The sequence below is a fragment of the Taudactylus pleione genome, unplaced genomic scaffold, assembly GCF_031769625.1.
Source record: "Taudactylus pleione unplaced genomic scaffold, aTauple2 ptg000253l, whole genome shotgun sequence".
Taxonomy (NCBI): Eukaryota; Metazoa; Chordata; class Amphibia; order Anura; family Myobatrachidae; genus Taudactylus; species Taudactylus pleione.
In genome coordinates this window covers 5,288,196-5,432,374 of record NW_028284655.1, presented here as the reverse complement: position 1 = coordinate 5,432,374, position 144,179 = coordinate 5,288,196, and the positions used below count along the sequence as shown (strand labels likewise).

The following is a 144,179-nucleotide window of genomic DNA, read 5'->3' as shown; positions in this document are numbered from 1 at the left end:
TAAGGCGCACACAAACACAGAAAATATTTTTTTATTTTTGCTGGAGAGTAGTGCACTTTGTGGGTTACACCACCCTTTAAGAAATGAGCCAGCTGGCTCTTTACTTATGGGACACAGGCGCACGCTTGGCGCTGCTACTTTGTTGATGCACGTGCGGCTACAGTGCACACAATTCACAAACACAGAAAATATTTTTTTATTTTGTTTGGAGTGCCCTTTGGGGGTTACAGCACCCTTTAGCGGTCAATCCAGCCGGCCCTTTATTTATGGGACACAGGCGCACGCTTGGCACTACTTTGTTGATGCACGTGCGGCTACTGCACACACAATTCACAAACACAAAAAAATAAAAAAATTTATTTTGTTTGGAGTGCCCTTTGGGGGTTACAGCACCCTTTAGCGGTCAATCCAGCCGGCCCTTTATTTATGGGACACAGGCGCACGCTTGCTACTACTTTGTTGATGCACGTGCGGCTACTGCGCACACAATTCACAAACACAAAAACAAAAAAATTTAATTTTGTTTGGAGTGCCCTTTGGGGGTTACATCACCCTTTAGCGGTCAATCCAGCCGGCCCTTTATTTATGGGACACAGGCGCACGCTTGGCACTACTTTGTTGATGCACGTGCTGCTACTGCGCACACAATTCACAAACACAGAAAAAAAAAATGTTTACTTTGTTTGGAGTGCCCTTTGGGGGTTACATCACTCTTTAGCGGTCAATCCAGCCGGCCCTTTATTTATGGGACACAGGCGCATGCTTGCCACTACTTTGTTGATGCACGTGCGGCTACTGCGCACACAATTCACAAACACAAAAAAATATTTTTTTTTATTTTGTTTGTAGTGCCCTTTGGGGGTTACATCACCCTTTAGCGGTCAATCCAGCCGGCCCTTTATTTATGGGACACAGGCGCATGCTTGCCACTACTTTGTTGATGCACGTGAGGCTACTGCGCACACAATTCACAAACACAAAAAAATATATTTTTTTATTTTGTTTGGAGTGCCCTTTGGGGGTTACATCACCCTTTAGTGGTCAATCCAGCCGGCCCTTTATTTATGGGACACAGGCGCATGCTTGGCACTACTTTGTTGATGCACGTGCGGCTACTGCGCACACAATTCACAAACACAAAAAAAAATATTTTTTTATTTTGTTTGGAGTGCCCTTTGGGGGTTACATCACCCTTTAGCGGTCAATCCAGCCGGCCCTTTATTTATGGGACACAGGCGCATGCTTGGCACTACTTTGTTGATGCACGTGCGGCTACTGCGCACACAATTCACAAACACAAAAAAATATATTTTTTTATTTTGTTTGGAGTGCCCTTTGGGGGTTACAGCACCCTTTAATGGACAAGCCAGCCGGCCTTTTACTTATGGGACACAGACGCACGCTTGGCACTACTTTGTTGATGCACGTGCGGCTACTGCGCACACAATTCACAAACACAAAAAAATATTTTGTTTTATTTTGTTTGGAGTGCCCTTTGGGGGTTACATCACCCTTTAGCGGTCAATCCAGCCGGCCCTTTATTTATGGGACACAGGCGCATGCTTGCCACTACTTTGTTGATGCACGTGCGGCTACTGCGCACACAATTCACAAACACAAAAAATATATTTTTTTATTTTGTTTGGAGTGCCCTTTGGGGGTTACAGCACCCTTTAGCGGTCAATCCAGCCGGCCCTTTATTTATGGGACACAGGTGCACGCTTGGCACTACTTTGTTGATGCACGTGCGGCTACTGCGCACACAATTCACAAACACAAAAAAATATTTTTTTTTATTTTGTTTGGAGTGCCCTTTGGGGATTATAGCACCCTTTAATGGACAAGCCAGCCTGCCTTTTACTTATGGGACACAGGTGCACGCTTGGCGCTGCTCCTTCGTTGATGCACGTGCAGCCACAGTGCACACAATTCACAAACACAGAAAAAAATTTTTTATTTTGTTTGGAGTGCCCTTTGGGGGTTACAGCACCCTTTAGCGGTCAATCCAGCCGGCCCTTTATTTATGGGACACAGGCGCATGCTTGGCACTACTTTGTTGATGCACGTGTGGCTACTGCGCACACAATTCACAAACACAAAAAATATATATTTTTATTTTGTTTGGAGTGCCCTTTGGGGGTTACAGCACCCTTTAATGGACAAGCCAGCCAGCCTTTTACTTATGGGACACAGACGCACGCTTGGCGCTGCTCCTTTTTTGATGCACGTGCAGCCACAGTGCACACAATTCACAAACACAGAAAAAATATATATTTTTTTAGCACTTGGGGGGAGCACCCCTGATGGACAGAGCACCCCCTGGACAACACTACAGCACCCCTTTAGGACTGGGACACTGCACAGGACTTTGGAGTGGACACAGCCCCTATGGACAACTGACTGCACAACACAGTCAAGCCAGCCCCTATGGACTTTGAAATAGTGGACACAGCCCCTATGGACAACAGCAGCACAGCGCAGCACAGCACAACACTGCACTGCACTACACTACACTACAACTCTACACTACACTACACAGCCCAGCCAGCCCTAACTCCCACCCTCCCTCTTCACTGTCCACAGCCGAGTGAGAAAATGGCGCCGACGCGGGTACCTTATATAGGATCCAAAACCCGCGAGATCCGGAATGCGGGATGATGACGTTTTGCCTCGATTTCAGATCCGAGTCAGGCGGGAAAAGTCGAGCCTCTCGGATCGGCCTCGGACCAGGGGGGCTCGGGGTGGTTCGGATTTCAGAAATCCGAACCCGCTCACCCCTAATATATATATACAATCCCAAATGCCTGGCATTCCTCTGTGAAGATAAAGCAACGCGCCTGGTGCCCCTCCTAGACACTGTATATAAACTGGATGGGTGGGTGGCACTCTCGGCTATATTAATAACAAACCACGCTAAGAAAAGCGTATATCGCTTGTCCTAGCGTGGTTTGTTATTAATATAGCCGAGAGTGCCACCCAGTTTATATATATATATATATATATATATATATATAACCTTGCTACGCCTCTGGAGGCATGTGATTTCTCATAAAGAAGTTGTATATGATTAATACCAACTCCATGGCCATTATGTGCCACCATGCTCCCAAATGTATTGTAACTATCCCAAAATTTCCAGTGTCCAAAACTCTGTGTCAAACATAATGATTGGGATTATAGCCAGGAAGGTAGGGAAATTCATTACAAATATTGTATATATGGTGCCAGGTTATTTGTTTCAGTCACAATGTAAGTCTCATATTAGGAACTCAGATGGAGGTCTCATTTGGAAATGAATTACTCCCTTCATAGAAGGGTCATATGAGTCATTGTACAATGTGAGTCCAGTGTCAGAACATACAGTAGCTGAACCAAATCTGGCTTAATAAGAATGTGAATGAATCGACGCTTGCCTGAGGAGCAGGTGTGTGTGGGTGGGGGGAGCATCTAACATCTGCCGCAGTCTCCCAATCTCTCCTCATAAGCTTTGTGTCTATCCTAAAAGTGGAAGAACTGATAAATTATAAATCACCCAGAGAAAAGAGATCCACCATCCAAAATCATAGAGACCTCTTCTGATCAGTTTCTGCTATTCAAGTTATTACACCATGCATCCAGACTCCTGTAACCCATTGCATATTTATTGTACAAACAAATGGCATCATCTGATTGGTTTCTGTGACTTACGGCATACAGCGGTGCCGAGATGGGGGGGGGGGGGGCAGGTACTAATATATCAGCTGCTGATGGTGACAACTGTCCCCCTTTGCAGCTCGTGACAACTGGGAGGAAATGTAACCATGACTCCCAGATTTGGCCATGCCCCCTTCAATTCCCGGGCCCCGTGGCCCTGAGGGCACTTTGTACCATATTATTAAGTAAGCGTCATAGTGCAGTTTTTAAGGGCAGGGATTTGGAGCATCTGTTTATGTTGGGCATAAATATTACTGTACCAAATTGCCCACTCCCATTTTATTAGCACTTGAACTGCAAACTGAATTGGTGCCATTGTTATGCCTTACACAGATCACCATGATCGGCAATGCCAATGTTCACGCAGTCCAGCAATTTTTTATTTACTGTGCATGTGTCTAATTGGCTAAAAAGTCGCACGGCCCATGCGTCTCACAGAATGTATGGTATGTGCGCACAGAGGCGCAGTAGTCATTGAGATGCACAATATCTAAAGTGTACTGGTAATGTGCTGGGCATCCTGGGTGGTGACTGGGAGGTCACTGCCCAGACGTACGAAGCAAGTCTGTCTTATGGTGTGCCACCAGAATGCCGCAGAAATGGTTCCAAAATCAGACACTTAATCGCTTACGATGGAGGTGATACTCTGATGGGAATCCGAGCATGGGGCTGGTGCAAGTTTTCATGGTGCCAATGATGGTTGCGTATTTCAGCATCTAAAGACGCTCAGAGTGGGCACTGCATCTTTTTTCTTTTTCACTTCCAGTTTTGCATAAGGTTACATTTCCCTGCTTTGTAGCTGTGCTTAAATCTTAAACTACTGGTTTTTGTTTTTTTTTAGTCTATATTAATATTATAAGGACGTTTTGTCTGTCTGTTTGTTCCAAGTTGGCACAAAAACGACTGAACAATTTTCATGATAACAGCATCAGTTTGTAGTGGACACTCCTAGAAATAACCTGCACTTTGTTTCATCTCCATCCGTCAAGTTAAAGCTGAGCAATATCAAAAACTACATTTACTGACATCATCAATGCAAGAGATAGGTGTATCACCATGCGCCTAGCCAGTAAGCAGTGGGGGGGAGAGGTGCTTTGGGTCGCATTCACTTGAATAAGATAAGCTATATAGCAGTCTGTGCACAGGGCACACAGTGACATAGATGTGAGTGGTGGATGAATAGGATAGGTTACATAGCAGTCTGTGCACAGGGCACACAGTGACATTGGTGTGAGTGGTGGGTGAATAGTATAGGCTACATAGCAGTCTGTGCACAGGGCACACAGTGACATAGATGTGAGTGGTGGATGAATAGGATAGGTTACATAGCAGTCTGTGCACAGGGCACACAGTGACATTGGTGTGAGTGGTGGGTGAATAGGATAGGCTACATAGCAGTCTGTGCACAGGGCACACAGTGACATTGGTGTGAGTGGTGGGTGAATAGTATAGGCTACATAGCAGTCTGTGCACAGGGCACACAGTGACATAGATGTGAGTGGTGGATGAATAGGATAGGTTACATAGCAGTCTGTGCACAGGGCACACAGTGACATTGGTGTGAGTGGTGAGTGAATAGGACAGGCTACATAGCAGTCTGTGCACAGGGCACACAGTGACATTGGTGTGAGTGGTGGGTGAATAGGATAGGCTACATAGCAGTCTGTGCAAAGGACACACAGTGACATTGGTGTGAGTGGTGGGTAAGTAGGGTAGGTTACATAGCAGTCTGTGCACAGGGCACACAGTGACATTGGTGTGAGTGGTGGGTGAATAGGATAGGTTACATAGCAGTCTGTGCACAGGGCACACAGTGACATTGGTGTGAGTGGTGGGTGAATAGGATAGGTTACATAGCAGTCTGTGCACAGGGCACACAGTGACATTGGTGTGAGTGGTGGGTGAATAGGATAGGCTACATAGCAGTCTGTGCAACGGACACACAGTGACATTGGTGTGAGTGGTGGGTGAGTAGGGTAGGTTACATAGCAGTCTGTGCACAGGGCACACAGTGACATTGGTGTGAGTGGTGGGTGAATAGGATAGGTTACATAGCAGTCTGTGCACAGGGCACACAGTGACATTGGTGTGAGTGGTGGATGAATAGGATAGGCTACATAGCAGTCTGTGCACAGGGCACACAGTGACATAGGTGTGAGTGGTGGGTGAATAGTATAGACTACATAGCAGTCTGTGTACAGGGCACACAGTGACATAGATGTGAGTGGTGGATGAATAGGATAGGTTACATAGCAGTCTGTGCACAGGGCACACAGTGACATTGGTGTGAGTGGTGGGTGAATAGGATAGGTTACACAGCAGTCTGTGCACAGGGCACACAGTGACATTGGTGTGAGTGGTGGGTGAATAGGATAGGTTACATAGCAGTCTGTGCACAGGGCACACAGTGACATTGGTGTGAGTGGTGGATGAATAGGATAGGCTACATAGCAGTCTGTGCACAGGGCACACAGTGACATAGGTGTGAGTGGTGGGTGAATAGTATAGACTACATAGCAGTCTGTGCACAGGGCACACAGTGACATTGGTGTGAGTCAGTGGCGGGCTGGGCCGGGGGGCAGGGTGCCATGTGCCCCCCGGGCCGCAGCGTCATGCGGGCAGCGGGCCGGTGCAGACTGCACCGCGTGTGTAGCGCTGACCGGACGGAGTTCGGTCAGCTCTACACTGACAAACACACAGCCGCCGGCTCCGGCAGCTGTGTGTTTGTTGTAAGCAGCAGCCAATGAGAGTCTGTCAGACTCTCATTAGCTGCTGCTGCGCCCACTGCGAGAGCCGCTCCATCTTCCGGGTCCCGCAGTGGGCAATGGGAGAGACGTCATGATGTCATATGACGTCTTTCCCATAATGCAGAGCGGCCCGGCCCGGGAGGACAGACGGAGGAGCAGATGGCGGCGGCGGCGGGAGCGGGGATTCAGGTAAGTGTTTTTTTTTTATTTTGTTTTTTATATTACGTGTGTCTACTGTGGGGGGGGTGTCTGGCACTACTGGGGGCACTACAAAGGGGGGACTACTACTACTGGGGGCATTACAAGGGGGGTGGGGGACTACAACTACTGGGGGCACTACAAGGGGGGGGACTACTGCTACTGGGGGCACTACAAGGGGGAGGGGACTACTACTACTGGGGACTACTACTACTGGGGGCACTATAAGGGGACTACTACTACTACTACTGGGGACTACTACTACTGGGGACACTACAAGGGGAGGACTACTACTACTGGGGACACTACAAGGGGGGGACTACTACTGGGGGCACTACAGGGGGGGACTACCACTACTGGGGGCACTATAAGGGGGGGACTACTACTAATGGGGGCACTACAAAGGGCGGACTGCTGCTACTGGGGGCACTGCAAATGGGGGGACTACTACTACTGGGGGAACTACAAGGGGGGACTACTAACGGGGGCACTACTGGAGGCCTGCATAAGGGTGTTCTCTCCTGTGGCACACGGGGGCACTGCATATGGGCACTACGACAGGGGGCTGCCCTAATCTTACCTTACATTAATCCCACATGGACCCGCCTCCTCCCTGGAACACTGGAGGGGGGGGTGGGGGGTGCCGTAGCACGCATATTCTTCAGACACTCACGCTACTCCTCTGCCAGGGCCGCCTGCATACATTTGCCCCCCAGGCTAAAAGTTGCCAGCCAGCCCCTGGTGTGAGTGGTGGGTGAACAAGATAAGCTATATAGCAGTCTGTGCACAGGGCACACTGTGACATTGGTGTGAGTGGTGGGTGAATAAGATAAGCTATATAGCAGTCTGTGCACAGGGCACACTGTGACATTGGTGTGAGTGGTGGGTGAATAAGATAAGCTATATAGCAGTCTGTGCACAGGGCACACTGTGACATTGGTGTGAGTGGTGGGTGAAGGAGCTGCTGATAAGACCTGTGAAATGTGTTAAGTGGAGAGAAACGGGTCATTGGATATGTTCTTAACAAAACCTGTTGGAAGCTTATCCATATTGTATATAGTACAGTACTGTTAAAGACTTAAATTCCAAATAACTGTTGGGAATATTTAAATCCACAGTAGTCTGTTATGAGGTATTGTGCCAACTTACTGTAAGTGTCTATTTTTGAATAAAGAGTTTTATATTTGGATGAAAAGGTTATGGCATATTAATTTAATTATATGGACATTAATTCACCTATCTATGCTAAGTAATTAACTCAGGCAAATATTTTATTATCCACCCATTGCACGCAATTTGGTGTTTTGTTGTCTATTTCTTGGCTGGATCATTCTGGAGGACGATTACCATCACAAAGAGGACTTATGTTGGATGTTCATCAAGACTGCTAACGCACGACTATCACCTGCCATAGGTGAGTGCAGTTACTTTATCTCTATTGATTTATAATTTTACACACGATGTGCATTATTTTTTGGTCTATTTGTTGTTCTAGGTTATTATTTCAAGTCACAATCTGAAATACAACTAAAGAGATGTTACTTTAGCTATCTACTAATATACATTAATGTATAATAATAAATCAGCTGAATGACCAAAGACATATATTTGCTTTTTAATCTTGCTCAATAACTTTCCAGATCTCACAAAACTTCTGTTGAATAATTTGTTTTCCACTTTAAATGTTATTGCTCACAGCCTCGTATTATTTCTGTGATGTCATTCATGACTTATGACATCATTACATCATTATTACAAATAAACTTTATTATTCCATCGTGTGATGTTGTCCCACAGAATTAAAAGGCATTTCTTATAAAACCACTAATATTTAAAAAAATAAAAATATTATCTGCTGTCTGCAAGTTGGAGGTGACAAATATCTACTAGGAAGACTTAAATGTGTAAGTTGTTTTCTACGTTCTCTTTCACAGAAGTTTAATTAAGAAGGTGACATAATTTGCTGTTCTGTAATCAAACTTCATGTGTCAAATGACATGTCTTTTTTATTTTTAACTTGTGCCAAAATTTTCTGGTTGTGTATACACCACACAAAAAATAAATATCCATTGAACAACCGAATAATCTATTGAACTTTGGCCCTCATTCAGAGCCGCTCGTTAACAACAGTACGCTCGTTCCGAGCGATGTTTGCACATCTGCGCATGCGTACGCTTTTTAGTACGCATGCGCGAACCAGTCAGTGCGGCCGAAAATCCTTTGTACGCTATATAGCGAGTGCCTGCTATTTTGAGTGACAGAATGAGGCGTATGTGGGTGGTAACAGGGGAAGGTGTTTGAAAATGGGGAGTGGAGATCCGAACGCAGGCGTGCTTAAAGGTCAAAACGGGCGTTTTATGGGTGTGTATATTTAAAACAGCAGCGTCATTGACCACGTCACTGGGTTATTTTATAGCCAGAACTGCACGCAAATTTGTGGTAGCAAACACCAACCACAAGAATAGCGAGCAGTTCATACGCTGGTCGATGTACTCGATTAATCTAATAAATAGCGGACATGACGTAGGATGCGTGCGGCCAGGGGGCGTTTTTAACAAATAAACGAGCGTATGTTTTGCTCGTTCGTTCAGACTTAGAGGTGTGAACACACTGCAATGTGCGTACGGATCATTTAAATAGCCACCCCTTGATTTTAAACGAACGACCGCAAATAGCGTGCGGCTCTGAATGAGGGCCTTTGTTTCATGGAAATTCATTTTATGCATTTATTTTACATCTTACATAATACTTGGCCAATATGACAGGGCCGGAAGAACAGCCCTTTTGCCCAGCAATTAAGTTATTGAAACAGGGCCGGCAAAAGAAATGATGGAGCTCGGTACACACATTTTTTTTAGGGGCCCCTCCATCCCTGTGTACGGGCCAGTCGCTTGAGAGTCTGCCTTACCTAATGTATATGTGGCTTCTCTGCATGGGGAACCTCTGAAGAAATTGTTAATCTCTGGGCAGATGGTGACTTTAGTTGGTGTTCAGTTTTCACGTAGGAGCTCACATGGTTCGGAGGACACCTGGTATACCATTTGTATCAATACTATGGTTTCTTTAGACTGAAGATTACTGTCCCCAAGCCTTTTCCTTGTAATCCTGCAAGTTGTGGATAAACTTCAGTCACTTCCCCCTAGTTCTATTCAGCCTCACCCCCTTGTGTCTCTCCACCCCCCCCTATATCTCTCCTGCTACAGACCCCTCCTGTCTATCCAGCCATGGCCCATTTTTGTTTCTACATCCCCAGAACTTTTCTGTCTCTTAAGCCCGCAGTGTTTTCTGAACCCCAGTGTCCCTACTCCCCCAGCCCCTAGTTCCTCTCCATCCCCAGACCCACAATGTCTCTCCAGCCCCCACAGTATCTCTTCAACCAGAGACCCCTTATGTCTCACAGCCCGCAGTGTCCCTCCAGGCCCACAGTGTTCCTCCAGCCCCTAGTGTCTCTCCAGCCCCAGACCCCTTCTGTCTCTCCAGCCTACAGTATTTTTCAAATCCCAGTGTCCCTCCAGTCCCAAATTGTTCCTCCCGCCTCTGCAGTGTCTCTCCAGCCCCTGCAGTGTCCATCCAACCCCTGCAGTATCCCTCCAGCCCCACAGTGTATCTCCATGCCACCAAGTGTCCCTCCTGCAGCCCTCACAGTGTCCCTCCAGCCAGTCCCCACACACACAACTCGCAGGGAGAGGGTGACAGGGAGAGGCAGAGGGTGATGGGAAGAGGGAGATCGTGACTTAAATTGGCATTCAGTTTTCACATAGGAGATCACATGATCGCTGCTATAGTTATATAGCAGAAGATCGATCAGATAATACATAGTAACAGAAATTCTGGTGCAGAGCAAATGTGAACTTCCCTGATTAAACAATTTACTGTATGTTATTAAACTGCATTTGCTAATTAGGTACAGTATACCGTTTGTATTAATATTATGGATTCTTTAGACTGAATATTACTGTCCCCAAGTCTTTTCCTTCTAATACTGCCAGTTGTGAGTAATCTCCAGACACTTGAGCCTCACTCCCCCCCTTGTGTCCCACCAGCCCCAAACACCTTCTGTTTCTCCAGCCCACAGTATTTCTCAGACTCCAATGTTCCTCCCACCCCATAGTGTCCCTCCAGTCTCAGAGTGTCCCTACAGCCACCACAGTGACCCTCCAGCTAGCCCCCACATACACAACTTGCAGACAGAGGGTGACAGGGAGAGGCAGATGGTGATGGACGGTGGGTGATTGGCAGAAGGTGATATCAGGAAGAGGTTCATGGGGTGAGGCAGTGGGTGAAAGGTAAGGGCAGTGGGTATGTGAGGTTACTGTAGGAGAGAGCAAAGGGGTTAAATTGGGTTTAAAGGGTTCACTGGTACATGAAGGGAAAGAGTATCAGTGGGGGAGACAGAAAGAAATAAAACAAAGCGAGAGAGTAATATCAGGAGTATGCTGTTAGTTAGCAACTGAACTTTCACCCAGTCCTTGTGCAGAGATACCTGTCACGGATGTGGTTTCTTTTAGTTGTGTTCCCGGGTTGGGGTTAGGACTAACTCTATTCAACTCAGTTGCCCTCTAGAGGAGACTAGGTCTAATGAAGTTCCTACGCATGAAGAGGATACTGGAGTGTCTGAGAGCAGGTTAGTAGTTCGGGCACTGCTGTGAGCGACCAGGAAGTCGCAAGGTGAATGGAGGCAGCACAGGCTACTTGGTGTGGCAGATCAGCCGTGAGGTGAATGGTGGTAGCGCAGGCTACTTGGTGCAACAGATTAGCTGTAAGGTGAATGGTGGTAGTGCAGGCTACTTTGTGCGGCCTGGGAGCCATAGATGGTTGGTGGTAGCGTGGGAGCTACTTGTCGCGGCTTGGGAGCCGAAGGTGGTTGGTGGTAGCGTGGGAGCTACTTGTCGCGGCCTGGGAGCCGAAGGTGGTTGGTGGTAGCGTGGGAGCTACTTGTCGCGGCTTGGGAGCCGAAGGTGGTTGGTGGTAGTGTGGGAGCTACTTGTCGCAACCTGGGAGCCGTAGATGGTTGGTGGTAGCGTGGAAGCTACTTGTCGCGACTTGGGAGCCGTAGATGGTTGGTGGTAGTGTGGAAGCTACTTGTTGCGGCTTGGGAGCCGTAGGTGGTGGATTGTAGCGTGGAAGCTACTTGTCACGGCTGTCAGCAGAGAAGTCAGCAAACACTTTCAGAGCGCAGTGTGGAGGCACACTTAGGGGCATATACAATTAGCCGCGGGCTGGTGGTGAGTCAATTAACGGGGAGTCCACACGCGGGTGTCCACGAGACCCCGCGCGCGAGTCCCCCGCTGTCATGCTTTACCTCGCACCTCATGTAGGTGCGAGGTAACAGCTGCACGAAGCCGCCCTTGTCGGCCTCGCGCGTGACAGAATAACGCACTGTTTCCGCACTCCTCGCGGAAGCAGTGTGTTCCTGCGAGCGAGAGCACATTTCCCAGCGCGGGGAAAAAGCTATTTTATTGAATAGCTATACCCCACGCTGCGGGACTTTCGAGCCCCAATTACTCGCGGGAGAAGTCCCGCGGGTAATTGAATATACCCCTTAGACAGGCTAAGGGGACTTGTTGCACTGGCAACTTGTGAGAGCGGTGAAGATCCTTTTAAAGGGAGTGCTGGATGCTGACTGGCTGGAAGAGAGGGAGAAGCAAGTCTATTGGAGGAAATCGCGTCACATGTGCAATCCAAGATGGCCACGCCCATGGACCGCAGACCCACGGTGGACCCACGAGTGAGACGCCGGACCTGAAGCTGAGAACAGGATGCAGAAGCCGCCGGGGAGCAGAGGGAGTGATCGCCTGCAGGAACTGACCGGCGGGGAAGCAGGAAGCCGTGCCACAGCGCTCTGAGAGGTAAGTGCCGGGGTCTGATTCTGGGGTCTCTATGGTGAGTTGTGACAATACCTACAGTAGGTAATTTCCCCTGGCCGACACAGCAGGGGCAATGCCAGAGTCCAATGAGTAATGGAGAAGACCTGGACCCGCATGATTGACTGTAGCTGATCTAGGAACACAGGCGGGCTCTTCTCCTCTGGTTTTCACGCTCTGGCCGGTCACTAGATTGTGACTTTGGACTCCCAGCAACAGTAGTGTCAGAGAGAATGCGGTAAGAGGAGGGGAGGAGAAGCCACAAAGTACTGCAACAAGTCAGTCCGACTCATTATTAGTATTGCTGTCAATGCCGCTGCAGGCACCCTCAATGCAATGGGCCATGGTGCAATGCACCAGCTGCACAGCTGGATGTTCCACCACTGAGCATGCCTTTGTAATCGAATGGACCATGCAGTGATGTGGACCCTACATGCCTGCACTATGCTGATCAAAATGCAGCAGGGCAAGCAGCAGTTACAGTTATGTCTGTGGTCCCCACCAGCGCTCCCTAGAACCTTGGACACAGCTGTGTCTTCCCCTGTCGCCGTGCTTGCTTGCAAACTTACCCCTTCAGACATCTTCCTCGGTTTTATCAGTTTTTATTTAGAAACAATGAATAAAGCAAATTATTAATCTAATGTGATGCTGCATGACTTAAGATGAGTACACACCTGTACAATCCTCTGGGGATCCAACTCCAGTACAGACTATACTGTTGACATAATCCTACTGGAGACCTAGTCACAGATTCAACACCAAATATATGACTACACACCTGTCCAATTTTGCAGCAGATCTCAAATATACATCTACTTAAATACATAAAAATATTAGGGGGTGAGGGGGATAGGGAGAGTACCAGGTCCAAATGAAATAACTATATAGATATGGTATTATATAGATAGAACCAAGAGTTCTGGAGTAAGTGGATGACATAATGTGGATGACATAATTTGGACATAATGGAGTAAGTGGATGACAAAAAAGTACAAGGTGACCTTTATTGAGCTGCTATGTATATTTTATAAAAAGCGCAGGACACTTTACCCTGTTAGTTTATAATAAATGTCTTTAACTAAGAAAATATGGATGATGTTGTATTATTAAAGAAAAACATTCAACAAAATTTTTCCATTTAATCCCCGAGGAGCTACATTGTCCAATCAATGTATCCATTTGGTTTCTCGTTGTAGTAGCATCTTGCTTCTGTCTCCTCCTCCAATAGGTGGGGGGATGTGATCAATAATTTTGTATTTTAAACTCGATAGTGAGTGGCCTGCAGACTTAAAGTGGCGTGCCACAGGTTGGTCTATATTCTTTCCCTGTAGGGTGGCTCTAATGGCCGAACGATGTAACGCCATTCTCTCACGAAAAGTTCTGGATGTTTGGGCCACATAGTACAACCTGCATGGACATATAATGATGTGCACTATGTATTGAGATGTGCAAGTGAGCACATGTTTGATATTATGTTTTTGTCCTGTGTGTGGGTTTATAAAGTAGTGGCCCAGTTCCATGTATCCACAGGTCACATAGGATATACATTTTTAGCATCCTATTTTTTCTTTGGGTATGTATATGTGGGTTAGAGAGTATGGCAGTAATATTGGCTTTCACTAAGAGATCTCTAAGGTTCTTACCACATTTATAGCTGGGCATTAGAGTCTTTTTTTTAGGACATGGCAAGTCCCGATCGCTGGTGACCATTGGCCAAAGTGATTTAATGGTTTTAGGTAACATCAAACTAGAAGTAGTGAATTCTGTTACAAACTGAATTTTAATAGTGATGTTCTTATTTGGTTTCTCTTGAAGGAGTATTGATCTAGGAGTGGATATCACTTCTTGCTTTATTTTCAATAGATCGCTATAGTTATATCCTCATTTGATACATTTTATGATGACCTCATTTAATGCTGTATCCAGATTTTCAGTTTTACTTGTGATGCGAGCCACTCTATACATCTGTGATTTAAGAAGTCACGTCTTTAGGGCTGGTGGATGGCAACTGCTGTGATAAAGTATTGTGATCAGTTTTTTTTATTATATACAGATGTATGGATGACATTGTCCTCAATGTTGACTTGAACATCTAGGAAATTGATTGAAGTATGACTATACTCATATTTGAGTTTAATGGAATTGTCCTGAAGGTTGACCTCAGTTAAGTTCTTGTTCAGTGCCCAACCATTACATAAAAATATCGTCCATATATCTCGCATATAGAAGAATTTTATTGACATTCTGAGATTTAGAAAAGAGCAGCATTTCTTCTTGTTCAAACATGTACACATTCGCAAACGATGGGGCCACATTTGACCCCATCTCACAGCCTTTGCATTGGATGTAGTATTGACCATTATGCATAAAATCATTTTTAGTGTCAACTCTAATAATTATACAAATAGAGGTATATCTAACTCTGAAAATTTATTTTTATGCAAGAATGTTTTCATGGCAGCCAGGCCGCCAGAATGTGGAATAACTATATGTAAGTTATTAATGTCCATTGTGCACCTGATTGTACCTGGTAGTACAGTGGTGAGCATATTAAGTTTGAGTAGAAATTGGGACGTATCCTTTAAGAAAGTTGACTGTTTCATTGTGTACAGTCTGGCTGTTCAAGAATGTCCAGGAATTGTGCTGTTGGTTGTAATAATGAATCACAGACTGAGATTATAGACCTGTCTGGAGGCTGCTGAGCATTATTGTGCATTTTTGGCACCGTGTATAATACCGGTACCTTTGTGTGTGCTTGTAACAATGCCTCTAATTCTTTGTTTTGAAGTTGATTATTTTGATATACATGTGACAAGATTTGATCCAATTGTTTTATAAAAATATCTGTGGGGTTAGTGGACGGTTTGGAATATGTTGCAGTATCCATTAATTGTGTGTCAATTTTCTGAATATACTTATCAATATCTTGGAGGGCAATGGCACCCCCTTTGTCCGCAGGTCTAATAACAATGAATTGATTATTAGAAAGACTATGCAATGCTTGTTTTTCTTGTGAGTTTAAATTAGGATACATCCTAGACTGTTTCTGTTTGTTCTGTACCACTGATTCGTCTAGAAGACGAGAAAAAGTTTTTATGGTAGGATTTCATGTTGGGGGGTCGAAAGTAGAAAAAGAGCTCTTCGATAAAAATGTATTCTCCATTTTAATAAGTTGTGTGGGTTGATTTTGAAAAAATTATTTTAATCTCAATGATCTTCCATGTTTATGTACATCAACTTTCCAATGTAGGTCATTATGAGGGTTTGTTGGGATAAAGGGAAGGCCCTTGTTTAGAACACTTATCTCAGATGAGATTAGTACATGTGACGATACAGTAGATTGAAGATTAGTGTTTCTTCTTGTTTGTTGGTGGCTTTGATGATTCTTTCATTTTGACCACCCTTCCTTATTGGCTTGTACCTGGAGTTTCTGTTTTTGCTCTGGTGACCTGACCTAAAGGGACCGATTTGGGAGTTTGAACATCATCTGAATCTGTGATATTACATTCAGAGTCACTATTAGTAAATGAACTGTTATTAAATTTACGATTTTTATCTCTCCAAGAGGTCTGTTCCTCTTAGCCAACATTATACTTGTTGATCCTCATAGTCTGTTTGTACTTTCATTAATTTAGATTTTTTTCATTTGTTTAATTCCATCCTATATTGGTTACATTGAGTATCCAGTTTCTTCCACATTGCTTAGTATCTTTTGTCCTCCAAGATTGTTTTTTTTTTAAACATGTATTTTATTTATACAAAAAGCATCTTTTGACAAAAAAACAAACAAAAATCAATATCATTACAGTGAAAAGTATCATAGAAATATGAGCAGTAATATAAGTACAGTATCATAAAATAAATAAGACAAATAACAGGATATATCATTAAATCGATCAAACGTAAAACTAAAATAAAACAATATAGAAATGAACAAAAATTAAATCATAATATGTAGGACATAATACTGCAATGCGGATAGGGTTCCCCAATTAGTGTTATAGGAGGGTCATTATCTATTAAGGCCCTCATTCAGAGCCGTACGCTCTGAGCAGAGCGCACGCTCTGAATGAGGGCAGGGCTCCATGAAAATGGAGCGTCCTCCTGGACGCTCGTATAGCTGTGGGTCACCACCCACAGGCTATACGAGCGTGCATTGTGATGGCCGCGATGGTCGTGACCATCGCGACCATCGAAATTGCGAGCCGGAGCCTGCAGTTGAGGTTTTCAACCGCAAGCTCCGGAGTGATTTTGGCTCTATCAGAGCCAAAATCACTCCCACTGACATCACTAGTGATGTCAGTGGGCCGGCTTTTGACGGGAGGCGTTCCCGTGGGAACGCCCCCGTCAGGGAGGCACGCCCCCGGCACGCCCACCAAAGGGGGCGTGCTGTCAATCAACATTGACAGCACGCCCCCTTTGATCGGACACAACGAGCGAAGGATTTTCCTTCGCTCGTCGCGTCTGGCGCATGCGCACGACGGAGCTCCCTCCGTCGTGCGCATGCTCAGTCCATAACATCGACCCACTTGCGAGCGGACAGCCGCTCGTGAGTGGGTCTGAATCAGGCCCTAAGCGCCTTAAATACCACAAGGTCGATGAAAAGCATTTGACAGCCAACCTTTTGGTTTGCGAAGGGAGAGTAGCTATTATAACTTTATAACATAGAAGCCTCCACCCAATCCATTCTAAACAAATAAAATAGTTTTTCTTTAAATAAAGAAAAAGAAGGCATCCCCGGTTGAATCCATACCTGTAATATTGTTTTTTTTAGCAGCCGCACTCAAAACAAGCAAGAGTTTACGACTCCCAGGAGACACTCTTTGGCCTAGAGGGAGGATCCCTAATATGGCCCATTCAGGTTTAAAGGGAACAAAATTAACCAAATGCCCCAGAGCAAATCGACGAATTTGAAGCCAAAAGGCCCTAACCAAAGGGCAAGACCATAGGCAATGGTACAAATCTGCATTGTTATCCCCGCAGCGAGGGCAATTGTTTAAATGAGAAGAACCCATCTGGAAGCCCCTTTTTGGACTAATATATGTTCTATGAAAAACATTTAGAAATAATTCTCTATAAGAACTCATTGAAAGGAGACGACAGGAATCATCTAGGGCCTTGAGCAAATGAACAATCTTTAAATTTGGTAACTGTTGTAGCCACAGAGGTAGGCCAGATTGCGATTTGTTATAGTCTATATTATCACATAGAAAAGCATAGTGTAGAGAGATAGCTCTACTACTAGGGGTGGGACATGACAAAAACTCATCTAGAGGATTATCCCAATCCTCATCAGAAAAATTACGGATCACTTGGCTAATATAATGGTGGGCCTAGAAATATGCAAAAGGGTAGGGAGACAAAAAAAAAATCTAATTTAGCAACTGCCTGGTGGAATGTGAGGGGTCTTTTATTAAGTTTCTCTACCAACCAAACAATAGATGCGATACCCTTTTCTGACCATGATCAAAATGAATTAGAGGCAGAACCCCGCTGAAAATCTTGGTTGCCTAGAAAGGGTAGGAAAAGCGTATTATATGCATTTAACCCCTTTTTATGTCTCAAAATATGCCACACCTTGCGTGTATTCCAAAGGAGGGAGTTTTCTTTCAAGTGCGAAGGAATTTCTGCATCATGGAGATGAAGAAAAGAACATAAATTCCATTCATCTAGGAAATTAGCTTCTAGGTTCGTATCAGTGTATATACTAGAGCCCTGCTACCAATCACGAAGGTGTCTTAGAAAGGCAGCGTGGTTATAATTTGTTATACTGGGAAAATTAATCCCCCCATGGTTGTTGTATACGGATCAAGCCAAATTTACTGAAGATTGAGTTAAGTTTTTTGTCTGCCAAAGTGAGTAACAAAGGGAGAGATTGAAATAAGTACATCAACCTGGGAAAAGAGATCATTCTGATTAAACTGGCCCTACCCAAATAGGAGAGCTGAAGGTTCCGCCACCCATCAAGACGGTGGAATTACACTGAGTTACAGGTAAGATCAATTTCTTAAACTTCAGTGTATGCGAGCATATTGTGTGCAGTAAAGTATTTGTTATCTATTACTTACGAGTGCGCTCTCCCTTTGTTTGCATATATATACATATATATATATACTGTGTGTATATATATATATATATATATATATATACACATACATACATACATGAAAAAGTACGGTCTGGCACACTTTCTTAAATACAGCAGCTGGCTCCGGTGCCCTCAGCAAATATGTAGATGTGAAATTAAGCAAAAAAGGCTGCGGCACTCAGAGACTAGTTATGAAGTTAATATATTGAATAGTGTCACATAACAAAAGCCAACATTTCGGAGTGCTAAGCCCCTTTGTCTCTCCCCCAACTTCCTCCCACTCCCGCCTCCAAGATTTTGCCCGCACTGCTCCCCATCTCTGGAACTCTCTCCCACTCCCCATCAGACTCTCTACCTCTTTGCAATCCTTCAAACGGGGTCTCAAGCCCCACTACTTCATCAAAGCCTTCCAGCTATCATTCTAACTCCCTGCTACATGCTCCTTCCTCCCCATCTACCCCATCTGTGTCAAACCTGTTTGTCTTCCCCTCCCTTTTAGAATGTAAGCTCTTACGAGCAGGGCCATCTACCCTCTTGTGTTTCTCCCTACTTTAGTTTCATCTACTTCTTACTCACCACTAGGGCACCTAACACTTGGTTGCTTATGCTCTGTTGCTTATCTGGGTGTTATGGTCGCTAATGTAGCAATATATATTATCCATGTCCTGGTCCTGTATTGTATTGTTCTGTAAGTCGCTTGTCAACAATTTGTTTATGTACTTTGTAAAGCGCTGCGGAACACTTGTGGCGCCATATAAATAAATGATAATAATATATATATAAAAAATACAAACATGAAAAACACAAATAACTCCCCCATACAACATGTTATGTATTTAGATGAGCTGGAGTTAGAAGGATAGAAAGAAAGGGGGGATGTTCTTTACAGTATATAAACATATATGTATTATGCTATAAAAAAAACTAAATCTAAAAATATTACAGCAAATGAGTAAGACCTAAAAATGAGTGCACATTCAAGAAAACAGATCAAATTCAATAATTTCAAATTTTCTCAATTCTAATCATGTTATATAAATGTGGAAGGTAGGGCCCAGAGCTACAGCCATCTCTTGCTGCTGCCCGCCTGCATGCATTGTGATGTCACAGTGCAGGTCACAGCCCTATATAAAGGATGCCCAGCTACTGGCAGCCATTTTGTGGTGAAATATTGTCCTACACTGATACTCTCTGAGTAGTTCCTGCTTTATTTAATCAGCTTTGGATAACGACTACCAATAAGGACTTTGAATTACATCCTCCATTAAGGTCTTCAGAAATCAAATCTCAATCACATCTTAAGGTAAGGACTATATAACAACTTTTGGCCTGTCACCTTTACCCCTTAAGACATCTCCATCTGTTTCATCTGCAGTTTTTAATTTAGAAACAATGGATAAAGCTAATTATGCATCTAAGGTGAGGCTGCATGACTTAAATTGGGTACACACTTATCCAATCCTCTGGGGATCCAACTCCAGACCAGACTGTTGACACAATCCTACTGTAGACCTGGTCACAGATTCAGCGCCCAATATATCTACACACCTGTCCAATTTTGTAGCAGATCTCACATATATACATTTGCTGAAACAATCTGCTAAAAGGATTGTGTCACGGTACACACTCTTCCAATCTTTGGCAGACCAGCTGCCACTCACAGGGATAAATTGGGAGAAAAATTGATAACACCAAGTGAATCCTCCATGAATTTGATCTCCTCTGCTCTTCGTTGATAACATTGAATCAGAGAAAAGACAAAATATATATATATAAGATGGGGGGGGGGAGAAAAGAAAAACAGCCCAAATGAAAAAACACATAGGAGAAAAGGGTACAGACACAAATACATAGAAATATTAGAGGGGTGAGGGGGATAGGGAGAGTTCCAGGCCCAAATGAAATAACTGTATTGGTATGGTAGGCATATAGGATCAAGCCCAAATAGAACAAATTAATGGAGTAAGGGGATGACAAAAAGTGCAAGGTGGCAAATTAAATATAAATGCATATACAATAGAAGGTTAGAAAGAAAGGGGGGTGTTCTTTACAGTATATAAATATATATGTATTATGCTATAAAAAAAATAATAATATGTAAAAATATTACAGCGAATAGGTAATACCTACAGATGAGTGCACATTCAAAAGAAGAAAAAACAGATCAAAACCAATAATTTCTCAATTCTAATCATGTTATATAAATGTGGCAGGTAGGACCTAGAGTTGATCTAAGCTACAGCCATCTCTAGCTGCTGCCTGCATGATGTCACAGTGCAGGTCACAGCCCTATATAAAGGATGCCCAGCCACTGGCAGCCATTTTGTGATGACATTTTATCCTACACTGATACTCTCTGAGTAGTTCCTGCTTTATTTAAGCAGCTTTGGATAAAATCTCCCAATAAGGTCCTAACAACAACATCTTCAGAAATCAAATCTCAATAACATCTTCAGGTAAGGACTATATAACAACTTCTTACCTGTCAATTCAAGGGGTACTTTAGGAGCGTCTGTGCAGTACAGCTTCACCCTCTGAGCAGCCAACTAGTTCTCCATCCAGCTTTGATTATACTGTTAGCCTGCCATTGGATGAGGAGCACTCATGACAGGGCATCCCTCCCATTAACGTAAATGTAACTGCTATGTATCGGGTATGCAACTGCTGCGTAGCTGCTATGTAACTGGTATGTAATGGGTATGTAACTGCTATGTAACAGGTATGTAACTGCTACGTAACGGGTATGTAACTGCTATGTCACAGGTATGTAACTGCTATGTCACAGGTATGTAACTGCTACGTAACTGGTATGTAACTGCTACATAACTGCTATATAACTGGTATGTAACTGCTACATAACTGGTACGTAACTGCTATGTAACTGGTATGTAACAGGTATGTAACTGCTACGTAACAGGTATGTAACTGCTATGCAACAGCTATGTAACTGCTATGCCACAGGTATGTAACTGCTATGTAACTGGTATGTAACTGCTATGCAACAGGTATGTAACTGCTACGTAACTGGTATGTAACGGGTATGTAACTGCTATGCAACAGGTATGTAACTGCTATGTAACTGGTAACTGCTATGTAAATGGTATGTAACTGCTATGTAACAGGTATATAACTGCTATGTAACTGCTACGTAACGGGCATGTAAGTGGTATGTAACTGCTATATAACTGGTATGTAACTGCTGCATAACTGGTATGTAACCAGTATGTAACTGCTACGTAACTGGTATGTAACTGCTACGTAACGGGTATGTAACTGCTATGTCATAGGTATGTAACTGGTATGTAACTGCTACGTAATGGGTATGTAACGGGTATGTAACTGCAATGTCACAGGTATGTAACTGGTATGTAACAGGTATGTAACTGCTATGTAACTGCTATGAAACAGGTATGTAACTGCTATGAAACAGGTATGTAACTGCTATGCAACAGGTATGTAACTGCTATGTAACGGGTATGTAACTTCTATGCAACAGGCATGTAACTGCTATGCAACAGGTATGTAACTGCTACGTAACTGGTATGTAACGGGTATGTAACTGCTATGCAACAGGTATGTAACTGCTATGTAACTGGTAACTGCTATGTAAATGGTATGTAACTGCTATGTAACAGGTATATAACTGCTATGTAACTGCTACGTAACGGGCATGTAAGTGGTATGTAACTGCTATATAACTGGTATGTAACTGCTACATAACTGGTATGTAACCAGTATGTAACTGCTACGTAACTGGTATGTAACTGCTACGTAACGGGTATGTAACTGCTATGTCATAGGTATGTAACTGGTATGTAACTGCTAGGTAATGGGTATGTAACGGGTATGTAACTGCAATGTCACAGGTATGTAACTGGTATGTAACTGCTATGTAACTGCTATGTAACTGCTATGTAACAGGTATGTAACTGCTATGAAACAGGTATGTAACTGCTATGTAACTGCTATATAACTGGTATGTAACTGCTATGTCACAGGTATGTAACTGCTACATAACTGCTATATAACTGGTATGTAACTGCTATGTCACAGGTATGTAACTGCTACGTAACGGGTATGTAACTGCTATGTCACAGGTATGTAACTGCTATGTCACAGGTATGTAACTGCTACGTAACTGGTATGTAACTGCTACATAACTGCTATATAACTGGTATGTAACTGCTACATAACTGGTACGTAACTGCTATGTAACTGGTATGTAACAGGTATGTAACTGCTACGTAACAGGTATGTAACTGCTATGCAACAGCTATGTAACTGCTATGCCACAGGTATGTAACTGCTATGTAACTGGTATGTAACTGCTATGCAACAGGTATGTAACTGCTACGTAACTGGTATGTAACGGGTATGTAACTGCTATGCAACAGGTATGTAACTGCTATGTAACTGGTAACTGCTATGTAAATGGTATGTAACTGCTATGTAACAGGTATATAACTGCTATGTAACTGCTACGTAACGGGCATGTAAGTGGTATGTAACTGCTATATAACTGGTATGTAACTGCTGCATAACTGGTATGTAACCAGTATGTAACTGCTACGTAACTGGTATGTAACTGCTACGTAACGGGTATGTAACTGCTATGTCATAGGTATGTAACTGGTATGTAACTGCTACGTAATGGGTATGTAACGGGTATGTAACTGCAATGTCACAGGTATGTAACTGGTATGTAACAGGTATGTAACTGCTATGTAACTGCTATGTAACAGGTATGTAACTGCTATGAAACAGGTATGTAACTGCTATGCAACAGGTATGTAACTGCTATGTAACGGGTATGTAACTTCTATGCAACAGGTATGTAACTGCTATGCAACAGGTATGTAACTGCCACGTAACTGGTATGTAACGGGTATGTAACTGCTATGCAACAGGTATGTAACTGCTATGTAACTGGTAACTGCTATGTAAATGGTATGTAACTGCTATGTAACAGGTATATAACTGCTATGTAACTGCTACGTAACGGGCATGTAAGTGGTATGTAACTGCTATATAACTGGTATGTAACTGCTACATAACTGGTATGTAACCAGTATGTAACTGCTACGTAACTGGTATGTAACTGCTACGTAACGGGTATGTAACTGCTATGTCATAGGTATGTAACTGGTATGTAACTGCTAGGTAATGGGTATGTAACGGGTATGTAACTGCAATGTCACAGGTATGTAACTGCTATGTAACTGCTATGTAACAGGTATGTAACTGCTATGAAACAGGTATGTAACTGCCATATAACTGGTATGTAACTGCTATGTCACAGGTATGTAACTGCTACATAACTGCTATATAACTGGTATGTAACTGCTATGTCACAGGTATGTAACTGCTACGTAACGGGTATGTAACTGCTATGTCACAGGTATGTAACTGCTATGTCACAGGTATGTAACTGCTACGTAACTGGTATGTAACTGCTACATAACTGCTATATAACTGGTATGTAACTGCTACATAACTGGTACGTAACTGCTATGTAACTGGTATGTAACAGGTATGTAACTGCTACGTAACAGGTATGTAACTGCTATGCAACAGCTATGTAACTGCTATGCCACAGGTATGTAACTGCTATGTAACTGGTATGTAACTGCTATGCAACAGGTATGTAACTGCTACGTAACTGGTATGTAACGGGTATGTAACTGCTATGCAACAGGTATGTAACTGCTATGTAACTGGTAACTGCTATGTAAATGGTATGTAACTGCTATGTAACAGGTATATAACTGCTATGTAACTGCTACGTAACGGGCATGTAAGTGGTATCTAACTGCTATATAACTGGTATGTAACTGCTACATAACTGGTATGTAACCAGTATATAACTGCTACGTAACTGGTATGTAACTGCTACGTAACGGGTATGTAACTGCTGTCATAGGTATGTAACTGGTATGTAACTGCTAGGTAATGGGTATGTAACGGGTATGTAACTGCAATGTCACAGGTATGTAACTGGTATGTAACTGCTATGTAACTGCTATGTAACTGCTATGTAACAGGTATGTAACTGCTATGAAACAGGTATGTAACTGCTATGTAACTGCTATATAACTGGTATGTAACTGCTATGTCACAGGTATGTAACTGCTACATAACTGCTATATAACTGGTATGTAACTGCTATGTCACAGGTATGTAACTGCTACGTAACGGGTATGTAACTGCTATGTCACAGGTATGTAACTGCTATGTCACAGGTATGTAACTGCTACGTAACTGGTATGTAACTGCTACATAACTGCTATATAACTGGTATGTAACTGCTACATAACTGGTACGTAACTGCTATGTAACTGGTATGTAACAGGTATGTAACTGCTACGTAACAGGTATGTAACTGCTATGCAACAGCTATGTAACTGCTATGCCACAGGTATGTAACTGCTATGTAACTGGTATGTAACTGCTATGCAACAGGTATGTAACTGCTACGTAACTGGTATGTAACGGGTATGTAACTGCTATGCAACAGGTATGTAACTGCTATGTAACTGGTAACTGCTATGTAAATGGTATGTAACTGCTATGTAACAGGTATATAACTGCTATGTAACTGCTACGTAACGGGCATGTAAGTGGTATGTAACTGCTATATAACTGGTATGTAACTGCTGCATAACTGGTATGTAACCAGTATGTAACTGCTACGTAACTGGTATGTAACTGCTACGTAACGGGTATGTAACTGCTATGTCATAGGTATGTAACTGGTATGTAACTGCTACGTAATGGGTATGTAACGGGTATGTAACTGCAATGTCACAGGTATGTAACTGGTATGTAACAGGTATGTAACTGCTATGTAACTGCTATGAAACAGGTATGTAACTGCTATGAAACAGGTATGTAACTGCTATGCAACAGGTATGTAACTGCTATGTAACGGGTATGTAACTTCTATGCAACAGGTATGTAACTGCTATGCAACAGGTATGTAACTGCTACGTAACTGGTATGTAACGGGTATGTAACTGCTATGCAACAGGTATGTAACTGCTATGTAACTGGTAACTGCTATGTAAATGGTATGTAACTGCTATGTAACAGGTATATAACTGCTATGTAACTGCTACGTAACGGGCATGTAAGTGGTATGTAACTGCTATATAACTGGTATGTAACTGCTACATAACTGGTATGTAACCAGTATGTAACTGCTACGTAACTGGTATGTAACTGCTACGTAACGGGTATGTAACTGCTATGTCATAGGTATGTAACTGGTATGTAACTGCTAGGTAATGGGTATGTAACGGGTATGTAACTGCAATGTCACAGGTATGTAACTGGTATGTAACTGCTATGTAACTGCTATGTAACTGCTATGTAACAGGTATGTAACTGCTATGAAACAGGTATGTAACTGCTATGTAACTGCTATATAACTGGTATGTAACTGCTATGTCACAGGTATGTAACTGCTACATAACTGCTATATAACTGGTATGTAACTGCTATGTCACAGGTATGTAACTGCTACGTAACGGGTATGTAACTGCTATGTCACAGGTATGTAACTGCTATGTCACAGGTATGTAACTGCTACGTAACTGGTATGTAACTGCTACATAACTGCTATATAACTGGTATGTAACTGCTACATAACTGGTACGTAACTGCTATGTAACTGGTATGTAACAGGTATGTAACTGCTACGTAACAGGTATGTAACTGCTATGCAACAGCTATGTAACTGCTATGCCACAGGTATGTAACTGCTATGTAACTGGTATGTAACTGCTATGCAACAGGTATGTAACTGCTACGTAACTGGTATGTAACGGGTATGTAACTGCTATGCAACAGGTATGTAACTGCTATGTAACTGGTAACTGCTATGTAAATGGTATGTAACTGCTATGTAACAGGTATATAACTGCTATGTAACTGCTACGTAACGGGCATGTAAGTGGTATGTAACTGCTATATAACTGGTATGTAACTGCTGCATAACTGGTATGTAACCAGTATGTAACTGCTACGTAACTGGTATGTAACTGCTACGTAACGGGTATGTAACTGCTATGTCATAGGTATGTAACTGGTATGTAACTGCTACGTAATGGGTATGTAACGGGTATGTAACTGCAATGTCACAGGTATGTAACTGGTATGTAACAGGTATGTAACTGCTATGTAACTGCTATGTAACAGGTATGTAACTGCTATGAAACAGGTATGTAACTGCTATGCAACAGGTATGTAACTGCTATGTAACGGGTATGTAACTTCTATGCAACAGGTATGTAACTGCTATGCAACAGGTATGTAACTGCTACGTAACTGGTATGTAACGGGTATGTAACTGCTATGCAACAGGTATGTAACTGCTATGTAACTGGTAACTGCTATGTAAATGGTATGTAACTGCTATGTAACAGGTATATAACTGCTATGTAACTGCTACGTAACGGGCATGTAAGTGGTATGTAACTGCTATATAACTGGTATGTAACTGCTACATAACTGGTATGTAACCAGTATGTAACTGCTACGTAACTGGTATGTAACTGCTACGTAACGGGTATGTAACTGCTATGTCATAGGTATGTAACTGGTATGTAACTGCTAGGTAATGGGTATGTAACGGGTATGTAACTGCAATGTCACAGGTATGTAACTGGTATGTAACTGCTATGTAACTGCTATGTAACAGGTATGTAACTGCTATGAAACAGGTATGTAACTGCTATATAACTGGTATGTAACTGCTATGTCACAGGTATGTAACTGCTACATAACTGCTATATAACTGGTATGTAACTGCTATGTCACAGGTATGTAACTGCTACGTAACGGGTATGTAACTGCTATGTCACAGGTATGTAACTGCTATGTCACAGGTATGTAACTGCTACGTAACTGGTATGTAACTGCTACATAACTGCTATATAACTGGTATGTAACTGCTACATAACTGGTACGTAACTGCTATGTAACTGGTATGTAACAGGTATGTAACTGCTACGTAACAGGTATGTAACTGCTATGCAACAGCTATGTAACTGCTATGCCACAGGTATGTAACTGCTATGTAACTGGTATGTAACTGCTATGCAACAGGTATGTAACTGCTACGTAACTGGTATGTAACGGGTATGTAACTGCTATGCAACAGGTATGTAACTGCTATGTAACTGGTAACTGCTATGTAAATGGTATGTAACTGCTATGTAACAGGTATATAACTGCTATGTAACTGCTACGTAACGGGCATGTAAGTGGTATGTAACTGCTATATAACTGGTATGTAACTGCTATGTCACAGGTATGTAACTGCTACATAACTGCTATATAACTGGTATGTAACTGCTATGTCACAGGTATGTAACTGCTACGTAACGGGTATGTAACTGCTATTGCACAGGTATGTAACTGCTATGTCACAGGTATGTAACTGCTACGTAACTGGTATGTAACTGCTACATAACTGCTATATAACTGGTATGTAACTGCTACATAACTGGTACGTAACTGCTATGTAACTGGTATGTAACAGGTATGTAACTGCTACGTAACAGGTATGTAACTGCTATGCAACAGCTATGTAACTGCTATGCCACAGGTATGTAACTGCTATGTAACTGGTATGTAACTGCTATGCAACAGGTATGTAACTGCTACGTAACTGGTATGTAACGGGTATGTAACTGCTATGCAACAGGTATGTAACTGCTATGTAACTGGTAACTGCTATGTAAATGGTATGTAACTGCTATGTAACAGGTATATAACTGCTATGTAACTGCTACGTAACGGGCATGTAAGTGGTATGTAACTGCTATATAACTGGTATGTAACTGCTGCATAACTGGTATGTAACCAGTATGTAACTGCTACGTAACTGGTATGTAACTGCTACGTAACGGGTATGTAACTGCTATGTCATAGGTATGTAACTGGTATGTAACTGCTACGTAATGGGTATGTAACGGGTATGTAACTGCAATGTCACAGGTATGTAACTGGTATGTAACAGGTATGTAACTGCTATGTAACAGGTATGTAACTGCTATGAAACAGGTATGTAACTGCTATGCAACAGGTATGTAACTGCTATGTAACGGGTATGTAACTTCTATGCAACAGGTATGTAACTGCTATGCAACAGGTATGTAACTGCTACGTAACTGGTATGTAACGGGTATGTAACTGCTATGCAACAGGTATGTAACTGCTATGTAACTGGTAACTGCTATGTAAATGGTATGTAACTGCTATGTAACAGGTATATAACTGCTACGTAACGGGCATGTAAGTGGTATGTAACTGCTATATAACTGGTATGTAACTGCTACATAACTGGTATGTAACCAGTATGTAACTGCTACGTAACTGGTATGTAACTGCTACGTAATGGGTATGTAACTGCTATGTCATAGGTATGTAACTGGTATGTAACTGCTAGGTAATGGGTATGTAACGGGTATGTAACTGCAATGTCACAGGTATGTAACTGGTATGTAACTGCTATGTAACTGCTATGTAACAGGTATGTAACTGCTATGAAACAGGTATGTAACTGCTATGCAACAGGTATGTAACTGCTATGTAATGGGTATGTAACTTCTATGCAACGGGTATGTAACTTCTCTGCAACAGGTATGTAACTGCTATGCAACAGGTATGTAACTGCTATGTAACTGCTATATAACTGGTATGTCACTGCTACGTAACTGGTATGTAACTGCTATGTAACAGGTATGTAACTGGTATGTAACAGGTTGGTAACTGGTATGTAACTGGCATTTAACTGCTACGTAACTGGTATGTAACAGGTATGTAACTGCTGCGTAACGGGTATGTAACAGCTACGTATTGGGTATGTAACTGGTATGTATCGGGTATGTAACTGCTAGGTAACGGGTATGTAACTGCTACATAACAGGTATATAACGGGTATGTAACTGCTATGCAACAGGTATGTAACTGCTATGTAACAGGTATGTATCTGCTATGCAACAGGTATGTAACTGCTATGTAACTGGTATGTAACTGCTATGCAACAGGTATGTAACTGCTATGTAACTGGTATGTAACGGGTATGTAACTGCTATGCAACAGGTATGTAACTGCTATGTAACTGCTATGTAAATGGTATGTAACTGCTATGTAACAGGTATGTAACTGCTATGTAACTGCTACGTAACTGGTATGTAACAGGTATGTAACTGCTACGTAACTGGTATGTAACAGCTATGTATTGGGTATGTAACTGCTAGGTAACAGGTATGTAACTGCTATGCAACAGGTATGTAACTGCTATGCAACAGGTATGTAACTGCTATGTTACTGGTAACTGCTATGTAAATGGTATGTAACTGCTGTGTAACAGGTATATAACTGGTATGTAACTGCTATGTAACTGCTACGTAACGGGCATGTAAGTGGTACGTAACTGCTATATAACTGGTATGTAACTGCTACATAACTGGTATGTAACTGCTATGTAACTGCTACGAAACGGGTATGTAACTGCTATGTCACAGGTATGTAACTGGTATGTAACTGCTATGTAACAGGTATGTAACTGCTACGTAACTGCTATGTAACAGGTATGTAACTGCTATGCAACAGGTATGTAACTGCTATGTAACGGGTATGTAACTTCTATGCAACAGGTATGTAACTGCTACGTAACTGGTATGTAACTGCTATGCAACAGGTATGTAACTGCTATGTAACTGGTAACTGCTATGTAAATGGTATGTAACTGCTATGCAACAGGTATATAACTGCTATGTAACTGCTACGTAACGGGTATGTAACTGCTATATAACGGGTATGTCACTGCTACGTAACTGGTATGTATCCAGTATGTAACTGCTATGTAACAGGTATGTAACTGGTATGTAACAGGTTGGTAACTGGTATGTAACTGGCATTTAACTGCTACGTAACTGGTATGTAACAGGTATGTAACTGCTGCATAACTGGTATGTAACAGCTACGTATTGGGTATTCAACTGGTATGTATCGGGTATGTAACTGCTAGGTAACGGGTATGTAACTGCTACGTAATGGGTACAGTATGTAACTGCTATGTATATCGGATATCTGCTATGTTATGGGTATGCAACTGCTGCGTAGCTGCTATGCAACTGCTATGTAACTGGTATGTAACGTGTATGTAACTGGTATGTAACTGCTACGTAACTTGTATGTAATGATTATGTAACTGCTATTTAACTGTTATGTAATGGGTATGTAACTGCTATGTAACATGTATGTAACTGCTATGTAACTGGTATCTAACGGGTATGTAACTGCTACGTAACTGCTATGTAACAGGTATGTAACTGCTATGTAACGGGTATGTAACTGCTACGTAACTGGTATGTAACTGCAATGCAACAGGTATGCAACTGCTATGCAACAGGTATGTAACTGCTACGTAACTGGTATGTAACGTTATGTAACTGCCATGCAAAAGGTATGTAACTGCTATGTAACTGGTAACTGCTATGTAAATGGTATGTAACTGCTGTGTAACAGCTATGTAACTGCTACGTAACTGGTATGTAAAAGGTATGTAACTGCTACATAACTGGTATGTAACAGCTATGTATTGGGTATGTATCGGGTATGTAACTGCTAGGTAACAGGTATGTAACTACTATGTATTGGGTACAGTATGTAACTGCTATGTGACTGCTACGCATATCGGATATCTGCTATGTAATGGGTATGCAACTGCTGCGTAGCTGCTATGTAACGGGTATGTAACTGCTATGTAACTGGTATGTAACAGATATGTAACTGCTACATAACTGGTATATAACTCTTATGTAACTGCTACGTAACTGGTATGTAACGGGTATGTAACTGATACGTAACTGATATGTAGCGGGTATGTAACTGCTATGCAACAGGTATGTAACTGGTATGTAAGGGGTATGTAACTGCTATGCAACAGGTATGTAACTGCTACATAACTTGTATGTAACGGGTATGTAACTGCTATGCAACAGGTATATAACTGCTATGTAACTGCTATGTAAATGGTATGTAACTGCTATGTAACAGGTATGTAACTTGTATGTAACGGGTATGTAACTGCTATGTAATAGGTATGTAACTGCTATGTAACTGGTATGTAACGGGTATGTAACTGCTATGCACAGGTATGTAACTGCTACATAACTTGTATGTAACGGGTATGTAACTGCTATGCAACAGGTATATAACTGCTATGTAACTGCTATGTAAATGGTATGTAACTGCTATGTAACAGGTATGTAACTTGTATGTAATGGGTATGTAACTGCTATGTAATAGGTATGTAACTGCTATGTAACTGGTATGTAACGGGTATGTAACTGCTATGCACAGGTATGTAACTGCTACGTAATTTGTATTTAACGGGTATGTAACTGCTATGCAACAGGTATGTAACTGCTACGTAACTGCTATGCAACAGGTATGTAACTGCTATGTAACTGGTAACTGCTATGTAAATGGTATGTAACTGCTATGTAACAGGTATATAACTGGTATGTAACTGCTACGTAACGGGTATGTAACTGGTATGTAATTGCTATGTAACTGGTATGTAACTGCTCTGTAACTGGCATGTAACTGCTACGTAACTGGTATGTAACAGGTATGTAACTGCTATGTACCTGCTACGTAACGGGTATGTAACTGCTATGTAACAGGTATGTAACTGGTATTTCATCTGTTTATTCTGCATATCTTGCAACTCTGCTCATCACCTTCATAATGAAAACTATTTGTGTGTTTGTGCAATAATAATAATACAGTTATATATTGGGGGTACAGTCGTTAAAAGAAATCAGTTGTTGCTGCAATTATGGTCAACACCTAATAATATTACAACATTCTGCTTCTTTATTATTGGATTCACATTTGTCATTCTCTCCCATCAAGTACAAGCAGAACACACTATGTAACCCAAAGAGGAAATACACAATATTAATAAATGCGACATTGGGCCTGATTCCGAGGTAGTCATTTGCAGCTACTTTTTACTCGCAGTGTTTTTAACAGTCCTGGAGCGTTTGTGGGAGGTCTCCCAATAAAAGTGTCCCCGGCGTCTCTGACATTCTGAGTAGCCATAGGGTTACATATGGTTACTCAGAACTGTGATAATGGAATGATCTGCGTCTTACTACACACTGGGTGTCTCAGTACAATCCTTGGCGTCTGTGACATTTGCATATTTTGTCACCACAGCTGCGTACGTGATGGTGGCTGCAATGGCATTAACGTACATCTCTGAATCAGGCCTATTGTCAGCACAGAACATACACCAAACCATACAGGATTTAGCAGTGGTTAATTACTATGGCCGCTATATATTATTTCCGATATTGAGTCCAACAACAACAAAAAAAGAAATCGGACTATTTCACAGTTAAATGCCAGGATAAGGCCATAACAATCAGTAACGCTTTCTTATTTGAAGCTCTCCTAAGAAAAATGAATACTGTATAAAAGTGCAGGGTGTAGCCAAGCCCTGGAAATAACAATACTGCAATATATGATGATGACTATGACACAGTCTCTATGCACAAGATTGTTCCCCTGTAGACCAAAGTTTCATGGGCTGTGACCTGGTTACACATCTGAAGTGCGGATGTTTGTGTCATCTAGACTGAATGGAAATGGATTGTTGCTTAGCCGTTGGGGCTCAGACATATGCCTGGCTCTGACCATCCCTTCAACATATTCGCTAGAGTCCCCCAATGTCATTGCTCCAGGCAGCTCGGTTTCATATTTGGGTACTGGGGTCCAGGGCTGCCAGGATGATTTCATTGATGTACACTTCTCCAGAGGCCGTCTGGCATCACAGTGGGGTAAAGAGTGGACGGTGGCTGGGGAGGGGACTGGCATGGGGGCACGATTTAAAGACATGGTACGTCCAAAAGACTCCTGTGGGGAAAACAAAAACATATCATTTATGGTTATCAACTCACTGCTATGTTTGGACCCTGACAAGTCACCCACCAGCAAAATCATACAGACACCCTGTACAGAGAATACAGCAGAAGGTTTAATTATTATGTATAATGTATAACTTTAATAATCTAATATGCTGTATAAACTAATGTGATTGATGAATTTTGTATGTTAATGTAGGGATACAATATTTTATTAATTATAAAACAAAACAGTTTAAAAATTGTAGTATTACATCAAAAGACATATTTAAATAGTAAAAGGTGAAATCACATAAATGTAATTTTTTACTGAAGCTTTGCAGCTAAAATACTCTGCGTAGTCCGAGCACCCACTAGCTTTACATTAGACTTTGGTACTAACACATTTAGCATTCACATGAAGCTCCCTGTATACTTTCACAATGTATATACTCACATCATGCCATTAAGAATACTTGTACTTGTAAGTATTACCACAAGGCTTTCATTCGTGGGGCTTGTCTGTTAAGATAGTTAACCATATCTAGCAACATTCTAAATGGAAACTAGGGCACATCCCTGCTTCACCGATACCACACCCTAATATACTGTAATCTAGGCTTGCCATATCATCCCTTTCATTCGGGACACATGTGAATTACACAGGTTCTGTGAAATGGAGACTTGGGGGTATATTTACTAAAGTGAAGATGTTGCCCATAGCAACCAATCAAATTCTTCTTAACATCCAACTAGCACCTTCTAGAAGATAATAGCTAGAATCTGACTGGTTGCTATGGGCAACATCTCCACTTCTAAAAACTCTCACCCCTTGAAGTCAGCCAGCCACAGAACCTTTGTAATTCATATGTAACCCAAATTAAACGGATGATATTATAGGTCTACTCTAATTAGACCTGTACTTTTAAATAAAGGTTAAACATGCTTGGTGATCCCTTTCAGCAGTATCAATGATAGTATATGACACTGGTAATAATATGTTTCAATGTTATAGCATTGGAACAATCCTTAAATGTCGCCAGCTCCATTCTTATAGTCTCCGCTGTACTCTATAGTATGCTGAAAAGAGTTTTTCGGTGCATGCAATACATCCCGCCACTTATCACATGCATAACGACGTTTAATAACAAGGTATGCATGAATAAATGCATTGTGAGGACTTCCGGGTTTATGATCCGACAACCTGCGCATGTGCATGAAGCGGGGACAGAAAGGTATCCATCAGCTACGGGGACTTCCACGGTAAGAAGCCCATAGGCTTTAATGGGCAACACCAACTATAGATGCAGAAGCTCTGGAAAGTTTTGCTTTCCGTAGCTTAGTACATACCGGCACATCGCAGCCCCATAGAAGTCTATGAGGACTGCAATGCCGGCGGGCTGCAGCAGATATCTCCGTTATAAACTGCAGACCACTTTAATCCAAATGGGAATTGCGGCGAAACCTCCAAAAGCTGCAGTTATGGCATTTCCGGGATTAATACATCCCACCTATTGTGAGTTGGTTTCACTGGAGTGAAGCACAGAAACTGTTAGACAGGAAGTGCCAGTTAGCTAGAAGCATAAATATTAGGGATGTGCAGGCTCGGATAGGTTCAAGTTTGCACGTGGAGTTCGGATTTTTCCCTCCAAAAAAACGGAACTCAGAACGAGGCAAAACGTCATCTTACATGGACGAACATCATCATTCCTGGACAAAAGTACAGGAATGATGACGTTCGTCCATGTAAGATGACGTTTTGCCTCGTTCTGAGTTCCGCTTTTTTGGAGGGAAAAATCCGAACTCCACGTGCAAACTCGAACCTATCCGAGCCTGCACATCCCTAATAAATATACCCAAATATATTAGAAAGGGTTAAATTAGGATGTGATTAGATACAGGTGTAGTCATGTATGTTTCATTGTTAACAAGTGGGACCCATTGTTTAACATATCAACCAAGCAGAATTCCAGGAGCCCAGCATTGCAGGTGTCCTGCTGACTACGTGTGGATGAGGTCCCAATATAGAGACAGTATGTTATGTAAGTACCCTCCTTGCGGGAAGCCCTACATCGTGGGAACAAGAAGGGGCCTCTTTGAACAGGACTCCCTTGGAGTTACATCTCCTGTAGCTGGCGTACTGTACAGCTGGCAAAAGCTAGGAGACATTGGGCTTGGTTCCTGTCTTGCTAGTAGAGGAAAGAATCTAGATCCTGGCTCTAGAGAATACTGATATTTTATTGCAGTTTATGGCAGAGATGAGAACAAATAGCTAACCACTGCAATTCTATAATATGTATTGTCCAGAACCATTCTCTGAAATGCGCATGTATGGCCAAATGTTGTCTTTCAGTTGCAGAAACAGACAGATAAGAGATATGCCTATCTGAAAAATCTGTATAAGTATGCATTAACAAAAAACATAATACAATCTCCCAGATGTTGTGTTGTGTCTTGTTCTGCATCAAGAACCTTACCGTTCATGGACATGAATCACTAAGGCGCCCATTTATCATTGTATATTTGCGGTTTAATCCCCCAAAACACACGTTTTCAGGGAGTAACCACAAATATTAAGATTCCCCCCAGATGTATGAAGGAGGGATAACTCTGATACCTGCTGCGATCCCTCCCTCCATAGGTTTCTATGGGGGATGCGATTCTGCCAAATTTACCAACTTCTGGAATGCAATGCACTATAGAGATTGGGCCCCCGCAGCTAATGCCTGAAGATGGTGTTAGCTGCTGTAGCCTACAGGCTACACTTCACATAATTAGCCAGCAGAGGGTCGCCTCGCATGTGCAGTCAGTGTGACTGCACAGGTGCAGTAGCCCCGACAGCACTCCGGACACATCACAGGGACGGGCTCCTTTCGGACCGCCTGTCCCTGCATGTACGTTTAATACATTCCACCTGTATGATCGCATCTTGCAATGCGATCATATTGCAAATATGATCATTAATAAATGGGCCCATAAGTAACACAGCCTTAAACATATATTTAGTCCCTTCCAATCAAGTGCAATAAGACTCAAACCAAAGGAAGGTGTATCCCAAATGATTGATGTGTTTAGTAACTAAGTGTACAGCCATGGCTAAAAGTTTTGAGAATGACACAAGTATTGGTTTTCACAAAGTATGCTGCTTCAGTTTTTATGATGGCAATTTGCATATACTCCAGCCTATCATGAAGAGTGATCAGATGAATTGCAATTAATTGTAAAGTCCCTCTTTGCCATGACAATGAACTTAATCCCCAAAACAACATTTCCACTACATTTCAGCCCTGCCACAAAAGGACCAGCTGGCATGTCAGTGACACAGGTGAGAGTGTTGACGAGGACAAGGCTGGAAATCACTCTGTCATACTGATTGAGTTAGAATAACAGACTGGAAGCTTTAAATGGAGGGTGGAGCTTGAAATCATTGTTCTTCCTCTGTTAACCATGGTTATCTGCAAGGAAACACGTGCAGTCATCATTGCTTTTCACAAAAAGGGCTTCACAGGCAAGGATATTGCTGCAAGTAAGATTGTACCTAAATCAACCATTTATCGGATCATCAAGAACTTCAAGGAGAGAGGTTCAATAGTAGTGAAGAAGGCTCCAGGGTGCCCAAGAACGTCCAGCAAGCGCCAGGACCGTCTCCTAAAGTTGATTCAGCTGTGGGATCGGGGCACCACCAGTGCAGAGCTTGCTCAGGAATGGCAGCAGGCAGGTGTGAGTGCATCTTCACGCACAGTAAGGCAAAGTATTTTGGAGGATGGCCTGGTGTCAAGAAGGGCGGCAAAGAAGCCACTTCTCTCCAGGCAAAACACCAGGGACAGACTGATATTCTACAAAAGGTACAGGGATTGGACTGCAGAGGACTGTGGTAAAGTTATTTATCTGATGAATCCCCTTTCAGATTGTTTGGGGCATCTGGAAAAACGCTTGTCCGGAGAAGGAAAGGTGAGCGCTACCATCAGTCCTGTGTCATGCCAACAGTAAAGCATCCAGAGACCATTCATGTGTGGGGTTGCTTCTCAGCCAAGGGAGTGGGCGCACTCACAATTTTGCCTAAGAACACAGCCATGAATAAAGAATGGTACCAAAACATCCTCCAAGAGCAACTTCTCCCAACCATCCAAGAACAGGTTGGTGACAAACAATGCCTTTTCCTGTATGATGGAGCACCATGCCATAAGGCAAAAGTGATAACTAAGTGGCTCGGGGAACAAAACATCAATATTCTGGGTCCATGACCAGGAAACTCCCCAGACCGTAATCCCATTGAGAACTTGTAGTCAGTCCTCAAGAGGCGGGTGGACAAACAAAAACCCACAAATTCTGACAAACTCCAAGCATTGATTAGGCAAGAATGGGCGGCCATCAGTCAGTATGTGGCCCAGAAGTTGATTGACAGCATGCCAGGGTGAACTGCAGAGGTCTTGAAAAAGAAGGGTCAACACTGCAAATATTGACTCTTTGCATAAACTTAATGTAATTGTAAATAAAAGCCTTTTACACTTATGAAATGCTTGTAATATTACTTCAGTATACCATAGTAACATCTGACAACAGGTCTAAAAACACTGAAGCAGCAAACTTTGTGAAAACCAATACTTGTGTTATTCTCAAAACTTTTGGCCATGGCTGTAGGCTATTTGTTTTATTTATTTAATTTTTTTTATATATAAATTAAAATAATAGAAGTTAATTATCACCTAACATAAGAAAATAATCAACAATTTAAATGCAATCTAACATTATACATATATCACAGGAAGGTTATGTTAAAAGCTGACAGAGACCTTTAAACCTGTGCCAGCCACTGTGAGAACAGATCCATTACACAGATTTATTACCAGCTGACAGCACCATACGTACTGGCTGCAATGCCACACCTCAAATTGCTAAACTTTGTTTTTCTGCATGGAAAGTTGATAATGTAATCTTGTGAAATATCAGTCTTATTTTTAGGTGTTAAGGAAGGATGTTCAAACACCTTAAAAATAAAAATATTAAACATATTTATATTTTACAGGATATAAAAAATCTATTAAGATGAACTTCCTGATGTGGTACAGTGTGTGTCCTCCTGAAATGGGAGCTGCAAACTGATGTGTAGACAGGTTGTTGTTTCTATCTGATCAGAGTATTTATTAAGTTGAGAAAAGCAGATATGAAGATACAGTTTACACAGGAACTACATAGAAAGGCCCCATAGTTACCTACATTCTCCCCTCTGGGAGAGTCCCCTCCCCTCCCCTAGGGAATTTAGACTATAAGCTCCAGTGGGGCAGGGACTAGTGTGAATGACATATATTCTCTATTCAGCGCCATTCAGTGACACTATATAAATAACTGATAATGTGTTTACTGTTGGAGTGAGGATCTAAAAGACAGTTGGTGTCAGTGCTTGTCATTCCTCATGCTTTCATTTGCTAGATACACACAGATTACACTTACTGACTTTCCAGTCATCCTTTAGGGAAAACTCTGCGATTCGTGGGACTGCGAGGAGGGGTGGGGCTTAACGCTGTGGTTTGCATGATTTAGCCCCGCCCCTCCCTACGGACTCACAAATTCCCCGTAAAACTCCCCATCCTGCCCACTTCACTAGGACGTGGATGGGCTGCGGGAGATCTGCCTACTCTTTTGGGGGTGGGGGGGCAAAATTCGGGAAAAATCGTGAGCCTCCCACAACATCCGGTAGAGTAGGCAGGTATGACCCTTTAGAATGTAAGCTCTCACGAGCAGGGCCCTCCTCCCTCATGTGCTTTTCCTTCCCTTACTATTAACTTTGGTACCTAACCCCTGACTTCTGAGACATACTACTTATTTGAGTGCTATGACTGCTGTTGCAGCAATGTTTATATACCATGTCCTGTACTGTAAGTCACTGTTCTCTTGTTCTGTTCACTTGTTTATGTACAGTACTGTGTAAGGTGCTGCGGAACCCTTGTGGCGCCATATATATAAGAGATAATAATAATAATGATGGAGTTCTTTCTTACCATGTATTTTATAAAAGAAATATAGATATATATTACCCGGCAGCGTGTCCTGAAGGTCTGAACGGCGGCATTAATGGCTTTTATCCAGCTGTCCATCTCCTGAGGACTGTCAGCCTATGAGATAAGAAGAGTGTATGAGCACATATATTGTATGTTACATATGATTCTAAGGTTCTGATTCAGAGATGGACGCTATGCCAGTACTTATGCAGATGGAGCGATTGTTCGCCATTGCGCATGCGTGTTAGCCGCACTGCACATGTGCAGACATTGTTTTGTGATTATGCTCACACAGAGAATTCATTTGCAAAGTGAGTGACAGGCAGTCAGCGTTTGGGGGAGGTAACGGGGTGACTAGGCAAATGCGGGTGTGTCTAACCATTTAAACGCTTTCTCATGGGCGTGCGTAAATTAGCCATTGTGATCTCCTTTGCAGCATGAGAGCTCTGTGCGTGTCAGGAGAGATGCCTGATCTGCCTCGATGTTACCGATGTTTATGCTGGTGTGTGACATCGGATGTATATGAGAAGGTCCCTATGCGCGGGGAAGATGTGGAAACATTAGCATATTCTCACAGCTGCTTTCCGTTTGAAATCACAGATGTATTTGCATTATAGTAAATCTTTGATCAGGCCCTAAGGCCCTTCCTTCTTTCATGTATGACATGCCTTCATGGATGACAGTATGATGCTAAGTAATATCATGTGGGCATGGCCTGCTATGGTGGCTATAGCTGCCTGTGTCTGACCTGCTGTCACAAGCATCCCCTCTGCAGGTTATCACTAGGGGCTCTATTTACTACAATCCGCATTTGTAATGCAGATTGTAGTGTGATATTACCGACTGAATTCGCATTGCGAATTCAGGCAACATCACAGGGATTTACTACAAATCCCTTGCAGGGACAGAGCTTGCAATAAAGCTCTGTCCCTGCGAATCCCCTCCGCACACTTATCACGGTATTTTCGCAAAAAATACAGTGACAAGTGCCGACGCATGCGCCAACCGTCGCTCCCGACTCCGACCCCCCTACCTTAATTACACTTACCTGCAGTCAGCGGTGCTCCGGGGATGTTCTCCATGGCTCCGGTCAACTGACATCCCATACTGCACTGGGACTCAGTCAGGTGATGACCGGGCCCCAGTGCAGCATGGGAGACCAGCTGACCGGAGGGAAGACATCATGGGAGCCCTGATCACCGGTCCCTGGACTCAGGTAAGTTTTTTTTTTTTACTTTTTTTTTCTCTTTTTTTAGCAGTGATCAGCGTGTGGTCTGTTTAGACCACACAGCTGATCACTGGGGCCGGCTCCCGGCTCCGTTAGAGCAAAGCAGGTGTCCGGTAACTAGGTGGCGTTATTATCACGGGACTTTCCCCGGTATTTTTTCACATTTTATTTTTAGTAACTTTTCCCAGATCACATTTCCCATTACAATTATGGGAAATGCGATCTGCTTACTAAAAATAAGTGATACTTAGGGCTTGGAGTAGAATTTTACGAATTCTACTCCAATTGCCCTGTAGTAACTTTAGGTGATACTAAAATAATGTGAAAAGGGTGTGAAAACACCCTTTTTCACTTTATTTTAGTAAAAATAATGTTAATTAATAGAGCCCTAGAGGAGCACATGAAGAGAAAAGCCTGAGGTTCATAGAGAAGATATTTGTGAGAGAACAGTGAGCCAGGACTTATAAGCAGAATAGTCTCTATATGCAGTTCTCAAATCCTGTCATAAAAGTCTTTATGTGGCTCAGAGATTAATGAAATAACCCGTGTTTCCATGTTTCCATTTAAATGTTTCAGTTTTTTCTTAAATAGCAGCTCTTCCAATAAACCAATAAAAGGTCAGCCAAGAGAAACATCCAATATTAGGTCTAAAATGCTTTCTACTCTATGCTGAATGTGAGCTTGTTCTGGACATCTCATTTCATAACTATTTCATGGAACCAGGTAACATAAGCAATATCTACCTACCAACGGGCTCACAGGCGGGGAGATGTATCAAGCCTTTGAGAGAGATGATGTAGAGTAGTTGCCCAAAGCGTAGGTCTGAAATACTTATATAGCACACCTATAATGTTTGTGAGCTGCTTCCTTTCTTCTTATAGTTAAATAGGAAATTCAATTCTTTCAGTGTGGGAAGTGCTATGTGTTATGGTATGTGGATATGTGATAAGCAGTGGGGAATATACTAGTTTGAATAGGTATGAAGTGTATAGTTTGTCAAAAATAGGTAAAAGTAATTTAAATCGGCTAGAAATTAGTGTAAATAAAACTGAAGAAAAAAAACAACAAAAGGTAAAGAAATAAAAAATATAATAAATAATAAAAAACAAAAAAATATATAGAATATAAAAAAATTAAAAACAATTATAGATACAAAAAAAGTGAAGAACGGTGACCAGGTCGATAGGCAAGTGAAAAAATAAAACTATATTCACCACTGCCAATCACATAACCACATACCGTAACACGTAGCACTTCCCACACTGCACAGTTGCCCAAAGCAACCGAATAGCTTTTAACTGTCGTATCAAATACTGTGCTGGATAAATGACAGAAGCTGATTGGTTGCTTTGCCCAAAGAAACCAATCACCTTCTAGCTATTATTTTAAAGAATGAACATGATAAATGTTAGCAGGGCCACAATCAGAAGATGCGGAGCCCAGTTCAAATGTAACAGACGAGGCCCCCCATTTTCTCAACCACACACATACTACCACCACCACGGTGGATGCAGAGGTGCAGCATGCAAGTGCATGTTATAAATTCCCTCCAAAATGCAGACGTTTCCCCAAAACCTCCCCACATGCCAGCAGACCACCCACTCATAACAATATATACAGTCAGGTCCATAAATATTGGGACATTGACAGAATTTTCATATTTTGTCCTCTATTCACCACCACAATGGCTTTGAAATGAAACAAACAAGATGTGATTTAGCTGCAGACTTTCAGATGTAATTTGATGGTCATTACATCCAAATCAGCTGAACGGTGTAGGAATTACAAAAGTTTCTATATGTGCCTCCCACTTTTTAAGGGGCCAAAAGTAATGGGACAAACTAAACAATCCTAAATCTAACTTTCACTTTTTAATACTTTGTTGCAAATCCTTTGCAGGCAATTACAGCCTGAAGTCTGGAACGCATAGACATCACCAGACACTGGGTTTCATCCCTGGTGATGCTCTGCCAGGCCTTTACTGCAAATGTCTTCAGTTCCTGCTTGTTCTTGGGGCATTTTCCCTTCAGTTTTGTCTTCATCAAGTGAAATGCATGCTCAATCGGATTCAGGTCAGGGGATTGACTTGGCCATTGCATAACATTCCACTTTTTATCCTTACAAAACTCTTTGGTTGCTTTTGCAGTATGCTTCGGGTCATTGTCCATCTGCACTGTGAAGCGCTGTCCAATGAGTTCTGAAGCATTTGACTGAATATGAGCATGTAATATTGCCCGAAACACTTCAGAATTCATTCTACTGCTTTTGTCAGCAGTCACATCATCAATAAATACAAGGGAACCAGTTCCATTGGTAGCCATACATGCCCACGCCATGACACTACCACCACCATGCTTCACTGATGAGGTGGTATGTTTTGGATCATGAGCAGTTCCTTTCCTTCTCTTCTCTTCCCATCACTCTGGTACAAGTTGATCTTTGTCTCATCTGTCCATAGGATGTTGTTCCAGAACTGTAATGGCTTTTTTAGATGTTGTTTGGCAAACTCTAATCTGGTCTTCCTGTTTTTGTGGCTCACCAATGGTTTGCATCTTGTGGTGAACCCTCTATATTCACTCTTGTGAAGTCTTCTCTTGATTGTTGACTTTGACACATATACATCTACCTCCTGGAGAGTGTTCTTGATTTGGCCAACTGTTGTGAAGGGGGTTTTCTTCACAAGGGAAATAATTCTTCTGTCATCCACCACAATTGTTTTCCGTGGTCTTCCGGGTCTTTTGGTGTTGCTGAGCTCTCTGGTGCGTTCTTTCTTTTTAAGAATGTTCCAAACAGTTGATTTGGCCACACCTAATGTTTTAGCTATCTCTCTGATGGGTTTGTTTTGATTTTTCAGCCTAATGATGGCTTGCTTGAACTGATAGTGACAGCTCTTTGGATCTCATATTGAGAGTTGACAGCAACTGATTCCAAATGCAAATGTCACACCTAGAATCAACTCCAGACCTTTTACCTGCTTAATTGATAATGAAATAACGAGGGAATAGCCCACACCCGTCCATGAAATAGCTTTTGAGTTGACAGTCCCATTACTTTTGGCCCCTTAAAAAGTGGGAGGCACATATTGAAACTGTTGTAATTCCTACACCGTTCACCAGATTTGGATGTAATTACCCTCAAATTAAATCTGAAAGTCTGCAGTTAAAGCACATCTTGTTTGTTTCATTTCAAAACCATTGTGGTGGTGAATAGAGGCCAAAATCTGAAAATTCTGTCAATGTCCCAATATTTATGGACCTGACTGTATAAACTGATAGATAGATAGGTAGATAGATAGATAGATAGATAGATAGATAGATAGATAGATAGATAGATAGATAGATAGATAGTCTTGCTCTGCTGATGTCCACACACATGGAGGTGATTCCACTACCACATAAGCCGGTGTGGTATGAAAAGTCAACATGTCCTTACTGTCAACATGGAAAAAGGTCGACAAACAATATGTCGACATTTAACAAGTTGACACCGAAATGTTAATATACAGTTTTTAACATATTTTAGCCTAAACCTAACCTTAACCCTAAAAATAACACAAAAATGTACTGTCAACATTCTGCTGTCAGCACTCTGAATGTCAGCATTCTAACCAAATACCCATAAGTGTGGTAAGTGTAAATAAGTAGGCATGAAAAAGGCATCATGGGCAGCACACTGGAGGTGTTACTGTACAATTCACACGTCACAGTGTGCAGTATGATAGAGTGGCTTGGCCACGTGGGAAGCAGAGGGGAGGAGTGGTAAGAGTATGGTAGACAGCTGCTGACTGGTTCCAGGGTAGTAGACTGCCTCTGTAACCAGCTCTTGCAGACCAGGGTGCTGGGTGTTGCACAGCTCTCCCTGCAACTGTAAAACTGTGACCCCACTCAGAAGGAGTGAGGGCCTCAGCAGGACGGACAGTAGCCTATAAGCTTCCTCATCACACATTTTTTTGGGGAGAGGCCCTCTTCAGAACCCTCTCTATCTGCCCCCGATGGGCACAGGTCGTACATGCATGGACCCGGAAACACAGTTATAGCGATAATTTTCATTACTGCATTGTAAGTCGAGGCGTAATTATGACGTCACATAATGTGGTTGGTGATAAATGCACCCCCTAGTCATGTAATGACATATATTGATTTGTGAGGCTGTCATGCATACATGCCTACATTCCAGGAATGTCCTGGAGACTCCTACATAACAGGGAACTATCCCAGGAGAGTGGACAACCCTCCCACTTACCACTTACCATCCACTTCTGCAGTGAAGTGGATGGGGTGAGGCCCTGGTGACGCAATTCACTGTTAATTGCATCATCGTGGCTCCAAATACTTGTGTGCCCTGGACCTGCCCATCTAGGATCTCTCAAAGGGGAGAACAGCAAAGTTGGCAACTATGGCCCGTATTCAGTTACCTGCAAATAGTCTGAATCCGCGAAAAAGTATTGCGGATGATGTAATTTCGCCAGGCGGAAAAGTATTGCCGTATTCAATTACAAAGACTTTTCGCGTACGCGGAAAGTCAATGCAATGTAATAGGCGAAAAAGCAGGCGGAAAAAAAGTGCAGAATTGAGGTTTTAGGGTGCAAACGTCGGGAAACCCCCCTGCACCCTTGGGACAGTCCTCCAAAGATGAACTGTGTCAAAAAAATAAATAAAAAAGACTTTAGAACACCCCAAAAAAGAACTTTCATTTTGGGGATGAAAATCTGCAAAGTTGGGGGACAAACTTAAAAAGTAGCGAAACAGACTTCTTGGGGGTCCCACAGTATGGGGCAGGTGTTTTTTAGATTGCAGGACATTACAACAGGTGCGTTTTTTTACACTTCAATTTACGGACTTCAAAGTATGCTTATACCCATTTTCAAGTACCCCAATTTTGACAGGACTACTTATTTTCACCAAATGACACTGCTTAATGCTATTCTTTACCACTAGTGAAAGACACTAATTAAAAGAAATTGACACACCTTAAGTACCCCAATTAGCTTTATTAGGGCTATTCAGGGGCATCTATATTGATCCCCAACGTTAGTGCATTTTTTGGGGGTGTCAGGTTGATTTCTCCGTTTTTGACAGCACTTTCCGCCTGTTTGAGTTTCGCTGGGTTCCGGTTTTGCGTCCTTTGGAATTGAATACGGCGAATTGCGGGGACACGCGCGATAAGTTTTGGCACCTAAAACATGCGATGTAGGCGAAAAGTCTGTTAGGTGGAAAGGTATCGCGGGTGCGAAACTAATAGAATATGGACCTATGTTGGGATATCATCTGTAATACTGCCATCTGTTGTTATATCTGCACTTGTAATATTGTTATGTGAGTTTTGATACAGCTAATTTTTCAAAACCCTTCTTACATCATACCTTACCACACATACATATTGCAATATTTAAAAATATAATCATTTTACCTGGATGTAGAAGGTCCTGGGACCAGTAATGATTTCAAACAGATTGTCCCTCATCAGTAAATCCCTAAAAGAATATAGGCATTTTATAAACAATTATTTAAAATATGCATTCATAAAAAATACAGTACAGTACCTGTCAAGTACTTTCCCAGTGAAGGCAGCCATTTTGTAAATCAAACCAATATTAATATTCCTGAGAATGCTACAGTTCAATTCACAGGCTAGTAAGGACATACTGTAACTGATACTCAGGGGTAATTTTACTAAGAATCGAGATAGGTTGAAATTACCATCTCGGGTGATTTTTTCATTTTTTTCCTGCTTGTAAATTTACTAAAGGTAAAGTGAGGTGAGTTAGAGAGAGAGTTAGAGAGAGATTTCTCTCATCTCACTCGTAAAACTCGGGTGAGATAGCAATCTGGAATCAAATCACCATCGGGCCAAATTGGAAGTACTTTTCACCTAAAACATACATCTATCAAATTTACCAAGAATCGGGATGACAAGCTCGGGTGAGATAGGAGCAAACTCTCTGTCAAAATCACTTTTCAAACTCTCAACCCCCTGAGCTGCGAGATGGTCAGAAACATACACAAATCATTGTGATTTGTGTATGTTTCTTTCTGTAAATGGTTAAAATAGGGTTTATTTAATTTAAAAAATGGCATGAGGTCCACCCCCCAAAAGACTAACCAGCCTCGGGCTTGCCAGCCAGTCCTGATTCTTAAAATTACAGGGAAGAAAATGTGTAGGGTTCCACTGTAAATTTAAGAACCAGCACCAGACAGCAGGGACAGAGCTGGCTTTAAATATACGTAGAAAAAAAATGACGTGAGGTTCCCCTGGGCGGTGGGTGGCGGGTTGATAGTGTATGTGTAGTGTAATATTAGAATTAACAACATTGTCTTTACAGTGGAACTACAGGTCCCAGCAAGCCTCCCCCGCATGCTGGTACTTGGAGAACCACAAGTACCAGCATGCGGGGCATTAAGGGCCCACTGGTATGTGTAGTTCACCTGTGAAGAAATGTGTAAATAAACACAACACACACCGTGAGAGTAAAGTTTTATTACATACATACATACACACACATACTTACCTGCTGCCAGATGTTCAGGTCCCCTTCTCAACGTAAAGTATCCATTCGAAATACCTGAAAAAAAAAGCCAATACTCACCTTTTTGTCCCTCGATGTTCTCCGCAGTAATCCTTTTAGGTGGCTGGACACTCTGTAACAATATGTATCCGCATGGTATAACAGTATCGCGAATGACTTCAGTGTCCCGGCCGCCAGCCAATCAGCGGTGGCTTCCATTAGCATTGGCTGGGACCCACGTGGACTTAGCCAATGAGCGGCTTCTCCACGTGGGTCCCAGCCAATGAGCGACCGCTAATGTTCAGCCGCCGCTGATTGGCTGGTGGCCCAGACACTGAAGTCATTCGCGATACTGTAACACCATGCGGATACATGTTGTTACAGAGTGTCCGGCCACCGGCCTGGTGCTGGTCCGTAATTTATAGTGGAACCCTACACATTTTTTTCCCTGTAAATTAAGAACCAGGACAGGCTGGCACGTCCGGGGCTGGTTAGTTGTTTGGGGGAAGGACCGCACGTCATTTTTTTTAATAACATTTAACCCTTTTTTACAAGTCTTAACACACAAGCAGCCAACACATATCTCACTGATATGTGCTGGCTGCTAGCTCGGGAGAGATTTGCAGAGAGAAAACACTGCAATCTCGGGTGAATAATCTCCTGCAAAACAAGATACTCGGGAGAGATATCTCGTTCTGCTTCACCATCGGCTAACTCGTTTAGCCTCAAATCGCCTGTTGGTAAATTTGGTAAAAAAAAAAGGGATTAAATCACCCGAATTTTGGCGAATTCCAGCGAGATAAATCACTTTGAAAATCGGGACCATCTCGAATCTTAGTAAATTTACCCCTCACTGTTTGTATAACACAAGCATTAGTTGTGTTTATACATTACATACTCAGTGTAGTTATATTATATAGTACATTCTGGCATTGTCGATGAAGTTAAACACATGAACTTTCTTTGATACGAGCCCCAGCTTCCATGTGACCAGTTCTCTGTGCTAGACATGACCTCATTAAGATGGGAAGTAATTATAATGTTCCAGTAATTATGTTTAGCAGTTGATGTGTGACGGCTGTCCAGCTGCTGGCCTGAACTCAGTATGTGTGAGGGCACAAACAAGACAGTGTCAGGTCCTGCACACTATGTTCACACATTTACACCACCCACATCCACACGTCACGTCAGTGGTAGGCTAAACATCTTTACCTGCTCACTGAAACTGTATTACATAAAGCAGTATAATCATACTCAGTGATCATTGTGTAACACAGGGTCTACTCAGCATCTTCATAATCAGTGTATGGAGAGCAGGGCCGTAGAGAGTAAAGGAGGGCACAAGTGAATGGAGGATTGTGGCTAATCCTGGGGATGTGGCAGATCTGTTGGAACAAAATTAATAAAAAGTACTATGCATTCCAAAGAGAGGGCATTCATCCCCCTGCACTGCTGGGTAGGGCCCCTTAGACAAGCCCGGGCCTGGGTAATTAGTACTGGTGTCCCTAATAGAGATACTCAATTCAGGAGTCTGGGAGATTGCTGAAATCTGGGCATATCTCATGCAAGCATGGCTGGAACTAGTAGTGTGTGAGCTGTCCTGCCGCATAGAGCACAGAACGGCCACTGCCCCATGGTTCCTGCATCTGGCTACTGCAGCCTATACACCCCCTGGAGCATCTTGAGTATGCTCCGGGCACTGCTGTTTTTCTGGGCCCTTGCAGCCCCACCCCATCGGCATGACATCATGCACTTGTGGGTGTGGCCAGCACAGGATGCCGTAACACCCAGTTATGGTGCTGCATGCCAGAGTAGGATACGGTACAGAATCTCTCTTGTGTTGCTTATGAAGTGGGCGGGACACAATTACAATATTCAGTGCAAATCACATTATCGAGCACTCTGACCCGCGGTCTGATTTCCAGGAATGTCTCCAGTAGGCAAGTACAGTATGCTGCAATGTCGCAAATTGCTTTGCACACCTCATACACATGTCCTATGGAACGCCACTCTGGGATCTACAGGGACGGCGGAGATCTAAAAACTAGGTAGTGAACATAATGGCAAACATTATCTACTGTACTCCAAACTGCTGGATAACCAAAAAGACACCTCTGTTCATTTTATGCCTAATAGTACTGCCCTAGATACTTTCATCCACCAAAGTAGTTTTCCAGTTCACATTATGCCACACAGTGCACCCAGTTCATATGCCACATTGTAGTGCCCCCATTTCACATTATGACTATGGACAGTAAGATCACTATTATAGCACAGAATCAGAAGAAAGGTCAAACGTGGCCAAAGGTGAGGGGCACAGGTACAGGTTCAGATATGATGGGCTAGCAAAATGGTCGGTGTAACAGGCACTGGTCAGCATGGAGGGTAAAGAACAGGTATCAATCCAGAACGGATACACACACTGGCGCTGGAGATAATGGCCTGATATTCTGACACTGAAATCTAGTTGGTGCAAAAACAACAACTAGCTCCTTCCGCTAATAAAACAGGTGTATAAATAAAACAATTCAAGCTGCTAGTCCAAATTCACCAGTACCACCTGGTCTCAATAAAGTCACCCACAAAAAGATACAAATAAGGACTGCGCTATAAAATATAATATCTCATATATATCGCTTGTTTGAAATGAATCAACGATAAAGGTTCCTGTAAATATAAAAAACAAATTTATTCACAACCTACAATAGATAAATCACTCGTGACATGCACATAATCATTCCACATAAAGCTTAGTGCATCAGCAAATGTCCTGATGGAAAAGTAGATGTCTCTCCTTTAGTTGGTATATATCTGTCTGTATAAGCGCTTATCCATCTGCATAATATCGGTTAAAGTAAGTTTTTTCATGCACTGTGAATGCCTTTAGTAGCTAAAGGATGCTCTCACCACATGAGTTCAAAATGTACAAGTAGCTGAGCGATGCCGTCTGCCTGTATTCAACAGCAATCCTGGGAGACCGCGGTGTGGTGAAGGGAACGCGGCCGCTCTCACACTGGATATTTCCCTTTGTGTACAGGAGTCTCCTGGTAGGTTAATGCAATCTTTTTCCAACCGCACTGGATAGTAGCACAAGTGGATGAACAGGTAAGTACACAGGTAGGTACACGAATCACAGGCAGGGTCACAAGTGGATTTTAAAACCCCATGAATGTATTTTATATGTAAAGGAGCCTTGATCGTTGATTCATTTCAAACAAGCCATATACTGTATATGAGATATTTTATTTTATAGCGCAGTCCTAATTTGTAGCATTTGTGGGTGATATTCTGACAGCCAACAACTGCCTGAGAGAAGTATAAATAGGGAGAGCAATTTTGAAACTCGCTGTGTGGTGACGTCAGTTGTCAGCTGACGGTCACAATGTATCCCAGGAAAATGCTCTGTAGTCGCCCCTAGGTGGCACACGGAGCACATATGTTAGATGAGAGAGACGCTGGAGCTGACCTGTGTGTACACACTATGTGTCCGTCGCATCTTCTGATCTGTCGTACATACTACTCAATCTGAAGATGTGACCAAGGGGCAGATTGGGAACTAAATTTGGCCCTGGAAAAATTTCTAGAAGTGGCCTCATGTTGGCGGCACCAACTCAACTGTAGGCGGAACCAACACCAAAGTGGGCGGGATTAGTACATCACTACACCTGTGTGGAAGCTGAGTGACAGAACATAGCAGGGATGGTATAAAAAAAACTAGCGTGACAAAGTTGTATGCACATACAAACATCAGACAAACTACCACATGCAGTTCATGAGCACATTCATACATTACACATGTACTATTAATTTACTCTTACCCTCATTTATACCTAGTCTTCTCTCTCCTATTCCGGATACCCTCCTATCTACTCATTTCCCTCTCTCCTGTTCTCGATTACCCTCCTATCTACCCATTCCTATCTCTCCTATTACCGATTACCCTCCTATCTACCCATTCCTATCTCTCCTATTACCGATTACCCTCCTATCTACCCATTCCTATCTCTCCTGTTCCCGATTACCCTTCTATGTACCCATTCCTATGTCTCCTATTACTGATTACCATCCTATCTACCCATTCCTCTGCCTCCTGTTCCCGATTACCCTCCTATCTACCCATTCCTATTTCTCCTATTACCGATTACCCTCCTATCTACCCATTCCTATCTCTCCTGTTCCTGATTACCCTCCTATCTACCCATTCCTATTTCTCCTATTACCGATTACCCTCCTATCTACCCATTCCTATCTCTCCTGTTCCTGATTACCCTCCTATCTACCCATTCCTATCTCTCCTATTACAGATTACCCTCCTATCTACCCATTCCTATCTCTCCTATTACCGATTACCCTCCTATCTACCCATTCCTATCTCTCCTATTACCGATTACCATCCTATTTACCCATTCCTCTGCCTCCTGTTCCAGATTACCCTACCCATTCATCACTCTCTCATATTACCGATTGCCCTCCTATCTACCCATTCCTCTCCCTCCTGTTCCCGATTATCCTCCTATCTACCCATGCTCCTCTTTCCTGTTCCCGATTACTCTCCCTTCTCTCTCTCCTTTTTCCCTTTTGTTTTTCTCCTTTCATCTTCTTTCCTGTTCTCTCCCTGATCCTTCCATCTCTCTGTCATGTGAATATCTCTCCTCTCTGGCTGGCCTCCCTTTGCTCGCACTCCAACTCTCAACAGTCATTTCACCTCTGACCCTGTACTATTGCTCTCTTTACTTTCTTTTGCTCTCTACAATTTGATCTGGAGGTCAGGAACAATATAGGGTATGTAGCCCATGCTATATTGTCCTTTCCAGGAGCATTTGAAGCCTATTATGGTCTTCAAATGCTCCTGCATAAACACTATCCATTTACTGGACGATCAGCCTGATAATTGGCTTAACTTGTTAAATCTGGTCTTCCTAACATACTGAGGAGCTTTAAAGAGGTTCAGGGTTTGCGTTGAATATTAAAAAATCAGTAGCACTTTATCTAGATTCACAATCCGCATTGCCGTAGGTTCCAGAGAGCATACAACTTTGTTGGGCTAGAGATCAGCTTACATACTTGGGAGTTACAATACCCCATTGTCTGGCAAATCTTTACTCTTTTAATTAAACACCCATGATCAAGAAAATCTCAGATGAGCTGGAGAATTGGAAGGACTTGCCGCTGTCATTTTTGGGACGTTTAAGTATGATCATGATGATCTCCTTTCTGAGACATCTATTTAATCCAAGCCCTTCCCCTGCTTATCACAATTAAAAACGTAACTAATAATATTTTTAGAACATTTATATTGCACGGAAAAGGCAGAAAATAAGTCTTTTAAAGCAACAGCAATCTAAATTGAACGGGCGGATAGGGTTTCCTGACATTTAAATGTATAAAAGGGCAGCAATGGTCAGGTATCTATCCGATTGGGTTCATGGAAATGATAATTATGCAAATACATCCCTAGAGAGGAAGTTTCTGGAGCAGTAAAGTCTACTTTTGTTTCTCCATTTCCACGATCAGGAAGTCTCACCGTCAATACAGGACAATCCATTATTATGGAACACAAAGAAAATATGGCAGATTTTAAGACATAAAGCGTGTTTGAACTCTTATATATCATTATTCCTTCCATTCTTGGGCAATCCCGATTTCAAAATGGCTTAGCGGCTTACCCATTCACAATTTGGCGGGCGGGAGGTGTTGTTGATTTGGGTTGCCTGTTAGACAGAGGTTTGCACCAGATACTATTGTTTACCAAAGCTGTAAAGAAATACGTTACTTTATCGGGTTATCCCCTGGCTTTCCTGCAAGCAAAACATTATATCACCTCCGTGATTCGAGCGTTTTCAGATGGTGATTGGGAGAATCCAATGGATACTCTTTTGTCCCAACCTCCTTTACTAAGGAAGGCTATTTCAATAAATTACCAACAGTCAAAGAGAGTATGGACCATACGTCCTCCTCTAGGGGATTATCATAATGGTTATTCAAATTTCCTGCATATGCGGTTGAGGACCTCATAACTGCTCTTAATACTTCATATAAACCCTTACGTCATCCATGTATACGGAAATGTTCTTAAACATATTCCACAGAGCATATCTGTCCCCACATAGAAGCTTCCTCATGGGGCGCTCTATATCACATTCCTGTTATGGATCAGGGGAGGGTTACTCAGATATATATCACTGCTTTGGTCGGGCCCATTAATTAGAAGATTCTGGCTCCAAGTAAAGAATTACACAGAGACGTCTTTGATTAACTATATCCCCTTTACGGCAGAATGGGCAATTTTTTACCTTATTCCAGCTGATATGAGGGCTAGTAAGGGGGGTAAATGTTTACTGCAATTAGTGTAGCGGCCCAAAAGACCATACTGCATGAATGGATTAGATCATCTTCTCCGTCACTCTCATTATTCAAGTCTAAATTATTTATTCTTTTCCGTATGGATTGGAATATTGAGGTTATACTAGATAAGGAATCCAAAGTAAAAAAAAAAATGTCATCATGGGGGAGAGCTATATATCAACTTCGTCTTTGGAAATGAGGTGTCAAATTCATGGCTGTATTAAAAACACATCTGGTACTTACTTTGTGTCTTGGGTAATGATCCCCCCAATAGTTAGAACTCCTGACAACACTTGATAGGTTTTGTGGGGGCAGGTGGTTCTCAGGGGCTGTGGTGCCTCTGGGGGGGGGGTATGGGAGAGAGTGACTCTTTTCTCTTTACCTATTTTCCGAATTATTATTATTATCATTTTATTTATTTTTTTATCATGGGCTGTATACGTTGCTTTACAAAATCGAGGTAATTGCTGTTTTTTTTAATTTGTTAACACACTATATGATTGTTATTCATTTTTAAAATCGCCAAAGGCAATGAAAGGTTGAATTTGTATTATAAAGCTGATCTAATCCTATGTTCAGAATACAACACTTCTATGTCATAATGATTTCCAATGTGTTTTCATTGGTGATTGGATGTTTATTTGTACAAAGCCTCAATAAGAATATTATTTTTAAAAAAAAATCTGGTCTTCCTCATCTTTTCAGCTCTCCAGCTTTAGCTTTCCCACATCAGTCTTCCTATTTCTTATTTTCAGCTTTCACCAATACACTTCTACCCCAATGTAAATGTTTATGCTCTTTCCCCCAACTCATCCCCCTTCCTCCTGCACAAATGCCCTAAAGCCCCTCTTCTTCATGCAGTTGCCCTCCCATGCATTTCCCCTGTATCACTCCCCTTTACAATACCCATACTAGGCCCCCTTGTACCTGCCCCCACCCCATGTTGATTCCTTTACGTCGTCCCATGCAGACTTTTTCATGCCCCACTTGCCCACTTCCCCTCCTTGCAATCATCAGCTCTGCAGTTTGCATATCTCTATTTCTCCAATACGTTCTCCATTCTGATAACATCCCTTCCCCTGTTCTCCTGCCCCATCTCCCACTGATCTCTTTCCCAATACCCAGAGCCGGCCCTAGCCAATTCGGTGCCCTAGGCAAAATTTTGGCTGATGCCCCCTAGCATGTAGTATTTTATATATATATATATATATATTAGGGATGAGCGGGTTCGGTTCCCTGAGAACCGAACCCACCCGAACTTCGGGGATCCGGGGCGATCCGAGCCCAAGCTCGGATCTCCCTGTCTGCCCCGGATCCCTCTCCCGAGGCAAAACCTCGAGATCTGCTGTCGGATCTCGAGGTTTTGCCTCGAGCGGCCATTTAAAAAAAAATGCCTTTGCCTTTAATGGGCAAAGTGCTGATTGGCTGACAGAGCCGTCTGTCACGGCTCTCAGCCAATCAGCATTATGGTGCTCATTTGCATGTAGTACGGACTCGTGAGATCCGTGCTACATGCATCTGTGTGATTGACAGTGACACAGAGCACAGATGGGTCAGTGAGACCCGTCTGTGCTGCTGTGTATTTCAATGACACAGATGCACGCACGGACCAGGAGATCCGTGCTACTTGCATCTGTGTCATTGACACAGAGCACTAACGGGTCCGTGAGACCCGTCTGTGCTGCTGTGGTAAATATAAAAAAAAAAAACCTGTGTAAAAAGAGAAAAAAATGGCGTGCCCCCCCCCCCAAAAAAAGAGCAACCAGCCCCGGGCATTAGTGACCCAGTGCTGGGTGTGCTTAAATACAGGGGACAAACGACATAGGGGTCCCCTGTACTTAAACACAACCAGCACCGGGCTAGTCAGAACCAGAGCTGGTTGCCAAAATACGGGGGACAAACGACGTAGGGGTCCCCCGTATTCTGCGCAACCAGCTCTGGGCTCTGATCCGGTCCTGGTTCTGGAAATACAGGGGAAAAAAATGAGTAGGGTTCCCCTGTATGTTCCAGAACCAGCACTGGACTTTTTCTAGCGGGGGGCTGATGCCACAGCCAGGGGAGCCCTTTCACCGGGCCCCCCAGCCGCAGCATCAGCCCTGACCGCTAGTCAGCCCAGGCCGGGGATCCCTGGAGAGCTGGGGACCCCCCCAATAAAGGGGTCACCCTCTCCAGGGCACCCCAGGCCCAGGCTGATAGCCAGGGGCTATCCCCGCCACCCCTGGTGGCGGTGGGTGGCGGGTTGATTGTGTGGTGTGGTGTAAATAAAGAATATCAAACATTGTCTTTACAAGTAGAACTGCAAGTCCCAGCAAGCCTGCCCCGCATGCTGGTACTTGGAGAACCACAAGTACCAGCATGCAGGGCATTAAGGGCCCACTAGTACCTGTAGTTCACCTGTAAAAAAATGTTTAAAAAAAACACAGGACACACACACCGTGACAGTATAAGTTTATTAAACATACATACACACACACACACACACACACATGTACACATACTCACCTATGTAACCCTGTAGCATCGGTCCACTTGTCCGGTAAAGTATCCATAGGGGACCTGTGAAAAAAAACATACTCACCATCTCCTATGCGAGGTTCTGTCCTCTTCGTTCCAAAGTAGGCATCCCCGGACTTGGCAAAAAAAAAAAAACGAAAACGCGATCCACGAACTTAGTACCGTTCTATAGAACGGTACTTCCCGAATGAGAGCTTAGCGGCGGGGTATCACCATGGAAACCCCGCTGCTAAGCGTTCATTGGCTGAGAGAGGCCATCTCCCGTCTCTCTCAGCCAATGAACGGCTCCCTCCATTGTAGTCAATGCTGGGAGCCGCAAGGTTATTAAAGTTTACCCTGCGGTTCCCACCATTGACTACAATGGAGGGAGCCGTTCATTGGCTGAGAGACGGGAGATGACCTCTCTCAGCCAATGAACGCTTAGCAGCGGGGTTTCCATGGTGATACCCCGCCGCTAAGCTCTCATTCGGGAAGTACCGTTCTATAGAACGGTACTAAGTTCGTGGATCGCGTTTTCGTTTTTTTTTTTTGCCAAGTCCGGGGATGCCTACTTTGGAACGAAGAGGACAGAACCTCGCATAGGAGATGGTGAGTATGTTTTTTTTCACAGGTCCCCTAGGGATACTTTACCGGACAAGTGGACCGATGCTACAGGTTACATAGGTGAGTATGTGTACATGTGTGTGTGTGTATGTATGTTTAATAAACTTATACTGTCACGGTGTGTGTGTCCTGTGTTTTTTTAAACATTTTTTTTACAGGTGAACTACAGGTACTAGTGGGCCCTTAATGCCCTGCATGCTGGTACTTGTGGTTCTCCAAGTACCAGCATGCGGGGCAGGCTAGCTGGGACTTGCAGTTCTACTTGTAAAGACAATGTTTGATATTCTTTATTTACACCACACCACACAATCAACCCGCCACCCACCGCCACCAGGGGTGGCGGGGATAGCCCCGGGCTATCAGCCTGGGCCTGGGGTGCCCTGGAGAGGGTGACCCCTTTATTGGGGGGGTCCCCAGCTCTCCAGGGATCCCCGGCCTGGGCTGACTAGCGGTCAGGGTTGATGCTGCGGCTGGGGGGCCCGGTGAAAGGGCTCCCCTGGCTGTGGCATCAGCCCCCCGCTAGAAAAAGTCCAGTGCTGGTTCTGGAACATACAGGGGAACCCTACTCATTTTTTGTCCCCTATATTTCCAGAACCAGGACCGGATCAGAGCCCAGAGCTGGTTGCGCAGAATACAGGGGACCCCTACGTCGTTTGTCCCCCGTATTTTGGCAACCAGCGCTGGTTCTGACTAGCCCGGTGCTGGTTGTGCTTAAGTACAGGGGACCCCTACGTCGTTTGTCCCCTGTATTTAAGCACACCCAGCACTGGGTTACTAATGCCCGGGGCTGGTTGCTCTTTTTTGGGGGGGTGCACGCCATTTTTTTCTTTTTTTACACAGGTTTTTTTTTTTTTTTTTTACCACAGCAGCACAGACGGGTCTCACGGACCTGTCATTGCTCTGTGCCAATCACACAGATGCATGTAGCACGGATCTCCCGGGTTCGTGCTACATGCAAATGGGCACCATAACGCTGATTGGCTTCCTGTCTGCCACTGCAGTGCCACTCCTAGATGGGCCACGTGTTTGTGCCGCCCCCTTGTGTCGCTTAGCATAGTCATCCAGCTTCCTCGGTACAACCTTTTGGCCTAAAAACAATATTGTGAGGTGTGAGGTGTTCAGAATAGAGTGGAAATGAGTGGAAATTAATGTTATTGGGGTTATTAATAGCGTAGGAACAAAAAAAGGCCCATTTATGTGATTTTAGCGGTTTTTTTTTATTTTTTAAGAAAAAATCCAGATCCAAAACACAAAACCCAGAACCCAAAACACGGAAGGGTGGTTTTGGCAAAACCAATCCAGATCCAAAACACGAAGAAAGATCCAGATCCAAAACCAAAACACAAAACACGAAAAGTGTCCGGTGCACACCCCTAATATATATATATATATATATATAAAATCTATCCATCCATCTATCTATCTATCTATATATATATATATATATATATATATATACACGTAATAAAAGGCCGGCACCCCACCTTGCAGTTCCACCAGCCCCATTCCCCCAGACCTAGTGAGTGTCTCAGCCCCATTCCCTTGTCTCTCGGCACCATTCCCCCACTGTGTCAGCCTCATTCTCCCCCCAGCCCCAGGGTGTGTCAGCATCATTCTCCCCTTCAGCATGTTTCCCAGCCCCAGTGTATCAGCCTCTTTCCCCCCACCCCCAGAGTGTCAGCCTCTTTCTTCCCCCAAGCCCCAGAGTGTGACTCAGCCTTGCCTTCTCCCCCCAGCCCCAGTGTGTCTCAGCCATCCCCCCGAGCCCCAGTGCATGTCTTAGCCTCCCCCCCTGCCCCAGTGCATGTCTTAGCCTCCCCCCCCAGCTCCAGTGTGTCTCAGCCTTCCTCCCCCCAGCTCCAGTGCGTGTCTCGGTGGGCAGCGGCGCTGTCGGATGCAGGCGGCCACGGGTCCCTGCACCACAGCAGGCCCCGGTGCAAGGCACCGTCTGCACCGCCGCTAGTTCCACCCCTGTCCTGTAGCCAGAATGAGCTTCTGTGCAGAAGCTCAGTCTGACCGGTCAAAGTCACCTGACCGGCTGACAGGTGCGCTGCTAGGTCGGAGCGGAGCTCCGATCGCGGCAGTGGCGTGTGGGAGGCAGCGGCAGAGCCTTGAATGCCCCTAGGCAATCAAGTCGCCCCTAGGCATTAGCTTATTATGTCTATGCCTAGGGCTGGCTCTGCCCTATCTGCTTGGAGCCCGCTAACCAGGAGGGGGCTGACTCGCCATGTTTGGCACATGCTTCACTGTGCATCTGCGACTCCCCTGCACTTAGTCAAGTGGTGAATAACATCGGACTCAGGGCCTGATTCAGACCCGGTCGCAAACGCCGAGCGCTCGCAACCGGGTCGATGGTGGCCCAGAGCGCATGCACACGACAGAGCCGCCTCCGTCATGTGCATGCGTGATACCCGGATAGCGACGGGCAAGCCGTCGCTCCGGGTCTCGCACCAAAGGGGGCGTGCTGTCGATGTCCCATGAGAACGCCTACCGTTTGGGGGCGGCCCCACTGACATCACAAGTGAAGTCAGTGGGAGAGCTTTCGGCTCTGCTTGAGCCGAAAGCTCTCTGGGGCTTGCGGCCACGAGACCCTACCACAAGGGTCTCGTCGCAAGCCCAATGGTCGCGATGGTCTTGACCATCGCAACCATCATCCTGGCTGCTCGCATTAGCTGTGGGTGGTAACCCACAGCAATGCGAGCGGCCAGGAGGCCGCTCCATAAAAAAAAAAAGACGCCCTTGTTCAGAGCGAGCGCTCTGTCAGAGCGTCCGGCTCTGACTCAGGGCCTCAGAGCCTTCAAACTGCCTGTCATACAAGAAATTAAGAAGGGGCCGGGGCCACATGTCAAAATCCTTCCCACCTTATCTCCTTTCTGTCAGGACAACAACGAATAAATACATAATGAAAAAAAATAAAAATAATGAGGAATTATTTTTTTGCATCTATTTTTTATATAAATTGCAGAAAGCAACATTCTCACCCCCAGCAAAGGATGTTTTGTGTCTTCTTCGTGGCACCACTCACAATGTGCTACGCTGCAACTTTAACCACACAGGAATTCGTTTTAAACACAAAGTCACAGATGAAGCGCAACAGAACTTGGTGTGAGAAAAAGCCAACACATCTGTAGCTGAATCCATGGCTTCACAGCTGTTGGACACGAAGGCGGCGATTTAAATGCCCGGGAGCTATTCAATTAATTCCTGTGACTAGTCACGAGGATACATTTATCGCATTAAGTAGGGCTTGGGGGCTGGTCACGAGGACACTGTAACTGCATCGCACGATGCACTTAGCACGGTAGAAGCTGAGTAACGCAGATCATCACGCGCATTCTCACACAAAATATTGGCAGTCGTGGGAAGTAATTGAATAGCTAGCTCCCGGGCACTTAGGTGAATGCATTTGCTACCAACCCCCCAGAAACGTTGAATTGCTCTTGGGCTTGCAGCAAAACAGAATGTTAATTATTGGGGGCCCTATAGTGTGCTGGTTGTAATAGAGCCCATGGCCCCCGACACTCTGTGGTAGCCACGCTAACTGCTGTGCCTCGGTACCATCATGCCACCCTATAAGAGGTAATCTACCCGTACTGTAAATCATAACTTACCATTAAAACAAAGTCACCAAAAGTTCTATAACTACATAAATGCGCAACACTGAAGTGTGTTCTAAAATCCAGGGCCGTAACTAGGGTAGTGTGACCAGGCACCGCAGGGCAGGGGGCGCTATTTCAGCCTGTCAACTTTCTGTTTATTATTATTATCACTTGTAGCTTCCTCTTCTTTTATCCCCAGCAGCTCCTGGACTCCCCTATCTCTTCCTTGGCCCTTCCCCATGAGGCCTTGGCCCTTTTTTGGGTGTGTTTCTTATGTCCCTATTGGAAAAATAATAGGGGAGGGGTGTTGCGCCAATGCTCTTTCTGGTACAGGGCACCAAAAAGTCTAGTTACGGCTCTGCTAAAATCCATAATATTTTATTTCATGGTTGATTATTCCTTATAATAAATAAGTTTCCTTAATATAATGCACTGAAAGGATGATGTCAGATGTCAGAAATTCTAAGCAATGACATAAAAAACTTCATGTATATATTTATACAGATCTTATTTACAGGAATTCAAATGTAAGTTACCAATAAGTTCTGAGACCATATAAAAGAATGTGACCGCAAGCTTTTTGCTGCTTTAAATCTTGCAACTAAATCGACAAAATCTCTGCACTTGCCGCAATAGTAGCTATTATTTTGCCTAAGATCGGTATATGCTCACTTTAACAATCAATATATGTCAGTTTGCTTTTTGTGCCACTAGAGGGCATGCGTTACTTTATTATATGTAGGTTCCATATCAGAGCGGAAGTTAAAACCTCCTTTCTGTATATTTATATAACCTAGATCAGCAACTTTGTTACTGGAGAATCGGTCAATCATACCATCTCTGTAAATTCATGCTCAGGAATCCCTATAACACAACCAACCTCAATTCAATGGGGACTAATCAATGCACATTAAGAGGATAAATTATTTAAGATTAAGGAGTAAATTTACTAAGATTTGTGTCTGATCAAATTTTGCCTATTAGAAACTTAATTTGCATCGCTGAAACTCGGGTGATTTTAGGCTTCTGAAACACTCACATTTACCAAGACCCCTGTTTAACTGAGATCGTGTTTTCGATGGTGTATGTCAGAGCCGGCCCTACGCATAGGCATGATAAGCTAATGCCTAGGGGCGACTTGAATGCCTAGGGACATTCAAGGCTCTGCCGCTGCCTCCCACACGCTGCTGCCGCGATCGGAGCTCCTCTCCGACCTGGCAGCGCACCTGTCAGCCGGTTAGGTGACTTTGACCGGTCAGAATGAGCTTCTGCACAGAAGCTCATTCTGGCTACAGGACAGGACAGGGGCGGAACTAGCGGCGGTGCAGCCGATGCCTTGCACCGGGGCCCGCTGTGGTGCAGGGGCACGTGGCCGCCTGCATCCTACAGCGCAGCTGCCCGCCGACCCGTTCCCATTATTTAAATGGTTGGAGTTGGAGCGGGCCCGCTTCGACAGCTCCGGCTCCACCAACATAACAGCCACTCGCCGCGGGCCGGCCCCTTGTTATGACACGGCGCGTGTGACGTCATGCGCGCCGTGTCATAACAAGGGGTCGGGCTGCTGGAAGGAGAGTATCGAGAGGAGCCGCGGAGAAGAAGCAGCCAAGTGGCGGCGGCTGCGCTGGTATGGGATTGGGAGGATGCAAGGCTGAGACACACTCTGGGGCGGGGAGGCTGAGACATGCACTGGGGCTGGGGGGGAAGGCTGAGACACGCACTGGGGTTGGGGGGGAAGGCTGAGACATGCACTGGGGCTGGGGGGGAAGGCTGAGACATGCACTGGGTCTGGGGGAATGGGGCTGGTGGAACTGCAAGGTGGGGTGCCGGCCTTTTATTACGTATAGATAGATAGATAGATAGATAGATAGATAGATAGATAGATAGATAGATAAAATAATACATGCTAGGGGGCATCAGCCAACATTTTGCCTAGGGCACTGAATTGGCTAGGGCCGGCTCTGGTGTAAGTAATCAAGATTTCGCCCCCGAGTTCCAAGTGTCTGACCGCAGCCAAACTCTCCCAAACAAGAAGCCTGCATATATCAGTGAGATATGTGAAAGCTGCTTGTGTGTTTTTAATGTAAAAAAACGATTAAGTGTGAAAAAAAGTGACGTAGGGCCTCTCCCCCGATAAAAAAGCATAACCAGCCCCGGGCGCCTCAGCCAGTTCCTAAAAATACGGGGTAAAAAATGAGAAGGGTTCCCCCGTGCTTCAGGAACCAACACTGGGCTGCTGAGCCAGTCCTGGTTTTAAAAATAGGGGAGGGGAAATTGCGCAGGGTTCTCTGTATTTTTAAAACCAACACTGAGATCAAATATGGCCGGGGTCTAATGCCACAGCCAGGGGACCCCTTTACCGGGTCACCCTGGCCAAAGGATTATCACTCCAATCCGGTCAGCCCAAGCTGAGGATCTCAGGCGAGGTGGGGACTCCTCTAATAAAGGGTTCCCCCCTCTCCCGAGCACCCCAGACTTAAGCAGAAGTCTAGGGCTCTTGCCTGCACCCCTGGGTGGTGGATGCAGGGATAATAGTGTTGAAAATATTATTAAACTATTGTTTTTTACATAGAACTACAGGTGCCAGTGTGCCTGCCCTTTGGCACTTGTGGAACTACAGGTGCCAGCAGGCGGCCAGCACCCGAGCTCCCACTATAAAAAAAATAGTTAAAAAACCACAAGACATACACACCGTAGTAAGTAAAATTGTATTACATACCTACCACACTCTCATACTTACCTGCTGCCAGCTGTTCGGTCCCCTTCTCCAAGTAGTAATCCAATGGGTTACCTGTAAAACAAATTCCTATACTCACCTGTCTTGATCTCCGTAGTATCCGGGTTTTTTTTCAAAATAGTAAAACGACACCCGGACCAGTTCGTACTGTAGTGATGTATGTGTGACCACATATACTGCTACCCAGCTAATGACTGGAGATCCCACGTGAAAACTGTCAATACCCGGAGCCGCCAGCCAATCAGCGACGGCCATCACCTTCCTGGCCAACCCCCCTCCATTTGGCCACCTCCCCAAGCACCTTCAGTCACATCCTCTTTTATTTAACACACACATTTCAAAATACTGTCATACCCGGGACTCAAACCTATGACCTTAAGTACCTTTGCCAGTGAGTTCAGCTGCCCGGTGCAGGGTACATACATGAACCTCCCTGATATTTGCTGCATATACACTACAAGCAGCACTCTTTCTATACCTTCAGTCGGTGATCTACACTGCCAACTCCAGGCTTGTGCACGGCTGTTCTGATGCACAAATCCTGCTGCAGGTGCAGCTTCACCAGCGCTCTCCTACCTCTACAGCTGGGGAGTTATACTGCATTATTATTGTGTATCATCACTGCAGTCATTGGATACACAATGTATTTGGCAGTGTCAGCTGGATAACAGTGGTACAACTGGATTGGTACCCCTTCATTATCATGCAGGACAAATCATATTTGTCATGCCCCTTCCCCTTGAGGCCCCACCCCTTTTTCAGGCAAGCATCTTATGTCTCTATTTGACAAATGGGTGGGGGGTGCCAATGCTATTTCTGGCCCAGGGCACCAAAAAGTCTAGTTACGGCTCTGTTATTTCAAGTTATATGAGGTTATATGAAATTTGAAATACGTTATTTAAGACATCGAAATTTTGCATTTACATAAACTTAATGCGTGATGTATCTTTGCGCTGGATGATAACCTGCAGGTTACACATTTACTAAACATCATATAATGTCCCACAAAAACTAGTACACAGTGTAGAGAGTGGTCACTGGTGACAACATCAGATCTTTCCCCATATCTCATTGCACAGAATCACTGTGGTTTTCCTGGCTGGGGATCCCCACACGTCACCACTAGATGGAACGTGTGACACTGACTACAGTCCATTCACAGACTCTAAGAGACATTTGATATTTTGGAAAAACTGCAAAAGAACAGACCCATTAAAGCAGTGTCATCATTTAACCCTTTTGCATCCAGAAGTCTTAGCCTTAGCTGGCTAAGTCATAATTTGCCAGACATAGCTTATTTATTAATGACTGTACAGTATTTTATGTGTGGTTGAAGGTAGTCACCAGATGTGGCTGATGAGATGCAGGACCCTTAGCTGAGTCGTACCAGTTACGTATATACATTTTTATTGTCAGTACATTCAGTGAGGGTTGGCAGCCATGCTGGGTGTGGCCTGGCTGTCTAGCGCGCTGCTGAGGGTTTGGGTTTCTCACTGGTACAGAAAGGTGAGGAAGTTCCGCTGTGACATCCGGTGTGCTGTGGTTTATATACTGACATGAGAACTGTAGAGAACGAAAGCTCCATGCTATACGTGTTCATTGTAATGTAACAGCAATGAATCTTCCTACGGTGTAATCGCAGAAACTGATAGAAAATATGCTGACACACATATATATATATATATATACATATATATATATATATATACACATAGGGTCCATCGAGTCGGCACTCCCTCCTCCAAAGGTAAAGACCGGGGTGCCAGCGAGAAAACAACAACATACATCCATTGACAGCGGCACTCGTCGGAATTTGAAAAGGTAAATAACGACACACGGGTGTGTCTCAACGTTTTGGGTTTATTCCAACCCTTCATCAGGAAGGGTTGGAATAAACCCGAAACGTTGAAATTCCGACGAATGCTGCTGTCGATGGATGGCTGGCTGTATATATATATTAGGGATGTGCGCCGGACCATTTTTGCCGGATTTGGATTTGGTTCTAATTCGTCGTCCGGATTTGGATTTGCCAAACTGCGGTGACTTGGATTTGGATTTTTTTACAAAGATTGACAAAAAAAGCTAAAATCACATAAATTGGTCTTTTTTTCTTCCTAGAGTATTATTAACCTCAATAACATTAATTTCCAGTCAATTTAGAACACCTCACAGCTTATAATATTGTTTTCAACATTATTGGCCAAAGGTTGCAGTGAGCTGACTGGTTACCAAGCGGCAAAGCAGCGGCACAACGACACAGACACCACAGTATAAAGCACATCTATGAAACATTGCCACACAGCAGTGACAGAAATAAAAAGTAGTGCACCCACCCAGTGGGGTACGGCCAGCAGAGTCACAGTACTTGTTTACATAGTGGGCTACGGCCCAAGGAGTCACAGTGCACAATCTTATTCACATTAAACTGCACATAGTGCCCCTGATTCACATTACACCATAAAGTAGTGTCTCTTATTTATGTCATGACACACAGTAGTGCCCCTTTTACACAATGCCCACAGTAGTGACCCTTTTACACAATGCCCACAGTAGTGCCCCTTTTACACAATGCCCACAGTAGTGACCTTTTTACACAATGCCCACAGTAGTGCCCCTTTTACACAATGCCCACAGTAGTGACCCTTATACACAAAGCCCACAGTAGTAATGCCCCTTATACAATGCCCACAGTAGTAGTGCCACTTATACAATGCCCACAGCAATAGTGTCCCTTACACTATGCCGAGATGTTTTAAGAAGGCAAATATTGTTCCAGTTCCAAAAAAGGGGGTAGTAAAATGGGGGGGTAGTAAAATGCCTTAATGATTATCGCCCAATTGCACTAACTTCATTGATAATGAAATGCTTTGAAAGGCTGGTATTAGGACATATTCAATCTTTTGATGATGCGGTACTTACAGCACTTCACTCTATTTTAGCTCATTTGGAAGTGAGCGATTCTTATGTTCGGATACTCTTTGTTGATTTTAGTTCTGCTTTTAATACGGTTATTCCCGTCTCACTAACATCTAAGTTGTTTGACTTGGGGTTAAGTGGGTCTATTTGTAACTGGGTTTTAAACTTTTTAACTGATAGACCACAAGTAGTTCGAATTGGAGGTGCTGTGTCGGGGGAAGTGTTGATTAAGACTGGTGTTCCCCAGGGTTGTGTTCTCAGCCCCCTATTATACTCGCTATTTACCCACGACTGCGTGTCGACTTCTGATTCTGTGAAAATCATCAAATTTGCTGATGATATTGCAGTCGTTGGGTTAATTAGCAGGAATGATGAGTCCCATTATAGGAAAGAGATCAAAAATTTGGTTTCTTGGAGTGGTGATAATCACTTGCTCCTAAATGGTGACAAGACAAAAGAACTGGTAATTGATTTTCGTAGAAGATGTTTAGAGCAGAAATTGCCAGTGTCTATTAACAACCAGGATGTTGATATAGTTGAGTCTTTTAAATTTCTGGGTATCCAGGTTGTGGCAGATTTGACATGGTCTTTAAATACACTGTCCCTAATTAAAAAGGCGCAACAGCGTTTGTTTTTCCTAAGACGTTTGAGGGCCTCGGGAGTTAGCAAAGTAACTATGCTAAACTTTTACAGATGCTCAATTGAGAGCATTCTGACGTTTGGTATCATTATCTGGTATGGCAACTGCACAGCGAGTGAAAGAAGTGCACTGGAACGGGTTGTTAGGACCGCCAGCAAAATCATTGGCGTGCAGTTGCCAACTATTCATGATGTTTATGGGCTTAGGGTTCTAAAGAGAACCAAAGGTATCATATCGGATCCAAGCCATCCATTTCATGAATTTTTTGATAAGCTCCCATCTTTAAAGCGGTTTAGAGTACTTCGGGCACGTACGAGTCGCTTGAGGGTTAGTTTTCTTCCATCTGCTGTGCGCATGTTGAATGCTATGATTGTATCTCTTTAGTTAATTTTAATTTTATTATTTTTGTGAAATTGTTTGTGATAACCTTTACCATGGATTGCTATTCACTGTTTTAAAAAAGTGCAATGTAATTTCGTCTGTCAAACTTGTTTTGCTGATGACAACAATAAATACAATACAATACAATACAATACAATACAATACAATACACAATGCCCCCAGCAGTGGTGTCCCTTACACAATGCCCCCAGCAGTGGTGTCCCTTACACAATGTCCCCAGTAGTGGTGCCCCCTATGCAGTGCCCCAGTAGTAGTATGCCCCCCCAGTAGTATGCCCCCCATTAGCAGGCCCCCAGTAGTTTGCCCCCCCAGTAGTATGCCCCCCATTAGCAGGCCCCCAGTAGTATGCCCCCCCAGTAGTATGCCCCCATAAGCAGGCCCCCAGTAGTATACCCCCCCAGTAGTATGCCCCCATTAGCAGGCCCCCAGTAGTATGCCCCCCAGTAGTAGGCCCCCCCAGTAGTATGCCCCCATAAGCAAGCCCCCAGTAGTATGCCCCCCAGTAGTATGCCCCCCCTATTAGCAGGCCCCCAGTAGTATGCCCCCATAAGCTGGCCCCCAGTAGTAGGCCCCCCCCAGTAGCAGGCCTCTCCATTAGCAGGCCCCCATACATACATGAAAAAAAAAAAACCTACCTGTATCTCCGCTCCAGCCGCCGTCCGCTCTGCTGCCACGTGACGAGGAGGGAGCTGGAAGCTCCAGCCGGCTCCCTCCGTGCAGCAGCCAATGAGAGTCTGTGTGAGTCTGTGCTGGCGGCTGTGTGTTTGTTCTGTGTAGAGCAGACCGCTATCACAGCGGTCTGCCCTACACTAGCGAGAATCCGACATCAGGCGGCCGCCGCTCGGCCCCGAACGGGGAATCCGAGTCAGGCGGGGAACACCCGAACAGGGTTTGGGTGGACTCGGATCCCCTATGTTCGGAGCGGTTCGGATTCCACAGAATCCGAACTGCTCATCTCTAATATATATATAAAAAAAATTGTAAAAAATTGGGTGCACTCACCAGTCTTTTGAATAAAAATCCTTTATTATAATTTATGACATAGCAGGTTTCACATCATATCGACGTTTCGGTCCCAAGTTTGGACCGAAAGTGAGTGCACCCCATTTTTTTTAAATGTTTGTCTTTTATGGGTGTTTATGTGACTCCCTTTTGGGTAAGCTACCCCAGCAAAGTGTTTGTGAAGACGTGAGTGTGGACCTATTCGGAATTGTATCATGTTTTATATATATATATATATATATATATATATATATATACAGATTTATTTAATCACTTTGTGATCCGGGTTAATAATGATGAAATACTTTATATTGAGTACCTGTATACACCATGTGTACTAGCTGTGCTAGTGAACAAACTATCTATATACAAGGTAATAATCCAGGGCAACATATCCCTTCCATGCCTGCGGCTCCCAGCCCCCCTCACCCCAATTACTCCCACCACTGGAGTCTGAGACGATACGGACCAGGAGGAGAGAATCTTGCAGCGCCCGGCTGGCGTATGACTGGTGCAAAACTGCTAGTACTTATAATGATGCTGAGTTTTCCTATACAGTAAGCAAATTGATAATGAACATGCAACATACCACACTAAGGTATCAATTTATAAAGACCCTGCGCAAACTGTAATTCTGTATCACCAGTTTTTGCTGCAATACAGATTTATAGAAAAGCTTTGTTTTTCGTCACTTGCTAAATAGTGAAAAAATGGGATTGGAGGAAGGAAGGCAACTGATCACCGAGATTTCATTACTAATGAATACACTGCACTGGATAATGATGCTCAGGGCAGCCGAAAACTGAACGAGGCCGGGTGCTTGGAGGCGTGGCCAAACCCAGGAGGCGTGGCCAGCCTCGCACTGGGAAAATGTAAAAAAAATACTATGCATAGCGCTCTGCCATTTCAATTCTTATTTAACAAGGTACATATATGGTGGTACGAGAACTCCTGCAATCCTCCTTTAACTACTGCACCTTATGATGGCAATAGCGAAAAATATCATAGACAAATATTTATACTGTATATTTAAGCCAATCATTTTTCTCTTCAGAGTGTTTAATAAACTATTTTTAATTATTGTATTTTTCCATGTGCAGGTATATCACGTCTGGCCGCCGAAGCAGTAAGACTAGTTTTACCACCCCACCCCAGTAAATTGCAGTGATAACTAATTTTCTATGGTTGCGATATACTATGTCAGAACATCTGTGCTATCACCGCACAATAATAAATAGGGGCCTAAGTGTCATGTCTGAATGAAGCAGCAGAAACTCCCCTCAGAACAGGTAACATGCAGCTGAAATTAAACACCGGGAAAATGGCGCAGCTGCTGGAGATTTGCATATGTGCAGTAGCGATGTCACCGGGAACATGGTGTGGGCACCATGTTTCCGGAGACCTGCACATGCCAGAGTCTGCTGCGTGGCAGAGAGGAGACGTGCCCACACAGAGCCTGCACATGGGCCCCCTCCTCTCTTAAACCTCCCCTGCTTGCAGTCTACATACAGTGCTCTTTATACATGAGCTACATGGTGTGACGGTGACGTGCACGTTAATCCATACATGCCTACTCTCCCTGAAGTCGCGTGAGGCTCCTGATTTTTCGGGTAACCCCCCAAACCCCTGGTAGAGTAGGCACTTCTCCCGCATTCCTGCACATTTCCTATTGAAGTGGGCAGAATGGAGAGAATTTTCAAGGCAATCAGTGGTCTCCAAGTAGGGGACGGGGCTCAATGGAGTGATTCTACAAGAATTGTGTCATTTGGCTCCGCCCCCTATTTAAATATGCGCTATTCACAGTGATTTACCATGAGGGGCAGGGCTTAATGACACAAAAAAAATCAGGCCCGCCCCCATCGCCACCCACCTGCTTCTCCTCCCGGGGAGAAAAATGAAATGTAGGCCAGTATGCTTTAATCACCACCGTACAGAGCACTATTTAGGCTTTATGATCATGGAACTAGTAATATATAAAATAGTCTGTACTTACCCAGACTTTACTAGACATTCATGGGTCTTCAAAATATCCCTAAGATGTATACAACGTAGAGGTTCCCGGTCCTAAAGAGAATGTATAAGAACTTACAAGATACTATTGTTCACAACCACAGTTTGTTCCATTATAAGGTGCTGAGAATGAGTAAATATATTTTTCAGGTATTTTCCAAGCATTAACTTTAATGCCAGCTTATCTGGATACATTACAGTACATCATCCAAAATGTAAAGGTACGAATGAGCCCAAGGGGGAGAATAGGATGGAATGAAGTCACTATGGGGCCTTTCTATCCCCTGAAAAGAAACATTACTTGTAGCTTAATATAGTGGTGATTTGGAATGCTATATTGGGGCAATCTATAATTGGGCCGCCGAAGGGACACGGACTTCGAGAAGAACTCATCGCTGAGTTGAGCATGATGTAAAGTTTGGACACGCATGCGCACAGTGTCAGCTCCTGGAGCCGGCCAGGGGATGCGAGAAAGTGATTGTAAGATCTCTCTCCTGCTCCTGGAGCCTCCATAGGCTCAAAGCAGTTTACACCATCTGAAGTTGGTGTAAACTACCGGGCTATACTCCAAAGAGCTTAGCTTTTTAGAGTTTAGTACATAGGGGTCAGATCATAGTCCCCATTGATAATAATGGGGGCTGTGATCTGCAGCTCTAATTAGCACTTTGCCTGAGCGTTCTGTGAACCCTCCTGCATTGTGCTTTTAGTAAATAAGAGCAATACATCAAATTCAAACCTGCAGTTTCTGCATAATTTTATGTATCAAACAGCTTGATACCACAGGAATTTATCAAAAATCCCTTTCAGGAACAGAACTTGAGATAAAGCTCTGTCCCTGCCATAGGCAAACGCAGGGGGGGGTTCCGTCTGCCTGGAAACCCCCCTCTACCCAGCCCACACAATGACCACAATAGATAATAGTAATAGAATAGAATTTTACTAGTGCTACATGTTCTTCACAGTATCACAAATTAAATAATTAACACCACCTGTGGATCTTTTAACATGTATCAGTCAGTGATAAATAACCTGTGCACCAACTAGGAGATCTGGAAAACATTCACTGTTAGGGATATGCTGCTATAGAGGCCAATATGTACATATATGTCCAGGGCAGTGCTAAATTATTCTGCTGCTCCCCCAGACTCCCGGACTTGCTCTAATGCTCTGGAATGGTGACACATCTGAAATAAAAAGATTCAGCTCAGGCAGGATGGCCCTACTGCCGCATATAATGGCTTACTGTGATTGCTGGTCCTGTATTTGCTGGAATTATGACACAGATATATCATGTGCATCTGCCGGTGTGTATCCCCTCCCAAAGCATAACCAGTCCCGGGCTCCTGACCAAGTCCTGGTTCTAAAAATCCGGGGAAAAAATGTGTAGGGTTACCCCATATGTTAGGAACCAGCACTGGGCTCCCAAAGCCAGTGCTGGTTTTAAAAATAGGGGAAACATATATTTAAAACCATGACCGGGCTCAAATCTAGCCAGGGTGTAATGTCACAGCCAGGGGACCCTTTCACTGGGTCTCCCCGGCCAAAGCATTAACACCCCAAGCTAGTCAGCACAAGCCGGGGATCTCTAGGGAAGTGGGAACCCCCCCTCAAGAAAGTGGTCCCCCCTCTCCTGAGCACCCCAGGCTTACGCTGAAGCTCGGGGCTCTTCCCTGCACCCCTGGTCGTGTGAAAATAAGAATTATACTATTGTTTTTTATTGTGGAGTTATTGTTGATTGGCTGACAGTCAACAGCACATGGGTCACAGCCAATCAGCTAACTGTGGAGTGGCCTCTGATTGTCTTGCGGGCCCGGAGAATGACAGAAGCCTTCCGGTCTCTGTCACTTACCGCAGTAGAGCCTCATGAGCCCGGGGCTGGTTATGCCGTTTCTTTAACAACAAAAGGCAGAAACATACACGGATCACACTGATCTGTTTATGTTTCTACTAGACACGCTGCTCAGGAGGGGGGTCTATTTGTAAGTTCTATCTTTACACCGTGTTTGGTGTTATTACACCCTGTGATTCTAATTTTTTATAAGTTCCTGTATTGTATTCCTGTCCTGTCTATGGAAAGTACTGCCGTGTTCAGACGTCGGTGTACGTATTCATTTCTGGTTATATTTTTGGGTGCATTTAACTTCACAATCGTCCGTGATCACCTCTAAAGATACAGAAAATACCCCTGATTTTTTCTTAGTAGATTCCTGTGTTTGGAAAAATTACAATTTATCCCCATGTTTGCAATATCGGACCAAAACGATTCTTAATAAATTTACCCCTAACTCTCCATATTCCTTTTAAATTATACGCTCTCAGGATTAGGGCTCTTCCCATTGTTTCTCTCTGCATAATTATGTATATTGCAGACTTTAATTATATATTCATGCACCCATTATAGACACGCCACTGACACGCCACATGTCTATGGCATACTACACGTCATACTTGCCAACTCTCCCTCATTGTCAGGGAGACTCCCTGGAATAGTAGCAATCTCCCTGTCTCCCTGAAGAGTCTAGTAATCTCCCTGATTGCACCTTAGCCCCATTATGAAGCTTTTATATTAAAAAAAACAGAGATATATACATTCAAATGGAATCATTAGTATAATTTCCCTGCATTGGTTATAAAGCACAATGGTTACATGCATTTTCTGAAAAGTATCAGTGTGTTTTCATCAACAAATAGATCTTACTAACTGCTTTTGGGCTGGTTTACATGTGGATATAAGTCAGATTTATGACACGCCTCCCAGATGTAGCAGTACACGCCCACTGTACCGCCGCGCTCATAGGTGTTGCTTTCTCAATCTCCCTGAAATGCTTTTTCAAAGTAGGCAAGTATAGTTCACAGTAGTATACCTCACAATGATTTTGGAGAGACAGTCGCATTTTTTGGACTTCAAAAGGGAAACTGTCTTGGAAGTGGGCGATGTTTTGCCAAAATGTTGGAGTCTGTTGGTTTATTAGGGGAAAGAAATGAGTGGATTGGGGGTTGGCTTTTTTGTGTAAATGTGAATATGAAGCATATGTGCAATATGAAGTAGTATGTTCTTTTCACATGTGTCGTCTGCAGCCGGCCCCATATGTAACCACAAAGTTTTTCCAAGGAGGATACTTGGACGATAAGGAAACATAAATTACCTTTTCACATTTGTAGTAGTTAATAGTAAAAGCGCTCAAGACAAAATATCTTCTTTTCCAGTTTTTCCTCTGCAAAAAGAGAAATAAAATATGATTTATTAATGAATATCTGCATTATAAATCCTATCTCTTCAGTAGCGGCGGTGTGTAACTACAAATGGGGCCTATTCATCATCGGAGGCCGTATGGCAGGCAACGGGTGATAGATTACACCGGAGCAATTAATCATTGCTCTGGTGCTGGGACAACTGCTCCGAAAAGCTGCTGGCCCCTCGGTTAGTATCGCAGCTACAGTTGTAGCTGCGTTACTTACTGTACCTCCTCCCCGGTGGGCGAGGCATGCGCATAGATGGGGAGGAGTCCATGAGAAGGAGGCGGAGGGATCCGCTCGAATCTCTCTTCGCATCCCCGGAACTCCTTCCCATAGAAAGAAGCGGGACTACGAGAGCAAGCGCTGACTGAAACTGGCAATTGTTCTCAGAAGCAAACTCCGAAAACTTTCATTTTTCAAAGTTTGCTGAATATCAGGGGGTCCTATCTGACCCCTGATGATGAATGGCCCGGTAACTAAAATATGCGGAAAGTGGAAACTAGTGTTTCTGCATGGTTAGCGGCCATTTATCAATGATGAATAGGCCCCTATATCTTATATATAATAATAATTGTTCTGTTTGGTTATTTGTCTGTCCAGTTATGCATTCAGACATCCCGGCACCAATTGGGATAAAACCAGTGCAAGGTGGTCCAGTTGGATCCTGGCCAGGTTTTAGGGTGGTTAGGGTACCGGTCGGACCTCCCGTTGGTGTACCTTGGGCAGAACTTTGACCCGTGGAGCCTGTTCTGGGCCTTCCACTGGATGGATTTTGATGAAAACTTCACAGAGGGGTGGCAATTGGTCTGGGATGCCTAATGGAGTGGTTGGGGTCCTGGTTGGACCTCACGGCGGAGTGCGCCGGGCAGAACTTTGACCCATGGAGCCTGTTCTGGGTCTTCCACTGGATGGATTAGGCCACCATCACATAATAAAACTTAATAACTTGAAGATTTAAACCCGGGCAACGCCATGTACTTCAGCTAGTTTTATTATATAATTTCCATCTTACTCATCTAAGACAAAATATTCATATGAAATAAGATATTTTCCCATTACTTTGTTCGTTATTTATGGCACAGTAAAATCTCGCTCATTATTTATTGCACAGTAACACGTCACCCATGATTTCTGGCATATTAAGACGTCGCCCATTCTTTTTTGCACAGTAACACCTCACCCATGATTTATGGCATATTAAGACCGCACTCATTATTTATGCCACAGAAAGCCCACTCTCACTCATGTGACTGTAGTATATTGTACCATTGCTTATGGCACAGTAAGACTGACGTCACTAATGACACAGTAAAGCTGTCCGTACACCAGACCAACTTTCCTCCAACCATCCAGCTAGTTGGTTGGTTTGTGGAAAGTCTGTCTGGTGTATGGCCAGCTTAACACCTCACTAATTATTTATGCACAGTAACACCTCACTATTTATTTATGCACAGTAACACCTCACTCATTATTTATGGAACAGGAACACCTCGCACATTACTGTATATGCTGTACAGCATTACAAAATACCTCATTCAATCTAAACACTATGGCACAGTAAAACCTCTCTCATATATGGTACAGTAACACCTCACTCATTGTGTATGGCACAGTGACATCTCCAGGTTTGGATTAAGAGCCACATGGGCTGGATCTGAAAATGTTCAAGAGTCTATACTAAGAAGGGAAGGAGCTGTGGCCAGTTCTGTGTGGGTGTGGCTAGAGCCGGGCAGGATTAAGGCTTGTGGGGGCCCTGGGCAACTAAGTTGTGGGGGCCCCCACCAAGCCATACGGGGCCTCGGCAGGGTCACACCAACCCTGTGTGGGCAGGGGCAAAAACAGGATTTTCTGGGGGGTTCTAACAAATAGGAGATCTTCCTTTAAACAAAGGAGGCAAACAGAAAGGGAAAGAAAAAACAGACAAAGGTGCAGAAGAATCGGTAGTCAATCTTTCTTCTTATAAATTGAGTGACAATGAAATTAGTGTCCTTTCGAGAGGCTTGTCATTTGTCCCCACCACAAAATTCAATGACTTTAGGTGGGCTGTTGATAAATATAAATTTACTCACAAGTTGAGACTAAAAGAGTGATTCTCTGATGATGTTGCTTGTGATGATGACAAAAATGTAACATTCAAAAAAGAGTAGTACTTTTGATCCGCCCTCACAGAATTCGAGTATCAGAACATTTTCCAGGTTAATAGATGGGACTATTCATAATTCAATTGCTAAAGTGGCACAATATGTGGATAGTTTCCTTCAAGTTTGTGTAAAGAATATAGGGAGTTACCTTAAGGATACCAATGATTTTCTACAATGCATTGATACACTACCTATGGTAGAGAATGGTATTTTGGTGAGTATGGATGTTTCATCCTTATATACAGTTATTCCACACAATGAAGGTATCGCTGCTGTCAGAAAGGCTCTAGCAACTTCTCATTCTGGCTCACCACCTACGTAATTTCTTGTTAATCTATTGAAATTGATACTTACATGCAATTATTTCAGATTTGGGGGTCAATACTATTTCCAGACACTGGGGACAGCGATGGAGAGTTTCATAGCCCCATCTATGCTAATTTATATATGAATGTGTATAAGACAACCCACATCCTCCCGCTGTTTGGAGATAGTATTGTATTCTATTGTCATTTTATCGATGATATATTTTTGATCTGGATAGATATTTAATTGCACAGTAACGTCTTGCTCTTTATTTATGGCACAGTATAATTTCACTAGTTATTTATGGCACAGTAACACCTCACTCATTACTTATGCAAAGTAACATCTAGCTCATTTATGGCACAGTAACTCTGTGCTCATAATTCAATCATTATTTATGACAGAACAAGACCTTTATGGCACAGTAAAACCCTCACTCAATATCTTTAGCACAACAATATCTCACTAATTAATTATGGTACATAATTATGTATTCATACTACAATGACATCTTGTTCTTTATTTATGACACAGAAACACCTCACTTATTATTTGTGGCACATAAACACCTTGCTTATAATTTGTGGTACAGTAAAAGCTCACTCATTATCTGTGGCACAGTAATACCTCACTCATTTATGGCACAGTAACACCTTGCTCATTATTTACGGCACAGTAATATCTATCTTATTATTTATGGCAAAGTAACACCTCACTCATAATTTATGGCTCAGTAACTCCTTGCTCATTACGTATGGCACAGTAACACCTATCTCATTATGCATGCTTGTTATTTATATTAAGCCAGGTTATTTATGGCACAGTAAACCATTATTTATGGCACAGTAACTCCTCACTTATTACTAACACCTTGCTTATAATTTATATTGTAGTACAATAATACCTCACTCATTATTTATGGCAGAGTAACACATTGCACAGCAACACCTATCTCATTATGCATGGTGTTGAAACACCTTGCTTGTTATTTATAATAAGTCAGGATAATAAGTCAGGTTATTTATGGCCCAGTAACCCATTATTATGGTACAGTAACTCCTCACTTTTTACTAAAACCTTGCTTATTATTTATGGTACAATAATACCTCACTCAAGGGGCTATTTACTAAGCAGTGTTAGGAGATAGAGTGATAAGAAAGAGATAAGGTGCCAGCCAATCAGCTCCCAACTGTTATTTTTTCAACACAGCCTGTGAGATGACAGTTGGGAGCTGATTGGCTGGCACCTTATCACTTTTTTATCACTTTTCACTCTGTCTCCTAACACTGTTTAGTAAATAGACCCCTCATTATTTATTGCACAGTAACACTTCACATGCGTCACTATGCACATACCAAAACAATATTCTCCCCACCTGGGTCTCTCTCTCTCCCTGCTCTCATTAGAGTCATGTGAGTAGCACGTCTGAGCATGCATGGGGGAATTAGACGGGAGCTGAGCTTTTGGGCAACTGGCATTGCAGGGCCTCCATGTCCTCCAGGCTCTATTGCCACTACATTCCCTATCGGGGCACCCATAAGCACAGTATTCCCTTCCCTCACTTATGGAATTGACATTGCTGGTTAATTACTCATGGCACAGTAATACCCCTTTTCCACTGCTGCAATAACCCGGGTTATTGCCGGGTCTACCCGGGTCGCGGCTCAGTGGAAAAGGGTCCCTGAAAAATAACCAGGGTCAGACCCTGTATGAGCCCGGATAGTGGTGGAAACATTGCGACCCGGGTAAACGTTGTGACCCGGGTTATACGACTTGGGTCATGCCTAAAATAAGCTGGTTGGTGGTTGTGGAGCAGTCACCTCTCACTTTTTATGACCGCAGTTTAGCAGGGCAGACCAAGGTTCAGTGTGAACGGGCTGACCTGGGAATAGCCCAGATCAAAGGTACAGTGTAAAGGGGTCTGACCTGGGTTGGGACCATTTCCGAAAAACCAGGTCTGACTCGGGTTTTTGCTGGAAAATGGGTATAACATTCTGCTCATTATTTCTGCCACATTGAACCCTTTGCTCATTATTTATGGAGCAGTAACAGCTCATTCATTATTTATGGCACAGTAACTTCTTTACTTATTAGTTATGGCACAGAAACACCTTTTCTCATTATGTATGGCACAGTATCAGCTCAGTAACCACAAAATCTAGAGAGAAGAAAAATGACAGGAAGGCCTAAACGCTATACACACCCAGCCACAACTTATCCCTGACATATAATATCTGACATTATCCAGATTTCTCTTATTGTTTATTAAATATACTCAGAAATATTTGTTGTAAAGGAGACTTACAACAAGAAAGGTAGAACCTTTTGTGGGGGTGCAGCTTTATATTTATCTTTAGAATACAGATTGTATGAAAAATGGTATACAGTGCATCTGGAAAGCGTTCACAATGTTTCACTTTTTCCACATTTTGTTATGTTACAACCTTATTCCAAAATGGAATAAATTCATTTTTGTCCTCAAAATTCTACACACAATACCCCATCATAATGACAACGTGTAAAAAGTTTTTTGGAGATATTTGCAAATTTAATGAAAAAAGAAATCACATGTACATAAGTATTCACAGCCTTTGCCATGAAGTTCAAAATTAAGCTCAGGTGCATCCTGCTTCCACTGATCATACTTGAGATGTTCCTACAGCTTAACTGGAGTCCACCTGTGGTAAATTCAGTTGATTGGACATGATTTTGAAAGGCATACACCTGTCTATATAAGGTCCCACACTTGACAGTGCGTCAGAGCACAAACCAAGCATGAAGTCCAAGGTCCAAGGAATTGTCTGTAGACCTCTGAGACAGGATTGTCTCGAGGCACAAATCTGGGGGAGGGTACAGAAAAATATCTGTTGCTTTGAAGGTCCCAATGAGCACAGTGGCCTCCATCATCTGTAAATGGAAGAAGTTGGGAACCACCAGGACTTTTCCTAGAGTTGGGCGGCCATCTAAACTGAGCGAGCTGGGGGAGAAGGGCCCTTGTCAGGGAGGTGACCAAGAAACCGATGGTCACTCTGTCAGAGCTACAGCATTCCTCTGTGGATAGAGTAGAACCTTCCAGAATGACAGCCATCTCTGCAGCAATCCACCAATCAGGCCTGTATGGTAGAGTGGCCAGACGGAAGCCACTCCTTAGTAAAAAGCACATGGCAGCCAACCTGGAGTTTGCCAAAATGCACCTGAAGGACTCTCAGACCATGAGAGACAAAGATTGAACTCTTTGGCGTGAATGCCAGGCGTTATGTTTGGCGGAAACCAGGCATCGCTCATCACCAGGCCAATACCATCTCTACAGTGAAGCATGGTGGTGGCAGCATCATGCTGTGGGGATGTTTTTCAGTGGCAGGAACTGGGAGACTAGTCAAGATAGAGGGAAAGATTAATGCAGCAATGTACAGAGACATCCTGGATGAAAGCCTGCTCCAGAGCGCTCTTGACCTCAGACTGGGGCGATGGTTCATCTTTCAGCAAGACAACAACCCTAAGCACACAGCCAAGATATCAAAGGAGTGGCTTCAGGACAACTCTGTGAATGTCCTTGAGTGGCCCAGCCAGAGCCCAGACTTGAATCCAATTGAGCATCTCTGGAGAGATCTAAAAATGGCTGTGCACCGATGCTTCCCATCCAACCTGATGGAGCTTGAGAGGTTCTGCAAAGAGAAATGGGCGAAACTGCCCAAAGATAGGTGTGCCAAGCTTGTGGCATCATATTCAAAAAGACTTGAGCCTGTAATGGGTGCCAAAGGTGCATCAACAAAGTATTGAGCAAAGGTTGGGAATACTTATGTACGTGTAATTTCTTAGGGTTTTTTTTCTATGAAATTTGCAAAATTCTCAAAATAACTTTTTACACATTGTCATTATGGGGTATTGTGTGTAGAATTTTGAGGACAAAGATGAATTTATTCCATTTTGGAATAAGGCTGTAACATAACAAAATGTGGAAAAAGTTAAACGTTGTGAATACTTTCCGGACGCACTGTATAATAAAAATATAGTTTTTAATCAGTATAATTAAAACATATGAAAACAGGAGCACTTCTATAAAATAGTATTTGTAATTAACAATTAATTATTCGACTGGGTGAAAATATTGATTCATAAAATATCAATATTGGTGAGATGAGATTCAATACTTGGCGAGAAATCGTATATATATATATCATAGGGAGACAAATTGTCATACCCTAATCGCTAACCTACAATCATTAATGATCATCAATTATCACTAATGATCATCAATCAATTGATGATCATTAGTGATTGTAGGTCAGCGATTATGGTATGACAATTAGTGTTCCTATGATATGATATGATATAGAATGTAAGCATGCAAGCAGGGCTCTCTTACCTCTATGTCTGTCTGTTATTATTACCCAGTCATGTTATATTACTGTTGTTCGCAATAGTAAAGCGCAGCGGAATATCCTGGCGCTATATAAGCAGCTGTTAATAAATAACACAAGACATAGGGGCTGATTCTGAACTGGGAACAAAGCAAAAAAAGCAAGTACAGCTGGGGACATTAAGGATATGATAGAAGATTGTATAATGTGTACGCAGGTGCAGTCCCCTTTTTCCCCTGTTAAGTTGACTGGTACTTATTATCACACATCCTGGGAGTTCATAAGATGCGATTTATCTGGACATTATACCATAACGTTTCCTGCTTCGCCTTTCCCGAGGTAAAGCAGGAAGCACTAACGATGAGATGTATGAACATTTCATCAGCCGGAGCGTGGGAATGATAACTCCCGCCTCCGGCGATCCCTGCTAAGAGTCCACAGCGCAACAGTCTAGTCATAATGGGCTGTGTCCCAGTCCCGGCCAGCTCCACTGAGCATGCGCGGGATATCACAAGTATCGTGAGATCCCGCGTGCAGCCCTGGAGCCGGCAGCCCCCGCAGTGCTGTCCCTGCTGTGAGGATAGGGCATCGCCAGGCTGCAGCTGTCGATAGTGACAGCTGCAGCAGACGGAACGGTCAGATGAACTGACCTTTCACACATGCCCTGCCGTTCGGCGCTGCTGTCTTGTAGATAGCAGTACCGATAATGAAAGGGGAGTATAGTACCCCTGTCATTTACCGGCCAAACCCCCAATCATACATGGTGGAGAAGCGGTATCAGCTAATACATCTACCCCAATATTAGATGTTGGGACGGGTAGTTATTCAATCAATCTGGGTTCCGCCGGTCTAATAACTACATCCCAAATATACAACTACAGTATAAATAAAAAGCAAACAAACAGCAATATAATTACCACTGAACTATACAATACAAAAGGATTGTGCAATCTTTAATCAAAACGTTACACAAAAGTAGTGCAAAAAGTGAGTAAAATACTTAATTCTGACTACATGTAGTGTTGTTTTACAGCCATCTCGCCTTGACTTTCTTGCAGCAAATTCATCTATTACATCATCATAAGATAGTTGTCATGAGACTACACAATTTATACTTATGGCAAGTCCACTGAGACATTGGTCCATGATCGATCGCAGATAGTTTTGAATAAGTTTGAGCTTAGAGAAGCTCTGTTCAGCAGCAGCCACTGTAACAGGAAGAGTGGCAGAGATTCTAGTGCTACCCACATATTGGGGTACATTTTTGTCAACTTTTCTATCCTGCAGGAAAGTCAACATACAGTATGTTGTGATGGCATATGTGGGAAATTACCTTTTCTACTGCAAGGTCTGTGCCATCAATATCTGGTTGTCCAACAAGAGTTAAAGCAGTGTTCAATGCTTGACATTGCTCTAACAACTCTGTTTTTGTCAAATTGCTAAAGTTTACAAGCATTCCAAATGGTTCATTAATCACACCCAAGGTCTGGAATTTCTCATCAAGTGAAGAGAGGGTTGCATCCTCTAAGACAGGGGTGGGGAAGCTTTTTTCTGCCGAGGGCCATTTTGATATATATTAGGGGTGTGCACCGGCCACTTTTCGTGTTTTGTGTTTTGGTTTTGGATCTGGATCTTTCTTCGTGTTTTGGATCTGGATTGGTTTTGCCAAAACCACCCTTCCGTGTTTTGGGTTCTGGGTTTTGTGTTTTGGATCTGTATTTTTTTTTAAAAAAGCATAAAAACAGCTAAAATCACAGAATTTGTAGGTTTTTCTGCTCCTATGCTATTATTAACCTCAATAACCTTAATTTCCACTCATTTCCAGTCTATTCTGAACACCTCACACCTCACAATAGTGTTTTTATGTCCAAAACGTTGCACCGAGGTAGCTGGATGACTATGCTAAGCGACACGAGTGGGCGGCACAAACACGTGACCCATCTAGGCGTGAAACTGCAGTGGCAGACAGGATGGCAGTTTGAAAAACTAGGCCCCAAACTGTACATAATGCAAAGAAAAAAAAGAGGTGCAAGATGGAATTGTCCTTGGGCCCTCCCACCCACCCTTATGTTGTATAAACAGGACATGCACACTTTAACAAACCAATCATTTCAGCGCCAGGGTCTGCCACACAACTGTGGCTGAAATGATTGGTTCGTTTGGGCCCCCACAAAACAAGCTGGCAATTAATGTGTCCCTGCACAAACTGGCTCTATGGAGGCAAGATGTCATCCTCATCCTCCTCATCCACCGATTCCTCACCCTCTTCAGTGTGTACATCCTCATCCTCACAAAGTATTAACTCGTCCCCACTTGAATCCACCACCACAGGTCCCTCTGTACCTTCTGGAGGCTGGTCTCCCTGGAAGAGCTGATAATTCATTTTGATGAACATCATCTTCTCCACATTCTGTGGAAGCAACCTCCTACGCCTTTCGCTGACAAGGTTCCCGGCTGCACTAAACACTCTTTCGGAGTACACACTGGAGGGGGGGCAACTCAGGTAAAATAGAGCCAGTTTGTACAGGGGCCTCCAAATTGCCTCTTTTTCCTGCCAGTACAGGTATGGACTGTCTGCCATGCCTACTTGGATGCTGTCACCGATGTAATCCTCCACCATTCTGTCAATGGTGACAGTATCATATGCAGTGACAGTAGACATGTCAGAAATTGTTGCCAGGTCCTTCAGTCCGGACCAGATGTCCAAACTTGGTCCTGCCTGCCCTGCATCACCGCCAGCGGGTTGCTTAGGATACCTAAGTTTTTTCCTGGCAGCCCCAGTTGCAGGAGAAAATGAAGAAGGAGCCGTTGACGTGTCACGTTCCGCTTCAGCTGACAGTGTGTTCACCAGCAGGTCTTTGCACCTCTGCAGGCTTGTGTCGGCCGGAAAGAGAGACACCACATAGGCTTTAAACCTAGGATCGAGCACGGTGGCCAAAACGTAGTGGTCTGATTTCAACAGATTGACCACCCTGGAATCCTGGCAAAGCGAATGAAGGGCTTCATCCACAAGTCCCACATGCCGAGCGGAATCGCTCCGTCTTAGCTCCTCCTTCACTTTCTCCAGCTGCTTCTGCAAAAGCCTGATGAGGGGAATGACCTGACTCAAGCTGGCAGTGTCTGAACTGACTTCACGTGTGGCAAGTTCGAAGGGCTGGAGAACCTTGCACAACACGGAAATCATTCTCCACTGCGCTTGAGTCAGGTGCATACCCCCTCCTTTGCCTATGTCATAGGTGGATGTATAGGCTTGTATGGCCTTTTGCTGCTCCTCCATCCTCTGAAGCATATAGAGGGTTGAGTTCCACCGCGTCACAACCTCTTGCTTCAGGTGATGGCGGGGCTGGTTCAAGAGTGTTTGCTGGCGCTCCAGTCTTCGGCACGCAGTCGCTGTATGGCGAAAGTGGCCAGAAATTTTTCGGGCCACCCAAAGCGTCTCCTGCACGCCCCTGTCGCTTTTCAGAAAATTCTGCACCACCAAGTTTATTGTGTGAGCAAAACATGGGACGTGCTGGAATTTGCCCAGATGTAATGCCCGCACAATATTGGTGGCGTTGTCAGATATCACAAATCCCCAGGAGAGTCTAAGTGGGGTAAGCCACTGGGCGATGATTTCCCTCAGTTTCTCTAAGAGGTTGTCGGCGGTGTGCCTCTTACTGAAACCGGTGATACACAGCGTAGCCTGCCTTGTAACGAGCTGGCATTTCTGAGATGCTGCTACTGGTGACGCTGCTGCTGTTGCTGCGTAAGGTGATACATCTACCCAGTGGGCTGTCACAGTCATATAGTCCTTAGTCTGCCCTGTTCCACTTGTCCACATGTCCGTGGTTAAGTGGACATTGTGTACAACGGCATTTTTCAGGACACTGAGGACACTTTTTCTGACGTTTCTGTACAGTCTCGGTATCGCCTGCCTAGTGAAGTGGAATCTAGACGGGATTTGGAACCGGGGACACACTACCTCCATCAATTGTCTAAATCCCACTGCACTAATGGCGGATACCGGACGCACGTCTAACACCAACATAGCAGTCAAGGCCTCAGTTATACGTTTTGCTTCAGGATGACTGCTGTCGTACTTCATCCTCCTCGCTAAGGACTGTTGGAGGGTCAATTGTTTAGTAAAAGTAGTGGTGTTCCTACTTCCTCTCTGGGATGATGAACGACTCCCAGCAGCAGCAACAGCAGCAGCGGCAGCAGTAGGCGTAGCAATGCAGGATCCTCCAGAGGAATCCCGGATAGGAGAGTCAGTCATGCCAGTGACATGGCCTGCAGGACTACTTCCGATCCTGACTAAGGAGGAAATTGACGAGGAGGGAGTTGACGGTGTGGTTTGCAGGCGCTTGGATACAACAGGACAACGGGATTTAGGTGTCCCTGGACTGCTTACGGTCTTAGCCAAAGTTTCTGAACTTGACAGTAACTTTTTATGAACGCGCTGCAGGTGCCGTATAAGGGAGGATGTTCCTAGGTGGTTGACGTCCCTACCCCTACTTATTTCACCTTTACATATGGTACATATGGCAAGACAGTTGTTGTCCGGATTTGGATAGAAATATTGCCAGACCAAAGAGGTGGAATGTTTGGTCTTCTGCCCAGGCATGACCGTGATGGGCTTTTTCATCCCACGGACAACAACTGTCTCCCCCGGAGCCTGATTTAAACAAACCACATCACCATCAGAATCCTCCTCGCCAACTTCCTCCTCAGCGCCAGCTACACCAGTATCCTCATCCTGTTGTACTTCAACAGTGACATCTTCAATTTGCATATCAGCAAGTGGACTGTGGGTGCTCCTTTCAGCACTTGCAGGGGGCGTGCAAATGGTGGAAAGAGCCACCTCTTCCCGTCCAGTGCTGGGAAGGTCAGGCATCGCAACCACCACCACACTTGGACTCTCCTTGGGGATTTGTGATATCTTCTTAGAAAGCACAGTTCTTCGCTGTGCTTTTGCCAGCTTAACTCTTTTGATTTTTTTAGTGGGAGGAGGGCTTCCATCGTCATGTGAAGCTGAACCACTAGTCATGAACATACTAGGGATCGACCTTAGCCGTTCCTTGCCACTCCGTGTCGTAAATGGCATATTGGCAAGTTTACGTTTCTCTTCAGCTGATTTAAATGTCTTTTTCAAGGTCATTTTCCTGAACTTTGCCATTTGGGATTGTATGTGCCCTCTACTATGACATTGGGCATCGGCCTTGGCAGACGACGTTGATGGCATGTTATCGTCTATGTCATGACTAGTGGCAGCAGCTTCAGCACTAGGAGGAAGTGGTTCTTGATCTTTCTCTATTTTATTTTTATCGGAGAAAGTTTGGTCCTCCATTTATGTTATATCGATTTGATATATACGTGCGGCTAAACACAGAAAATAATTTTTTTTTGGTTTGGACTGGAGTGTACTTTGTGGGTTACAGCACCCTTTAACGGTCAAGCCAGCCGGCCCTTTACTTATGACACAGGTGCACGCTTGGCACTACTTTGTTGATGCACGTGCGGCCACTGCGCACACAATTCACAAACACAGAAAATATTTTTTTTTGGGTTTGGACTGGAGTGTACTTTCGGGGGTTACAGCACCCTTTAACGGTCAAGCCAGAAAGCCCTTTACTTATGACACAGGCGCACGCTTGGCACTACTTTGTTGATGCACGTGCGGCTACTGCGCACACAATTCACAAACACAGAAAATAATTTTTTTTTGGTTTGGACTGGAGTGTACTTTCGGGGGTTACAGCACCCTTTAACGGTCAAGCCAGCCGGCCCTTTACTTATGACACAGGCGCACGCTTGGCACTACTTTGTTGATGCACGTGCGGCTACTGCGCACACAATTCACAAACACAGAAAATAATTTTTTTTTTGGTTTGGACTGGAGTGTACTTTCGGGGGTTACAGCACCCTTAACGGTCAAGCCAGCCGGCCCTTTACTTATGACACAGGCGCACGCTTGGCACTACTTTGTTGATGCACGTGCGGCTACTGCGCACACAATTCACAAACACAGAAAATAATTTTTTTTTGGTTTGGACTGGAGTGTACTTTCGGGGGTTACAGCACCCTTTAACGGTCAAGCCAGCCGGCCCTTTACTTATGACACAGGCGCACGCTTGGCACTACTTTGTTGATGCACGTGCGGCTACTGCGCACACAATTCACAAACACAGAAAATAATTTTTTTTTTGGTTTGGACTGGAGTGTACTTTCGGGGGTTACAGCACCCTTAACGGTCAAGCCAGCCGGCCCTTTACTTATGACACAGGTGCACGCTTGGCACTACTTTGTTGATGCACGTGCGGCTACTGCGCACACAATTCACAAACACAGAAAATAATTTTTTTTTTGGTTTGGACTGGAGTGTACTTTCGGGGGTTACAGCACCCTTTAACGGTCAAGCCAGCCGGCCCTTTACTTATGACACAGGCGCACGCTTGGCACTACTTTGTTGATGCACGTGCGGCTACTGCGCACACAATTCACAAACACAGAAAATAATTTTTTTTTTGGTTTGGACTGGAGTGTACTTTCGGGGGTTACAGCACCCTTAACGGTCAAGCCAGCCGGCCCTTTACTTATGACACAGGCGCACGCTTGGCACTACTTTGTTGATGCACGTGCGGCTACTGCGCACACAATTCACAAACACAGAAAATAATTTTTTTTTGGTTTGGACTGGAGTGTACTTTCGGGGGTTACAGCACCCTTTAACGGTCAAGCCAGCCGGCCCTTTACTTATGACACAGGCGCACGCTTGGCACTACTTTGTTGATGCACGTGCGGCTACTGCGCACACAATTCACAAACACAGAAAATAATTTTTTTTTTGGTTTGGACTGGAGTGTACTTTCGGGGGTTACAGCACCCTTAACGGTCAAGCCAGCCGGCCCTTTACTTATGACACAGGCGCACGCTTGGCACTACTTTGTTGATGCACGTGCGGCTACTGCGCACACAATTCACAAACACAGAAAATAATTTTTTGGGGATTTGGACTGGAGTGTACTTTCGGGGGTTACAGCACCCTTTAACGGTCAAGCCAGCCGGCCCTTTACTTATGACACAGGCGCACGCTTGGCACTACTTTGTTGATGCACGTGCGGCTACTGCGCACACAATTCACAAACACAGAAAATAATTTTTTTTTTGGTTTGGACTGGAGTGTACTTTCGGGGGTTACAGCACCCTTAACGGTCAAGCCAGCCGGCCCTTTACTTATGACACAGGTGCACGCTTGGCACTACTTTGTTGATGCACGTGCGGCTACTGCGCACACAATTCACAAACACAGAAAATAATTTTTTTTTTGGTTTGGACTGGAGTGTACTTTCGGGGGTTACAGCACCCTTAACGGTCAAGCCAGCCGGCCCTTTACTTATGACACAGGCGCACGCTTGGCACTACTTTGTTGATGCACGTGCGGCTACTGCGCACACAATTCACAAACACAGAAAATAATTTTTTTTTGGTTTGGACTGGAGTGTACTTTCGGGGGTTACAGCACCCTTTAACGGTCAAGCCAGCCGGCCCTTTACTTATGACACAGGCGCACGCTTGGCACTACTTTGTTGATGCACGTGCGGCTACTGCGCACACAATTCACAAACACAGAAAATAATTTTTTTTTTGGTTTGGACTGGAGTGTACTTTCGGGGGTTACAGCACCCTTAACGGTCAAGCCAGCCGGCCCTTTACTTATGACACAGGCGCACGCTTGGCACTACTTTGTTGATGCACGTGCGGCTACTGCGCACACAATTCACAAACACAGAAAATAATTTTTTGGGGGTTTGGACTGGAGTGTACTTTCGGGGGTTACAGCACCCTTTAACGGTCAAGCCAGCCGGCCCTTTACTTATGACACAGGCGCACGCTTGGCACTACTTTGTTGATGCACGTGCGGCTACTGCGCACACAATTCACAAACACAGAAAATAATTTTTTTTTTGGTTTGGACTGGAGTGTACTTTCGGGGGTTACAGCACCCTTAACGGTCAAGCCAGCCGGCCCTTTACTTATGACACAGGTGCACGCTTGGCACTACTTTGTTGATGCACGTGCGGCTACTGCGCACACAATTCACAAACACAGAAAATAATTTTTTTTTTGGTTTGGACTGGAGTGTACTTTCGGGGGTTACAGCACCCTTTAACGGTCAAGCCAGCCGGCCCTTTACTTATGACACAGGCGCACGCTTGGCACTACTTTGTTGATGCACGTGCGGCTACTGCGCACACAATTCACAAACACAGAAAATAATTTTTTTTTTGGTTTGGACTGGAGTGTACTTTCGGGGGTTACAGCACCCTTAACGGTCAAGCCAGCCGGCCCTTTACTTATGACACAGGCGCACGCTTGGCACTACTTTGTTGATGCACGTGCGGCTACTGCGCACACAATTCACAAACACAGAAAACTATTTTTTTTTGGTTTGGACTGGAGTGTACTTTCGGGGGTTACAGCACCCTTTAACGGTCAAGCCAGCCGGCCCTTTACTTATGACACAGGCGCACGCTTGGCACTACTTTGTTGATGCACGTGCGGCTACTGCGCACACAATTCACAAACACAGAAAATAATTTTTTTTTGGTTTGGACTGGAGTGTACTTTCGGGGGTTACAGCACCCTTTAACGGTCAAGCCAGCCGGCCCTTTACTTATGACACAGGCGCACGCTTGGCACTACTTTGTTGATGCACGTGTGGCTACTGCGCACACAATTCACAAACACAGAAAATATTTTTTTTTTGGTTTGGACTGGAGTGTACTTTCGGGGGTTACAGCACCCTTAACGGTCAAGCCAGCCGGCCCTTTACTTATGACACAGGCGCACGCTTGGCACTACTTTGTTGATGCACGTGCGGCTACTGCGCACACAATTCACAAACACAGAAAATAATTTTTTTTTGGTTTGGACTGGAGTGTACTTTCGGGGGTTACAGCACCCTTTAACGGTCAAGCCAGCCGGCCCTTTACTTATGACACAGGCGCACGCTTGGCACTACTTTGTTGATGCACGTGCGGCTACTGCGCACACAATTCACAAACACAGAAAATAATTTTTTTTTGGTTTGGACTGGAGTGTACTTTCGGGGGTTACAGCACTCTTTAACGGTCAAGCCAGCCGGCCCTTTACTTATGACACAGGCGCACGCTTGGCACTACTTTGTTGATGCACGTGCGGCTACTGCGCACACAATTCACAAACACAGAAAATAATTTTTTTTTGGTTTGGACTGGAGTGTACTTTCGGGGGTTACAGCACCCTTTAACGGTCAAGCCAGCCGGCCCTTTACTTATGACACAGGCGCACGCTTGGCACTACTTTGTTGATGCACGTGCGGCTACTGCGCACACAATTCACAAACACAGAAAATAATTTTTTTTTGGTTTGGACTGGAGTGTACTTTCGGGGGTTACAGCACCCTTAACGGTCAAGCCAGCCGGCCCTTTACTTATGACACAGGCGCACGCTTGGCACTACTTTGTTGATGCACGTGCGGCTACTGCGCACACAATTCACAAACACAGAAAATAATTTTTTTTTGGTTTGGACTGGAGTGTACTTTCGGGGGTTACAGCACCCTTTAACGGTCAAGCCAGCCGGCCCTTTACTTATGACACAGGCGCACGCTTGGCACTACTTTGTTGATGCACGTGCGGCTACTGCGCACACAATTCACAAACACAGAAAATAATTTTTTTTTGGTTTGGACTGGAGTGTACTTTCGGGGGTTACAGCACCCTTTAACGGTCAAGCCAGCCGGCCCTTTACTTATGACACAGGCGCACGCTTGGCACTACTTTGTTGATGCACGTGCGGCTACTGCGCACACAATTCACAAACACAGAAAATAATTTTTTTTTGGTTTGGACTGGAGTGTACTTTCGGGGGTTACAGCACCCTTTAACGGTCAAGCCAGCCGGCCCTTTACTTATGACACAGGCGCACGCTTGGCACTACTTTGTTGATGCACGTGCGGCTACTGCGCACACAATTCACAAACACAGAAAATATATTATTTTTTTAGCACTTGGGGGGAGCACCCCTGATGGACAGAGCACCCCCTGGACAACACTACAGCACTCCTTTAGGACTGGGACACTGCACAGGACTTTGGAGTGGACACAGCCCCTATGGAGAACTGACTGCACAACACAGTCCAGCCAGCCCCTATGGACTTTGAAGTAGTGGACACAGCCCCTATTAACAACAGCAGCACAGCACAACACAGCCAGCCCCTATGGACTTTGAAGTAGTGGACAACAGCAGCACTACACTACACTACACTACACTACACTACACTACACAGCCCTAACTCCCACCCTCCCTCTTCACTGTCCACAGCCGAGTGAGAAAATGGCGCCGACGCGGGTACCTTATATAGGATCCAAAACCCGCGAGACTCGGAAGGCGGGATGATGACGTTTTGCCTCGATTTCAGATCCGAGTCAGGCGGGAAAAGTCGAGCCTGACTCGGATCGGACTCGGATCGGGGGGGCTCGGGGGGGTTCGGATTTCAGAAATCCGAACCCGCTCACCCCTAATATATATATATATATATATATATATAAAACATTATTCGTGGGCCTGGTGCAGACCACGCCCCCTCCATGTGACATCACACGGCGGCGGGGTCACAATCACCGGTTATTACAGCAATCCCCGGAGCATCCTCAGGATGTAAGGGCAGTGGTGTGACTGCCTGAAGCGTCCTAAGGACGCACTAGACGGTACTGCTGCATAGATTCTGGCTGGGGGCCATTCTAGGTACCCTGCTAGCCAGATGAGGCTAGCAAAAAATAGCTCTGAGGGCCAGACCAAATGATTCTGAGGGCCTTATACAGCCCCCGGGCCTGAGGTTCCCCATCCCTGCACTAAGACATTTAAAAAATTGTTGTTCCATTTTTCTTAACCCTTTCCCAGCGCAGCACCCCTTATCCAGCAGCGTTCATCCAGCACAGCACCCCTGGCCTCATCCAGCACCTCTTTCCCAGCACAGCATCCCTCATCCAGCTGACTACTCAAGACTCTTAACAGTCAGGGCCCGGGAGCCACTGCTTGTTTTTTCTGGCTCCTTGCTGGACTTTGTCGGACAACATATCAGGCACATTGTCTACTGTGTACCCTCAATGTCATTGACGATGCGCTCTCCCGCGCATCATCAGCGGCATTGCCCATCCTTTTTTATACACTTTATTAAAGAAAAGAGTAGGTAACATCAGGGTGCTAAGGAACTTTGGTATAGCGGGCAGTATATCAAGACGCTGTCATGAGAAATTATCTCTGGAGGATGGGTGCAGGTGATATCAGAAACCTCTATATTATGAAAACACTACACTCAGAAAGTGGGCACCATGTTTGCTATATATCAAAGGAGATTAATGCTTGCATATTGCCAGGAAACACTGGCAAATATATTTTAGTCATTCATAAAGCAAGAAAGAAAAATAAGACAGATTTGGTGAATTCACAACAACTAAGTGCAGCATAGAAATATAAACTCTCTTTGTGGGGGGCACTCTTCACTGTGACCGTTAAAAAGTAAGTTTTAGGGCGGGATGCATGACGCACGTGATTCATCCCACCACCCTTCGCATACATGCTGACGTTAACAACACCGGTATGCATGCAGAACTCTGCAAAGGACTGCTCTCTCTGTAAGAGCGGTCTTTTGTGATGAAATAAATTGCCCAGAAGCCCCTCTGGCATCCATCTGCGCATGCGCAGAAGGATGCACGTGCCGCAAGGGGGTGCTGGGAGGGATCCGATTGAATCCCTCTCACAGCACTCTCCCAATAGACGCCCATAGTCTTCTATAGGGTAACACCATCAGGAGATGGTGTTACCCACTGCAACCAAGTTCCGGGGCTTGGTGCATTTTCGGGGTTTGACCGCATTTCTACCTTTGCTGCATCCTGCCCACAATGAACTCAGAATAAAAAACACACTAATATCTCCAAAGCACTAATAAAAATGTAGAACATACCAAATGTAACTGATAAAATGATCAATGTTGTAAGAATGATCAAATACTTTTGCTATATATTTGTGCAAATACACTGATACTAGGTGGCAATAATATGTCAACAATTAACAGTTATAACAGGTTCTTAATAATGTTATTATTTGATAACACGGACTCGTGATATAGTGGCCAAATCAACAGTAAGCAAGTACATTATTGCCATGGGTCAATTATAATACATATAGAGATACCTATATTTTAGGTAATTGTAGTCAAGTGCTGAATGACTTAAACAATATGTTCTAGATATCTGCTTTTCACTGTGTGCTAAAAAGCAGTGAACGATGAATGAGAGTATCATATTACACATATACTGTAGGTATAAGTATAACAGAAGGGTCTGCATCTACTTGCGGCTAGACTTACTAATTTAGTATCCAGGATCACAGAGATCCAGCCGATGAAAATACAAGAAAAGAAGAAGAAAAGTTCCTGTGGTGGCCAATCTTGCAGCTACTGGAGATTTGGGTCACGCAGTGAACACAGCAGGATTCCCCTGTATGATGCGCAATTCCCCTATCTTGCTTGTACATAGTCACAACAACTTTATATAAATAATAAGGAAATTAATTAAACTGTCAACCTTCCTTCCAGGCAAATAAATCCAGTAATGATCCAAATAAATCTAAATTGGGAATGATACAGAGGATGTTTAAAAGTAGAATAAAGTAGACACATGGTTGCCAACATTCGGCACAGCAAGAGGCATGGCTTGGTAAAGGAGCGGTGCAGGGCAGCGTGATGGTACGAGCGCATCACCATGAGCCGCCACCACTTTACAATGCTAAGATTACTGGCATTGTAATGCGGGGAGCGTGCCTGAGAAGACGAAATTCATTCATCGCAATTCATTAATTGACCACTCGGACCACCAATTTACTCGGAAAGTGGGCGGCATTGGGCAGACATGGCGGGAGACTTGAATACTCTTCCGGGTGGCAGGGAGCAGCACCAGAGAGTAAGCAGGTATGCCTATAGTGCTGTCACTTAGTTGCACCTAGTTTTGGAGACAAGATTCCATTTTGTGGAGCACGAATATTAATCTGACATAAATGTGTGGAGAGTGAGATTTTTGTTGGTGTTCATTGATTTGCTGGAAGATACGTAGTGATCTATTTATTATAATGCAGTGATAAAGCTGATTTTCATACACTGCTTATAGTGACAATAGAAAGTGACCTGCAATCTATCAGTAATGTATCACCTGGGTTTGCTGAGTAATACTCAGGTACCTCAGCGATATTGATGGGTTAATTTACTTCTCAGAGATGAAGGTTGTCATGTCCCTAGGTGTTCTAGATGGCAATTTCTGCTATGTATCCTGTGCATGTTGCAAATTACCTTCTTATTTTGTTTATTTAGCCTAAAATAGTATAGTACAAAAACTGGAATGCCGTAAATTGTGGCTATTGCTTCTGATTGCATAACAGAGCTACTAGAAATGCACGCATGTCCGATTGTTCAAATCCAAACGCTGGAAGACCGGCAGTGAAGATCCTGACAGGTAAGTATTTTAAGTATTTACCAACATAACCCCCCCTAACCCTCCCTTAGGGGTGCCTGATCCTAACCTAACCCCCCCCCCTGTAAGTGCATAAACCTAACCCCCCCCTTCCCCGCAGCCTAAACCTAAGTCTCCCGTGGGGGGTGTCTAACCCTAACCTCCCCCCGGGGGTGCCTAACCCCCCTTTCCCCTAGCCTAACCCTAACCCTCCCGGGGGGTGCCTAACCCTAAGTCCCCCCAGGAGCCCCTAACCTAACCCTCCCCCGCCGCGCCCCTGTCCGCGATCACCACACGGCTTACCCCCGCAGCTATCCGCGCCCGCCTCCCGGCTTACCTACGAACGTTATGCCGGGCGTCGGGCTCTCGGCGTAGGTAAAATGACAGGCATCGGGATTTTGACGCCTGTCATTAGACTTTTGCCGGGATTAGACAGTCGGGAAGCCGGTGGTCGGCATTTCAACAGTCGGCTTCCTGACTGCATCCCTACTGAAGCACAAACCTCCACTGTTATGTAACCAAGTGAGAGGAACACACATGTTATCCCTGTACACACAGTCACAGACCATCGCCACTCATGGGCCATCCTATAAAGGAAAGCAACTGACGTAGCTACTGTATACTTGCAGGATCTCACAGTTGGGCATTGACCCTGTACAATCACCTGGAATACAGGGCAGTGCCACTAAAAATATTTATACTTGGCTGCATGCCCTCAGCACTAGAACTAATGAATGGAATATTTGAATAGTGATAACCACCCATAAGCTGTAATTAAAGTTCCAATGTAAATAAGACCTTTTTCATTTAATAATTACAGTTAACCATCAGGTCCCAGATGCTTCATGTAGAGGCTGAGCAGTGCAGAGAGAACTGCAGAAACATAAATGTTTTGTCAGATGATGCTACAGTATATAACTCAGATCCACCGGAAAATGCAGCTTCCTATGAGACTTATTTATATAATCTATTTAGTCTGTAATAACATTACGCAATTGATGCTATAAACTATTTCAACCAATATCTGTATAAACTCCTGTAAATATTTGTTATAAATAGTGAGTTCTGATGTACAGTAATTGCTTCAGGGTGCATCAGGAAAGCGTATGTATTATATAGGATAATGAATGCTCTACTGTATATTATATAGATATTAGACGTCACCAAGGAGTCTGTGACCATAAATAAGTCCAAGGTTGTAAAGATAGGCATCGAAATCCCAACACCTATCATTAGCCCCACTACTAAATCTCAACACCCGGCTTACCAAACGAAGGTAAACCGGGTGTATTAGCGTCTAGCCGCAGAGGGGGTAAGGGTTAGGTTTAGGGATCCCCTGGGGGGGGGATTTAGGGTTAGGTAACCTCCCGGGATGGATAGGGCAGGGAAAGGGGGTGTTAGGGATAGGCACCACTAGGGGGGGTTAGGGTAAGGCACCCCCCCAGGAGGGTTAGTTTTAGGGTGTGGGGAGGGGGAGTTAGGTTTAGGCACTAACGGGGAAGGTTAGGGTTAGGCACTAGGGGGGAGGTTAATGTTAGGCACCACTAAGGGAGGGTTAGGGTAGGGAGAGGAGAGGTTTAGGGTACTTACCCGCTGCAGTCGGGATTTCGATCACTCGGGGTGCCGCTGTCGGTATTTGATCCAGCGGCTAAACAGACGCCGGCATTAAATACCGATTCCATTCCAAAGTATTACAGCTGACCAACCATGTCACAGTTCTCCCATCTGGTCAGTCCCTACACTGACTCTCTAAATATGAGCATTGCTCTGCCACATTTGGCTCCAGCTACCACACAGCTACGGCACAGATTACCCCACAACACCTGCATGTGGCATGTATGGTGCCTGGAATGGCACCCTGCAGCCAATAGCCCCTGAAGCGTCCAAGGGATGCTATCAGAAAGCACCCTACAACCTGTAGAGCTGCCTGGAACATCCTTAGGACACCTCGGCAGCACTCTTCTTCCCTGCTCCCTAGGCGTGACGTCATGACATCACAGGATTAGGGTCTGGGGTTGGCACAGGGCGCACTGCTGCTCTGTTACGATGCTGTAAGCTATTGCTGACCTCAGCTGTGCCTCACCTTAACTACTATCCTGTTGTGATAAGCCTTCACTGCCTGAGATTATGTCATGGCGGCACCTGAGTACCTGCGAGCATGACTTGCTCTACGGGAATAGGCACTTGTTACAGGTGAAGTGCTCTCAAACACAGAGATAGCTCAGTAAAAGGTGCAATCTATAGAAACTAGGACAAAACCATAACGTGACAAATTCATGCAAGCCAATAATTGTAGTGACATTACCATTCACCACTGGTAGTAAAATGATAGGCACTGCCTAGGTACAATACAGCAATCTAGGTACACTTACCATATTTCCTTGTTTGACACAATATCCACTCTTCAGAACAGAAGGAAAAGGCAATGGCTTTTTCACAGGTAACGGTATGTGGCTTTGACTGCGCCTGAGTACAGAATGAGAGGCCACTTCACTCGGTCTCACTTCCGGACAGTCTCCTCCATTCTAAGGAAGGCACAGACAACGTTAGAGTGATTACAAAGCAATTTAATAGGCAGAAAAGATCTTTGTTTGAACTCTAATATGCATGAGGAGGACATATTCCTATTTAAACTTGCTGAGCCTCAGAAATTAGAATGAAGCTTTAAATCATGGACTGTGAAATGTACCTGACTGAGGGGGGTTTGCACGACCACTCCACCAATTATCTCTGTCTTGTATGCGGTCTGGGTTTTCTTCTCCTGAGCAGCAGTGGATCCTGTGTCTGGTATCTGTGCAGCACCCGGCCTGGGGACCTGAAGACACAAACAATGGAGGAATAAGACTGACTGGTTCATACCACCAATGTCTTTTATGTTCAGAGTACATTTATATTCAGTATATAGCACTAATGGGGGAGAGACAACTAGACCACTTATTATGCTCATTTAGCATCACCATATAATAACACTTTCAAGGGAATATTTTATCACATCAGTCTCTGGGCCTCATTCAGAGCCGCTCGTAAGCGGCCGCTCGTTCATTATGAGCGATGTTTGCACAACTGCGCATTCGTACAGATCGTAATACGCATGCGCGAACCAGTCAGTGCGGCCGAAAATCGTTTATTCACTAAATAGCGAATGCCTACTATTTTGAGTGACAGGAGGAGGCGTATGTGGATGGTAACAGGGGAAGGTGCTTGAAAACGGGGAGTGGAATTCAGAACGCAGGCATGCTTAAAGGTCAAAACGGGCGTTTTAAGGGTGTGCATAATTAAACCAGCAGCGTCATTGACCACGTCACTTGGTTGTTTTATAGGCAGAACTGCTCGCAAGATAGCGGTAGGAAAAACCAACCACAAGAATAGCGAGCAGTTCATACGCTGATCGATGTACTCGATTAATCTAATAAATAGCGGACATGACGTATGGTGCGAGCGGCCAGGCGGCGTATTTTTCTAAATTACGACCGCAAGTTTTGTTCGCTTGTTCAGACATAGAGGCGTCAACAGACCGCAAAGAGCGAACGGTTCATTTGAATAGCCACCCCTTTTTTGTGAACGAACGACCACAAATAGCGTCCGGCTCTGAATCAGGGCCTCTGTCCCATTTGGAACTTACAACTGACACAAACACAAGGAAAACATACAAACTCCATACGGAGCCTTTGGTTGGAAATTAACCCTGTGAGCGGGACTGGCGCAAGCCCTGGAGGCTCCCATTCCTTTCCTCAGCAGTGGTTATCTCCACCTCTCCATGGCTTTGTGCCCCCATCCCCACTGATAGTTACCTGAGAAGGGAGTTGAAGCGACATTCTCTGCTCCTCAGACTGCTCTATTGTTGGTACTTGATTGACATCACAGCCAACTGTTTTTCCTTCATGGCAGCACCTGGTGCTCTGTTTGCGGCGCTGCAGGGGGCATTAAAGATCTGGAGGAGTGACATTATGTCACCCATTTAGTGTTTTAGTACCCCTCTAACTCCTAGTATCTTAGACAACTGGGACAGAGGGCCTTATTTATCAACGAGTTTTATCATTGACAACGAGTGATAAAACGCGTTGCATATGATAACTGGTGCTCCAGCCAATCAGCTCCCATCTGTCATTTTTCAAACAGATGACAGGAGCTGAATGGCTGGAGCACCGTTATCATCCACAATGAGTTTTATCACTTGTAGCGAATGATAAAACTCGTTGATAAATGAGGCCCTTAAAATGTTATAACATTTTCGGGTGACACTGGACATAGTAAAATGATTCGTCAATAGTAGTCTATGTATGACTGTATATTTAGTCATATCTGATAGAAAGATGAATATTCCCCTCCCCAGTGGTATGAATCCAGCATGAAAGTCAATAAACAATGGACTGAAACAGACAGTTACAGGAACTCAGGTCATATGGCCGGGTTAAACCATTGGTTTCATGGCCTTGAAAATGCACAGTGAAAGAATTTGCCTTTGGCACATTTTCTCCCTTCTTCAGCTCCATTTAAACAAAGATGTGTTACTCACAAATGGCTGGGCTCCTATTCCAGACAGCAGTTACACAATTTTGGATGGCGGCCCATTTCTCACAGTATAATTAGCTGTATCGGAGCATTGCTGAGGACTGTATGCCCTGCAGCACCCCTGCCACCCACACACACGCACTCATTAATGTCTTATTTCAATCAAAGCCCTCACCCTGACACATCAGTACTTACTCTCCTCTCATGTGTTTTACATGGTGCATTGTATGATTAAAGGAGGATTTGTGCTTGTTCGAGAAGAACTGTAATACATACATGTATTTATAATTTTATATACATATAGTATCACATGATTTCCAGAGGTCATAGAGCACTTATACAGAAACAGCCTAAATAACTCTACAGTCCTGTCTGCTTGCGTCCACCGGTCTCATAACTACATACCTTTCCAGCAGTATGGAGGTTATATAATGTTGTGGGTGCTGGCATGCTTTGGGTGCAATCATTTCTTTAGAAGGCAAAGTCAATACTAATGCCAATCGTAATGGCACTGAGTGATCATCTTCAGCCCATGTTGCATCATTTCTTCTCTTATGGCAGCAGTTTGATGAACATGACACAGCAGTTATCCATACGTCGTGGTATTCTCAGACACTAGATCATATCACAATCGAACATTTACTGGATATTTTGGAACAACACCTGAGATAGTGTTTTTAACCAGCAACCAAACATCAGTTGGGCCACAGGTGATACATCCGTCCAGGAGTGGAGAGGGGGGACAGTGGAGGGCATAGGCAGAACAGAAGTGGAAATGGGGTACAGGGGAGGGCATAGGCAGAGCAGGAGCTAAGAAGGGGGACAGGGGAGGGCATAGGCAGAACAGAAGCGGAAAGGGGGTACAGGGGAGGGCATAGGCAGAACAGGAGCTAACAGTGGGGACAGGGGAGTGTATAGGCAGAACAGGAGCAGAGAGGGGGGACAGTGGAGGGCATAGGCAGAACAGGAGCTAACACGGGGCAGGGGAGGGCATAGTCAGAACAGGAGCTAAGAGGGGGGACAGTGAAAGGCATAGGCAGAACAGAAGCGGAAAGGGAGGACGGGAGGGCATAGACAGAACAGGAGCGGAGAGGGGGGGCAGGGGAGGGTATTGGCAGAACAGGAGAGTATAGGGGGACAGGGGAGGGTATAGGCAGAACAGGAGTGGAGAGGGGGGGACAGGGGAGGGTATTGGCAGAACAGGAGAGTATAGGGGGGACAGAGGAGGGCATAGACAGAACAGGAGCAGAGAGGGATGACAGGGGAGGGTATAGGCAGAACAGGAGCATAGAGGGAGGACAGGGGAGGGCATAGGCAGAACAGGAGCAGAGAGGAGTGACATAAGAGGGGACACACGGAACAGAAATAGAGAGGCAGGGCAGAGGAGGGTATAGGCAGAACAGGAGTTCAGAGGGGGGGACAGGGGAGGGTATTGGCAGAACAGGAGTTCAGAGGGGGGGACAGGGGAGGGTATTGGCAGAACAGGAGAGTATAGGGGGGACAGGGGAGGGTATTGGCAGAACAGGAGTTCAGAGGGGGGGACAGGGGAGGGTATTGGCAGAACAGGAGAGTATAGGGGGGACAGAGGAGGGCATAGACAGAACAGGAGCAGAGAGGGAGGACAGAGGAGGGTATAGGCAGAACAGGAGCAGAGAGGCAGGGCAGAGGAGGGAATAGGCAGAACAGTAGCAGAGCGGTAGAACAGGGATGGGGAAAGGCAGGACAGGAGAGGGTATAGGTGAAATAGGAGAGGCAAAACGGGATGGAAGAGTCAGGAAGGGGTGGCTGAGCACAGGCTCAGTAAAGTAAAGGCCCCCGTACACGGTGAGATTCAAAGTTGGTAAGATCAGTTGTACGAATTCCCTTGAAATTCTTCTCTTGAAATTCTTCATAAGATGTGGTCAAATGGAGTATGATTGATCATTAAGATCATGGGATAAGATGCATAGAAGTGTATCACATCGTACACGATCAGTTGAGATCTCTCTGCAAAACCATCTGATCTGCGATCCAACTAGATGACGGCAGGGACGCGCATCGGGGTCGCAGAAGACTCAAAATACAACTATTTTCAAACGATTGGTCTGTCCAACCTGTAATCGTGTTAAAAATCGGCCCGTGTATGGCCACCTTAAGAGTATGTTAACTAAAATAGATCTGGATGCACACACAGAAATTACTGGCAGATAGACTTATCTCTTGCGGGTGCTGGAGGCTGGTGCAATAATATGCAAAGCTAATGATAACGATTAGCAGCATTAACCAGCCTTCTTCTGATTGGATGATTAAGGACTGCCATCTAAAGCCTACAGTACTTACATAACACTGTCAAGACAATATTGACTGTTGTGTATATGACACTTTATTACATCTAAATATGGTAATGCTTCTTTCAATTTACTACCACACCACATGTCTATGTTATCCTGAGGGAAACGTGGTGCATATGCTGGTGTTGTACACCTGTACTAAGCATTACACTTCAATGCAATTTTGCATTAATGTCTGTGTCCAACTTTGCATGCTCCCTGTTGCGTGTATAGTTATTCCTAAATGGGGTAATCAAATCATAACAGAAACTACCACAGAAAGGAATCTTAAGAGCATACTCATGATACAAAACTATTTTGTGGAGAGCCTACTAATACAATAGGTAATAATACAATAGGTAATGCAGTATATACTAACACATGACATATAATAAGGCAAGTATTTTAGAATCACAACCATCATCGTGATTGCCATCGGGACATTTAAATATCTTGCGGCTCTGGTTAAAGACTGTTCAGTTCTCTGCAATGGGTAAGTGGATTCCTCTTCTTCAATCATAAGTGGAGATGTGATTGCAAATATTCATCACTGATACCAGCATAGGCCTGTTCCAGAGCATGCGCAGAGCGAAAACACGCAAGATAAGCTCCGCCAACAGGCGCTCGTTCAGCTCTGCATGATGCCCTTTCAGTACATACGTATATAATATTTTTCTCAATTCAGCTCAAAACAAAATCAAATTAGTAGCAAAGACAAGAAAGTGGGCTGGGATTTGGTTTGTTACCGTTGTATTTTGAATACTTATTTTTGCTATTAATTGAAGCAGAACATGAACAAAGAAAAAAACAACAGCTGGCGCGGGCGTACAGTGACGGGTTTATAGGGCTATGGGTGTTTCTAGAGGAAGTGCTGCTCACTGGAGCACTACGGGCCATTTCCATATTAAAGACTTGTATATTTTGTTGACTAACAGGTGGCTGCATATAATGTCCACTCATTAACAGTGAATCATGGTTTAAGACCAGATTATGGTTATTATAATAATGGCCATGTCCAATCATGCAATGATATCATCTGTTCTGTTTATGGTTTATCTCTACCTCTTGACATATTGATGGTAATCTACAGTAGCATATCTAACAACCTACATATCTGATTGAGGTTGCTCAGAGTGCACCATGATGGGCACTGATAGCACACAGGACTTGGATCCAACACAAAAATAAATCTGCATACGGTTTACGGCTTTCCCATGTTTGAGTTGGCTTTCCATGTCTGCTCTGGTTTTCTCTTATGACCCAAATACATCATTGTAGATAATTGGCTTCTAATGGAACTGGCCCTGGTGTGTAATTTTATGTACTGTATGCGTGGGTGAATTCAAAAGTTATCACTTCTGGGTCAGGGCCTTGTGTACATGAGTATCAATTACCTGATCATACATCAGCTTGGAATATGTTGTTACTATATTAAGCATAATAACAGTAAGCATAAATATATTAATAATCTCTTTATCCAGTTTTTTTTTTTAAATTAAATCCAGTCCAGGTTGTTGAATTTACGTAGACCTCGCAGCCACATGATCCAATGGAAGAATGCGGTTAGAATTATTTATCAGACTAAGGGGTCTATTTACTAAGCAGTGTTAGGAGACAGAGTGAAAAGTGATAAGAAAGTAATAAGGTGCCAGCCAATCAGCTCCCAACTGTCATTTGTCAAGCACAGCCTGTGAGCAGGGAGAGAGAGAGACCCAGGTGGGGAGAATGCTGTTTTGGTATGTGCATAGTGACGCATGTGAAGTATTACTGTGCAATAAATAATATTTACTAAACAGTGTTAGGAGACAGAGTGAAAAGTGATAAAAAAGTGATAGGGTGCCAGCCAATCAGCTCCAAACTGTCATCTCACAGGCTGTGTTGAAAAAAATAACAGTTGGGAGCTGATTGGCTGTATCACTTTCTTATCACTTTTCACTCTGTCTCCTAACACTGCTTAGTAAATAGCCCCCTATGGGGTCTATGTACTAAGCCTTGGAGAGAGATAAAGTACCAACCAATCAGCTTCTGTCATTTTTCAAATAGAGGGGTCTATTTATCAACAAGTTTTATCACTCAAAACGAGTGATAAAACTCGCTGTGTATGTGTGATAAATGTTTGAAAAATGACAGTTGGGAGCTGATTGGCTGCAGCACCATTTATCATACACAGCGAGTTTTATCACTCGTTTTGAGTGATAAAACTCATTGATAAATAAGGCCCACAGCCTGTAAAGTGACAGGAGCAGATTGGATGGCACTTTATCACTCTCCACTATATCTCTCTACAAGGCTTAGTACATAGGGGTCTATAAGGGGGAGATGTAACGAACCTTATAGACAGGTGGAGAAATCTCCCATAGTAGCCAATCAACTTCTTCCAATAAATTTATAGACTGTACTTGATAAGTGATAGCTATAAGCTGATTGGTTGGTATGGGTAACTGCTACACTTGTTCTCTTTAGAACGTTTCATACACCTCCTTAGTGTCACAATATTTCCCCAGATTTGTTTTTTACACTGTTTTGGGTTGTAACAATGTGACAACTTATTCCCTCATATTACGATGTTGGTAGTAATTACATATCAGGTGCTTGAAAGATTTATGGATTTTAAAATATATACATTGTGAGTAACTAAACAGACCACAAGCACATACATGTCATAGTCAGGTGAATCCACCACCCAGATAAGCCGTGGAAGCCAATGCCGCTCCCAAACACCTTACAATAGAATACAATACACCTGAGCATTCATTTAGAACAACAGGATATTGGGCCTGATTCAGACCCACTCGCGAGCGGCTGTCCGCTCGCAAGTGGGTCGATGTTAGGCACTGAGCATGCGCACGACGGAGGGAGCTCCGTCGTGCGCATGCGCCAGACGCGACGAGCGAAGGAAAGTCCTTCGCTCGTTGTGTCCGATCAAAGGGGGCGTGCTGTCAATGTTGATTGACAGCACGCCCCCTTTGGTGGGCGTGCCGGGGGCGTGCCTCCCTGACGGGGGCGTTCCCACGGGAACGCCTCCCGTCAGAAGCCGGCCCACTGACATCACTAGTGATGCAGTCTAAATGCCGACCGTCGGCATCCCGACTGTCTAATCCCGGCAAGGGTCTAATGACAGGCATCAAAATCCCAACGCCTGTCATTTTACCTACGTCCTGATCGAAGGTAAGCCGGGCGTGGACAGCCGCGCGAGGGGGGGTTAGGTTAGGGGCTCCTGGGGGGGACTTAGGGTTAGGCACCCCCGCGGGAGGGTTAGGCTAGGGGAAGGGGGCGTTATGGTTAGGCACCCCTGGGGGAGGTTAGGGTTAGACACCCACCCGGGAGGGTTAGGTTTAGGCAGCGGAGAAGGGGGGGTTAGGTTTAGGTCTAACTTGCCAGTAGTCCTAGATGCCTACTGCATCATGATCCCTAATAAAAGAAGTGCGCACAAAGCTTACTCACACATGTGATATCACAAAGGCAGGTGAGCCAGTCCTGTCCATTCGTCATGCCATATGTGTGAGTTTTTACGTGTTTTTTGACAGGCATTGCATTCAGAAGACTTCAAGCTGTCACTGCTCAAGGCACTGTAAGTGAATATGGCATACATTAATAATTGTGCTTACTGTATATCCATCAGCCTAACGTCCCCTCCTCCCCTACTATTGTGTTGGTCTGTTCCCCGTCAGCTATCAACTAGCCTCCAGGAATCCCAATGATGTGCTTGCTGAGTCTGTCCCTCACTGTGTTATCCCTTATCTGGCTGATAATGAGCTAGAGGTTTACTTCACTTTATTATGAGCTGTGGTTATATACACTAATGATTCCATGACAAATTGTACATATACGTGCACAGACGTAAGTCAATGCAAATGACTGGGAGTCCTTAATATTTATGGTTTACAATGTAGAGGATTATTAACGCACTAAAATAGTAACATATACAGATGCAGGACTTGTTATCTTGAAAGGCATTTGAGTTAACTTGAGTCATCTTCCTCCAATGCCACCAAGGAATGCAGCTTATCAACAAGACCTGAGCTATCTATTGTGGATGGGCTGAGATACCTCCTCATAGTAATTTTCACTACATATGTAAGATTTTAGGTGCAAAATTAGCACTGAATCACAGTAACCAATCAGAAATTAGATTTTATTTGTATATTGCAAGTTAGGCAATAAAACAAGTGCCTGACTGGTTATTAAGGTTTACTGTAAACTTTATATAAATGCGAGTTTAGTAAATGAGTTCTGGTTTATCAGTAAGTGTAAAATATCTTTGTCCATATTTACCTATTGTTTTATTTGACGTCTATGGGATTTGGGGAGGATGCTGTTGGATCAGGAGAAGCGTTTGCACGGCCCCTTCCCCCGCAGACTAATGCCACGATTTGTGGCAGTGCGCCGTTGGGCTGGGGCGATGACAGTTCACAATTAATCCTTTCATTGCGGTCCCCAAGACAGTAGACAACCCTATCAGCTCCCATCCTCTTCACTTAAGTGTTGTTTACTCTCTTGAGAGCCTGAAAGAACTCCCCTAAATCCAGAATCTCCCGGACATTCTGGAAGAGTAGGCAATTATGTTTTTGACATAGATAAAGTATGTCCTACTATGAACACCATAGTGATTTCTTTCACCATTGGCTATTAATGTGTTTACATCACCCTTGTATCTCCATGTATTTACACACTACTCTTGTACCATACGTATTACATACTGTTTTGCTTTTTCGTCACATTTTACACACTCTGCCTTGATTACTATGCTCATGTTACAGTAGGCCATCACGCTTAGTATTAGGCCTTCCCGCTTAGCTTAGAAAATAGTAACAAGATTTCAAAAGAGTGCTAATACTTAGAAAGGGTAGGCTATAGATCCGGGTACTGGAATTCCATGTGTACCGTGTAATGAGTGGTGTAACCTCTGGAAACTTTTCCCATTAAAGGTCAGAAATGACCGGTCTTACCAAAACCCTGACACCTGTTGCATGACCACCAAATCCTGGAAGGAACATCATCAGTGGAAGGGACTTGACCACTGGACAACTGACTGTAGACTCAGAGCCACTGACAAGTGCTCTTTAGGTGGAACCACAACAAGCTAGGTGGAACCACAACAACGACAAGTTAGGTAGAACCACAAAAAGTTAGCAACCAGAAATGGCAGCCTTATGTAATCATGCAGACATAAAATGAGATGCTCTGGTGCACCTGGCTTGGACTTAATTATCAACATCTCCAGTTCATAGCATCTGAACATACAAAATTCTGCACCCAGAGACACCACCATCCTGACACATAAATCTCTGAGCCAAGTTTGTGTTTCCTCACTGAGGCGGAGATGCGCCATCAAACCTTCTAAAGAGGACAAGTGCAGGTGTTTCCCATGGCAACCAATCAGATTCTAGCTATCATTTATCAATTACATTTCCATACATTGATACTTAGAAGCTGATTGGTTGCTATCGGAAACTTCTACACTTGTCTTCTTTAGAATGTGGTTAGTAGGGATGTAGTTAGCATGTCGATAAACACAATGTCAGCAGTCAAAAGGTCAGAATGTCATGTGGAATCTCATGTTGACATGATCAAAATGTGGACACCTGCTAAATGTGGATACATGAAAGGTCAACACAGTCAAAATGTCGACAATGGATATTTTATGATTAGCATTAGGTGTAAAATTAGAAACTGCTGACAGGAATGCTGTCGACATTTTAAACATGTCACCATTTTGTCAACAATTTGCAAGTCAATAACTCATTCTCTAGAGAAAAAAAATGGAAACAATGGACAATGATTTCATAGTAGTAAGTTAAATAACCTCAATACTAAATAATGCACAATCCCATATATGGTATATTGGTTTTACAAATCAGACCCCAGTCCCAGTACTATAGTGGCTTGTTCACACTATCAGTATGACTCTGAGGCGGGAGGTCAGGAAAAAGAGCAAGTAACTGTGCTCCTCAGTAAAACCATGATGCACTGCAGGTTGGGTAGATTTCCAATATGCAGAGATTTTGAATTGGGAGGTGTGTGTCCAAACTCAGGGGCCTATTCATCAACACTAAAATAACGGTTTTAAGGACATTTTCCTTAATTACCGTTATTTTAGTATTCATTAACACACTTACCACAGGAGATATCACTGATATGTCCTAGTTAAGTCCGCCTGCGTTAATTTCCACACTCCCCATATATTAGTATGGAGATATGGAAATTAGGCTATTCATCAAATTCCAAAAATTATGTATTTTCGGAATTTGATGGTGTTAACATACGCCACTGTGAGGTGGTGTACAGGGGGTTATACTTACCTGCTGTCAGCTTGAGCAGGTCCTCCTCTCCTCCCTCCGGCGGTCCCCACTCCCTTGAGACGCTGCATCCAGGACAGACTGGGCGGGGGTTCGAGAGTCCGCACCAGTGGCTACAGCCGGGCGGGAAGGTGGTGAGTGCGGGGGAAATAGGATGGAGGGGAGGGAAGTCGGAGCCACCATCATCTTTGTTTAGTGGAGCGGGCAGTGGGGGAGGGATCAGGTCCTGCCGTCTATGGCAGCCGGGACCCGCCCAGAAAAGTGATGCATGCGGGGGACACAGGATGGAGGGGGGGGGTGCGGCAGGGATCAGAGCCACCACCATTGCCGGCAGATCTATCTTTGCATGCGGGGACATAGAATGGAGGAGGGGTGCGGAGGACATAGGGTACGGGGGGCGGAACAGCCGCCGCCAGATATTTGTAGAGTGGAGCGGGCAGCGGAGATGGGAGGGAGGGGGTCCCGCAACTGCTACATTCTAGCCAGGTTGATCCTGGATACAGTCAGAGGATGCAGACAGTCAGGCAAAAGTATCTATTTCCCGAAAAGCTGTCATCGCAAAAATGACAGCTTTTCGGAATAGATAGTTATGGGGAGGAGGAATGATGAATTCCTCCGGTAATTAAGTAGAACTCCATGCGAGTTCTAAACCTAATTACCTCCCTCAAATTTTTAGTTATGATGAATAGGCCCCTCAGACCTAAATTGCAGTGTACCAATAAAGCTGTCCAGCATTTGTGGGCTACATGCAAAAGCCAGGGCCGGATTTCCCGCTAGGCATCCTAGGCGCTCGCCTAGGGCCCGGCGGGACCCAAGGGGTCCGTGGACGGGCCCCTTGGCCCTTAGTAATTACACAATCACAGTGTTCCCAGAGGAGCACTGCGCGAGTATCGCGTGACGTCATGAAGTCACACGGTCCCGCCTACTCTCCCAGAGAGTCCCTAGCAGCTGTCTCTCTCCTAGTTTCCAGGAGAGAGAGACTGTACGCAGCCCGGCGCCTGCCTGCGCATGAGGGAAGAAGCCGGGTGTGCGTGTGTGCACACTGCACACAAACAGACATTATTATTATTATCATCATTTATTTATATGGCGCCACAAGTGTTCCGCAGCGCCTTACAAAGTACATAAACAAATAGATTGATTTACAGTGACTTACAGTACAGTACAATAAAATACATTACAGGACATGGATAAAATAAATTGCTACATTCGCGACCATAACACCCAGATAAGCAACAATGCAAAGCAACCAAGTGTTAGGTGCCCTGGTAGAGAGTAAGAAGTAGATGAAGGTAGAGTAAGGAGACGCATAAGAGGGTAGAGGGCCCACCGCCCTGTCCCTTGTAGCTGATGATCCATCCATCATCACCCATCTAGCCGGGCCCCACCGCAGCCCGCCCCAGAAGCCACTCTGCCAGCCTCCCAGGCCCGTCGCCGCCCATCGGCAGCACCCAGCAAGGCCAGGCAGGTAGGGCCCCTGATGAGCTGTCTGCAATAAAATCACAAATATATATATAGTGTATATGATATGAAAATGTATATCTCAATGGGAGCAAATTTTCTGTGTGTATATATATATATATATATATATTATTTCTATTATTATTTTTTTTTCTCATCTAGTGACATTGTAAAAACTGCATATATCCAGTAGGCGTCACTAGGTCAAGACTTGACCTGGTGACACCTACTGGATTTATGCACAGTTTTTACAATGTCACTAGATTATATATATATATATATATATCTATATATATAATATATATATATATATATATATATACATACATACATACACACAGGGTGTCTTTGTAAACAATAGACCAGGTGGCACTCATCCGGACTTGTTAAAGTGTAAACGTGGTTTATTTAGGCCGACGTTTCAAGGCTATACATGTTGTGTATCCTGAGGAAGGGACTTTCATGTCCCGAAACGTTGATGATTAAAGCACAAAGTTTCACTATTTTGATGAAAGTCTCCTGAGTGCCAGTATTCTGTTTCTATATATGTATATGTATATATATATATATATATATATATATATATATATATATACAGTTATATATATTTATATATATATATAATTTGCTTGAGTTACTACCTATTGTGTAGGTGTTTTCTTATTTTCTGGTCCCTCACCTTCTCCCTCTGTTCTCCTACAGTCTCACATTATTTTTCCAATTGTCTTCCTCTGTTCATTTGACCCCCTTTCATCCCGTCTCGCCTATCACACTGTGTATGTATGTATGTATGTATGCATGTATACACACACACGCACACATACATGCACACATACATGCACACACACATACATGCGCACTCCTTTCATGTATATATTTGTTACAGGATGATAGATAGTTTATATATATATATATATATATATATATATATATATATATAAACCTTTCAAATAAACAGAGGCACTCGGAGACTGTTGTAAATAAACAACTAGCGAGTAATAAAATTAACACCAACGTTTCGGGACCAAACGTGTCCCTTTGTCAAGGCATTGGTTTGGATGAAATTGTGTACGGAGGGCACCTGAGCAGCTGAATAGGGAGGAAGAGTGCCGGTCCGCAAGAGATTGTATATATGTATATATATATATATATATACTGTAGTGTGTATATATATATATATATATATATATACATAATGTGATCTAGGAAGACTGTAGTAACTGTGCATATAGTACAGTAGATGTTACTGGAGCAAGATAAGGAAAACCTGGCCCTCCCCATGTGGAAAAGAATAGGCGTCATTCTTTTGTCTATTGATCACTGATGGATTAAATACATAGTCAACGTTGCAAGGTCCTAAGACCTTTTCGTCAGGTTTCAAGAGTGCCGCCTATTCCTTTCCACAGTCAGGACAGGTTTCCTTTGGAGAAATAAAACTGTATGTATATTAGAGATGTTAGAGATGAGTGGGTTCGGATCTCAGAGATCCGAACCCACCCGAATTTTGGGGATCCGGGGAGATCCGAGCGCAGCTCAGATCTCCCTGCCTGCCCCGGATCCCTCATCCGAGGCAAAACGTCGCGACCCCGCTGTCGGGTCGCGAGGTTTTGTTTTGAGCGGGCTTAAAGGTGATTGGCTGCGAGAGCCGTCTGTCACGACTCTCAGCAAATCAGTGTTAAGCCCATTGAAAATGCAGTGAGAGAGAAAAAGATGGTGCCCGCCATCCCCCGCCGGCACCCCCACTGGCAGCATCCCCTGCTGCCGACACCACAGCTGCCGACACTCCTGCACTGCTGCTCCACGTACTGAGGACACCGCCAGCAACCCTCACACTGCCGACACTCCCACACTGAGAACACCACCAGCACCCCTGCACTGCCGACACTGTCAGCACACATGCACTTAGGACACCGCCGGCACCCCCGCTCTGCCGACACCGCCGGCACCCTGCATTGAGAACACCCCTGCACTGCCAACACAGTCAGCAAACCTGCACTGAGGACACCGCTGGCACCCCCGCTCTGCCGACACAGCCAGTAAACCTGCACTAAAGACACTGCTGGCACCCCCGCACTGCCATTCCATGTACTGAGGACACCGCCAGCAACCCCCGCACTGCCAACACAGCCAGCAAACCTGCACTAAAGACACCGCTGGCACCCCCGCACTGCCGACACAGCCAGCAAACCTGCACTAAAGACACTGCTGGCAACCCCGCACTGCTGACATCACCGGTACTCTTCACTCAGCACTGCCATTCCATGTACTGAGGACACCGTTAGCAACCCCGCTCTGCCGATACTGCTGTCACAGTAAGTGCAGTATTGGTGTATCCAACCCACACTGTATAACACACTGTATCCATGTTGGAAATTAGAAGCTGAACTGCCACATGTTAGTGCCGCCCACTGTGTCACTTAGCTTAGTCAGCCAGCTAGCTGGATGCAACCTTTTGGCCTTAACTAGATGAAGCAAATAATATTGTGAGGTGGTCAAAATTGATTGGAAATTACTGGAAATAAATGTTATTGAGGTTAATTATACTGTAGGAACAAAAACAGGCCCATTTTCTGTGATTTTAGCTGTTTTTATGTTTTTTTAAGAAAAAAATCTAGATCCAAAAGCAAAACACGAAAACAAAACACCAAGGGAAAAAGACCTAAACCAGATTCAGATCCAAAACCTGGGGAGATCCAGATCCAAAACCAAAACATGAGGGTCGGCGCACATCTCTAATGTGTGCGTATATATATATATATATATATATATATATAAAATGATGCATGTATATAATATGATGTGTGTGTCTTACTCCAGTGACACCTACTGTAATATATGCACAGGATTGTTTGAGGGCGGGGGGCCCTAATCAATGTCTTGCCTAGGGCCCCGTGAGGTCTAAATCCGGCTCTGGCAAAAGCCGCCAATATTTACTGTGCATGCAAAAAAAGAAATGTATTTGCCGCCCTTGCATTGCAACACGGTTTGTCAAAGTAGTCAGTTACTTTACAAGCAGTGTGATCAGGACATGGGAACAGGATGCCTACAGAAGTGCATGGTAACCTAGATCTAATTGATTGCCGTGGTCACTATGCCATTTATACTGTATACACAATAATCCCCCTCACCAAGAACAGAATAATTCCTGTTGTGATGGACTCTTCAGGGACATGCAGTTAGGGTAGGCAGGGGTCATACTCCTGAGATTTGACTTTTTAACTTATAAACATTTTATAGTTAAAGCTCAACAGCTTTGTGGAGATCCCTGGGACTGCAGGGAGGTGAAAGATGAGGCAGCAACAGCTCAGCATTGCCTCTGTATAGTCAGATACTGCATGCAGAGCTGGGGGTGTGGCCATACCAGGGTCAGTAAGCTGCACAGAAAGAGAGCTAATATAGCCATGCTTCTGAGCATGGGGGGGGGGGTGCTTTGAGCACTGATGGACACCTTGGATGTGTCATGTGACCAGTAAGTGCACTGCAGTGTTTAGAAATCGGAGCTGTCAGCAGCAGCTAGAGTGTCACAGTGATGCATGTAGGAGAATCAATGGACACTGCTTAGTGTAGTGATCGGAGAGTTACAGTGAGTAGGGGGTGAGACGGGCTCCCAGCACTTAGACCCTTTTCCATGTGTGCCTTTACAGCCATTGAACTCACCGCACGTCAATTCCTCAGGTTATTATGCACATTACCAGTATTATACAACGCATCCTGACTGCACCTCTTATAAAGCAGACGCTCAGTGTGAATGAGCTCCACCCTGGAGGAGGTCACAGCAGACACTTACAGTGATTTTACTTGCAGAGTTTAAGGCATCCACCCATCCTTGGAGATCCTTCTGGTCACTGGCTTGAAGAAAGTACCGTTGGGATAAGGCATTGATAACTGGTGGGAACATAAAAATATTGTCACAAATAATGCAAGTACAGTATAATGCATATGCAGTAATAGGATGAGTTATACGGGGATAGGCATATAGCTATATAAGGAGAAGTTATATGGAGTAATAGGAAGAGCTATAGGGGGATAGACATATAGATTTATAAAAAGAGGTTATTTGGGGCAATAGCAGGAGTTATATGGAAAAAATATATAGAGTGATAGGATGGACAATAAGAAGACAATCAGGTTTATAAGAAGATCTTATAGTATAGTGATATGTAGTGATAGTAGAAACTCATTATGTAATATAATATAGATTAGTGCAGGGGCTCCAAAACTTTGTCCTCAAGGCACCATAATAGTCCAGGTTTTAAGGATATACATGTTTGTGCATAGATAGTATAATCAAACTGACTGAGGTACTAATTAAGTCACCAGTGCTTAAGTATGGACATCCTGAAAACCTGGACGGTTAGGGTGCCTTGAGGACAGAGATTGGGAACCATTGGATTAGTGTAATAAGAGGAGTTATACAGAGAGGGTGTACAGCAGGGATGGGGAACCTTAGGCCCGGGGGCCGTACAAGGCCCGCGGAATCATTTGGTCTGGCCCTCAGAGCTTTTTTCTGCTAGCCTCATCTGGCTAGTAGGGTGCTTAGAATGGCATCCTACAGCCAGAATCTATGCAGCAGTGTAGCCTGGAACATCCTTATGACGCTTCAGACGGTCACACCACTGCCCTTACAGATCCCTGGAGCATCCTCAAGATGCTTCGGGCATTGCTGTAGTCACCGGCAATTGTGGCCCCGCCCCCATGTGACGTGACTTGGAGGGCCGTGGCCTGCACCCATGTGACGTGACTTGGAGGGCCGTGGCCTGCACCAGGCCCGTGTATAATGCTATATATATCAAAATGGCCCTCGGCAGAAAAAAGGTTCCCCTCCCCTAGTATATATAGTAATAGATAGGATATACTGTATACATAATAGCTACAGGGGTGAGGTTGCCTGGCTCACTGTGGGCTCTATTTACTACAATCCGCATATTGAATGCAGATTGTAGTGTGATATTACCGAGTGAATTCGCATTGTGAATTCAGGCAATATCACAGGGATTTACTACAAATCCCTTACAGGGACAGAGCTTGCGATAAAGCTCTGTCCCTGCAAATCCCCTTCGGAGCCTTATCACGGTATTTTTGCAAAAAATACCGCGACTAAGTGCCCGCGCATGCGCTGACTGGTCGACGCTGCTACCCACCTCCAGGTGGCGTTATTATCACAGGGCTTTCCCGATATTTTTTCACATTTTATTTTTAGTAACTCTGGTCGGATCACATTTCCCATTACAGTTATGGGAAATGCAATCTGCTTTACTAAAAATAAGTGATACTTAGGGGTTGGAGTAGAATTTTACGAATTCTACTCCAATAGCCCTGTAATAACTATAGAGGATACTAAAATAATGTGAAAAGGGTGTGAAAACACCCTTTTCACTTTATTTTAGTCAAAATAATGTTAATAAATAGAGCCCTGTGTAAGTTATAACAGGGTGCCCTGTCTTTGGGCCCCCTTTACTTGTCAGCTGACTTTATATCTCACAACCCTATTACTGGGCACAACAGGGATAAATCAGTGAGGTGCAGCTTACAGATAAGTAAAGGGGAACAGATGCGTGATAAGGAAAGATGTCGGGAAACAAGTGGCTTGTTCTCCTTAGTAGTTAATGCCCAGGACCATTGTATTGGAGGAGTGACAGACAGGCAAAGACCATATGAAGCATGCAGTAAGGGACTGACTGTCATACTCCGACAGTGATATACTGGGACAGTGAGTGACCCAGGGCCAGACCATGCATAGCAGCATGCCCCCACCCCCCCCGCTCGCGACCCGCTAAGCCCCGCCCCCTCATGGAAAGGGGCGTGGCCATAACACCCCGGAGCCCACCGGGGAATTACCCGATTCCCCCGGCAGCCCAGTCCAAGCCTGGAAGCAGGATGAAGTTACAGGATTAGTGATTTCTTACTGCTAATAGGATAGAGGTGATAGAAAACAATACAAGGATATATAAAGCTAGTTCCTCACCAAAGCAGCATGTCAGCTTTGCTTTTTGTTTCACAGCAGCTGAGCCAACCTGAGAAGAAACAGACAGTTACTTACTGTACTCATTAGGGAGCAGGACATTTCTCTCTGTAATAAAACTAGTGACTATTACAGTAATAGAGGTTTGTGCGTGAAACGTATGTAAAAGACAAGGTAATCCCTATATTGTCCTATATACTTCCATACTAACTCAGGCAATAGCCTGTATGAGGCAGTGCATGACAATGACAGCATATACACAGGCAGATAATACTCATCCATTGTATGAACTCTGAAGTGAGGATTATATACTGAACAAACTGGGATTATGGGTCTGATTCATTACGGATCGCTATTGTGATCACATCTCCGTAATCACGCGCAGGTCTGCTGCTAAAATATGTTAGAGAATGAAATTGCAAAGCCGTCACAGACCAACATAAAGACGCCCACTTCCCCTATCTCACATTCCTAATACTTTGCAATCCAGGGAAAACATCGGTACCAACAAGTAACATCGGAGCCTCAGACACAATAACAGCAGGTCAGACCTTACTCAGAAATTGCTAACCTCGTTGCACGCAGTGAGCACTCAGGCTGCGTATGCCATCGCAGGGGCTAATTTATGCACGCCCCTGTAACGGTGTTCAAACGGTATAAACAAAAGGAGTGGCGCAGGGGTACAGAGAAGGGTGTTTGTGTGGCATTCTAAAGAGCTACACGCAGCACTTGGGCATACCTAGCAGTTGGTACAATATAGGTGGGACATTCTGATTCGTAGACCTCAGAAGAGTTTCACACAAAAATTGGTGCTTCATGGTGATGTGTGTGGTTCTCAGGGGTGTGGCTTATTTTTGTAAATTTTGTGTTCCTAAATATTGGCAGGTATTCACTTGGGGGTAATGTCCAGGTTTCCACAGGGGAGATGTATCCCCATGATCTACCGTAGGTGTGATTTATGAACAGTGCAGGCAATAAATAACAGGTTCCATGCAATGCTTTTTTGCATGCCAGCTATCTCATCAGATATTTTGTGGAGTAAACAGTCTGACAAATAGGCTCCTTCATGTCAATGTGATTTTACACTCAGGTATTCTCACTTTTATTCCCCTGTTCCAAATACCTTTCTTTCTTTTTGTCAGTGATTATAGGAAACTGACCGTGTACACATCGTCTTGTTTAAAATCGGAATACATTTTTTCAATAAAGAGAAAAAAAATATATAAAAAAAAATTTGCTAAAATAATACAAATAACATATTATCCACATCCATTCCCATCTCAGTAATCTTCTCACATCCAGCTCATGTGATTTAAGGCCTCACATAATAGCAATTACCAATGCATACCTCCCAACTGTCCCTCATTCAGCGGGACAGTCCCATTTTTTTGGGAATGTCGCGCTGTCCCACCCACGGGCCACAGAGTGTCCCGCGGTGAGGGGGGGGGAGTTGGGAGAAGCATACACTGCTGAGCAGCGGGTATGCAAAGTGAGAATAGATGCTGCATCTATCAACAGTATGTGGGGAAGCCCGGGGGCAGCCCAGCATCTCGAAGATGCTGGGCACGCCCCTTACTGATGTAAACGGGGGGTGCCGCTAGACCACGCCCCCTTTCGTGTAGACCACTCCCCTTTCCGGGAACACACGCGCCTTCGGCGCGCGGATGTCCCGATTGTAGATCTTCAAATGTTGGGAGGTATGACCAATGTCAAATTAATAAACAAGTATTGCCATTTATGACAACAGTAATGATTATATCCACATCCCCCCATGCTATATGACAAGTTCCTATTATACCTGTAGTTTTAATCTTCTTAGTGGTGTAATCATATTTGTCAACTGATTAATTGTATAAATAAAGCTTTGTGATAGAGACAATTACTCACAGACAAGTGTTATGCAGTGCTCAGACGTTTGTATGACTGCGCATAGGTTTGTACGAGTCATACTTGATGACTTTCTGGCTTCCCCCACTTGTCGGCACTATGGATGGACATCGGAAACCGATGGTTAGCAGCCATCAATGTTCTCGTATCGATATAAGTACTTTTTCTATTGAATAGCTGGTTTGAGATTGTTGCCAGCCTGCTTCCAATACCCATCCGATGGCTGACTGTTTAAATTCAACTGCGGACCCTCAGAAGTGGTGTTCGCAGCTCGGCTTGTGCGCATGTGCGAAGCTCTGGCTGCTTCTGTGCACGTGCACAGTATTACCATCGCATATTTTGATGTCAGAAGCCCAGCAACCATTAGAGGCTGGGCTTCCAATGTCTACTCCGAGTTGGCACAGCGGGGGTGTGGAACAGCATAGACGGGCGGTGCAGGGGTGTGATGGCACAATTGCGTCACCGTGGCTCAGCCCCCTAGTATACAGTGGCCAGATTACAGGCATTGTTAAGCGGGGAGCAGGGCTACAATGCCGTAAATCAGCACAAATCGCTGCCCCGTTCTCAGCACCCCCGGCCATAAGGCTGTGAACAATTTATGCAGCTTTATGTCTTCCTGTATTTCTGAGTATATACAGATATTTTAACAGCCCAACTTTGTATATGGTTTGCTTAGTTTTATTTTAGCACAAGAATAACATTGTACACTTGATACATTTCTGCATAATTATTATATGCATATAAATATGTGGCATGAATGAATACAGATATGCCAAAAAAAAGAAAAGCAGCATGAATTCACCATACATAGAAAACAAACATCATTATCTCAATGCTAAAGTAATTAATACAAGTACAGGCATGTGTTGGCCTTATTTCCCAATACAGACATGCTAGCTCATACACTCTCACTTCCTCATGCACACTTCCTCTTCTCCCCCCGCTCAGATGCTTTTCTTCTGCTGATGCAGACAGCCAAGCGTTAGGATTTGTCCAGTACGTGGACCTCACTGGCTGCTGATTCCCCCCAGGCCCCAGCTATTTCATCAGTTATACTATAAAATCTCCATTTACACTTTCGCTATACTAACAAACACATCAATATCAATCACATTATTTGTACAATACAGTTAGCTGTGGGTAACATCTACACCAGGCATGGGCAACCTGTGGGCGGCTCTCCAGGTGTTGTGAAACTACAAGTGCCAGCATGCTTTGCCAGATACCTGATAACTGTCAGGTTGTGCTGGGACTTGTAGTTCCACAACACTTGCAGATAAACTGGTTGCCCGTACTTCCGAACTATGTGGTTATAGGCTGGAAAGTCCCATTTTAAAGGGCTCTGGGCCTAATTCAGACCCGCTCGCGAGCACAGAGCGCTCGCAAGCGGGTCGATGGTGCCCTATTGCGCATGCGCACGACGGAGGGAGCTCCGTCGTGCGCATGCGCGAGACCCGCATAGCGACAGCCAAGCTGTCGCTATGGGTCTCGCACCAAAGGGGGCGTGCTGTCGATGGTGAGTGACAGCACGCCCCTTTTGGTGGGCGTGCTGGGGCGTTGCTACCCAGACGGAGGCGTTCCCATGGGAACGCCTACCGTCTGGGTCCGGCCCCACTGACATCACTAGTGATGTCAGTGGGAGTGCTTTTGGCTCTGATAGAGCCAAAAGCACTCCTGGGCTTGCGGCAGCGAGACCCTACTGCAGGGTCTCGTCGCAAGCCCGATGGTCGCGATTGTCATGACCATCGCGACCATCTTTTTGGCCGCTCGCTATAGCTGTGGGTGGTCGCTCCATTTTTAGGTAGGAGGGCCCTGATTCAGAGCGAGCGCTCTGGTCAGAGCATCCGGCTCTGAATCAGGCCCTCTGTCCCTCCTTCCTGAGTGGGACATCTTTATGTCGTTCCACCCGGCAGTTGGGGAGGTATGCTCAGGGCTGTAGCAGGGCAATAAGGCATCCTTGGCCGGCCCGCCCTCTCTCATGTGACATTATGACAGTGATATGCGGAGAGGTAAATGGCTGGGGAGACACTGGCTAGTATCAGTGCCAGATTTACAGATACATATATGAACCCGAGGGTTCATGTGAGCAATATACAAAGGTGCAGGATTTCTTATGTGTTTTAATCAGGGATGTGTGGAAAAGGTAGACAGGGGAGGCAGTGCCTCACCTGTCATACACTTTTTACTCCAGAGTGTTGACTATAAAAATTATTAGAATAATACAAATAAGATATTTATAATATTTTCTTTACATTCTTCTTATAACTCTGGAGTATATTGAAGTATGACAGGAAAGGCTCTGCCTCAACTGACATCACATCACTGCATTATGATGAGGGGGTGGGGCTACTAGTACCAGGAAGAAGATGAGTGCCGGAATGTCTGCTCTGCGGCTGCTCTTTAGGATGCATGGCATTGTTCCAGACACCCTGCAAGCCAAAAACAGGCTCCATGAGGTAGCAATGGTGCTGCCCCCCACCCTGGGCAGCAGCACCGCTCCCAATTCTCTAGGTACAGCCTGGGGTATTCTCAGCATAGCACAGCAGCTGTGAATGGCTGCATTAGCACAAACAATACTGTTCCCAGCATGCAAATTGTTTTTTATGAGTGAGGAGGGACAGGATAGGGCTAGTCTAACATGTCAGAGCTCTGGACACACCCCTGTGATGCATGATCACACCCCCTTTTCTTGCAGGGACTGCAGCACCAGCGCCTGTTCCCCAACAAAACTCTGGGTCAGTTTATACATTTCTTCATCATTATTAAACTAGATGTAGTATATTTGTTATGCAATGATTAAACGAAGTCATTTATTTTAGTAGAACAACTGAAACTTGCATCTTCGTTACTTTAATACAATTAGTGCAGCCTCAGGAAATATGCCCCAATATATCACCAAATAATTCCCTATGATTATATGGACAACAATTATGTGAAGGTCTGTGTCTGACACTGAGCAATATAGAACAATGATGATCCAGTTAGGTTTATCCTAGTATATCAAGGTCTCTTCATAAAAAGCCTGGACAAACTCAGGACCTGATTCAGACACGCTCGCTAAGATGCATTTGCTCGTAGCTGGCCGATTTTCACATTGTGCGCATGCATCGCAGTGTGAGTGCGCGAACCAGTGTGAGAGATCGGGAAGCGTACGCTCGCTGCGCATAGACTGCCCAGCAGAGTGAGTGACAGGAGAAGCCGTTTGTAGGTGGTGACAGGGGCTGGACATTATAAACGGGGGAGTGGAGGTGCGAATGCAGGCCTCTGAGTGTCTCAACGCCGTTTCAGAGGTGTGCATAATTAAGAGGAAGCGTCATAGTACACGTCACCTGGCTGGTTTTTACACTGAAGTGCTCGCAGTGCTTGTGGTAGGGTATGGTCTGCCTCAAGCGCTGCGATAGCATCCGATGGTACCCGATGTACCGATGGTTGCATACACTTCATGGAGATGACGTGCACAAGTGGACATCTTAAGACAGGCTGGTGGGCGTCTGCATACACAGAGCGATCGCACGCCAAGACATAGTGGGCGTGCTAATGCCTTGCCGTGTGATCGCCTGCCTTGCCGTGGGTTGGCCGGTTTTGCATACGCTGGGTGCATGCGAACACATCTAGCGAGCGGGTCCGAATCAAGCCCTCAGTTCTATAAACCAAAATCTCAGTCTTTCAGGTGCAGCTGCAAAGAATACTAAATATTCATATTAATAAATGACCCTCATTTAGACTTAGGTATTGTATCCAAAAACAGTGTATAAATTACCATCTTCTATTAACTTTCATTCAGCAAATAATAAAACTGCTGGCAATAAGCAGTATCACACAATAAATTGTAAAAACAAATCATTTCTCATCTCCTAAAATTGCCTAATACATCATATATGGGAAAGTCAATACCATGATCTTTCTTTGCACCAACAAGCATAAGAATCTCCAAGCTGAACCTTAAAGTCCAACAATGGGAACATTTAACACTGTACGAATAACTGAATACCCAATAAGGCATCTCATGTCTGTTATGTGTACACTGGCGGAAAATATCTTTAAATTGGTCAATGCCACCTCAGTGATTAGCCAAGACTGCAGGGACACCAAAACAATTAGCAAAATCCAACATCTGCGCTGTAAAAGAATGCCAAAGCCAATCCACATTATCTGACCCAAGAGACTTCCACAACGATCCGACATAGCAACACAAAGGAGAACATCAAGATAGTGAGCTATCCCATGACCACCACAAGAAGACTCCACGCAGCAATGAAGGAAGATGCTAAATCTATTTAAAAAAGCACAAGACACGAAATATCCCATAGGCAAGCACTCGTCTATGTAAAATCCGTCGTCAAATTAAAACCTAACTGAAGCCCAGAAAACAAAAATCGTGCATCCGACCTATTCGGGCACCAGGCCAACCATTTAGCCATGGCTCCCAAATGGACATTGGACGGCATTTCACTTAGCACTGCTGGTTCCTGCTGACTTGGCCGTTTGTTCTCAGTCTGTCAGCCGAAAACAGTATGAAATGGGGTGGGTACCTCTGCAGCGCAAGCAGAAGTGTCGAAAACAATATCGCTACCCTTGCAAACAAGACATTATTAAAAGCAAAACCTTTATTTTTATTAGAGATCTACACAGAAATTTGTCCTGGGCCCAGAAAATTACACCCCGGAGGATCATCGATCACCACATATGAAGGTTGCGTGCGCTCTAGCCACACGGTCATGTCCTTACAACCAAATTCAATAATGGAAAGATCTGCTTACAGCAAAATTCTTGCCGGCCCCCAATCAGAAGGTTTAAACCACCACACTCATGTGTCAATCATTCGGCTTCTCCTCTGATAGGACTTTAACAATATAAGGGTGACATCACATAGGGCTACAAAATGCTTTTGTCTATGTAGAGATGGAAAAGATTCAAGTGGAGATCGAAGATATTGAAGATAGATAACAGCAGGATCTACCAGATTATAATGGAAGCTGGAAATGCAACAATTACATATTTGTTGTCTTTAGTCACAAGATGGAGGCATTTTGCATGTCTGCATGATTAAGCGTGGCATTTAATGACTAAGCCAATGGCTAATATATTAACAATTGGAGATTTAGGGGCCCATTTATCATTGGTGGCAGAGAGGTCCCATAAACTATCATTTGTTATCGCAAAACTATCATTTGTAATTAATTAATTATTTTTGTTGCCAAATTATCAAAATACTTTTGTAGGGACAGTGCCTCTGATAAGATACCTGGCCAAAAGTGAAAGGTAAAATGATAGCATATGCTATCACTTTACTGGGAGGATAGGACCCGCTGACCTCTTGCGAATGCACACCCAGGGTCTGAGGATCCCTCTCTGCGAAAAGGTTGCTGAAAGGCTGACAATGACGAACACCATTTATAGGTGGTATTAGTTACCAGGTGCCAGCTCTGAAAGCTAAGCTTTTCAGAGCTTGGTAAATAGGCCAAATTGGGCACTGCTTTGTGAATTAAAAATGTAAGTACCATTAAGTTAAACAGCCCCAACACTCAATAAAGCAGCAGTCCTTTTCGGAGGATTGACTGCAGTTGTTAGTACATTAATATATAGCCCCTTGACCTACTTATCAATATTGCCAATGTTGCTGTGGGTTTGGGAGGTCTTGACAAAGGCACTGTATGGGCTGAAACGTTGACCAGATGATCATATTACTTTGACTTTTAACATATGAGGTGAATAAAACAATATCTTTAGATAGATAGATAGATAGATAGATAGATAGATAGATAGATAGATAGATAGATAGATAGATAGACAGGCAGACCCATCGCTTTGGATGACTATCATTACTCTATTAGATGTGGGGCTAAATTTACTATGTGGCAGGTTTGGTGTGATTTAAAACCCACCGGATTGACGGCGGGTTTCGTGTTACATAACTAGCAGTCACTAAATTATGGTTTTGATGTCTAAACATTATCTGCCGTTGATCCCCGTTGGATTAGAAATTACAAGCTGCCATGGTGTGTTCTGTATGGCAGCGGTTCCTACTGAAACCACTATGCATTAGAAGCTATTCTATTCATATTAATTTATTTGTGTTTCTCTATTTGTTATAGAAATCATTTAATTGATATCATAGAAACGGGAGGCAATCGGGAAGCCGACTGCCTAAATACCGGCAGCCGGCTTCCCGACTGACTCATCCCGGCAGATGTAGACGCCCGCATTTCCCCGACGCCGGGAGACCGGCGCCCGGCATCATGATCGTAGTGATGGCGGGCGCCGCGAGCGGACAGCCGCGGGGGGGAGGGTTAGGTTTAGGGCTCTCGGGGGGGACTTAGGGTTAGGCACCCCCCCGGGAGGGTTAGGGTTAGGCTAGGGGGAGGGAGGGTTAGGCACCCCCCCGGTGGTTAGGGTGAGACACCCCCGGGGGGGACTTAGGGTTAGGCACCCCCCCGGGGGACTTAGGTTTAGGCAGCGGGGAAGGGGGTGGTTAGGGTTAGGCACTTAGAGGGGGGATTAGGGTTAGGCACTTGGGGGGAAGTTAGGGTTAGGCACCCCTAAGGAGGGTTAGGGTTAAGGGGGGTTAGGTTAGGTTAGTGGATCCACGATCGGGATTTCCAGCGCTGTCGGGCTTCCGCTGCGTCGCACTCTGCTCCTGTCGGGCTGCCATGCGGCCGGCGGTATTACATACCAATTCCCATAGAAACAGACATCTGGCTACTTTCACTTTGTGGGTTTGTGATGAGTCTTAAGGTGGGTACACACTGGCTTGTCGTTCCGATTTGGACAATTGGATGACATATCGTGCAGTATGTGCTGAGGCTTACTCAACTGGCTGACGCCCCAGCGCCATACACCTCGGTCGCAGTGCTGGGATCGCAAATGCAGCAGGGGGTGTCATATACCTTCTGCTGAATTTGCATATTAGAAAGGATGGAATTATAATGCTGGCTGCTTTGCAATTCCGTCCGAAGCTGAATCACCCCCTATATTGTGTAGAGTTAGTGTCGGTTCTTAGAATGTCAGCTCTTTTGGAAAAATAATCCACTTCAAGGCCACTCAATATATTACTTACTTTTGATATATATGTCAGTTTCAATGACCCTACTGTTCCAGTTCCGCTGGGCAGATTCTGCAGATATATAAAGTAAAGGATAAGGATAAGCATGATTATGTGAATGGGCAGTGATGAGACCATAGCATTCATACAGCAAATGACTAGTGATGATGACTCATTACCAGTCAGTGAATATCACTGATAAGTCTGTACAACAAGGTTCATTTATACATGTCATGGAGATTTTAAAAGCTGTCTGCGGTTATTAACAAACAAACCTCTAGAGACAAGCAGAAGGCCCTGTTCATTACTGCTAGATGTTTTATCCAATTTGTTAGATATTGGTGGGGGCCATACTGTGGGCTGAAGGTATGGGTCTGTATTTGTTAGATATTGGTGGGGGCCATACTGTGGGCTGAAGGTATGGGTCTGTATTTGTTAGATATTGGTGGGGGCCATACTGTGGGCTGAAGGTATGGGTCTGTATTTGTTAGATATTGGTGGGGGCCATACTGTGGGCTGAAGGTATGGGCCTGTTCTCAGCCGCACACAGCGCCAACGTTCACGTAAATAAGCAATTTTTTGCAAATGTGCCTTCATTTAAATCTCCAAAAAAATTGCTGTCTATAGGCCATATTCAGTATGGATTGCAATTGCGACCGCAACTGCACAATCGCACCAAAATATGCTAATGCCTGCCACCGCTCAGCCAGCTTAGAGACGCCCACTGCTGCTTTCTCACATCCGAAGGGGACTCCTTTATTGGGGGAGTTCCCAACTCCCCAGGGATCCCCAGCCTGGGCTGACTAGCGGTCAGGAGTAATGTTTTGGCTGGGGAACCCAGTGATAGGGTTTCCCTGGCTGTGACATTACCCCCCCCTCCCTTTCCCTGCTAGAAATGGTCCAGTGCTGGTTGTGAAAATTACAGAGGAACACTACGCATTTTTTCCCCTGTAATTCCAGAACCTGGACCGGATCTGAGCCCAGTGCTGGTTGTGCTAAGTACAGGGGAACCCTACACAATTTTTTCCCTGCACTTACACAACCAGGACTGGCTATGCAAAGTCCGGGGCTGGTTGTGTATTTAGGGGGGACCCCACATCATTTTTTTTTTAAACATTAACTCTTTACAAGATTTTTACAGTAAGATACATGCATGCATCTCACTGATGTATGCATGTATCTGTGTGAAATCGAAAAGATCATGCTAAAAATGAAAGTATGAAGCAGTTAGATTCATTTGGGGCTTTGAAGTTCGTTTTGGAGTGGAATTTGCAAAATCATGCAAACATGCAAAATCGAACAGCAAATCCCTTCTTAAACTGAAACAAGATCAAATTCGAGTTGAAAATCGAAAGCAAAATCTAGTCAGTAAATTTGAGATTTGCTAAGGGATTTTGCTGTTCAAGTTCAATTCGATCTCAGGAGATTTCAGTGATTGATAAAATTAATCTCTAATCGAACTTTAGTAAATTTACTCCTTGGAGACTATTTACACATATGCCCAACTCTGCATAGACCACAGCCCTACCAACATGCCCTCACTGACCCATGTGAGCACATCCTATTACACATCAGTTTCTCCTCCTGAGTGGTTTGCATCAGTGTGATTGAATTAACTCTGCATAAGCCCCAAAAGTACACATTGTTATAAAATCCAAGTGAAACTATTCCAGAGTCCTATGAAAACTTGAACTCAACAGATGTGTTTTCATGTTGACTTACTACTCACCTGAGGATTATCCATGTACCAAAGCAAGTAATTTGCCTGGGTGTCCAGAATAAAATATCTCCGGAGGAATCTCCCACTCTCTGCATCCTCGATATCCAGAAACCCACAGGTTCGGTTCAGCCGATCCACATAAGGCATTCCTAACAAATCCACACATTACCCTGCACGACAGAGGAACATGATCCATGGGAGAGACATTTTGTTACAAACTTACATTACACAATTCATATCTTGCAAACAGGTTGATGAGAAAACATAAAATACTCTGGATAATCTGATATGGTATCCCTGACATATAATCCCAGATCTTGTCCTGATAATCAGAAGATCACTAGACATACAGTATATAAATCCAGTAATGTTTGATCCTGTCCTGATAATATGCTACCAGTAGATCACTCTGCATTATATACCATATAAACAAAGGACTGTGAGATCCTGTCCTGGTAATATGCTGTCAGTAGATCACTGGACATTATATACCATATAAACCCATGACTGAGAGATCCTGTCCTGGTAATATGCTGTCAGTAATTTATTGGCCATTATATAACATATAAGCCCATGACTGTGAGATCCTGTTCTGATAATATACTACCAGTAGATCACTGGACACATTATATATGCTGTCAGTAGATCACTGTACATTATATACAAACCCAGCACTGTGTGACCCTGTCCTCATAATCTGCTGTCAGGAGATCACTGGACATTATATACAAACCCAGCACTGTGTGCACCTGTCCTGACAATCTGCTGTCAGTAGAACACTGGACATTAGGTTGAACTCTTTTACTGTCAGACAATCAATTATCGGCCCATTTATCAATAAATATATAACCGCAAATATTTAGTATCCCCCGAATGTACGACAGAGAGACAGCAGCAGATATGTCCAATACCTGCTGCGATTCCTCCATTCCCACCGGCGGCCGCAGTCCCCATAGGTTTTTATTGGGGATGCAATGCTGCCATATTTACCAACTTCCGGAGTGCAATGCATTCTGGTGAGTGGCCCCCGCTGCTACCCCACAACCTGCTGTAGCTTATGGGCTATACATCGCAGATTTAGCCGCTAGGGGGTTCCCCCGGCAATGGCGGGCCATGCATGTGCATTCGCAGTAGCCCTGGCAGCACTTAGAGCACATCGCAGGGACTGTCCCTGCGGGTGCTGGTTAGTATATGCCACCGGTAATATTGCATCCTGCAATGCCATCTTGGGCGCTAACATTGAACCCACATCACATTGGAAATGTGATTTTTGATAAATGCTCCCCTTATCATCATATACTGATAAAAACCCAGCATTATCTCAATATATCTCTACAGTATAAAGAAATCACAATAAATCCTACCTTAACATGCATGTCCGGTATGCTGACATTCCTTCATTTTGCAGTCTCTAGCTCCCATTAGACACCTAATTGGGGTGTTGTTTTTTTGGGGGGGGGTTGTTTCTTTTAATGTATTTTTTTCAATTCTTCTATTCATACAGTTAATATTAAGTGAACTATTTTCAGGCAGACTGGTTTCCAGAGTCTAGAATTCCATGGCCAAATGCTTCTGTGTTTGTATCACTAGTCGGAAAGTTTTTCTGCAGCCACTGGAAATTCTCCCCTCCTGAACTACAGTCCTAGATCCAGTGCAGTTTGTCTAGATCTGTACACTATCAGTCTCCGGCTCATCAGAAACTCTTGTTCTCTCCTCCTCCTGTATTTGTCTCTCAGTCTGCCCCTGACAATCTGTGTGGCAGGCACGCCTTACACACACCCCTACACACACACACACAAAAGAAACACAAATGTGGGCTGGGTAATGCTAGAGTGCTGTGTAAATCAGGAAGCTAGTAAAGGACACTGTACAGTAACATAGTAACACATACACTCTATGACTCTGCAACATGTTGTCTAATTAGCCAAGAACAGTGAGCGCAGGTGTTTCGGACCTGTCAAGCAAAGTATGTTTGGGGTCTTCAGGATGTTTTCCACTAAAAAAGGGCTCTTGGGTACATAGGAAGGAATGTATCTACTAATCTGCGGCAGTAAAGCTGGGTACACACTATGCCATCCCTCGCACATTATATTATTATGATGCTGATTGGAACGATATATATTGTACAGCTCGTATAGTGTGTAAGCCCGATATCACGTGCCCGCTTCTCATCGTCCTATCTGCTGTGCTGCGCAATACATGTGATGATACGATGAACGTCGCCATGCTGCTAATTGCCGATTCACACATGGGCAGGGGACTGAATATCTCGCTTGGGCTTCCAGTTCAATTTTTCGATAAATAAAAAATGTCTGAGATTAGTAAAAGTTCCTTTATTTAAATAAATTAAGTATTTTATTCTGCTGGCTGTCTATCACCATCCTGAGATGTTGGTAGTGATGAGGAATTGCAGCTGTACTGTATATGCAGGGGCAAATATAGAACTTTGTGGGCCCCATATCAACATTTAGAAGTGGCTCCATATGGTTCTAGAAAGATACCTCTGTCCGTTATGCTACACAGTGCAGCCAGTTAATATTATACCATATTGTAATGGCCCCAGTTCACATAATACAATACAGTGCCCCCCAGTTCACGTGTCACAATTCCTCCTGTTCACATTATGCCACATTATAGTGTTCCCAGTTCTCATTATGGACGAGATGTACTAAAGAAAAAATGGGGTAAAACCCTGTTCTCTGGGTTTTTACCGCATTTCCATATGTACTAAGCCCTGGCCACCTTATTATTATCGGTGAAGAGGGTAACACCAGAAAAACCTGGCATTACCGCATACCACACCCGACACTTCGCCGCCGCCTCACCGCCCAGCAATGGCCCCCACTCACCTGACTCTCCATGGTCGCTGGCCGTGCTCCTCCTGGGTCCTCCGCCTCCTCCTCCTAATCTTCTTCCGGGTGCAGGGAGGAGGAGGAGCCCGATACTTCCTGCACAGGTCACCAGCAGGGAGTTAGCGGGGCTCGGAGGGGACGGGGACCCCCTCACCCGACTGCTTAACAAAGGGCAGCTCTTATCACAAGAGCTGTCCTTTGCGATACTGATCGCATATGTTAGTACATATGCGATTAGTAAGGTTGCGGTGACTGGCGGAATGGTCACTGCAACCTTAGTACATCCCTCCCTATGCCACTGTGACCCCCAGTTGATATTGGCGGGCTCTTGCATATTCCTCTCTTCAACCTCAGTCGCTTTCTTGTGCTTGCTGAACACGTGTTGAAAGGTTTATAATGTGGGTTGATGTATTTGATTTTTGTATGTCCTGATGACGAGATATTAAAAACTCGAAACGTTGATTTCATTTCTGCCAAGCGTCATTGTATGATTTCTGAGTGCCGCATCATGTATGCTAGACTTGGATCTTGAAGTGGATACCTAGGAGGACACCCGCTTTGATTTATCTGTTGCTACGGGAGTGCTGCCTGCTCGGTGAATATATATATATATATATATATATATATGAGTAGAAACAGTCGTAGAGTCTGGGAAAGATGAAAGAATGGTTCACACAATCAGTGACAATGTCAATATTTATTAAGCTTAAAACAATAAATAAAAAAAATAAAAAAAAATTATATATATATATATATTCAACCAAGAGACAGTTACCAAGCACTGTTTATTATGATTATTATTATTAGTTATTATGGTGAGTGCAGAGCCCCTGTGATTTCTATTTAAACAATGTGGTCACATACCATGTTGCACCCCAAATCTAGGAATGGTGAGTGCCGTGGATTAGTGCTTTTTGTTTATTTTGATTAATTTTTATAATTAATCATTTTTGTGATCACATTTTCTCATGCACCCCTTTTAACTAGTATATTTAACTTGTGTCAGCTGTTTTCCTAGGTGCTTTGCAACAGGTGTGCTTGGTAACTGTCTCACATTTAAAAGCAAAGTTGCTGTGAGCTTTAAACCTTGATAGCATACCATGAGTTTAACACTAATGTGATGGCTATGTCCATGTTATAATTCTGAGCAATAGAGTAGGGACTTGCAGTAAAGTGGGGTCCCGTGACGATGGGCTGCAAGCTTAAATGCATTGATCAATTCATGAACTAAAACCCCACTGTTTATTATGATTATTATTATCATTAGTTATTATGGTGAGTGCAGAGCCCCTGTGATTTATATATATATATATATATATATACTTTAGCACGGCAAAGAATTCACGAGCAACAGTTGTTGTTAATTTAGTAAACCGAAGAACGATCTGTTGAATTTCAGAGACATTGGCCCCCACAGGAAAAAAAAAACACAAAATAGCACCAAAAGGAAAGAAAAACCCTGGACATTGTCCCCCACAGAGAAAAAAAACCCACACATTGGCCCCACCAGGAAAAAACATACACACTGGCCTACTCAAAAAAATAAAACACATATACGTTCAATCATTGCTCCCACAGAAAAAAAAAAATAACACATAATTGCCCCCACAGCCAGAGAAAAAAAACGAGAAACAAACATTGATTCCCCCCAGCCCCCTACAGAAGACTGACCTCACCTTCTGAACGGTCACAAATACAGTAGCTGCAGAGTTAATTTCAGGAGACCAGCCTCCAGTCGCTTCAGAAAGTCCAGACCAGTCTCCCTCCAAAGAGTCCACACTTGGTCCTACACCCTCCCTCACACGTGCCCTCAGCACCTCATCACTGTCTTCAGCCCTTGTCACCTTCCTCAGCCTCTCATCACTGTCCTCAGCCCTCATCACTGTCCGCTATCATCACCATGCTCAGTCTTTAGCCCCTCATCACTGTCCACAGCCCTCATCACCATGCTCAGCGCACAGCCCCTCATTTCTATCCTCATCCCCTCATCACTGTCCTTAGCCCTCATCGCCATGCTCAGCCCTTAGCCCCTCATCATTGTCCTCAGCATCCATCACCTTCCTCAGCCCCTCATCACCACGCTCAGCCCCTCATCACTGTCGTCAGCTCTCATCACCATCCTCAGCCCCTCATCACTGTCTTCAGCACCTCATCACTGTCTTCAGCCCTCATCACAATACTCAGCCCTGTAGCGTCTTATCACTGTCCTCAGCCTCTCATTGTCCTCAGTCCCTCATCACCATGCTCAACCCCTCATCACTGTCCTAAGCCCTCATCACCATCTTCAGTCATCAGCCCCTAATCACCATCCCCAGTCCTCATCGCCATCCTCTGCCCCTCATCACCATTCTTAGTTCTCATAACTTTCCTCAACCCTCAGCCCCTCATCAGTCCTCAGCCCCTCATCACAGGGCCGTAACTAGAGAGGTGCGGCCAGTGCCATAGCACAGAGCACTGGATGCCCTGGGGCACCCAGGCCGCCACCACAATCTGTATTAGCCGGGCACCTGCTTCAATGTATGTTACGCAGCAGTGCGCCCAGGCAGCGTCAGCCCTTCTCTCACTCTGGAGCTCCATCTGCTGCCTGTGACAGTCCCGGCTCCTGTGTGTGCCTCCTTCTTTCCTTGCTGCCTTGCCTCCTTCTCCTCATCTCTGTACCGCCTCTCCGCTTTCTGATCCTCTCCGTGTGATGCCTCCTCCATGTGCCTAGCAGCAGACCAGTGTGACTGAGGACACAGACATTGAGGTGAGGGTGCTGGGGTCACAAACATTAGTGAGCAGGATCTGGGGACAGAGACATTATGGTGCAGGAACTGGGGACACAAACATGGAGGTGAGGGTGCTGGGGACACAGACATGGAGGTGAGGGTGATGGGGCACAGACATTAGGGTGCAGGAACTGGGGACACAGACAGATTGCAAGAACTGAGGACACAGACATTAGGGTGCTGGGGATACAGACAGAGTGTAGGTGCTCAGTATACAGACATGAGGGTGCTGGGGATACAGACATAAGGGTCAAAAGGCAAGTGTTGGTGTTTCAGTATTGGTAATATTGGCAGATGAGGTCTTCTGGGGTAAATTCTGTGGTTCCTATTTCAGCATACATTACAGGGGAGTGCTGCAAGACCACATCCTTTAAAGAATGATGGGGGGGCGCTGATGATCTTTCTGGCACAAAGCACCAAAATGTCTAGTTACGGCTCTGCCTCATCATCATCCTCAGCCCGCATCCCATTCTAAGTCCTCATCACCATCCTCAGTCCTCAGCCCCTCATCATCATCCTCAGTCCTCAGCCCCTCATCATCATCCTCAGTCCCCATCATCCTCCTCATTCCTCATCATCCTCCTCATTCCTCATCATCCTTCTCATTCCTCATCATCCTCCTCAGTCCTCAGCTCCTCATCATCATCCTCAGTCCCCATCACCATCCTCAGTCCTCAGCCCCTCATCATCATCCTCAGTCCTCATCATCCTCCTCATTCCTCATCATCCTTCTCATTCCTCATCATCCTTCTCATTCCTCATCATCCTCCTCAGTCCTCATCTCCATCCCCAGTCCCTCATCATGATCCTCAGTCCTCAGCCCCTCATCATCATCCTCAGTCCTCATCATCCTTCTCATTCCTCATCATCTCTCAGTCCTCATCATCATTCTCAGTCCTCATCATCCTCTTCATTCCTCATCTACATCCACAGTCCTCAGCCCTCTTTACCATCCTCAGCCCCTCATCACTCTCCCTGCCGCTGCATTAGCGTGGCACGTGTATGTCCTTACCTCCTCTTTGGCTTGACTCGCAGCAATCAGCAGAGCAGACACTGTAGTGCAAGGGGCAGGGACGGTGTGTGACGTCACATGCCAGCAAGAGGTCACACAGCTACATGGGCTGCCCAGCGCTGCCAGATCCAGGTTGAGTCTGTCACGCAGTAGTGATTGTGACAGACTTACTGTGTGTGTCTTCCAAGCGCGGGGAGGCTGGGAAATCAGCAGGGAGAGCAGCTGGGATTCAGCACGCCAACAAAGGGTGGGCCCTTGCGCGGCCGCTCAGGTGGAATGTGCCTAGAGACGGCCTTGAAAAAAATAATACGAGGGTGGATCAATAAGTAAGGTAACAAGACCTCTCACATGTGTAATGTCCTCTATTTCATTCTAATTTCCCCCCAGGCCAGAGCAGGTAGTCCACTGCTTCCCCTCACGGCCATTAGACTGCACCTCTTATCAGTCATACTGTCCCAACATCAGTTATAAGATGGCAAGGCTGGTGAAAACATGGTCAAACATGAGGTGCATAGGGTGATCAGATTTCTGCGTCTATAGGGCACATCAACAGCTGAAATTCATCATGCATTGTGCGCTTGACAACAGCCATATAGACTTGGCCGCATCTAAGTGGCTACACCGCCCCTATACTGGGTGCAATAGATCAGTCCGATATTACCAGATATTGCAATATTGTGTATGATTACTCATGATTAGATCGCAAATACATCTTCACGCTCACAGCCAAATTATGCCAAGTGCCAATACCCTGGTGCCGCCCAGTTACAACCATTTAGCCGCAAGACTGACTAGTCCCACAAATTGGCAGAGATGTGTAAGTACACCTGTTTTTGCCTTGCAAGAATGCGCAGTGCAGAAAATCACACGGGGCCACTTTGTGTGTAGATCTGAGTCAGGCCCAATAGGGTCTATAATCAGAGATTTTTGTGGAGCATTTTCCAAGTCTGATGTCCTCCTGCTTTGTCAGGTACACAAAAGAAAAAAGGACTACAGAAGTTTAAATTCACTGCCAGCATCCTAGGCCTGCCCAACAGGACCCACAACCTTTCATCAGTCTGTCCCAAAGCAGAGGACGGTGCCCACAACACAGCAAATGTGCTCTGAAAGATTTATAAAGAACTTTTTTCTAGGGATGAGCGGGTTCAGATTTTCGAAATCCGAACCCCCCCCGAGCCCCCCTGATCCGAGCCGGGAACCGAGTCCCACCAAAATGTCATCATCCTGGTGTCGGATTCTCGTGAGACCCAGACTTTGCACATTGCGCGCCTCCCACCCTGCCATCTTCACTCCAGTCCTGGAGAGGGTAGCAAGAGGACGTGTAGTGTAGTGTCTGTGGGAAAGTGGCTCTGCTGTATCATAACAACCTGCTCTGCTGTATCAGTCCAGTCCAGTGGTGCTGTGCTGCTGTATCAGTCTGGGGGTGACCTGCTCTGCTGTATCAGTCCAGTCCAGTGGTTCTGTGCTGCTATATCAGTCTGGGGGTGACCTGCTCTGCTGTATCAGTCTGGGGGGGACCTGCTCTGCTGTATCAGTCTGGGGGTGACCTGCTCTGCTGTATCAGTCCAGTCCAGTGGTTCTGTGCTGCTATATCAGTCTGGGGGTGACCTGCTCTGCTGTATCAGTCTGGGGGGGACCTGCTCTGCTGTATCAGTCTGGGGGTGACCTGCTTTGCTGTTTCAGTCCAGTCCAGTGGTGCTGTGCTGTTGTATCAGTCTGGGGGTGACATGCTCTGCTTGACAACAGCCATATCAGTCCAGTCCAGTGGTGCTGTCATGTGTTGTATATTCAGTCCAAATAATTTTTACAGGGACTGCCCTGTGTGGTGTAGGGGTAAGCTGCCCTTCATCCAAATCATTTTTACAGGGGCTGTCCTGTGTGGTGTACACTGCCCTTCAACCAAATAATTTTTACAGGGGCTGCCCTGTGTGGTGTATGCTGCCCTTCATCCAAATAATTTTTACAGGGGTTATTCACTCCATAAAAATTATGCACTCCATAAAAATAATGGCGGACAAAAATTTGTAGGATAAAATAGGGAAAAATCAAGAACCACTGCCTCCTAGTGCTGAAGCTGCTGCCACTAGTCATGACATAGACGACAAAATGCCATCAACGTCGTCTGCCAAGGCCGATGCCCAATGTCATAGTAGAGGGCATGTAAAATCTAAAAAGCCAAAGTTCAGTAAAATTACCCAATAAAATAAATTTAAATCATCTGAGGAGAAACGTAAACTTGCCAGTATGCCATTTACAAAACGGAGTGGCAAGGAACGGCTAAGGTCCTGGCCTATGTTCATGACTAGTGGTTCTACTTCACATGACGATGGAAGCCCTCGTCCCGCTAGAAAAATTAAAAGAGTTAAGCTGGCAAAAGCACAGCAAAGAACTGTGCATTCTAAGAAGATATCACAAATCCCCAAGGAGAGTCCAAGTGTGTCGGCGGTTGCGATGCCTGACCTTCCCAGCACTGGACGGGAAGAGGTGGCTCTTTCCACCATTGCACGCCCCCTGCAAGTGCTGGAAGGAGCACCCACAGTCCAGTTGCTGATATTCAAATTGAAGATGTCACTGTTGATGTACAACCGGATGAGGATATCGGTGTAGCTGGCGCTGAGGAGGAAGTTGGCAAGGAGGATTCTGATGGTGGTTTGTTTAAATCAGGCACCAAGGGAAAGAGTTGTTGTCCGTGGGATGAAAAAACCCATCGTCATGCCTGGGCAGAAGACCAAAAATTTCACCTCTTTGTTCTGGAAATATTTATATCCAAACCCGGCAACAACTGTCTTGCCATGTGTAGCTTATGTAAAGGTGTAATAAGTAGGTGTAAGGACGTTAACCACCTAGGAACATTCTCCCTTATACATCACCTGCAGCGTGTTCATAAAAAGTTACTGTCAAGTTCAGAAACTGTGGCTAAGACCGTAAGCAGTCCAGTGACACCTAAATCCCTTTGTCCTGTTGCATCCAAGCGCCTGCAAACCACACCGTCAACTTCCTCCTCATCAATTTCCTCCTCAATCAGGATCAAAAGTAGTCCTGCAGGCGATGTCACTGGTATGACTGACTCCTCTCCTATCTGGGATTCCTCTGGAGGATCCTGCATTGCTACGCCTACTGCTGCCGCTGCTGCTGGGAGTCGTTCATCATCCCAGAGAGGAAGTTGGAACACCACTACTTCTTGTACTAAGCAATTGACCCTCCAACAGTCCTTAGCGGGGAGGATGAAGTACGACAGCAGTCATCCTGTTGCAAAGTGGCTAACTGAGGCCTTGACAGCTATGTTGGTGTTAGACGTGCATCCGGTATCTGCCATTAGTACAGTGGGATTTAGACAATTGATGGAGGTAGTGTGTAACTGGTACAAAATCCCGTCTAGATTCGACTTCACTAGGTAGGCGATACCAAGAATGTACAGAGACGTCAGAAAAAGTGTCCTCAGTGTCCTAAAAAATGCAGTTGTACCCAATATCCACTTAACCACAGACATGTGGACAAGTGGAACAGGGCAGACTAAGGACTATATGACTGTGACAGCCCACTGGGTAGATGTATCGCCTTACGCAGCAACTACAGCAGCGTCACCAGAACCAGTATCTCAGAAACGCCAGCTCGTTCCAAGGCAGGCTACGCTGTGTATCACCGGTTTCAGTAAGAGGCACACCGCCGACAACCTCTTAGAGAAACTGAGGGAAATCATCGCCCAATGGCTTACCCCACTTAGACTCTCCTGGGGATTTGTGATATCTGACAACACCACCAATATTGTGCGGGCATTACATCTAGGCAAATTCCAGCATTTCCCATGTTTTGTACACAGAATAAATTTGGTAGTGCAGAAATTTTTGAAAAACGACAGGGTCATGCAGGAGACACTTTGGGTGTCCCAAAACATTTCGGGCCACTTTCGCCATTCAGCGACTGCGTGCCGAAGACTGGGTGCCAGCAAACACTCTTGAACCTGCCCTGCCATCACCTGAAGCAAGAGGTTGTAACGCAGTGGAACTCAACCCTCTATATGCTTCAGAGGATGGAGGAGTAGCAAAACGCCATTCAAGCCTTTACATCCACCTATGACATAGGCAAAGGAAGGGGTATGCACCTGACTCAAGTGCAGTGGAGAATGATTTCCGTGTTGTGCAAGTTTCTCCCGCCCTTCAAACTTGCCACACGTGAAGTCAGTTCAGACACTGCCAGCTTGAGTCAGGTCATTCCCCTCATCAAGCTTTTGCATAAGCAGCTGGAGAAAGTGAAGGAGGAGCTAAGATGGGACGATTCCACTCGGTAGGTGGGACTTGTGGATGAAGCCCTTCATTCGCTTTGCCTGGATTCGAGGGTGATCAATCTGTTGAAGTCAAAGAAAAAAAGGAATGGTTGAACAGCATTAAATAATAATAATTAAAATTAAAAGAGAATTGTCACTATTATCCGAATTTCACTGATACGCAGCACTGCTCGCTCTACTGTGTATTATTTGCAGTGTGATTTGGTTGTCAACCCTCAGCAGGTTTGACAATTAACCTACCTACACCTCAAAATTATTGCTGGTCTATAGGAGATAGTTGAAAAAGAGAACTATTATTGTATGTGTCAGCAATAGCTCGTCACGTTAATTGTTTGACTGCTCATTTATGTAGTGTGATCCAGTTATCATTTCGATAGTAGAATTAATTTCAATATATATTTTAATTATTATTATTATTTAGCGCTGTTCAATCATTCCTTTTTTTCTTTGATTCTTTGTTTGGAGTTTGACATACTCCTTTGAACCAGCTGCTTGAGACAGAACCATTCCATTCTTCCAACTATCTAATCTGTTGAAATCAGACCACTACATTTTGGCCACCGTGCTCGATCCTAGGTTTAAAGCCTACGTGGTGGCAGAGATGTGTAAGTACACCTGTTTTTGCCTTGCAAGAATGCGCAGTGCAGAAAATCACATGGGGCCACTTTGGTCTGTGTATTATGTGTGTAACCCCGTTTGTTATATTCTGTGAGGGCACCAGACAAAGTTTTCCTATTTAAATGGATTGCTGGACCCTGTGGCTCTCTCTCTCTCTCTCTCTCTCTCTCTCTCTCTCTCTCTCTCTCTCTCTATATATATATATATATATATATATAAAAAAATTTTTTATCTAAGTCTTATAGAAAGTAGAGTCACTGCCTCACTAGTGGTTATTTCTGGCCTATTGGCCTGATTAATTACAGATTGTTATTGCGATTGCAGCAGCGATAACGCACGCAAGTCTGTTGCGAAAATACCCATAATACTTTGCAATCCTGCATATACATATGGAACATCGAGTAACATCGGCCCTCACACACAATTACAACATGTACCAGAGTTTAAACGGTCTGGCATGCCTACATTTTGCCGACCCCTTCCCACCCCCGCCAACACCCCCAAATGCTCACTTCCTGTCAATCACTCTGCGTGGTCTCTGCGATTGCAGTGGTGCCTTCACGCATGTGCACTGCGATATGTTACCGAGAAAGCATTGCAGGCAATCAGTACAGCCAAACCCCTATGAAACTAAAATGGGTCGGCTGTATGCAGGGGCGTAGAGAGCAATGGCGTGCCCTGGTGATGAGGAAGGCGTGGCCAAATCCTGGAAGCGTGGCCACTCATATTTGACAAAAAAAAACAAATGAGCACCGAAGTTGCGTGCTGAGAACAGGACAATCTTCCCCCTTCACAGCTGGCCAGGCTTCTGCCAAGCTCCATAGACAAGCTTGGATAATTAGTACCGGTTCCACCCTCTCAGTGACCCTCGCCATAAGAATCTGGCTCAAGCTGACATGAGGAGTATTCACCACCAGAACCGTAGCTAGACTTTCTGGTGCCCTGTGCTAGAAGGAGCATTGGCGCACCCCCCCCCCCCCATTTTTCAAAGGGACTTAATGCACCCAAAAAAGGGGAATGGCCTCATGGGGAAGGACCAAGGAAGAGAGAGGGGATGCCAGGAGATGCTGATGATGAATAAGAGGAAGTTACAAGTGAGAATGATAATAAATAGAAAATTGACAGGCCCAAACAGTGCCCCCTGACCTGTGGTGCCCTGTGCGATGGCACCGACCACACTACCCTAGTAACGGCCCTGTTCACCACCCCATAACTGGCACAGTCCTACTGGGTCCTACCTCAAGGAAGATGCCCAGGTCCCACTCACATGCAGTGACAACGTATCCCTCCAAAGGATAAATGCTCCACCACCACCTATTGCACCACCAGTGGTTGCTGTATTATTGGGCAGCTAGTGTGGTGTAGTTGGAATCAGGAGAGACAGTGACAGTTGAAGACATAAAATATAATCAATCATTGTATAATTTGTAAGACAATCAGTTGATGACACCTATGACTGTCCTTTACCATTCATCTTACCGAGACCTTCTTCCTCTTCTGCTCCTGGAGAATGCTTTCACTTTTGTGCTGCCTGGGCAGTAGTTTGGATATCTCCAATTGGTTATAAATCACATGGGCTTATAGTAGAAGGGACTTTAAAGTAAATTTTTACACTTTCCAGAAAATGGTGATAAGTGCACAATTGTGATGTAACCGTTAACCACCAGCCACATTATATCACCGTTCTTATGAATTAGAATATGTAAGTGACTGATAAGTTACTATGGGTTATAGTGTATTTGCAGACATAGCACCCTTTTATTGGTTAAGCCCCATTGTGCAAAATGCAGCACCCAGCAGGTGGGAAGATGAACACATAGGGTTCCAAGTCACCTGCAGGTCTGAATACGGCCACATTCTGAATATAAATGGATTGCAAGCAGAAATCTAATGCGACCATATGCACATCCTAATGCAAGCAAGTATGTACCACCCTGTGTGCAAGAGCAGCCATCATCATTATCATCTGCACTCACACCTGCCCCATGCTAGGTGCAGGAGATCCGCATCTAGTATGCATACACATGTCTCAGAACAGTGAGTAACTGGCTACATGCCCACCACACACACACAGTTACGTTACGTCTCAGGGCATTTATCTATCCTTTGGCCAAGATGGCACTCGTCAGGGGCACAAGCCGAGGGGGGGCACCATCTGGTGGTGGTACCCATGGCCAGGGGTTAGCATTAGGATGGGCCTGTCAGGACTGGAGTTCCGGGTATGCACCTGGCATCCAGGGGCGAGCAGACACTGGTGCTTGCCGGTGGCTGTCTGGTACAATTAATTAATAAAGTTTTTTTGCATCGCTGCACTGAGGAGTCGGCCACAGCCGCAACCAGAAGATACAAGAGATGGTAAGTATCTGTGGGCTGCGAGGGCTGAAAGCGGGGGGCCTGGAGCTGGAGAGACAGAAGGGGGATTACTGGGGAGACAGAAGGGGGATAGCTGGGGAGACAGGGTGATAGCTGGGTAGACAGTAGGGGGCTGGCTGAGGAGACAGAAGGAGGATGGCTGGGGAGAGAGAAAGGGGAAGACTGGGGGACAGAAGGAGGATGGCTGGGGAGACAGAAAGGGGTAGATGGGGAGACAGAAGGGGGCTGGCTGGGGAGACAGAAGGGGATGGCTGGGGAGACAGAAGGGGATGGCTGGAGAGACAGAAGGGGTATAGCTGGAGAGACAGAAGGGGTATGGTTGGGTAGACAGAAGGGGATGGCTGGAGTGACAGAACAATTGCTGCCTGATGAAACAAAAGGAAGTGCTTGCTGATGACACATGGGGCCTGGCTGGGAAGAAATTATAAGAATAGAGTGTCAGGGGCATATCTATAATGGGTGCAGGGTGTGTGGTGCACATGGGCCCCTGGGTCCAAGGGGGGCACACAACGCACACCCTGCACCCATAATTTCTAATAAATACTGTTCCGAAGTCCCGTGTCAGGTAATGCAGCCCTGCACAAGTGACTGGAAGATGGCTGCCGTGGCCATTTCCCAGTGTTTTGCGCATGTGCAGTGGTGAAATTGCCAGGAAAATGGCAGCCGCGCCATTTTCCCAGTGACCTGCGCATGCGCAGTAGACTCTGTGCACAGACTAGTACCCAGTGTCTACTGCAGCGGTCAGTCCGCTGGTGGCCACCAGGGAGAGAGGAGGGGACCCCAGACAAGGAATGTAATATTACAGAATAAACCTGGAAAATATCGGCCTAAGGTTTAAGCATGTCACAGTCATTCTACAATAAGATAAGACAGCCAGTAGGTAACTGGCATGACTTAGTAAGTCCAGTGATCTATGTTAAATGGCTTTAGTAGTATTCAGGGGGAAGTAATATATGAGTAATATATGAGTAATATATAACATGTCTCTTGCTTATATGGTGCTTCAGTTTCCCTGAAATATGAATCAGCATTTTACACAAATATCTTCCTAGCATTCAGTATAGTATCATCAATTACTGTACTGAAAGATATTATATTGGGCTCTGTCTGTTTCCCTCCCTCGGATTTTCCCCAAACTGCCAAACCTTTAAGCATTCCCTGAAGACTTAGCTATTTAAGCAAGCTTATCAAATACCCAAACCACCCACTTAACCTGGAATAAGCAGATGGTGACTTTGGTCAGTTTCAGTTTTAATGTAGGAGATCACATGGTTCGGAAGATACCTGTTTGCGAAGGAATATAACCAGTCATTGTCATAAAGCAGAGGTTCGACCAGATAATAAATAGTAACAGACATTTTGGTGCAGGACAAAATGTGAACTTCCCTGATCAAACTATTTTATGTTACTAAACTGTATTTGCCAATTTGGTACCATTTCAGTACTGTGGTTTCTTTAGACTGAAGATCACTGTCCCCAAGCCTTTTCCTTTTAATCTTGCCAGTTGTGGATAATCTCCAGCCACTTTCCCCCAGTTCTATTCAGCCTCACCCCTTGTGTCTCTCCAGGCCCCTGTGTCTCTCCAGCCCCAAACCACTTCTACCTCTCCAGCTCCCTTCTGTCTATACAGACATGGCACCCTTTTGTCTCTATATTCCCAGACCTGTCTCTCAAGCCCACAGTGTTTTTCCAACCCTTTAGTGTCTCTCCATCCCAGACCAATTCTGTCTCTCCATTCCCCAGTGTCTCTCTAGTCCCCACAGTGTCTCTCCAGACCCAGACCCCTTCTGTCTCAAAGCCCACAGTATTCCTCAGACCCATTCTTTCTCTCCAGCCCCGCAGTGTCCCTTCATCCCTTAGTGTCTATCCAGCCCCAGACACCTTCAGTCTCTCCAGCCCACAGTATTTATCAAATCAGTGTCCATCCTGCCCAGTGCCTCTCCGGCCCCCACAATGTCTCTCCAGCATCCACAGTCTCTCCAGCCCCCAAAGTGTCCCTCCAGCCATCCCCCCCAACTTGCAGAGAGAGGGTGACAGGGAGAGGCAGAGGATGACGGGTAGCAGGTGATAGGGAGAGGGTGACACTGGGGAGAGGCAGTGGGTAAAGGGTAGGGGCAGAGGGAATGTGAAGTCTCTGTAGGAGGGAGTAATGGGGGTAAAGTGGGTTGAAAGGGTTCACTGGAAAATGAAGGGAAAGCATCAGTAGAGGAGACATGAAGAAAAGAAAAAACAGAGAGAGAGACGAGAAATAGCGGGAGTATACTGTTAGTTAGTAACTGACCTAGTCCTTGTACAGAGACGCAATCAACAGCAAGTATCTTCCTCTCAGCCAACAGACCATGGGCAAAGCCAGAGCCCAACGACTAATAGAGGAGACCCGGACCCGCATGTCTGACTATATCTGATCTAGGAACACAGGTGAGGCTCATCTCCTCTGGTTTTCTCGCCGGGGCCTGTCATTAGATTGTGACGTCAGACCCCCCAGAAACAGCAATGTCAGAGAGAAGGAGATAAGAGGAGGGGAGGAGAGGCCACAGTGTACTGTAATGAGTCAGTCTGACTCATTATTATAACTGCTTTTAATGCTGCTGCAGGCATCCTCAGTGCAATGGGCCCTGGTGCAATGCATCGGCTGCACTGCTGGACGTTCCGCCACAGAACATGCCTTTGTAGTGGACCATGCTGTGATCTTGCAGTGATGAGGCCCATACATGCCTGCACCCTGCTGATCTCTGCAGGAGCAGAGCAAGCAGCGGTTAAGGCTAGGTTTGTCTTTGGGCCCCACCAGGGCCCCGTAGAACCTAGGACCTGGTACAGCTGTACCCCTAGTCTCCCCCTGTTGCCGGGCCTGCGGTCACCCTTACCCGTTCAGACACTTCCCTCCGTTTCATCTGCAGTTTTTATTTTAGAAACAATGGATAACGCAAATGATTCATCTAATGTGATGCTGAGTGACTTAAGATGGGTACACACCTGTACAATCTTCCGGGGATCCAACTCCAGACCAGACTGTTGACACAATCCTACTAGAGACCTGGTCACAGATTCAATGGCCAATATATGTCTACACACCTGTCTAATTTACAGCAGATCTCATATAGATGGGTCTGATTCACTACCGATCGCAAGTTCGATAGCAATAGCGATTACGCACACAGTTCAACTGCAATGGTATACTAATCCATTGCGATTGCTATGCCGTTACAGCATAACATAAGGACGCCCACTTTACCTTACACACGTCTGTAATGTTTAGCAAGACTGCAAAACCATCGGTACACTTGAGTACGATCGCAGCCTCTCGCACACTTGCACAAGGTCTGACCATACTCATAAATTGCTAACTTCATCGCACACTATCAGGCCTCAGGCTGCGGAGGGCATCACAGTGGCTAAGTTATGCAGGGATATACCAGGTTCAAATAAAATAACTATAAATGGATAGTAGGCAGATAAGACTAAGCCCAAATAAAAATAAAAGGCATAATGGATTAAGAGGATGACAAAAAGTGCAATGTGATAAATGAAATATCTATATATACATATATAATAGCATTTTGGAGAAAACCGTGGTGGGGAGGGTGTTTGTAGATGTAATTGGTGACATGTAGAGGATTATTACAGAGCAAATGCACCCCAATTGCACATTTGCAACCTGCAGTATTATTAGACGGATTTTGTGACCAGTTCTTAAGAAACTGCAAATGATTTTCCCAATTTTATAATGACTTTAAAGGGCAAATGCAAAAGATACAAACAGAAATACAAATACCTCCCCCATACACCATGTTATGTATTTAGATGAGCTGGGGTTGGCAGCATAGAGGAAGATGTACTAAGCCTTGGAGAGGGATTTAGTGGAGAGAGATAAAGTACCAATCAATCAGCTCTTGTCATTTTTCAAACACGGCCTGTAAAGTGACAGTTAGGATCTGATTGATTGGTACTTTATCTCACTCTAAGGCTTAATACATCTCCCCAAAGAAATGTGGGGTGGGGGAAAGGGGGTCTTTACAGTACATAAATATAACTTATGCGTAAAAAAAATAAAATAAATATTAAAACTATTACAGCGAATGAGTAATACCTACAGAATTTCACTGTGAGAAAGAAACGCATTAAGGGTGTAGGCACAGCAAGAATGCACTTTTGATTCCTATTACGGACATGTGGGAGATTGTATGGATTAACTAGAAACTCAGTACCTCATTCAGAGTCGGTCGTTGTGGCCGCTCGGTCGTAAGGTAAAAGGGGCCGGATATGCAAATGAAGCGCTCGCAAGTTGCGTCGTTAAGATGGGATCGTTAGCTGGATGAGCGAGGGGAGGATGTGGGCGTGTCGAAAAATACGCCCCCTTCTCATTCCCATTACACGTCATCTCCGGGCATATAAGGATTAATCGAGACCATCGGGAACCATCGGAGCTGGTCGTAGACCTTAAGGTACACCATACCCTCTCTTAAGCACTACGATCAAGTCAGTGTAAAAACCTCCCATGTCACATGTGCCATGACACTACTTAGTTAATTATGCACTCCCATAAAACGCCGTTTGCATAGTCAGGCACGCCTGCGTTCGTATCTCCACTCCCCCGTTCACAAGCACCTTCCCATGTCTGTTACCACCCACAAACGCCTCATCCTGTCACTCAAACTAACGACCTGGCCAAGTTGAAGGAGAGAGCAATTTCTGATCGTAATAGCTGGTTTGTGCACGCGCATTGCGAATTTTACGCATGCGCAGTTTAGCGAACATCGGTGGCGTACGACCGTGCGGCCGCAACAACCGACTCTGAATGAGGTCCTCAGTCTCCTACCAGTGAATAACATCAGCTCTTTCACTGGAACGCTGCTGCCAGCCCTGTGGACACATTGTTACAGAACGCTTGCTCCAAACCCGGAATTCAGCTGCTGCCAGAACCCGACACCATTTGCCGGTTACACGCACCAGGTGAACACACAGCCTGCATGTTTAGCAGTTCCCGGGTCGCGGCTACAGCAGCGGGACCTGGCTCGCACCAATACCCTCCTGGACCAGGTGAGCTAACAAATTGCATCTACAGCTCCCTGAATACGTTCAGCCATTGTGGGCCGGAGCTGTGGTTTACAAACCGGGTTTCCCCTGCACGGATAACAGGTGCATCAGGGTAATATTGGAAATTTGGCTAACTTTGTTGTACATGTGGAACTGTATTTGGAGCCGCATTTTTATTTAGACTCTGGGAAAGTCAGAGGAAGCTATTGGAGTCCTAAGTAGGAACAAATTGGAACCACCGCGAGTGGACACATTATTGCACATTGTAGTGATACAATGACTTGTGTATATGATACTTTGTAACCGGTATTCTCTAGAGCAGGGATGGGGAACCTCAGGCCCTAGGGCCAAACGGTATCGTTTGGTCTGGCCCTCTGAGCTTTTTCTGCTAGCCTCATCTGGCCAGCAGGGGGCCTAGAATGGTACCTTGCAGCCAGAATCTATGCAGCAGTGCCGCCTGGAT

At 44.5% G+C, this 144,179-nt stretch overlaps 1 protein-coding gene across 1 annotated transcript; it reads right to left on the bottom strand.

Annotated features, from left to right (window-relative positions):
• Window positions 1–32,481: 32,481 nt before the first annotated feature.
• On the bottom strand, window positions 32,482–126,450 carry PLEKHA2 (pleckstrin homology domain containing A2). The gene is made up of 12 exons (XM_088480459.1): window positions 126,139–126,450; window positions 124,784–124,944; window positions 123,070–123,126; window positions 114,129–114,177; window positions 111,951–112,048; window positions 96,272–96,397; window positions 95,955–96,107; window positions 73,158–73,226; window positions 69,995–70,065; window positions 46,151–46,214; window positions 39,550–39,627; window positions 32,482–33,527 (listed from the first exon to the last, which is right to left on the bottom strand). Exons 2-12 carry the CDS (start codon window positions 124,919–124,921, stop codon window positions 33,213–33,215), a joined length of 1,218 nt encoding a protein of 405 aa, XP_088336585.1. The 5' UTR covers window positions 124,922–124,944; window positions 126,139–126,450; the 3' UTR covers window positions 32,482–33,212.
• Between the last annotated feature and the right edge of the window lie 17,729 nt (window positions 126,451–144,179).

Bases quoted from the DNA above. Each gene is read 5' to 3' on its own strand.
- PLEKHA2 (XM_088480459.1), bottom strand. From the start codon at position 124,921: ATGCCTTATGTGGATCGGCTGAACCGAACCTGTGGGTTTCTGGATATC. The intron at 114,178-123,069 runs GTAAGTAATATA...GTTTCTTCTCAG, and splicing joins AACTGACATATATATCAAAA to GTTGGCTCAGCTGCTGTGAA. The intron at 33,528-39,549 runs GTAATATATATC...TTTTCCCCACAG, and splicing joins CCTTCAGGACACGCTGCCGG to GAGTCTTTTGGACGTACCAT.